Source organism: Myotis myotis, unplaced genomic scaffold (assembly GCF_014108235.1).
Source record: "Myotis myotis isolate mMyoMyo1 unplaced genomic scaffold, mMyoMyo1.p scaffold_m19_p_2, whole genome shotgun sequence".
Lineage (NCBI taxonomy): Eukaryota > Metazoa > Chordata > Mammalia > Chiroptera > Vespertilionidae > Myotis > Myotis myotis.
The window spans coordinates 54,013,455-54,115,267 of NW_023416324.1; the positions used below are offsets into that span (position 1 = coordinate 54,013,455).

At 39.6% G+C, this 101,813-nt stretch overlaps 2 pseudogenes; both read left to right on the top strand.

Moving 5' to 3' along the window:
- The first annotated feature begins 22,613 nt into the window (after positions 1–22,613).
- Positions 22,614–25,555, top strand: LOC118675529 (annotated as a pseudogene).
- A 4-nt stretch (positions 25,556–25,559) lies between these two features.
- On the top strand, positions 25,560–80,183 carry LOC118675530 (annotated as a pseudogene).
- The last annotated feature ends 21,630 nt before the right edge of the window (positions 80,184–101,813 follow it).

A 101,813-nucleotide genomic window follows, 5' to 3' on the forward strand; every position in this document is an offset into this window, starting at 1 on the left:
AAAATTTGACATATCTTTCTGATAGACAAGAAAATGATTTCACATTTAAGTTTAAGTAAGTCTTCAAGATAATTTGTGCTTGAAAAAAATGCAGGATGGGTGTGTGTGTGTGTGTGTGTGTGTGTGTGTGTGTGTGTAGGAAGTATGATACTAGATAACCAATTTTTATTTTTATCTTTTTAATAAAAATAAGCAAAGCTTAATAAGGCTGAATTCAATAGAAATAAAACCTATTTTTACACCTTTCCTATTAATTTGCCAAAACATGGAGGGGGAAATCACAAATAAATGAGTTATCTTGGAAGAAGGTAGCTTTTGACTTTAGAGTCCATTCGTCTTTTTGAAAAGCAGATGCTCGTTACCTGTCAAAACTGTCACTTTCTGTTCAGAATCCTACTGCTCTGGAGGTTTCATTGCATGTTAACAATATACCAAGGGAGGCCTTAGTTACTTGCTTCTTTATGCTCCCCAAATATAACATAGAAATGAGATATTGGTTGGATTTAGGCTATGTGGAAGCTTATTTTCTATATGGACAGAGTCAGTATATTATGTGGGGGAAGTGTGCAGTGTCCAAAGTACTACAACAGTAGGATTCTGGAGATCTAGGGTTCTATTCCAGCCCTGATACCAGGATCATTCATTCTGTCATCAAATCTTTATTAAACACCTATTATGTGCCCCTGTTCCTATGGAGTCTTCAATCCCCAAGAGGTGGGGATAGGGAAAAGACAGAGACTAAATGAATCCACAATTATCAATTGTGACACTAAAGGAAGAGACAATGTATAATGAGAAGGAGTAACTGGAAGAAGGACTTTGATGGAGTAGTCAGATGATGGCCTTTCAGAAGTGATGATACATGGCTGAAACTTGAAGTATGAGGATGAAACTAGCCATGCAGAAAGGGCAAGAAAATAGCTCTAGAGACAGAAGAAACCACAGATGCATTCGCCCTGAAGCAAGATGGAGTTTGGCACTTTCAAAGAATTTGAAGAAGAAAAGTGGGACTCACACATACTGCATTGAAAAGGATGTCTAAGACTAATTAATTACCTAGATACAATCCACATGAGCTATCTACAGAATCGATTCTGATGTCAATGGGTTATAAATACTTCCATGAGGTTTGGGGGGATAAGGTACTCTATTGATTTTTGGCTAAGTCTAAATAAAAGGAACAAAGTACTGAGCAATTGCTCTATGAATTTAGAAAGGACTGTTCAAATTATCTGGATTTTTTAAAAGTCACTCTCATCTCTCATATTTAATCCTCAAAAGATTCATACTTACTCAATTATGCACTAAGATGTTGGCAGTACCCAGAACTACATGAACTTTTACCCTTTTCTTTAAAATGAAATTAGTTATTTCTCTAAGACAAACTCTGCCATGTGATAATGAGATGCATTTGACAATTCCCGGTAATTATAGCACTAATTTATATGTTCTGTGGTGAAATGATCTGATGACATACATACAACTTGCTAGAAAATGTATGTAATTAAGTCTGATATCTAGGATAGCTGACTGAGACCAATTCTAAAGCTATGAGAGCTGTTCTCCAGTCCAAAATTAAAATAGCCTTCATTAGTGAAAATAAACCCAGGATTTAGAGTAGAATAACAATCAATAAAAATTCATGTGTGTGAGGAAGAGATGGGTCAGGGAGATTTAGTGGCCTGAAAATAAAGATTCTCAAAATTCCTCTTCCATAACTGTTGCCTTACTGACTAAAGTGTGTTTACATCAGAACAGTTGGATGAAAAAGAGAAACATCCAGTTCCCAGATGCTCTGTCATTATTTGTGCTCACACTATGACCATGGGCTATAGAATGCTAGGGCTACGGCTAGATTGTTCCTTTGTTTATTTTTAAGACAGGATGTGTGTGTGTGGGGGGGGGGGGCGTGTTTTAAGGCTTAAGCCCTTAAAAAAAACAGAAGCAGCATTAAAAAGGATAATCTTTGTTTTGGCAGGTATAAACTTGAAACAGAATGGCCTGTGTCAACAGTCTTGATCACATCTCCTTTGTGAAGGAGCAAATGAATGAATGAGCAAATGGAGTACATTGGCAAGTCAAGAAAACAAAAAATAATAGAAAAAAAATGTCAAAGAAGCTGACATAAAATAAGTAGATTTTTATATTCAAGGAAGGATGTTTAAGAACCAATAATTTACTAGTAAGTCTCCAACTTTTTAAATAGTAGATTTACTCAGTTTTAATAAGCAAGACAAATCATCTGTAACTAGTAAAAAAGGAATATGAATTCTTTACTTGGCTCCTTGTGCACCAATACAGATGAAAAATTAAGGAAAGAACAAGAGGCCACACAAATTATTATATACTGAATCCCCCTTAGGTATTGGATCTCCAATAAAATACTAAAACCCACACTTAATTGAACCTTAACTCCACATGAAGACATTAAATTGTAAAATGTTTATAAAATAAAAGAACAATGAAGAAAGTCAAAACATCAGGGGGAAAAAACCAGTGAGGCAACAATGCCTCTAATATTCACCTATTATCTTAATAATCTATTCTTCCTATAAATCACATTAACCTATAATCACTAGTAGAAATGCTTTAAATCATTTTTAGGGTTTTGTTCTTTCCCAAATCTAAGCTGTATCCCCACATGTTATAACAAACCTTCCTCCCTCTCAATTTCCATTTTTTTCTCTCTGCCCTTCAATACTCCTGACCTGTCCACTCCATCATTCCAGTATATGTTCCCAACAGACCAAAGACAGGGAACAGAAAGACAGGATGAAACTAACAAATACTGAGATCGGACATGTATATTTTTCAAAAACATTTGAAAAAGTATTGTTATTGACACAGCAGTGTATTTATAAGGACTAACTAATGTGATCATTTTAAACACAGCAGCTTATTTTGGTGAGACTGTATGTGCAATTTGGTCAACAGTAATTGGCCTTCACAATTACTTGAACTAATAAAGTCCTTTTTTGTTGTTTAAGCTGCATTGCATTAAATTTCTGATTTTTGAAACGAAAATAATCTATAATAATAAAAGCATAATATGCAAATCAACTGAAGGGCCGAACAGCAGAAAAACCATCCAGATAGCCACACTATGACATGCACTGGCGGCAGGCCAGCCAGGGCAGGTGCAATGCGATTGGATGAGGCGGGGGTGCCATCACCCCATGATCAGCCCTGCAGAGGGAGGCCCAGGCCACTGGCTGGCAGGGCAATCAATCAAGAGGGGTGGCGGCAGACGCGGGCAGTGCCAGGCCAAGGTGGTGCTGGCAGGGGGCAGGGCTGACTGCTGGCAGCCAGAGAGAAGCCCAGGTGCTGGCAGCCAGAGGGAAGCCTGGGTGCCAGTAGCCGGAGGGAAGCCGGTGCCGCCAGCCGGGGGTAGAGGAAGGCCTACCCTTGCACAAATTTCATGCATCGGGCCTCTAGTAATACATAGAATACCAGAGGATCTTAAGCTGTTGTCTGTGTCTGGACAAATTTCCTCCCATAATTAACCCTGAATGGCATTTAAACTTTACTTATCCAAGCCAACTGTCAAAAAGAACAAAGGTATAATGAGATACCAGTTAGTATATAGTCACTATCAACATATATGTACCTAGCAATAGGTAAAATGGCAATTGTAAAAACTTTATACATGAACTGCAAATAAAACATTAATAGTAATTTCTTTTAAGTTCAAGTAACATAAACAAAATGCTCATTCAAATTTGTGCTGGGAGCATAGAAAAGAAAATCAATTCTATATGGGGTGGTCAGGGAGAAACATATTCTTTTTTAAAAATATATATATGTTTTTATTGATTTCAGAGAGGAAGGGAGAGGGAGAGATAGAACCATCATTGATGAGAGAATCATTAATTGGCTGCCTTCTGCACGCCCCCATTGGGGATCTAGCCCACAACCCTGGAATGTGCCCTGACGGAATCGAACCACGATCTCCTGGTTCATAGGTCGACACTCAACCACTGAGCCACACCAGCTGGGCAGGGTGAGCCCTACCCTTTCCTCTTATTCTTTAAAAGTAAATCTTTTTATTTGAAGCAATCATAGTAATCACATTCCCCTTTCCAGGGGGTGGTTTAAATTAGGGCACCACAGCCTAATCCTGGTAAATGAGCTGTGAGAGGAAGTCTGCTAGGGCCTATGGGGAAGATTTCCCCACTGTTGAAAACAGACACATTGGAAAAGATGTATCTTTTTCGGCAGGACAGTGTTACGACTGGTTGTGATGCTATTTTGCAACCACAAAATAAATTAGCTTGAGGTCAAAACTGATATACTGAGGATCAAAAAGTTTTCAATTGGCAAGAACCTGGGTTCTCAATGATGTCAACAACCAACCCTGGAAACTCTAGGTTCCACAGTACGGTTCCTTATTAAGTTGTATGAGTTGGGGATTTCCTGTTACTTGAAGATAAGAATGAGTATGAATTTGATATGCAGACATGGAGGAGCAAAAGAGGTATAAGAAAGAAGATGTATAAAGTCTAAAAAGTGAGAAAGAACAACCCAATTGGATAAAAGTGAATAAATAAGTACATTTTTTTTTGTATATTTGTTATTGTCGATAGTATTATAGATGTCTCCCATTAACCACCCCCCCTCCTTTACTCCCCTCCACCCAGCCGTTATGATGCTAAGTTTTCCTCAAAAGAATACACAGCTCTCCTTAGAAAATGTGTAGTTTAGGGTGTTACAGAGTTTAACAAACATGCACATGTGCATGCATATACACATGGGTACATACACAGTGTTAGCTAGGTTTTCAGTAATACCACAGGGTCTGAAGGAAAATATCAGGTTGTATGGGAACAAATGTTGTTTATTTCTAAAGACAAGTGATTTTGTCTTAAAAAGATAAATAGTTCCAATACATTTTTATGATTATGACATGTGGTAGTCAGAAGGTAGAATATGGGGTTTTCATTTCTTCCATTTTTTATTCTGCCCTTTGTTTTATTTGTTGGTACCCTGAGAAACACTGGATTTTATTTTAGTGACTTCAGAGTGTTAAAAACTTTAAAGAGCCTGTAGCTGACTGGACACAATGGACATGCTACCTGCTTTCATGGAAACAGGATGTACCAGGCTCTAAGGTTCATCTCTCCGCAGATGAGATTTTTTGGCCGGCTTTGCTCTTTTGCCTCATCCCTCAAGTATCACGTGTCAAAACATCACAGTAAGGAGGTTAGCCTCCCCAGTCCAGTTTTTTCCCTTGAAATGCACATCATGTAAAACATTTCAAAGGTCATTCTCTAGACTGTGTGCTTTCAAATTATAACAACTGAAAAATGAAATGAAAGCATCTAGCCTGTCCAAACCTTAGTAACAAAAACATTTCCTGAAAATGTACAGGAAGCTTTGTTTAAGAAGGCATTTATTGGGGTCCACTATTTGCCAAGTGGCTGCTGCGGTCTATGGCACAAAGGAGGCACTCAATAAAAGTTAGTTGAATAAACAAAGTTTATAGAAATGAAAAGGAAGCAGTTCCTAACTACAAAGAGATTACACAGGGAATGGTGCAGGTAGTTAAGGGTAAAGGGGGCCAAATATACGGTGAAGGAAGATGAGTTGGCTTTGGGTGGTGGACACACAGAGCAATATACAGATCATGTGTGATAGAAATGTACATTTGAAACATATATAAAAGACCCTATTAACCAATGTCACCCCAATATATTTAATTAAAAAAATAAAAATAAAGGTGCCAAACCAATGGATGTCAAGATAATCAACTGACAGTGTAGAACACAGTCCCTCTAGCCCGGAGTTCCCCCAACACCAACATACAAATATAACACCATTGTGAGCCCACATTGCTACTATGTGAGCAAGAAATATACTTCTACTATGTTAAACCATGACAATTCTGCTGAAAAAAAAACAAACACCTAAAATATGTCATTGGCTTTTTAGCCAGGCAGTGGATAATAGGGAATTCATGTCAGAGGCTGGAAAGATGGAGGCTCTTAGTCATAGTGGTAAATAGTATGGCCTGCAAAAACCTGCAAGGTAAATCAGGTGCCCACTGAACATGCAGCCCTGCCCAGCCAGAGATTATACTTCCAAGTCCCCCTTGAAACTAACCATGTGGCTAACTCTCACCAGAACAGGCGCAAAAGTGATCGCTGCCATCACTCTCTCCCTCTTCACGTCCTTTCTGCCAGGACAGTCGTGGCAGCCATATGTTTAAGATGGCGGGCCCACCAAAGGGAAGGCACCTAAGTGCCCTGGTTACTGCTTGGGGGACAGTCAACTCTATTAGTTATAAATATCAGTGTGTTTTTTTATTTTGTGTGAAAAAGAAGCATTACACATTTTTAGACTTTTTGTTACAGCAGATATCTTAACTGATAAAACATTCTGAGGTATTTGTAAAAATGAAGTGAATCATTTCTGCTCATTTACACAATTATAGGTAAAACTAAAAAAAAAACTGGTGAAGAACCTTGAAAACATCAAGTTAGTAAACATTTCATTTCAAAGTCAGTATGGTGCATACAAGGTTAAAAGCTCTACTTTTTATGAGTTGTAGTATTGCCTTGATCAAAAATAAATATATCATTTTGGAGCCTCTTTGTTCTCTTATATAAAGTGGAGAGAACCTACCCTACTTTGTAAGATTGTTATGACAATATTATAGCATATGCAACATGCTTAGGGCAACATTGAGCATTAAGTAAAGTGACCAGTTGACTCGCTTTCCCATCCTATATTAATTTCAAGATATTAAATGAACCCTAGTTTGTATTAGTGTATAAGGTAACTCTTGAGAAAAGTTACTTTGGTAAAAGACTCCAATCACTGACTCCAATGAACATCAATAACACCATACAAATACTACAGAGATTCATAGAGTGAAGGAGGGATAAAGAGCCACTTTTCCCACCAGATCTCAGTGAAGTCTCTCGGGCCATTATTTACCTCTTATCTCTCCATTCTTCTGCCTCTCCTCAATCTCATTTCATCCTCCCTTGCCAAGCACTGAAAGCCTATAGGCAGTAACAAATAGATGGATCAGATATTTCTGTCGGCTGAGATTGTTACTAGGTTCCCCAACTTGCACAAAACTAAAGATACCAGATCTTGCTCTCATTTCGAATTAATCTCACACTATTAGAGTGAGCTTTTTGTCAGGCCTGATAATAATAGCAATACTATCATGTTTGCTAAGCATTCTATAAAGTTCAAAGCACTTTCAAAACCATTTTCTGATTATAATGAAGGGAACACGATCAAGGAATACCCACTAGAAGTAAAATCTTGCAGTCATGAATCTCATGAGCAAAGGAGAGATTATGGTGGTTTTGTTAGTCAGCAGTAAGCTGCCACATCACCCCAAAGACGGCAGAAATAGAAACAGTTTACAGTCCAGGTTCTTACACAGAGGGTTCTTTCTGAATAACTGTTCTTCTGATGAATTATCTGAATCAAAAGCCTCAGGCATAGAGAAATGACAGATGCCAATGAATAATGCCAAAGCCAAATGCTTAATAAAACAGCATTAGAGAGCGAAATAATTAACTGCCGTTGTTCTTTAAAAGGCCTGCTTTCTCTCTAGGCACACATGTGCTGAAAACCATACAACAAGCCCAAGTGGCACACACAAAGTTGATCATTTAGACACAATAACAATAAAATTACTAAAGCCCTTTGTGATGAAACAATGGGTAAGATAGATTCAAGTCTTAAAAGCAAGTGTGACAATCAGCACATGGTATCCAGTGAAATACCAACAATACCTTTTATTAGCAACAGGGGAAAGACAGCAATTTTGATACACCAAATAAATGGCCAAATTGTGCAATATCCCCAACACACACCCATGGAGCTTCTCTGGGTACACAGCTTCTTTCAAAATCAGTGGCAGCTCCGCACTGCTAAGTTTTGCTTTCATGCAGAGGGGGGCAAAGTTGCCTGAATACGATTAAACAACACTGATCAAAGGACAGAAAAATATCTTTGCCTGTATATCTGACAGCATGCTTTTAACCAGCAGCATTTTACTTTATCATTGCCTCTGGGAAGTCTGAACTCACATGAAATTAGTCACTCACAATGCCAACCACCCTGTGGACCCTCAGTTAATATTCATGCATGAAGAAGAAAAAGATACACTTCACAATCCCTACTTTTAAAATAGAAATTTAATTTTGGGGGCCTGCAAACTGACTTAGAAAGAATTGCTGTTTCAAAAGTGGCTCAAAGGGGGCTTTAATATATTTTTAAAACAAGTCCAAGGACTAAAATGGAACAAGCCTGGCACTGGGAGGTCAGGAGTGGGGCTCTAGTCTTGGCATGGCCAACGACCTGCTCTGCTGATCCTCAAACTCTTCATTCTCTCCTGAGCCCCAATTTCTGTTTCTGGCTCATACTGTTCCTGCCTATCTCATAGGATTTATTTTGAGAATTAAATGAGATAAAAGTACTGTGTTGAAGTTAGAAGTGTTATGTATCACAACATTATGTTTTATTCCAAGCAACATTCTCAGCCACAGGAATAGTTGCAAAAAAAAATATGTGGCCTTCCCTGAATCGTTTCACAATATCTCAACTCTTAACATCTCCTCTCAAATGATGTCAATTAATTATTCTCCTTACTGTTAGTATATGTTAATAATTTGTATTTGTGGACTCACAATCTCAACATTTAAATCATATTCTCTTCAAAAATGCATTCACTCTTTGCTGGAAACCAATTCCAGCCTGTCATAATTTCAAGAGTTTCATCAAAAGGTTGATGAGACTTGGGGACTCAACAGGGTTGAGTCACACATGTAGTCACGTGTTGGGAATGGCTAAAGGCATTTCCCCATACCTGAATAGGAAACTGATTGTGGCTGCCAGACAATTAAAGGGCATCTTAATCTACATGTTATGGCCTCCTACTGGCCAAACACCTGAACAGCCGTAGGCTATTCCCCAAACTGACAATGCTTCTGTACCCTTTGAAACCATACCCTTTGAAGTGTATTATCTCCACCTTGCCTTAGGACAAATTGTGTTAATAAAAGCAAGGGTCCTAGACTAGGAGGGAGTCTTCAGTTCCTTTTGCTGAAGGTCCTCTGACCCCCAATGCCTTTCAAAATTATATCTCGTCTCCGGATTCTTTATTAGTCTCTGGATTCCTACGTCATCTACTCACAGCCCCTTTTCCAGATTCCTGAACCCTTCTTGATGCTGGGACATGAACCCCGGCAATTCTTATAAACCCCCGAAGTAATATAGATTCTGTTCAAATTGCCCACTTGTAAAAGCAAGTTCTTACATGGTGACAAAACTGTTAACCTGCCCTAGTATTTCGGTTACAATGAAAGAGACATGAATGGCCATTGAACCTACTCCAATATTCAGCCTGGCTAATTCTCATGGTCTGTGACACAACAATACTCTGATCCACCAAAAGACAGCTAGTCAAGGTCTCTGATGTGTCTATGGGGGACACTGGAGAAGCAGAGATCTGAACGATTATACAATATTTTAAAGGCAGAGAAAAAATTTTCTTTAAATACTACATTTTGTTTCTCAGAATGTCATATATTATTTTCCTAAACACTAAGGGGGAAATATGTGCCCTAATCCTTTTCATTTACTACCTCCTAATGATTCATTTTGAATACTTTTAACGAGCCAATTATTACAGAATATTTTTCAGACCCAAAATTGGCAGTGACTTGATATATATGTCTGTGTGTATAATAAAGTTCTCAAGATAAATATAATCCTAAATAATAAAAGGGTATTATGCAAATCAACTGATTGGCGGAACGACCGGTTGCTATGATGCGCACTGACCACCAGAGGGCAGATGCTCAACACAGGAGCTTGCCCCCTAGTGGTCAGTGTGCTCCCACAGGGGGAGCTCTGCTCAGCCACAAGCTGGGCTGAGGGCTGCGAGCACAGTGGCAGTGGCGGGAGCCTCTCCTGCCTCCTAGGCAGTGCTAAGGATGTCCGACTGAGGGCTCCTGGACTGCTAAAGGGCACAGGCTAAGCTGAGGGACCATCCCTCAAGTGCATGAATATCGTGCACTGGGCCTCTAGTTAATATGTATTTCCATTTCCCCCAAGGTTTCTGCTATTCTACATGTGGATAATTCCCACTTTCATAACTTTAATTTTGGGTTATCTATAATAATAAAAGTGCAATATGCTAATTAGACTGCATATCCTTCCGGACGACCTTCCAGATGAAGCCGGGGCTGCGAGGGAAGCCCGGATCCTGGGTGCCTGCCAGCAGCTGGAGGGAAGCCAAGATCCTGGGTGCCAGAGGGAAGCCTGGGTCCTGGGTGCCAGAGGGAAGCTGGGTGCTGGTAGCCAGGGAAAGGAAGGTCTACTCTTGCACGATTTCATGCATTGGGCCTCTAGCATAAAAATAAATTTAAAAAAATTATTGGTGTCAGAAGTTAAAATAATAACTACATTTTTGGGAAGAGGTAATAATTGGGAGGGGGCATTGGAGGAATTCTGGAGGGGCTGAAAGCATATTTCTTGATGTTTGTGGTAATTACATGAATGTGTTCATTTTTTGATAATTTATCAATTTGAACTCTTGTGACGTGTACTTTTCTATTTTCTATTTTATTCTTGATAGAATATGTCAATAAAATGTTATTAAATAATAGTTTTGAACATGGGAGTACTGAAAATTGGTTTTGCAATCACAAACTTGACACCATATCTATAATGTTTCCAAAGTTTTACAGGTAAAATGTAGAAACCATAAAAATACATGCTTTCTTTTTCCTTTTTTTCAACTAAAAAATTCTAAAATTTCTATATGAAGCACAAGTAAAGTACATCAATACTGAAATCTTATTTAAACCAGTACAGGTTTAAAGTTATCAATGTGGAAACTTTTCATAAAAGTTCAAAATTAGTGCCAAAGCATTATCTTCCTGCTGGTACAGTAAAGCAAAGTTTTTCTATAACTAGAGATCTACCTCTATAGCCCCCAGTGTGTCAGAGAGAATGCTTACTTCCTTCTTCAGATAAAGAAAAGACTACAAATAGAAGGAAATGAATCATTATTGCGAGAGGAGTTAATAAATTTTAAAAAATAAAGAGGGTAAAAAATAAAAAAGTACATATTTGAGTTATGCCACTTCTTTCAGATTTTGACCCTCCATTTTTCTGGACCCTCTTAAGAAACCAAACTCATCCTTAAAGAGTCAGAAGGACATATATGCCATAATAGCAATGACAAAGCTAGGGGCTGAGGGAATGGTGGGATACTATTTAGTATGGGGTATGGAAATAGCTGAACAGATTGACACAGAGGCTGTTAATCTTTCTGGGACACACTAACAAACCACACTTGATTCTTGATGTTTCACAGTGAGATGATCAATATCACTAATCATCAGAGAAAGGCAAATAAAAAAACCACAATATATTACCTCATGTCAGAATGGCTATCATCAATAAATCAACAAACAGATGCTGGCAAGGATATGGTCAAAAGAGAACCCTCTTGCACTGTTGGTGGGATTGCAGATTAGTGCAACCACTATGGAAAACAGTGTGGGGGTCCTCAAAAAATTAAAAATAGAACTGCCTTATCACCCAGAAATTCCCCTTCTGGGAATATTTCTGAAGAAACTTGAAACAATTAATTCGAAAGAATATATGAACCCCTATGTTCATTGCAGCATTATTTACAATAGCCAAGATAAGGAACTAACTCAAGTGCCCATCAGTAGTTGAGTGGATAAAAAAGGTGTGGTACACTTATACAACGGAATGCTATTTGGCCATAAAAAAAAAAAAAAAAAAAAAAAAAAAAAGGAAACGTTACCTTTTGTGACAACATGAATGGACCTAGAGGATTTTATGCTAAGTGAAGTCAGACAGAAAAGACAAATACCATATGATTTCACTTATATGTGTAATCTAAAGAACAAAATAAACCAACAAACAAAATAGAAACAGATACAGAAAACAGTCTGATGGTTGCCACAGAGGAAAGGGATTGGGGGGCTGGGAGAAAAAGTGAAAGTATCAAGTAGTACAAATTGGTAGTTACAGAACAGTCACAGAGATATAGATTACAGTGCAGGGAACATAGTTAATAATACTATGTACAGGGCCATGTGGGTACTTGAAGCAGCAGGGGGACTACTCTGTAAAGTACATGATTTTCTAACCACTTTGCTATATATCTGAAATGAATACAGGATAATGAATGTAAACTGTAACTGAAAAATTAAAAAATAAATCAAGGGCGGTCTACAAACTATCTATGCAGACAAAAAAATTAAAAACTTTGGGATCCCAGGTTGTATATTTAATTAAAATTCAATATTTGAGTACGGGAAAAGCAAAGTGTAAGAGAAATGAATGGGTGCGAGATTACAGAAGGTAATTTGGATTTTTGAGATTGTTTGAGATGTCAAAATAATGAAATCTTGAGTTGGGAAAAAATACTTACCTCATAAGAACTGGAAGAATCAACATGTTTGCCCAGAAATTTACAGCTGTGATCAGGAAGGCTTTAAGTGGAAAATCAAAGTGGTGAGGTAGAAATGTTCAGTAAAACTATAAAAATAGAATGGCTCCTTTGGAGGACATGAGTGATCCTGGAAGAAGATTTGCAATGGAGTTGCTGCTCAATAATTTACACAGGAAGCCCATTTGTAAAGGAGAGGCAGGAATAAGAGTTATGATCTGAGATGTTTATACTCCAAAGCACAATGGGTAACACATTTGAGATACAAACACAAGGAAATAAATACAATTTTACTTATTGAATCAGTAATTATTTATTGAATGCTGACTACACGCTAAGTCCAGAGTTAGATATTTTTTAAAAAACAGTGCCTGAGAACACCAGTGGTTGAGACATACAGTTAGTGGATGAGCAAGGTAGGGAACTAACATTTATAGTATTTTAAATACTGCTCAAAATTCATATGGATTTATATGAAACTAGAGGCCCAGTGCATGAAAATTCATGCACTGGAGGGGGCGTCCCTCAGCCCAGCCTGCCCCCTCTCACAGTCCGGGAGCCCTCAGGGGAGGGAGGTGACCTAGCAATCAGGGGAAGACGATGCCCCATCACACCTCTGCTACTGCCACTGCCGGCAGCACAAGCCTCGGTCAGCCCTGGTTTCCTGAGCCTCATGTCAGCCCTAGGTGGCTGGGGGGCTGAGGGGACTGGGGAACTCTGGAGGCAGGCGTGGGCCCAGCCTTGCCACATGCCTGCCGCTCCAGCAGGGCTGAGGGGACTGGGCACCGCCATCTTGTGGCTGTGGGTGCCATCATCTTTGAGGGCATGGCAGTCAATTAGCATATTACCTCCTTATTGCCTGTGGGCTCTGCCATCTTTGTGATGGTGTGAGGGTCAATTAGCATATTCCCACTTTATTAGATAGGATAAGATATGAGGGACATTTAACTGAAATCTAGAGCTAGGGAAAGCTTACTAGAGTAGGTGGTCCTTGAATAGAGTACAAAAGAACAGAAAGGGCAAGGGTATTTTAGGCACAGGAAGCAATGTATTTCCAAAACTTAGTAGGATAAATTTGCACTTAGATTCGGAGATGAAAATGTATATCTTTCAGCTGATGTTTGTCAGAGAGGAGGGGTGGAGGGAGACTGAGTGAAAAAGGTACAGGGATTGAGAAGTACAGATTGGTAATTACAAAATAGTCACAAGGATATAAAATACAGCATAGGAAATTTAGTCAATAATATTTTAATAATGATATATGGTGCCCGGTAGATACTGGAAATATCAGGAGGAAAGCTTTTAAAGTATATGATTGTCTAACCACTATGCATTCACCTGAATTAATACAAAATAATATAAAATGTAACTGTAATTGAAAAAAATAAAGAACCCTGGCCAGGTAGCTCAATTGGTTAGAGTATGGTCCTAATATGCCAAGGTTGCAGGTTTGATCCCTGGTCAGGGAACATAGAAGAATCAACCAGTGAATGCATAATAAGTGGAACAACAAACTATTCTCTCTCTCTCTCTCTCTCTCTCTCTCTCTCTCTCTACCAATAAATAAATAAAAATAAAATAAAATGTATATCTCAGTGAAAAGAAACCTGGATTAGAAAAAGAGTAGTGCTATTGATGGAAACTTGAAAGAGCATAAAGGAAGAAAGGAAGAGAAATGAAACTATTCAGGGCATTTGCCACAGGCCATTGGCCATTTGGATAATGTGAATGTCACATACCTGATACAGATGTTTTAAGGGCAAAAGGGAATGACAATTTATATTTACTGACCATCTACTAGGTAGCCACTAGACATTGTGCTAAACACATTCACATATACTGTCTTTTTTAAAATATATATATTTTATTGATTTTTTACAGAGAGGGATAGAGAGTTAGAAACATCGATGAGAGAGAAACATCGATTCAGCTGCCTCTTGCACACTCCCCACTGGGGATGTGCCCGCAACCAAGGCACATGCCCTTGACCAGAAAATCGAACCTGGGACCCTTTAGTCTGCAGGCCGACGCTCTATCCACTGAGCCAAACCAGTTAGGGCCACAAATACTGTCTTGAGATATAATAATAATTGGGGACTTCAAATATCTAGGCATCGCAAAGACATGTGTTTGCTAAAATCAGTGCATCTAATAAATTCTTGGAGTGTCTTGATTAGAGTTCCTGTTTGAGAAGTTAGAAGAATACATGCTCTCTAAACCCAGTTTTGATCAACAAAGGTCAGAAAATTAGTTAATGAAATATAAGTGATAGAAACATTGGGAAATCCAAAATGTTATCTTAGATCTTGTTATAGATAGGGAGAGCAATGCTCAATGTAGCCAAACTTGAATTCTAAATATAGTCAAATTTTTATAATTGGACAGCACTTTCTAAACTTTTCAAGTATGGGGACTTCTTTTTTAACATAAACATGTTTTAAAGACCTCTACATGGTAGTTATGTCAGTTAATTTAAAAATTATATTGCCCAGCTGGGTATGGCTCAGCAGTTAAGCTTCAACCCAGGAACCAAGAGGTCACCAGTTCAATTCCCAGTCGGGGCACATGCCAGGGTTGCAGGCTCAATCCTCAGTGTGGGGCGTGCAGGAGGCGATCGATGATTCTCTCTCATCACTGATGTTTCTATCTCTCTTTCCCCCTTCCTCTCTGAAATCAATAAAAAAAATATTTAAAAAAATAAATAAAAATATATAAAGACTCTGTGTGCATATGTGTGTGGGGAGGGGGGAGGTGTGATTAAACAAACATTGCTATGATGAAAACCAATGTGATTTTCAGAACTTGCTTTAACATTCCCCTCCCCCAAAAAAGTAATTAGGAATGCAAAATAACCTAAACATCAACCATTATTTTTATAAGGTATTAACAAAGTAATTTAACTATTGTGCATGTTTATGAAATCTACCCCTGTACAGTACTATGTAAGGTTGGGTCCCTGCTCTTGCCAGCAAAAAGTGAGTAATTGCTCACTTTTGAGAAGTGCATTACATCTTTGAGGCTAACCTCAGGTCATTTAGTAAATCATCTTTTCCAAGCACTAAATAGCTACTAGCTTCCAAGAGTTAATGAACCCCTTAAAAAGCAAGTGATTTAGTTCTTTCTCACCAGTAAGATCAAGCCAGTCTATTTATTAATCCTCTCACCATTCAAGTGAGTCAGGGGAGAGACACATATTATAATCCCAGCAATGAGGTTCCACCTTACACCTGACTGGGAAGTTATTTACATGAGCACATCTGAAAATGTGCTCATGTAAATAAGCACAGCTCAAGTGAAAAACTAAAAGCCTTAAGTTATGGCTTTCTCTCTGAAAATGTAATTCTACTTCAAGGGATTGCTTTATAAATAAATAAAGAAAAACTGGCTCAAAATTTATTTACAACCAGAAAATTTTCAGTATCTTAGATAACTAGTTGTAGTTCAATAAATAACACTAAAACCAGAAATCCTTTTCATGTAATATTAAGAGAATCAAATTTACTTTGAATCTAGGACCTCAAAGATGGCAATCTGCATAGGGGTTTAGAACAAACACAATTAATCCAAGTTCAAGTAGAATGACTGACTATACTTTCATCTCTGCTGATTCCCCTTGCTGAGTTTTTGAACAGTCCTGAACCCGATTTTTTATTAGTGATTCAAGTTGATTCACATAAATATATTAACAGGGGAAACTTTTATCCAATAATCATTCCATGATGTTTTGGTGCCACATACTGTGTTGGCGTTCAGGTATGTGAACAAAGAAGTACCTACCCTCATGAAGCTTATGACTTGCTTGGACAGACAATCAAATACATGACATGTAGATATTGCAAAGGATGAGCCCTGGCAGGGTAGCTCAGTTGATTAGAGCATGGTCGTGACACACCAAGGTTGCAGGTTTGAACCCCAGTCAGGGCACATACAATAATCAATCAAAGAATGCATAAATAAGTGGAACAACAAATCAATGTTTCTCCCTTCCTCCCTCTCTAAAAAAATTAATCAATAAAAAAATACACAAAAACACAAAGGATGATATGTGCTTTGTGGAAGAATTCTAATGAGCATTGAGACTGCATAATGGAGATGCAAATTAAAACAGCAATGAGGTTCCACCTTACACCTGTCAGAATGGCTGTCAACAAATCAACAAATGACAAGTGTTGGTGAGAATGTGGAGAAAAGGGAACCCTGGTATACTGCTGGTGGGAATGCAGACTGGTGCAGCCACATGGAAAACAGTGTGGAGTTTCCTCAAAAAATTAAAAATGGAACTTCCATTTGACCCAGTAATCCCACTTCTAGGAATATATCCCAGAAAACCTGAAACACCAATCAGAAAAAAATATATGCACCCCAATGTTCATAGCAGCACAATTTACAATAGCTAAGATCTGGAAACAACCCAAGTACCCATCAGCAGATGAGTGGATAAAAATGCTGAGGTACATTTGCTAAATGGAATATTACTCCGCTGTAAAAATGAAGAAACTCTTACCATTTACAACAGCATGGATGAACTTGGAGAGTATTATGCTAAATGAAATAAGCCAGTCAGAGAAAGATGAGTATCACATGATCTCACTCATACATGGAATCTAATGAACAAAATAAACTGATGAACAAAATAGATCTAGAGACATAGAAGCATGGAACAGACTGATGAATCTCAGAGGGAAGGCAGGGTGAGAGGGTGGGGGGAAGAGATTAACCAGGGAACTTAAATGCATATATACATAACCCATGGACACAGACAATAGTATGGTGAAGGCCTGCGAGGGATTGGTGCGGGGTCGAGGGAGTCAATGGGGGAAAACAAACCAAAACAAAGGTGATATCAACAAAAAGATAAATTTAAAAAATAAAGATTGTATAATGGGAGTAGAGCATGATTAACCATTATTATGGGGTACAAGTGGAAGAGAAAGCAGTTTAGACTCAGAGAAAGACTGAGTTAACTGGGCAAAGAGGGGTGAGGAAGGGAATGAACATCTATAGGACCACATTCCATATTTATGTTTCCCACACATATTTTATGCCAGTAATTTCACTTTGTATTAATTAGAAAAATAAGAAAATGTTCTATTAAAAAGTATTTGGTTACTTTTTCTACCTTATTGCCGGGGTCCAACCCCAGCAGGTCCAGGGGTTCCCAAAGGTGCGGATGGAGTCGGCGAAGAAGGAAGGACACGGAGACAGTGTTCAGTTGATCAGCAGCCTAGCCAGGATCTCCAGCCAGGATCTCCAGCCAAGTTCTGGTCTGGATCTCCAGAGAGGTTCTGCTTTGGATCTCCAGCCAGGTTCTGTGTCCCTGTTCTCTTGCTAGGTTCTCCAGGTTCTCCAGCCAGGTTCTGTAGCCATGTTCCCTCGGTAGGTTCTCCAGCCAGGTTCTGCCCAGGTTCTCCAGCCAGGTTCAGTCACCAGGTTCTAGTCAGGTTCTCTTGCCAATTTCTGTAGTCAGGTTCAGCCCAGGATCTTTTGCCATGTTCTCTCCAGCGAAGTACTTCTGTCTCTAGGCTCTGTGTAGGTTCTGTGTTCTAAGTTCTGTGTTCTAAGTTCTGAGTCTTGCTGTCTTGTTACAACTGTATTTATACCAGTTGATTCAATCCTATCAATCTCTATTACAAGGGTTAGGGCGTTTCTTATCTCCATTCCAGGGAGTAAAGATTATGTAGCTTAAGCATGATTGTTCATAGTTAAAGTGATTAATTACCCGCCTGGCACTTAGTTAAGAGGTTTTATTCCCTCCCTAACTTCAGGGGAAAATCCCTACCTGGGGAAACAACCTTTCTCAGAGACCTTGGTTAAAACACATAGTGCCAAGAAGGTGAGCAAACATATTAAGAACAGTATGCCATATATGCCAGGACCCTTGAAACAGCAAGCATGGACCGGCTCCCGGCACCTTATTTTTATTATTAACTTATGTGGGGTGTTTACAATATCCAGAGCTCTTTTATCCATTCTCTTTATTCATTCTACTAGAGGCCCAGTGCATGAAATTCATGCACGGGATGGGGGGGGTCCCTCAGCCTGGCCTGCACCCTCTCCAATCCAGGACCCCTTGGGGGATGTCTGACTGCCTCTTGAAATCTGGGACTTTTGGCTCCTAACAGCTCATCTGCCTGCCTTCCTGATCGCCCCTAACTACTCCCCTGCTGGCCTGATTGCCCCTAACCGCCTCTGCCTCGCCCCACACCTGGGACCCAGGATTCCCTCCCTCTACCCAGCTGCAGGCACCCAGGACCCAGGCTGGCTTTGCCCAGGCTGGTCGCAGCCGCAGGGGACCATGGGTGGGCGGCTTCACCTGGGCCACAGCTGCAGGCGCTGGCACCTGGGACCACATGGTGGGCAGCTTGTCCCTCTCCTGGGCTACAGGCACAGGCACTGGTGCCTGGGACCACTGGGCAGGCGGTTTGTCCCTCTCTCAGGCTATAGCCTGGCTGGTCCCCATTCCTCTCTAGCAAGCTCATTTGTGCCTGGCTGGTCCCCATTCCTCTCTGGCGAGCTCATTTGTGCCTGGCTGGTCCCCATTCCTCTCTCGTGAGCTCATTTGTGCCTGGCTAGTCCCCATTCCTCTTTCCCCAGTGTTGAGTGTCTGAGCTGTTACAGTGTGATGGCATGAGGGCATGATGACTATTTGCATATTAGCTCTTTATTATATAGGATTTGATTCTCACACCTCTATCAATTAGGTAGAATGATACTGTAAGTCTCATTTCACATATGAGAATCTTGATCCTAAGATGAATAGACTTTCTCAGTGTCACATGGTCAGTAAACAGGGAAGCCAAAATTGAAACCTATATCTTCTGGTTCCAAGCTAAGCACGATTAGAGAGAGACTTGGATCTGAACTACATAGATAATATTAAACAGAAGGGAGAAGTTCCATAGTGACGAGTAGACAACACTTATAATTTTGATGCAAAATTCATCTTGGAGCCTGAATTACATAACTGGCATAAAATACTTCCCAATGTATGAAGGAACCATGTTTATCAGAACCCAATCATTTGGCTTCTCAAATTCAGATTATTGTTAGATATTTTATTCATAGAGCTCATAGCCTAAGGATGCTGTAAAGTGCATCTTTGTCCATGACCTTATCCATTTTTATTAGATAACTAGAGGCCCGGTGCACAAAATTTGTGCATGGATGGGGTCCCTAAGCCTGGACGGCAATCAGGGCTGACCAGGTTCCCCGCCTCCCCACCTCTCCACCTCTCCCCTCCTCCTTCACTCGCCGCCTGTGTCCATTGCCACCCACCCCTGGCTCCCCATCCCAGCCCAGGGCCTGGCCCTAATCAGGTAATCAGGGCCTGTCGGCCAGGGGGAGGGGCCAACCACTACTGAGACAGGCGGGCAGTGGGCCAATTGGAGCCTTCCAGCCAGGGGGAGGGACAGGGGTAGGGACCCAGGAGGTTGGCCACTGGCCCCAAGGAGGGAGCCGGCCCTCGGCTCCCCCTAGAAAAGGGGCCGCATCCGCCACCACCCACCCCTGGTTTCCCATCCCAGCCAGGGGGCCCAGCCCCGATCAGGTGACTGGGGCCTGCTGGCTGTGGGGAAGGACCAGGAGGTTGGCCAGCAGGCCCCATCAGTGATTGGGGCCTGCAGACTGGGGGCAGCTCCTGTGTTGAGCATCTGCCCCTGGTGGTCAGTGCACATCATAGCAACTGGCCATTCCGGTCACTCCATCATAATGGTCACTTAAGCTTTTATATATATAGATGGGTGATATAAACCACTCTATAACATAAAAGCTTAAAATAAAATATGCTGACTTTATAGAAGAAATACAACAGAGTGCTAATAGTAAATTTAAAGCTTCTCTTAAATGGCAAATATATACAAGCAAAAACATGCAATTTTATGTATGTCTAAAACAATTTTAGTTAGCCTGGCCAGCATAGCTCAGTGGTTGAGCACTGACCTGTGAACCAGGAGAGCATGGTTCAATTCCTGGTGAGAGCACATGCCTACGTTGCAGGCTCGATCCCCAGTGTGGGGCCTGCAGGAGGCAGCTGATCAATGATTCTCTGTCATCACTGATGCTTCTATCTCTCTCTCTCCCTTCTCCTCTGAAATCAATAAAATATATTTTTTTAAAAATAAAACAATTTTAGTTAGATATAAATCCCTATATAAATTGCTTTGCCAACCATTCCCTTGAACAATACTGATCAGTACATCATTAGAGATACAGGAGGTATTCCAATCCAACATACAAAAGGGAGCCTTTGAAGGGAAAATCGTACTTTTTTGTTGCCTCTTCTCTTCACTGCATGTTAAGTATATTGAATCTTAATCTAATTTTTAAATCATTACTATATAAAGGACCACTAAATTATCATTTTTCGATTCAATTATATCTTGTCACTATTAATATGAAAAAATCTATTTATTCTTTTTTACTGTCCCTTCTGTTATATTTACTAGAACCAAACATCACTAGCTAAGATTTGATAGCTCTATACTGTGAGCCTAACTTCTGAGCCATTCAGAGCTGATCCACATTCTTCTACATCTGCTTTCAGCCAAATTTTATTTGTCACACCAAGATTCTGAGACAACAGTTGTTAAAAATGTGAAGTACTCAGATAGTCTGCAGGTGCTAAAGGAAATTCCAGTGTGATGTCCAAGAGAAAAGACAAGATATAAGAAAATGTATGAGCTTCTTTTCTTTTGGACTCCTCCCCTTCTACCCTGAAATAATTATTTTAATCTTTCTACCAACATAAATTTCATTTGAAATAGAATTATTTTTGGTACTTAATTAGGTAATTAGTATTTTCAAACACACAGAATTATAAAGAATACTGATCACATCAACTAAGTAGTTTGTTTCAGACCATGCAAAGGTAATCACAGACTTTTGATTTAAATATCCAATTATTAAGAAATGTGAATTGTTTAGATACTAGGGGCCCAGTACACAAAATTCATGCACAGGTAGAGTCCCTAGGCCTGGCCGGGTATCAGGGCCAATCTATCAGGTTCCCCCGCTTCCTCTTTCCCTTACCCCCTCAGCACCCCATCACTGCTGCTGGTCGCCCATCATGTTCCGTGCCACCCCCTGGTGGTCAACGCATGTAATAGCAAGCAATCGAACTCCCGTTCTACCAGTCAAACTCCCAAGAGGACACTTTGCATATTAGCCTTTTATATATATAAATAATTAATCAAAGTCCCCCCCAAAATTACACTGACCTATAAGGACAAACCCAGATCATATATCCAGTACCATTTGGGGGCATCTGTTATAACTAAAAAGAAAATGTGATGTTTTGGTATAGAAATTATAATTTTATCTTGTCTGAGTTATGTAAATGCCTTTCAGGTATATGACTCATTGGTGGAGAGCAACTGATAAATGAGACATAAATAAAATCAGAAAACAATCTTTTTAATCTTACATACCATGATATGTAATGGTTTTTACATGTCATTTTTTCTATATGTAAAATGGGAGTTTGCAAACCCCTTATTTAAAGCAAGAGTTAGGCAGTAAACTACTTGAGATCAAGGACTAAGACTTTGTTCATTCATGTTACATAAACAAGTGAATGAACTGATAAAAGAATGCAAATTCTGTGTTAGACTATGACCAGAATAGTTGCTATAAGTTCCACTCACCTATAAGTTCCCAGCATTTGACCAAGTATATGGCATGTAGTAGCCCAACAAGGTTTTGTCATATTGACTCTCTGACCCTCTCTTCCTGAAAGCTTGGGTAAGAGGGCTTGAATAACCATTTTTTCACAGGGAGTATCAAGGAAAATAATGTGTATGAAATGTTTAAAACCATTTCAAAGTGGCTTTAAGCTGCCTTCTAGAATTAATGCTCCCCTACCCCCATTACAAGTAGCTAAAATAGTCAATTCCATTTATGGAAAAAATTGGGTGTGGCTCCATAAATAATCATACTTGGAGGACCAGCCTATATGTAGAGGTCTTATTTGAAAATGATGAATCTCTGGACTGAAGTCAGGGAACTTCCTAATGGGAGGACCACATTAGGGAAATTTCCTTCTTCAGTTAGTCCCTTTTCTAAGTGAATCTACATTTGAAGCTGCTGCTCCATCAGTGACTACAACAGCTGTTCTTCCCTTCCCTTTAAATTTCTCTGCTCTCTTGGAAGTCTACAGAGGATGCATGAGAAGCTTCTGCAGAAATTCAGGAGCACGAATGAGCAGAGCCAAGGTGAAGCACATTAAATACACAAGAAGGAGAGGGTTGGGGGTGGGGAAGTAGTACAGAACACCAAAGCATGAAAAGAAACAGTTGTACCACTGAATAAAAAAGAATCGCTATGACCAAGAAAGTCAAGGAAGAGGGCAGATGGAACAAATGGCCCCAAAAAACAAAGGAGGGAACACACAAAGGGTAGGAGAAAAGCAAGAGACCAAGTGTATTTATGTTTGGATGACTTTGACCCCAACCCCAGTAAGACAGCTGACAATAGATCGGACCTGCACAACTACACATGAAAAACTGATCTCAAATAAATAGAGGGCAAGGTGGGAACATACAAAAATAAACTAAAAAAGGAGAAAGTAAAAAATTGGAAAAAGAAAAATAAAGGGAAAATTAACTCATAAATAAAAATCAAAGAGAATACTTCCCAAACATCAATGATTGTAGAGTCACCATTTCTTTAAAAAGTTGGTTTTCAACAATTTCTTTTCCTAACTTCCCCTAGTCACCCAAATACCTATAAGCCCTGAAAGAGTTCTCAATTTGGAGCCAGAGGGGCCTATGGAAGCTCAGCAGTCATTTTTGCCATCTCTTCTATTGGATTTCTCTGAAATTTCCCACATATCTTAACGTGGGAGTGATGATTAAATCAAGGGATACTATAATCACCATTTTATCTCCAGGAGCCATAAATCCTAAGTTATGATTCTAGATCTTAGAACCAAAGATACAGGGCAGACACATACTAAGAGAAATTACTTGGCAGGTCTTGGTTATAAATTCATATGCTTTCACACATAAGCTTTTGTCACTTCAAATCTCAGGAGGAATGCCACTTATGAGCAATTTAAATTCCAGGAACTGTTCAGATTTCTAACACATTTGGTATATCCATCCAGGAGAAAATTACGGAGACATTAAAAATAGTATTCTCAGAGAATATTTAAACAAATGGGAAAGTATTCATGATACAGGTTTTTCTAAAAATGCTATTCAACTTTGTATGCCATATCATCCCAATTATTTAAAATACATAGGCATAAGTAGCTTCTTTAGAAAAATTAAATTAGGTCGATGTTGCATAATCCAAACAGTCTGTACTTCTCACTTGTAGCCCTCCCTGCGATGTTTATTAGTTATTCCATCAACAACACTAAATTGCTCATCTCCTGTACCTCAGTATGTCCAGTGCCCAGCACTGTGATTGATCCATACTACATACTCAATAAATGTTTGTTAAACAAATTAATGAAATAACAAATGAATAAAAAAAGACTGCAAAAAAACAGAAAAATGACTTAAAGTTGTTCTCTTAGTGATTTGATAGAAGTGATTTTAATTTTCTTTTAAAAAATCTATGTTAAAAAATCTAAAATTATTTCCTTGTGTAATTATAAAAAGTTAAAGTAAAAAAAAGTTATAGTAAAAGAAGTCAATCTCCAAAATGCACCTATCATATGAGATGCCTACAATAGGCAAATCAATAGAAAAGACAGATTAGTGGTTGGCTAGGGCAGGGGAATGGGAAGTGAATGCTAATCGAATTTCTTATCATGTTGAAATGTTCTAAAATTAAATTATAGTGATGGTTATACAATTCTATAAATATGCTAAAGACTATTGAAAAGTACATTTTAATTTTTTTGTTTGTTTTTGTTAATCCTGACCTTAGGATGTATTTCCATTGATTTTAGAGATAGTGTAAGGGAAAGAAAGAGAGAAACTTCGATGTGAGAGACACATTGATTGGTTGCCTCCCTCATATGCCCCAATTGGGCCAGGGATTGGACCTGCAACCCAGGTACGTGCCCTTGACTGGGAATTGAAACCAAGACCCTTCAGTTAGCAGGACGATGCTCTAACCACTGAGAACACCAGCCAGGGCTGAACTATACATTTTAAACAGAATTATATTAAATGTAAGTATGTCTCAATAATGCTGTCTAAGTTATTTTAGGTATTTTCAATATTAGTAAAATTTATTTTATTACGAGCTTTTAAATAATTTGAGGTATCAGTCTCGGGGTCTGTCAGCCATGCAGCCCCACCACCACCCAGGCAGGGGTGCAGAAAGGTGCCTAACAGGCCTTATGTAGTCCATAGGGTTCAGGTACTTCATGGAGGAAGCCTACCTCTCCTCTGGGCCTCATGCTGGGAAGCTGGTCGTGAGTAGATGTTACCAATCAAAACAGGACTTTGATTGCCCGGCCAGTGTTGCTCAGTGGTTGAGGATCAACCTATGAACCAGGAGCTCATAGTTTGATTCCAGGTCAGGACACATGCCTGGGTTGTAGGCTCAATCCCCTATTAATGATTATCCCTCATCATTGAAGTTTCTATCTCTTTCTCCCTCTCCCTCTCTGAAATCAATAAAAATGTATTTTAAAAAAAGAAAAAAACTTTTAAAAAATCAAATGTTTAAAAAAACAAACAGGGCTTTGGTTGATGGACCTTGCACTCAAGTAAGGAAACAGACTATACCTGTCAAAGGCATGCAGTTCACTGACTTTATCCTCAAGTGCTACACAGTGTCCACTAGAGGTATGTTCAATAAGCCTGGCAGAAGGCAGATATCAGTACAAAACAGGCAACCACGAAATAGGCCAAGAAGATTCTAGCCAGAGAAAAGAAAGCCAAAATGCATATTTCAGTCCTTTGAAAGCCATGAAGGCAAAGAAACTGAAAAGGCACTTCTGAAAGCTTCTCCTAAAAAAAAGCACCTGCTACTAAAGGTGCATCTGCAAAGATTCCAGCAAAAAAGGTGACCACTGCAGACAAGAAGGTTCCCACTCAGAAAGCTGCAGGCCAGAAGTCAGCACCTCCAAAAGCTTAAAGGGATCTGAAAATTCCAGCCCAGAAAGCACTTGTTCCAAAGGCATCTGGCAAGAAAGCATAAGAACATGAGGCTATTATAAAAGAATCAGTGACCTTTGAGGGATCAATGGGCCACTCCCGACTCTGCACAGAGGGCCCTGTACAGGTGGTGATGCTGGAGAATTATGCAAACATAACTTCCTTGGCGGCATTTCCATTTCCAAAACCAGATCTGATATTCCAGGTGGAGCAAGGGGAAGTACCATGGGACCTAGACACTGAGAGGTGAGAGGCCCCAAGAGGTTTTGGCACCAATGGTAAAACTAACACTGAGAATGAGGAGCAATCTCCAAAGCTGAACATTCCTAAAGAACCAGAGTCCTCCAGGCTCATAGCAGAGATGCAGCTGGGGGATGCCTCCCAGCACCCTCACTTTAAAAACAGCTTAGAGAAGCCACTGCTGTATGACACGACAGAGAAAAAAGATTTCACAGACTTCACAGTCCAGGATCACAAATTCTCCGCCATTGAAAGAGAAGGGATAGCCAGGAAATTGGAAGGAAACAATGGTGTCAGCACACATCTCACCACCCTGCCAGGCCCCCTACAAAATAGGTGTGTGATAAATGTGGTAAATGTGGCAGATACTTCAATCAGCCTTCATATCTTCACCCACATCAGGGAATTCACAACAAATGCAAGGAATATGGGAAAGCCTTCAGATATGACTCAAAACTGTTTAGGCACCAGAAAATCCACACTGGAGAAAAACCACATTCATGTCAGGAATGTGGACAAGCCTCCAGTCAGAATTCCCACCTCCTTTAGCATCAGAAACTCCATGATGGAGAGAAGCTCTATGAATGTAAGGACTGTGGGAAAATCTTCAGCTACAACTCAAAACCAGTGAAGTCACACCGAGGAGAAACCTTTTAAATGTAAGTACTGTGGAAGGGTATTCAGGTGTAGCTATGAGTGCATCATCCATGAGCAAGTTCACACTAGGGAGAAGCTCTATGAACATAAGAAGTATGGGAAAAGTTTCTGTTTTAATTCAGTCCTGATTCAGCATCAGAGAATTCACACTGGGGAGAAACCCTGTAAGTATAAGGAGTGCAGCAAGGCCTTTTGCTGGAGTTTAGTGTTTCTCCAGCACCAGAGGTTCCACCATGGGGGAAAATTCTACAAATGCAGTAAATGTTGGAAAACTTTCAGTTGTAGCTCCCACTTTATTATATATCAGATAATCCACACTGGGAAGAAATCTTAGGAATACGAGGAGTATGGGAAGATGTTCAATCAGAAAATAACCCTGGCTCAGCATCAGCGAGTTCACACTGGGGGGGGGGGGAATCTTGTGTGTAAGGTGTGTAAGAAAACCTTCATATTGAGCACAAGTTTCATTCATCATCAGAAGTTGCATACTGAGAAGAAATCCTCCCAGGGTCAGTCCTCTCCCCTCTGCCTTCCCATCCTGAGAGCTCTGACCAATCTTCACTTGCAGGGCTACTTCCCTGCCTCTCCTGGGCTGCAGCCTGGCTGGTCCCCATTCCTCTCTCCCCAGTGTTGAGTATCTGAGCCGTTACAGCATGACAGTGTGAGGGCATGAGGGTGTGACAACCATTTGCATATTAGCTCTTTATTATATAGGATACTTTATAGACAGTAAAATTCATTCTGTTAAAGAATACAGTTTGGGTGAGTTTTGACAAATGACTATAGTTATGTAAACAAGATATAGAAAATTTCGTTATCCCCTCAAATTCCCTTGGCACAGGGAGAAATTTAAATCATTGGTGGAATGTTTGGGATTTTTTCTTTATTTTCATTCATTGATAGGGTTTTTGCAATACACAAAATTTAGGAGAATAAAAGGCAAAAGACAAACTAATTTACCTAGCTGTAGTCAGAACTTCCAAAACATACAAAGATCCTTGATCCAGACTCATGCTAAGAAAAGCAGTCAATATGTGGAAAAGGACAATGGCTGTGGTTTCTTTGTCATATTTATGACACACATACATACATGGCTGACCATCTTCATTACTTGAGGGTCTGCTCCAGCAAAAGAAGAAGAATGAGGAAGATGTTGTGTCCAGAAAAACAGGGGTCCATTGTGGGAAAACACTGAAGAGTCAAGATGATAGTTGTGTAGCAAGCCTGGAATCCTGTGTCCTCACACCAAGGGGAGTTTGTGAAAAATAAGGGTATCATAAAGTCAAGTAGTGGAAAAGAGAAAGGCAATGAGGAATTTTTTTAAAGTTGTACAATAAAGGAAATGTAATCTTAGGTATAGCAATTGGCTCTGCAGTATGCAAGGGTTACACCACAGAGGGAAAAGGTCATTCTGGGTTGTTGGAAAAACTGATGGTAGAGAAATATTGTTGAGAAACATCTGACTACTGACTCTGCTTGCCCTGGTGTCCGCCTGATTCTGAGTTTAGTTCAGGGACAAAAAGGGCCCAGAATTTATGAATATTCCTTTACACAGAAGTGCATACATGTGTGTAAGTGTGTGTGTGAGTGTGTGTGTGTATGTGTGTAAATTCTTATTAGCTTACCTTCAGTATAAAAGTACGGCTCACAAAAGATGAGTTTCTCCGATATCCTCTGTGGGCAACACAAGCAGCAGCCGCCAGGGGTACACTGGCACCAAGTAAAGCCCTGCTGAAACCTGCTGCATATGCTCCTGCTCTCTATAATTGCCAATAAATTTTGTAAAAATTCACTACTTAGGAGAACCAAGATGGTGGCGTAAGGTACAGACCTGTGCATGCTGCCTCCCACAACAACACTGAAACTACCAACTATTAGACAAACAGGTATCATTCAGAAACATGGGAAAGCTGGCCCAGTGGAAGCTCTACAACTGGAAGGAAAGAAAGAAGAGCATTAAGACTGAGTAGGATGTACAGAGGCGCCAAGAACAGAGGTACGGAGTCGCGCACCAGGTGGGTTGCAACTGGATGCATGGTTTTTTTCAATCGGAAGGGGTTACAAACTCTCGAATCCACTGAGCTTGTTTGGGGTAGGATTCTGAGGTCCCAGACCCCTACGAGGAGAGGCGGGACAGCCTTGCAGCGGGTTGGAGAGCAAGGGTGTCTTTCTCGCGGAGCTGCTCGCGGCACTCAGGGACGCGGAGACGCTGAGCTGAGTCGTGGAGAGGCGAGGAGTCGCAGAGACGCCATTGCTCTTTGCTCCGCCCTGGTGATTCCCGGAGACACTGCCCTACTCAGTTTACATCCCCGCCCAAGCTGTGCCAGTGGCACAAAAGAACTTCCTGCGCTTTTGCAGCCTAACCCAACAAACTGTAGATTTCAACTCCTCGCATACATAAGGGACACACTCAAGAAGCAGAATCAGGTTCGGAGGAAGCCAGAGCCGGAACCGGCTGGGCCAGCGACATGGAACCGCTGTACCAGCAAAGGCACAAGCAGGTCCACCAGATCCAGTCTCACATGGGACGCTGGGAGACGGCAGACAAGCAGTCTGTGCACTTAGTAGAAAACGAAATCCAAGCAAGCATACCAGGTATTCAGCCACCAAGAACGCCTGGAGATTTTTTCCAGCAAGGAGCCTCCCAACAAAAGACAGAATGCCAAACTTCATGTTGACCAGTTAAAGTATGATGTCCAGCACCTGCAGACTGCTCTCAGAAACTTCCAGCATCGGTGATACGCAAGGGAGCAGCAGGAGAGACAGCGAGAGGAGCTTCTGACTCACACCTTCACCCCCAACATGGGATGTAGCGCCCCCTGAGAGGCTGTGACGGCCCCTGCAAGGCTGTGACGGCCCCTGCAAGGCTGAGAAGGCCCCTGGGAGGCTGAGACGGCCCCTGCAATGCTGAGACGGCCCCTGAGAGGCTGCGACGGCCCCTGCGAGGCTGTGCAGGCCCCTGGGAAGCCGAGAAAAATACATGATCTCACTCATTTATGGATAATAAAGACCACTATAAACTGATGAACAAAAATAGATACAGAGGCAGAGCAGCATTGAACAGACTGTCAAACTACAGTGGGAAGCCTGGGGAGGGTTGTGGGGGAGTAAGAGATCAACCAAAGGACTTGTATGCATGCATATAAGAATAACCAATGGACACAAGACACTGGGGGGTAGGGGAGGCCGGAGGAATGTCAAGGGGGGGAAAAAAGGAGACATATGTAATACTCTTTGTAATACTTTAAGAAATAAAACAAAATTAAATTTAAAAAAATTCACTACTTAAATCTTACATAAGCATATATAAGTGTTGCATTGAGTTTTCTCAGGGCATTTGTCATTTATATCAGTGATAATTTTGCATTCTTTGCATTTGTTTCAGATTTCTCTTGTTCTTACTCTTTTTTGCATAAAGATTAAGATAAATGGACATTAAATATATGTATGTTTGTAGAGTCTTAAGTATATAGTACATAACATCTTCCTAAGAAAACAATGAATGAAGATTACTCAGGCACATTGTAACGAATGAAATGGCCTTGTTGTTTTACAATTATTGTCAAATGTGAAAACAACTGTGTTTATCTCAATGAAAAAAAATTATCTTTATTTTGTTGAAAAGTATTACATATGCTCCCCCCCCCCCATTGACCTTTTCTAGCCCACCTCTGAGCCCCACCCCAGGCCTTCACCACCCTATTTTCTGTGTCCCTGGCTATGTATATATGCATACAAGTTCTTTGGTTGATCTCTAAAAATTCTGAACCCACAAACAGGCCTTCGGGGTTGTAAGCTCTGGATATATCCCTATTTTTTCCTTTCCTCATAACATTTTGACAAAAGGCAATAGAGACAAATTTAGCACAAAGTGTGAGACAACCCACATAGAATATATTTCTTGGCACATAAGTTAAGTTACCTTAAGTAAAAATCCTTCTGGATTTCCTACATTATTATTTGTACCCTTCCCCCAACACACACACACATCACACACACACACACACACACACACACACACACACAAAACTCTCAAAACTAAAATATAGGAAAAACTATTACATATTGGAATATATGCAGTATATTCCACAAACAATAAACTCATGATATTGAAAGCTATTACTTCTTTTTTCCTTTGGTTTACATGTCTCTGACCATCATCTCCTAAATTATATATTTGTATCAGGTAATAACTCTCCATTCACTCAGCTCTGAGTTATCTAAACATCTCATGATGCCTCTCATAAAACAAAATGGACAGACAGAGTTTTCTCTTAAGGAGAGAGACATCTCTTTGGATTGCTGAAAGAAAACTCCCTGGCCACCTGCCATTTTCCTTGAGAGACTAGGTAATCTCAAGGCAGTTAGTAAGAATACCAACAATTGAAGGTCACCATGCTAGCGGGACTGGCTCCATCTGAGGGAAAAGACACTGACAAGGCACAGTCGCTAAAATCATAAAGATCTGTTACTAAAGCATACCAGGCTGGACACAGAAAGCCATTTTTATCTATATTCTGAAACCAACTTTGAATTTCAATCTCTTAAGCAAAGACTTTTAGTTTTTAATACCACATAAAGTCTGATAAGTTATGAGCACTTGGGTATATGATTATACATAAAAGATAATAAAGTGATGAAATCCTCAAAATTGGAGTGAGCAGATCAATTCCAAACTCATAAACTTGCTCAATTTAAGAATACTTTTAAACTTCAAATTTTGAAATTTTGATGTTTGAGTTACCACATATACTAAATATGAGCCTTTCTATTACTAAAAGACTGAGAGGAGATGGATGGATGGATTGATGGATGGATGGATGGATGGATGGATAAAAATAGAAAGAAGAGGTGAGAAAAAGGAAGGAAGGAGGCATGGAGGGAGAGAGAAAATACTTAGTATTTCAACTTGTATTGATAAGCCACATACAAGAAGGCTGCTTATGACAGAAGATAATTTGGTTCTAAAAAACTAATAAAATAAAGTAGTTAAGACATAAGTTAAAATAGCACCATGATAAAGTAGGGAAGATTGTGTATTTTATATTAAACTTTAACACATTGTGAGCAAATTAAAAACAACAGTCGGGGAGGGGACGAATGTTAAGCTTACAATCTTTTTCAAATATGCATCATTTACTGAAAAGAAACCCTAACTACTATCCTATTTAAGACAGCACCATTGCCGAAACCGGTTTGGCTCAGTGGATGGAGCATCGGCCTGCGGACTGAAAGGTCCCAGGTTCGATTCCGGTCAAGGGCATGTACCTGGGTTGCGGGCATATCCCTAGTGGGAGATGTGCAGGAGGCGGCTGATCGATGTTTCTCTCTCATCGATGTTTCTGACTCTCTATCTCTCTACCTTCCTCTCTGTAAAAAATCAATAAAATATATTTAAAAAAAAAAGACAGCACCATTACATGTTCAAGTTCACTTGACAGGGAGAAGGGCCAAGGGTTTTAATATTACGACTCAGCAATATATTCTCAAGCTGAGTTTTCCTGACACAGGGTCACAGGGGTTGAAACACAATAATATCCAGCCCATTCAAAATGTGATATATGCACAGCAACAGCACTGCTTACCCTTACAAAAGGACATAAAAGATAAAGACATAAAAGTAGAGAGTAAGGGTAGCACCCAAATTTCAGACAACATGATAGGTACATTGAAAATGTTGCCTTGAATGTGTGGGAAAAGCAACCACATAATCATTCTTTTAAATACTATTCAGAGATAACCTAGTTTAAAATGCCAGCAAAACAAGAAAAAGTCTAAGAGCAGAGAAACAGTGTAACTTCTGGAACTACATAAGCATTGGGGTGATGTGGAGACAGAGCTGATGTAGGTATCAAGGGTCCCCTGTCATTCTTCATTCTATGAAGCTGGAGAAAATCACAACTTGTCCAAGTTTCATTTCCTCTCCTGAAACATGGATGCCTGCCTGACTAGCCTCTTGAGGTAGTCAACGAGCTAATACTTGTGAAAATGTTTTAAAAGCCATATAGTACTACAAAACATCAAGTACAATACTCAGAACTTAAGAATAGGTTAAGAGTAGGTGAGAACTTCCTGTATTGTAGATTCAGATCTCTCTTTTCTTTCCTGGTCTAGTATCTTTTGGGGGGAAAGTGATTCTGACATAGTTCCTTTCAAGAGTCTCCACAATCAACAACGTCCACCATTTAGAATGAGAAATGAGAAAAACCTAGATAAAACTAGTTGTAATTCAACCATGCTTCCCAAGATCACCATGTTTAAGGTTCTAAGTTGAGCTTAGCTGCAGAACTTGAGCCACACCTCCTCCTCCAGTGTGAGAATAGCTCACCATATTCCTCCTCCCACCCCATCATCACTCAGGCATTAGCTGGAGCTGGCAATAGTGGTGGGCTGACTCTAGCACAAGAATGTGTGGGGGATTCTCTCTCCAGTCTGGTCCTCTCCCTACTCACTAGTCTTATGTTCATATATCAGAACCTGTCCCCAAACAACCTGAAACTAAATATTCTACCTCCAGAACTTAAAAATGATTTCCTTATTCTGAACAAATAACTTTTGAGACAGAAGATAAAAAGAAGCAACAATATTTATTTCATTGATTTTAAATTGTACTTCCTTCACTTGTGGATGCCCTGGAGTCTGTTCATCTCTTACTCTGTTCTTCAAAGTGTGATTCATCAATATTGAGGGAAAATGGGGAGGGCTGCTTTTGAAAGTAGAAAGAGGGAAAGGTAATCAGCCCCTCTTCATTTGGTTCATCTTTAAGCCCTACAAACTCGTTAGCAGATGGTTATGATAACCCAATGCAAATATAAGTGCAAACTAGCACATATTGAGCACCTACTATGTGCCAAGACTTAAACTACATGTTTCTGTATATTGATATCATACAGCCAACCCCATTTACAGATGGTAAAAATAAGTAAGGACTACCTTGGTAACAATAAAAAAGATCCTAAATCATTGCCATAAACTCACTGGAGAGAAAATACTTCTTTTCCCATTGTTTTCTGTCTAGCAATGGCAAGTGCATAACAATAGTACTAGCAAGTGCCCTTCGGATAGCAGGGCACATGGATAAGACTCAGAAGACAGACAGGCCCAAGTTCAAATTCCTGTTCTGTTCCTTGGTCATATAATCTTGAACAATCAACTTTTACCATTTTCAGTATGCTAAATAAGCAATTATTTTATCAAAAACCCACAGCTTAAGACAAATAAGCTAGAAGAGGAAGATGTTGCTCTTATTATTTCCTATACATTTTTCTAGCCCAATGGTTCTCAAGTGAGAGCTATTTTGCCCCTCCCCCCACCCCACACCCCCACACCCAGGGACAAGTGCATTATTGATTGTCATGACTGGGATGGGAAGTGCTATGGCATCTGGAGGTAAAGGCCAGGGGTGCTGCTAAATCATACTACGATACACAGATAGCCCTCTATAAGAAGAATCATTTGAGCCAAAATGATAATAGTGCCAGTGTTTAGAAATCCTTCTCAAAGGGAATAAAATATTCAAAGTTGAAAGCAGATAAAGTTGTTGAATCCAATTTAACAGAACCATATTTTACTTATTTAACAGAAACACAAGCAGGACAGTATATGGAGAGAACAAAATGGTCATACACTTTGATCCAGTTACTTCACTTTCAGGAATTTACCCTTGTGAAATCATAAGAAATGCACTAATCTATAGTGCATTTATAAGAGAAAATTTAAAATAGCAAATAGTCTATTGTAGGTAGAATGATTATAGGAAAGGTGACTACACAAATTTGTGTTCCAAATGGGATAACTCTGGGGGTGCTTTAATAATTTTTCCAGGATAATAGTCATAAATAAGGACTTCCCTGGACAAACCAGGATATATGGTTCCCAGGTAGTGAAGGAATAGGGAAACAAAGTATGCTACAAACTCATTATGAAATGATATGCAGCCAGCAAAAATATTTTCAAGCATATTTAACTGAATGGTTAAGGAATTATATAATACTAGAGGCTCGGTGCACTAGGGACTCGGAGGGGAGGGGGGGGTCCCTCAGCCCGGCCTGTGCCTTCTCACAGTCTGGGACCCCTCGGGGGATGTCCACCTGCCGGCTTAGGCCCACTCCCCAGAGGATCGGGCCTAAGCTGGCAGTCAGACATCCCTCTGGCAGCCCAGGAGCCCTCGAGGGATGTCCACTTGCCAGCAGGGACCAGGCCTAAGCTGCAGTTGGACATCTTTAGTGCTTTTGAGAAGGCAGGAGAGGCTCCCGCCATCACTGCTGTGCTGGCAGCCATCAGCCTGGCTTGTGGCTGAGCAGAGCTCCCCCTGTGGGAGCGCACTGACCACCAGGAGGCAGCTCCTGCATTGAGCGTCTGCGTCTGCCCCCTGGTGGTCAGTGTGTGTCATAGTGACCAGTCATTCCCAGTTGTTCTGCTATTAGGGTCAATTTGCATATTACCTGTTTATTATATGCCTTGTGTATGGGTGGGGGCTGGCTGGTTTGCCCTGAAGGGTGTCCCAGATCAGGGTTGGGGTCCCGCTGGGGTGCCTGGCCAGCCTGGGTGAGGGACTGAAGGCTGTTTGCAGGCTGGCCACGGCCCCCAGCCACCCAAGCTCCCAGTGGAGGCTGGCTGGAAGCAGGTATCTGGGATTTATTTATCTTCTAGAATTGAAACTTTGTTGCCTTGAGCAGAGGTTACAGCCGGCCAGGGCAGACAGGAAGCTTGGCTTCCTCCATCGCCGGGGCAACCAAGCCTCCTGCTTGCTCCAGCTCCGTGTCTGCCAGCCGCCATCCTGGTTGGGTTAATTTGCATATAGTCGCTCTGATTGGCTGGTGGGCGTGGCTTGGGGCATAGCGAAGGTGCGGTCAATTTTCATGTATCTCTTTTATTAGATTAGCTGTAAAATGCTGAATATAAAATTTATAATATATATCAGATTTTATAATATATATCCTTATAGGCTTTGAAACAAATGGGAAAAAATACATCAAAGTATTAATTTCTAATCACAATGGAGAAACAGACCTGGGGAAACAGGAAAACAGAACAAATGCAGAAAAATTACACTAATCTCTCACTATTAGGCTAAACTATATGAAATTGCCATGATTCAATTTTATGCTACAAAAATACTTTCATATGAAATTGTTCCTGAATCCTTTTTGAGACAATAACTTAAAACCTCTCTGCTTTTGCATCAGGTATACCCATTCTTTAAATCCTGCCTTTAACATGCAAGTAAGAAAGAGCAATTGCTGCCTCTTTGGAAAATATGTATCACTAAGGATGCTGTGGGACTGTATGCTTGTGTCCCCGAAATTCACATGTTGAAACTCTAATCCCCAATGTGATGGTAGTTGGAAATGGAGCCTTTAAGAGGTAATTGGGTCATAAGAATGGAGCCCTCATGATGAGATTAGTCTGTCTGTCTGTATCATGTGAGGATATAGCTAAAAGGCAGCTATCTACAAAAAGCCAGTCAAGAAGCTGCTGACAAATTCTGAACTTCCCAATCTCCAGAAATGTAAGAAATACATATTTGTCCCTTAAGCCATCCAGTTTATGGTATTCTTGTTATAGAAGCCCTAATTGATTAAGATGAGGGATTTCCAAAGCCAGGAACAGCCATTCCTCCAAGCTCCACTTCACATAAGTATATTTCTTCAAAAATAAAAAATAAAAGTTTACTAGGTTGGGAAGTTTTTTTGCTAGGACTTCTACGCAATTTCTTGATGTTGTCCTTTGACCTAGTAAGAGCCAGATGTATCATACTTTCACACATAGATAGAAAGCCAAAAAATTGTTAAAAATGACCTACATTGGGAGATTTGGGAACAAAATACCGAAAGAAAAACAACTTAATCCTTTTTAGAAAGAGTTTCTAAGCCTAAGAATGAATTATTGGCTTTGGACAGCACTAATCCTAGAAGAAAGAATATCTGCTTCTACATGAGAATTCAAATTTCTCCATTTCTTTAGCACCTATTGATTGGCAACATGTCCAAGAACAATTTTACTTCTCTCATTTTAAATTGATTTCTCTTTTCAGCCAGACTGTGCTTTCTGAGAGCACTGAGGCAAAGAATTCATTTAATTTTATTTTTGTAATCAATGTTTACAAGAAAGTCTCAGTCAATGGAGTGCCCTTGCTATCCATTAGACACCATTCCGGGCTGTTCACTGACCTTTTGTGTCCCATGTAATATTGCAGCACTTTTAGTCTTACATGAAATGTTTTTGTCATTTTCCACCTTTGCTCTTTCTGTCATTTTTAAATGCCAAACGTCACTCTGTAATTTCTCAGTGTCTCTTTTGAACTTGACATGCATTATGTGCCTTCTGTGCCCTTAATTACTTTTTGCACTTTGGGGTTGATCCATGATGGTCTTTTCTAATCCTGCCATATTGATTGCTGTACAGCAAGCCTCCTCCCCTCTAAAACTGTCTTTAAATTACTTTCTTTCTTTCCAATGCTGAGAGCCATTAAATTATTTTTTTCTACCAGTCCTTTCCAGGAAATCTCAGGCTACTGATAGTTGTACAACTAACACCTATTCACTAGAATCATAATTACTTCTCTCAACATTAATTCTGTACTTAAGTGTGATAAAGAAACATACTGTATGTCAAGAGCAGAACATACATTTTCAGGAGAATATTTAGGAAGCAACAAAAACATAATAGTTTACATAGATACCAGAAAGAGGAAATAAAGGTTTCTTGAAGAATTATAAAATGGAAAATACTGAGGTAAAGAACCATATAAACAATCTTATAAAAAGTAGAGTAAAAAAACTTTAGTATCTATAAGCACAAGCTATTGAGAATGCCATCACTTGTCAAATACAGGCTACCATCTCGTCTTATGTAAACTTTTTCAAGAGTCTTCCCATTGGTCTCATTCTCCCCAGTATTATCTTCCTCCAACCCATTCTCCATAATGCTGCCAGAGTCATTAACCTAAAATGCATATCTAATCATTCCTTGGCTAGAGAGACTTTCTATGGCTTTCCATTCCATCTAAAATAAAACCCAAATGCTTATAAAACCCTACATGTCTGGCCTTTGCTTACTTTGTTAGCCTCATTTCCAGCCACTTCTCCTTCTTCCCAAATCTGTATGCTCCAAACAAAACATTCTTTATGAACTTTTTCAGGACTTTTGTATATGCTTTTCTCCCGGTGCAGAATGCACTTTCCTGCCCCATCTCTTCTTAGTCTACCCAAAGCCTACTCATCCTTCATGTAGATGCCTCTTCTTATACCTGACTCCTTAACTAAAAGTTAAGTACCCCCTTCTGTATATTACCACGCTTTGCTATATTTCTACTATCATAGCACACACTTATATTATCTTGTTTACAAATCTGCATCCCACTATAGTCAACAAGCAATATGATGGCAATGACAATGTTTATCTTTCCTTGCCCTGGTATTCCATCACCCAGCACAGAACCAGCACCTGATGATGTTCAAAAAATAATTTATTAAATGGATGTTGTACAAATATTTTGGGGGTCAGATTGTCTAGTAACCCAAGGCTTAATTTGAACCTCTAGATCCAATCCTTGTTGAAAATCTTTCCAGGATAAGTATTGGCAACCCTTAGCACGTATGTTAAATAAAGCTCATTAGCAAGTTACTTTTGACATGTGGGACAACTGCTGCCTCTTTTTTCTCTTCCCTACAACTATAAGGGCTTGTAGTTAATACAAGCTATCTATACTGTCCAAAATTCAGCAGCTGCTGTTCCCATAGCACCCATCTACTTCCCTTTGCCTGTGCAGAGGTAGTCTTTCAGATACTATAATCTCCCATGTCCAACTCCACTGAAGAGGCAGGGTTTCCTAGTAAACTGTATCTCTCACCACTATTAGCCTGACAGGGGCAGATCAAGCATCTTAACGCTCCTAAAGACTGCCAACCTCTATATAGTCTAAGATGAATCAATCTTAGTAAAATTAAAAAAATGAATTTATTTTAGATGACTTAGCAGCTTATAAGATCTTAAGATCATCATTTTATACATAGTGTCTGGGCTGTAGATTTCAAAGTTGAAGAAAAGTCTGTTGAAACTCTACTAATCCCCTCTAGAAGTTTCTGAAATCAAAGACTACTTTGTTCAATATATTCTGCTTGATTGAAACAAGGGGTGTTTTCCCCCTTCTCACCAAAATTTCTCCAGAAAGTACAGGAAATGCTCTCAACTGAGGATACAATAAAGAGAAATTAAATTGAAGAGATTTGAAAGATTTATATATCCAAGTTTACCCATTAAAGTAATATCATATTTTTCAAGTCAAAAATTCCTAAGAAAAATTATACTGATGCCATAAGTTGATCTAAGAGTACTTTTTTGATTTTACAAGAAATGACATTTTTTAAATATTAGGAAAAGGGAATAAAAAATAAAGCCTTTGAGCATTTGAAAGGACAGATCTAAATCAAAAATACTTTCCATTGTTTTACTAACAAAAATTTAAGAGTAATGTGGCTTACTGCCCTGCCCAAAATAAGGGTATCATGGAGAAAGTATTTTCATTCCTTTTACTAACTAAGAATAGTAAATACTGGTATACTGCTACCCCACCCCCCAAAAAAGTGAAATTTAATGTCAGGAATGCAAAAGAAAAACTATATGGTGAATATAAAAGGTGCTATCCAAAACACTGTTGGTAATTTATTGGTGAGTATAATTTAAAATCAAATGCTTTCTAGTTATAGAATGTGGAATAATCAACCTGCCAGCATCACAATGGGCCATGAATTTTTAAAAGGGGCATCGATGGAAATAAACTGTAGAAAAGCCATTTTGGACTGTCCTAAATCTGAAACAACCCTAGGCCCCACAGTATTTGTTCATTTGCTTCTTTTCATTTTTCACTATAAATTTGCTTACAGATATGTCTCATGACTGTTAATCACATTTTTTTTCTTTTTATTGTTTTATTGCTTAAAGTATTACAAAGAGTATTACATATGTCTCCTTTTTTTCCCCCACCCTTGACAATCCCCTGGCCTCCCCTACCCCCCAGTGTCTTATGTCCATTGGTTATGCTTATATGCATGCATACAAGTCCTTCGGTTGATCTCTTACCCGCCACCTCCTGCCCCCCAACCCTCTCCAGCCTTCCCGCTGTAGTTTGACAGTGTGTTCGAGGCAGCTCTGCCTCTGTATCTATTTTTGTTCATAAGTTTATAATGGTCTTTATTATCCAGAAATGAGTGAGATCATGTGGTATTTTTCCTTCATTGATTAGCTTATTTCACTTAGCATAATGCTCTCCAGTTCCATCCATGCTGTTGCAAATGGTAAGAGTTCCTTCTTTTTTATAGCAGCATAGTATTCCATCATGTAGATGTACCACCGTTTTCTAATCCATTCATCTACTGATGGGCACTTAGGCTATTACCAGATCTTACTATGGTGAATTATGCTGATATGAACATAGGGGTGCATATATCCTTTTTGATTGGTGTTTCTGGTTTCTTGGGATATATTCCTAGAAGTGGGATCACAGGGTCAAATGGGAGTTATATTTTTAGTTTTTTGAGGAGACTCCATACTGTCTTTCATAGTGGCTGTACCAGTCTGCATTCCCACCAGCAGTGCACGAGTGTTCCTTTTTCTCCGCATCCTCTCCAGCACTTCTCGTTTGTTGATTTGTTGATGATAGCCAGTCTGACAGGTGTGAGATGGTACCTCATTGTTGTTTTGATTTTCATCTCTCGGATGATTAGTGACTTTGAGCATGTTTTCATATGTCTCTTGGCTTTCTGAATGTCCTCTTTTGAAAGGAGTCTATTTAGGTCCTTTGCCCATTTTTTTGATTGGATTGTTTATCTTCCTTTTGTTAAGTTGTATGAGTTCCCTATAAATTTTGGAGATTAGGCCCTTATCAGATATGACATTGGCAAATATGTTCTCCCATGCAGTGGGCTTTCTTGTTGTTTTGTTGATGGTTTCTTTTGCTGTGCAGAAGCTTTTTATTTTGATGTAGTCTCATTTGTTTATTTTCTCTTTAGTTTCCAATGTCCTAGGAGCTGTATCAGTGAAGAAATTGCTTCGTCATATGTCTGAGATTTTGTTGCCTTTGGATTCTTCTAGTATTTTTATGGTTTCCCTTCGTACATTTAAGCCCTTTATCCATTTTGAGTTTATTTTTGTGTATGGTGTAAGTTGGTGGTCTAGTTTCATTTTCTTGCATATATCTGTCCAATTTTCCCAACACCATTTATTGAAGAGACTATCTTGACTCCATTGTATGTTCTTGCCTCCTTTGTCAAATATTAATTGAGCATATTGGTTTGGGCCGATTTCTGGGCTCTCTATTCTATTCCATTGATCTATATACCTATTCTTGTGCCAGTATCAGGCAGTTTTGAGAACAGTGGCTTTGTAATACAGCTTGATATCTGGTTTTGAGATCCCACCTACTTTGTTCTTTCTCAGAATCACTGCAGCTATTCGGGGTCGTTTTTTTATTCCAGATGAATTTTTGGAGAGTTCTTTCTAGGTCTGTGAAGTATGCCGTTGGTATTTTAATGGGAAGTGCGTTGAATTTATAGATTGCTTTGGGTAGTATGGACATTTTAATGATGTTGAGTCTACCAATCCAAGAACACGGTATGTTCTTCCATCTGTTTATGTCTTCCTCTATCTCATTTTTCAAAGTCCTATAGTTTTCTGAGTAGAGGTCTTTTACCTCTTTAGTTAAGTTTATTCCTAGGTATCTTAATTTTTTTGGTGCGATGGTAAATGGGATTGTTTTTTTAGTCTCTCTTTCTGTAAGTTTACTATTGGTGTATAGAAATGCCATAGATTTCTTGGAGTTAATTTTGTATCCTGCTACATTGCCAAATTCATGTATTAAGTCTAGTAGTTTTTTTATGGAGTCTCTAGGGTTTTTTATGTATAATATCATGTCATCTGCAAATAAGGACAGTTTTACTTCTTCTTTTCCAATTTGGATGCCTTTTATTTCTTCTTCTTTTCTAATCGCAATGGCTAATACTTCCAGTACTATGTTGAACAGAAGTGGTGAGAGTGGGCATCCCTGTCTTGTTCCTGTTCTTAGGGGAAATGGTGTTAGTTTTGTCCACTGAATATGATGTTGGCTGTGGGTTTGTCATATATGGCTTTTATTATGTTGAGGTATGATACTTCTACTCCCACCTTGCTGAGAGTTTTTATCAAAAATGGGTGTTGGATTTTGTCAAATGCTTTTTCTGCATCAATTGATATGACTATGTGGTTTTTTTCTTTCAATTTGTTTATGTGATGTATCACGTTTATTGATTTGCGGATATTGTACCATCCTTGCATCCCTGGGATAAATCCTACTTGGTCATGGTGTATGATCTTTTTGATGTACTGCTGGATCCAATTTGCTAAGATTTTGTTGAGGATTTTGGCATCTATGTTCATGAAGGATATTGGCCTGTAATTCTCTTTCATTGTGTTGTCTTTACCTGGTTTTGGTATTAGGGTGATGCTGGCTTCATAGAATGAGCTTGGAAGTGTTCCTTCCTCTTGAATTTTTTGTAGTAGTCTGAGGAGGATAGGTTTTAGTTCTTCCTTGAATGTTTGGTAAAACTTCCCTGTGAAGCCGTCTGGTCCTTGGCTTTTGTTTTCTGGAAGCTTTTTGATGACTGCTTCAATTTCTTCCATAGTTATTGGCCTGTTGAGATTTTTAGATTCTTCCTGATTGAGTTTTGGAATGTTGTATTTTTCTAGGAATTTGTCCATTTCCTCCAGGTTGTCTAGTTTGTTGGAGTAGTTCTTAGTATTTTTTAACAATCATTTGTATTTCTGTGGGGTCTGTTGTTATTTTGCCTCTATCATTTCTGATTTTGTTTATTTGGGTCCTCTCTCTTTGCTTCTTGGTGAGCCTGGCTGGAGGTTCATCAACCTTGTTTATCCTTTCAAAGAACCCGCTCTTGGTTTCATTGATTTTATGTATTTTTTTTTTTTTTTGGTCTCTATGTCATTTATTTCTACTGTAATCTTTATTATCTCCTTCCTTCTGCTCACTCTGGGCTTTTCTTGCTCTCTTTCTAATTCTTTGAGATGTAGAGTTAGATGATTTACTACCATTTTTTCTTGTTTGTTGAGATAGGCTTGTAGAGCTATAAACTTCCCTCTCAAGACTGCTTTCATTGTGTCCCATAGGTTTTGGATTGTTGTGTTTTCATTGTCATTAGTTTCCAGGATGTTTTTAATTTCTTCTTTGACCTCATTGGTAACCCAATCAATATTTAATAACATGCTATTCAGCTTCCAAGTGTTTGAGTATTTTGAGTTGTTTTTATTGTAGTTTATTTCTAATATTATGTCTTTGTGGTCTGAGAAGATGCTTGGTATGATTTCAATCTTCTTGAATTTGGGGAGACTTTCTTTGTTACTCAATACGTGGTCTATTTTTGAATATGTCCCATGAGCACTTGAGAAGAACGTATATTTTGTGGCTTTTGGGTGAAATGTTCTGAAGATGTCAATTAAGTCCATCTAATCTAGTGAGTCCTTTAGGATTGTTGTTTCTTTGCCAATTTTTTGTCTAGAGGATTTATCCAGTGATGTCAGTGGTGTATTAAAGTCCCCTACTAGATTGTATTGTTGTCGATCTCTCCCTTAATAACTTCCAGGAGTTTTTTATGTATTTGGGTGCTCCTGCATTGGGTGCATATATGTTTATTGGGGTTATATCCTCTGGTTGTATTGATCCCTTTAGTACTATGAAGTGGCCTCCCTTATCTCTTGTTATGGCCTTCACTTTGAGGTCTATTTTGTCTGATATAACTATTACTACCCCAGCTTTCTTTTCATTTCCATTTGCCTGAAAGATATTTTTCCATCCCTTCACTTTCAGTCTGTGTGAGTCCCCTCTTCTGAGGTGGGTCTCTTGCAGACAGCAAATGTATGGGTCATGGTTTTTTATCCATTCAACCACTCGATGTCTTTTGATTGGAGCATTTAGTCCGTTTACATTTAAAGTTATTATTGAAAGGTACTTGTTTGTAGCCATTTCTATTTTTTGTGGCTGTTTTCTTTCTGAGCTTTTTAGTTCTTCTTTTTTTACACCAGTCCCTTTAGCATTTCTTGCATTGCTGGCTTGGTGGTGATAAACTCCCTTAGCCTTTTTTTGTCTGTGAAGCTTCTTATTTCCCCTTCAATTTTGAATGATAGCCTTGCTGGATAGAGTATTCTTGGATTCAGTCCTTTGCTTTGCATCACTTTGTAAATTTCCGTCCATTCTTTTCTGGCCTGATGTGTTTCTGTTGAGAAATCATTTGATAATCTAATGGGAGATCCCTTGTATGTAACTTTCCGTCTCTCTCTCTTGCAGCCTGTAAGATTCTCTCTTTGTCCTGAACATTTGCCATGGTAATTATGATGTGTCTTGGTGTGGGTCTTTTCAGGTTCACCTTGTTTGGGACTCTCTGTGCTTGTGTGACTTTTTTCTTCCCCACCTCAGGGAAGTTTTCTGATATTATTTCTTCAAATAGGTTTTCTAACCCTTGTTCCTCTTTCTGTTGTTCTGGCACCCCTATTACTCGTATGTTTTTTCATTTCATGTTGTCCCATAGCTCCCTTAGGCTCTCCTCCTGTCTTTTAATTTTTTTTGCAGTTCAGTTTGGGTGTGTTTTGTTTCCCTGTCTTCTAATTCGGTAATTTGGTCCTCTGCTTCTCCTAGTCTACTGTTGATACTTTCAATGGTGTTTTTTATTGCAGCTATATCGCTCTTCATTTCTTCTTGGTTCTGACATAATTTATTGATTTTTTTTATCTGTTTCTTCTTGCTTCTTGCATAAGTTGTTTTTTCCTCCATCCAGTTTATGCATTCTAGGACCCTTAATCTGAATTCTTTTTCTGTCATGCTGCATGCCTCAGTTTCACTTAGGTGCTTTTCTGGCGAGTCCTCCTTTTCTTTCCTTTGGGGGTTTCTTTGTCTACCCATGTTTGATCTCACCAACATATCTAGATGTTGAGTCATTCAGGGGCTGCTCCTTGGGTGGCAGTTGCTCCTCGGGCTGTGGTTGCTCCTCTGGCAGTTGTTGTAGCAGCTGCTCCTCAGTTGGCAGGAGCTCCTCTGGTGGGTGCTGTTCACCGCAGTGGTGGCTCCTCTGGCTGGTGGGGGGAGGCTTCACACACAGCTGCTCTTCCTCAGACAGAGGATGTGCTGATCATGAGGCTGCTGTTCCTTGGATGGGGCGGGCTACACACGCAGCTGCTACTCCTTGAACTGGGGCAGACTGCTCACGTGGCTGCTGATCCTTGAACGGGGGCTGGCTGCACACTGCTGTTGTTCCTCTGATGTGGTGGGCTGCTTGTGGAGCTACTGCTCCTAGGACCGGCTGCTGCTCGTGGGACAGGTGCAGGCTGTTGTGGATCTGCTCCTCGGACCAGTGCGTGCTGCGTAGAGCTGCCACTCCTTGGATGTGGGCAGTCTGCTCGTGTGGTTGCTGTTCCTCGGACCGGGGTGGGCTGCTGCTGCTCCTCGAATGGGGCCGGGCCGCTCACAGAACTGCTGCTCCTTGAATGGGGGCGGGCTGCTCACACAGCTGCTGCTCCTTGGACAGGGGCAGGCCACATGAGGCTGCTGCTCTTAGGCTCGAGGCAGGCTTCTCACGGGGCTGATGCTCCCTGGACAAGAGCGCGTCGCTCACATGTCTTTTGCTCACGTGGTTGAAAAAATAATGTGAACAGAAGTAGGAAATAAAGGAACAAACAAAAAAAAAGGAGAACAAAGAAAGAAGAAAGAAAAAAAGCAACAAACAAAAAAAGGGAAAACAAAGAAAAAAGGGGAAAAAAAGCTAATAAAAAAATAAAATTGAAAAATTGAAATGTCACTCCTTTGGCTGGCTTAAGATCCCAGTTTTCTGGAATGTCTGTTATTCTGTTGTTGTTGTTGTTGCTGCTGGGACTGAAAGACCCTCTATAGGCCATACCCTGTTAACTCCCAGGGATTAATCAGATTATTTTAATCCTTCATCTCATTCATGGTGGAATCTGGGTGTGGCTGTATTCCTTGCCTGGGGCCTGCAGGGAGGAATTATATCCTCAGGAGAAAAACTGGCTGCCCAAGTCCTGGGCTCAGGGGTGACTCAGCACTCAATTTGCTGCCACCTCTCCTGGTCCCCCTTCTCTCCCCAGCCTCTCCCCAGATTCCACTCATCCGCACCTTCTCCCGCTCTTCAGCACGGGTGAGTGTCTGTATCTGAAATGTCCTATGAACAGGGTTCAGTGAAAACAAACAAATGCCGGCCACAGAAATGGGGAAGGCTGAGTCTCTATAAGCTCCTCTCTTACCGGCACTGCATGGTCTGGTCAGCGCTTCAGGCTGCCCCTTTTAGGCTCAGTCCTCCATAATTACGGAACCCAGATCTCAAATCCCCTGGTGCCAATAGTCCCGAGGATCTCCTTTCTACAGTCAGGGGCTGTGCCTGACCCAAGAGACGCGGCTGTGTGCCACACAGTCTCCCTCTGACCCCCTGAGCTCAGAGGTCTGGCAAACTTTCCTGCCCAGATCCCTGGTTTTTACCTTTCTAAGGAAACTCTGCCCTTCCCGGCTGCAAACTGTCTCACCAGCTGAGTATACTTTGCCAATTCGGGGTGGGTGTTATTAGTTTCAGCTGCTCACTCCTTTGCTCTGGGACAAGACCTGGGACTCGTCTGCCTATTCCGCCGCCATCTTGTCTCTCCTGTCAATCACATTTCTGTGTTTCTTCTTTATTCACCCAGTAATTGCTCTCAGTCATACCTCCTGATTGCACTCCTAGCACAAATTTGGTATGTTACTAGTGACCCTACATTTTCCAGTGTTTCCTCCTCATTTCTATCAGACACCATAACCAGCAACTAAGTCTTGAATGTTTTCCCAGACCAGCTCTGACAGAGCCCGCAGACCTCTCCTATGACTCTTTCCAAATGGGACTCAGCCAATGAAAGTGAGTCAAAAGTGAAGTCACACACCTGGACCAGTGATGGAAAGGTTGGGCATTTGAACAGATAAGTAATGGGTATTAACTTAAGATGTGCAAGGTGGTTTCCTGTCCAGGAATTAGGATATCTTCTAAATCTGGAACCCTAATAATCACAAAGAGCTTATTACAGCTTTACCAAGATGCACTCCACAAAAGAGTAACATGAGAAGTTATACCCCAAACAGGCTTCCATGGTCAATAAATGTAGAAGCAGCTACACAATACAGTTTTTCTCTTGGAGAGTCAGCACATCTATATATATAAAACCCTAATATGCAAATAGACCAAATGGCGGAACAACTAAACAACTGAACAACCAAACAACCAGTCACTATGACATGCACTGACCACCAAGGGGTGCGCACAGAACATGGCAGGCGTCGGCCACAGTGGGATGGTGGAGCAGGTGAGCAAGGGCACCAGGCCAAGCCGGGGCACTGGTCACTGTCATCAGGGTGAGCCTCTGGTGCTTACTGAAAATTCTTTGCCCCTGCACGCCACGGTCCTGCCGGGTGTTCGGACCTGCTACTGGCGCTGGCCCTGCTTGCACCCGCTGCCGGTGCCAGAGACACTGCTCGCACTTGCTGCCAGCACCCGGAGCTGGATTCGATTGCTTGGCGCCATCAGCAGGTGCAAGCAGCAGCTGCCAGCCCTGATTGCCCTCAGGGCTTCTACACCTCCCCCTGTTCCTGAGGGGCGATTGGGGCAGCAGCCACCACTCCCACCTACTGACAGTGCTGGCCTGCTCACACCTGCTGCTGGCACCAGCCCCAATTGCTCCATGCCACCAGCAGGTGTGAGCAGGGATGGCACCATCAGCGAATGGGTGTGGCGGCGGTGGGAGCAGGACTGCCAGCAGACAGTTCCTTTGAAGGTGCACAAATTCGTGCACTGGGCCCCTAGTTACAAGATAAAAGAAGTCTGGCTATTTAAAACACACACACAGACACACACACACACACACACACACACACACACACACACACAAACCCCAAAACCTGTTTAGCTTTGTTTAATCTGGTATTCACCACACTTTTTTGATCACTGAATGCTTATTAAAATCCCAGAGAACTGGTATCCCACGGAATAGGCTTAAGGAAAAGCTGACATGCTCAGTCATTCATATTTGCTACTCTTTCTCAATTCCCTAGGGCTACCACATAAGTCTAGACCAGTGATGGCGAACCTATGACATGCATGTTAGAGGTGACACACGAACTCATTTTTTTGGTTGATTTTTCTTTGTTAAATGGCATTTAAATATATAAAATAAATATCAAAAATATAAGTCTTTGTTTTACTATGGTTGCAAATATCAAAAAATTTCTATATGTGACATGGCACCAGAGTTAAGTTAGGGTTTTTCAAAATGCTGACACGCCGAGCTCAAAAGGTTCGCCATCACTGGTCTAGACACTAGTCCTATGATGTCCTACAATGGTGCTTCTTAATGTTTTAATAAAAATTTCATAATTTAATTTTTACAATATCCTGTTATACATAATTATTATTTTTAAAATATATCTTTATTGATTTCAGAAGGGAAGGGAAAGGGAGAGAGAGATAGAAACATCAATGATGAGAGAGAATCATTGATTGGCTGCCTCCTGCATGTCCCCTACTGGGGATCAAGCCCGCAACCTGCGCATGTGCCCTAGACCGGAATTGAACCTGGGACCCTTCAGTCCTCAGGCTAATGCTCTATCCACAAGCCAAACCAACTAGGGCTATCCTATATAATAAAGAGGTAATATGCAAATTGACTGCCATGCCATCACACAAAATGGCCGCCCTCGTGTGGTCAAAGATGGCCCCCACAAGATAGCCAGCAGGGGAGGGAAGTTGTGGGGGGACTAGGCCTGTAGGAGAGGGCAGTAGGAGGGGGACCAGACCTGTAGGGGAGGGCACTTGGGGGTGACCAGGCCAGTAGGGGAGCAGTTAGGCATTTATCAGGCTGGCAGGGGAGTGGTTAGGGTGTGATCAGGCTGGCAGGCAGAAGCAGTTAGGGGCAATCATGCAGGCAGGCAGGTGAGCAGTTGGGAGCCAACAGTCTGGATTGTGAGAGAAATGTCCAACTGTCCCTGAGGTGTCCCAGATTGGAGAGGGTGCAGGCTGGGCTGAGAGACACCCCATGCCAGTGCACGAATTTTGTGCACTAGGCCTCTAGTTATACATAATCCTAGATAATAAAGACCTAATATGCTAATTAGACCAAACAGCTGAATGACCTTCCAGATATCCTTCCAGATGATGCCAGGACTGTGAGGACTGGACAAGGCTGCGAGGGGCTGTGAGGGCTGGCCGAGGCAACCAGGGCTGCGAGGGCCAAGCCCCTTGCACGAATTTCATGCACTGGGCCTCTAGTTATTAATAACAAAATACAACGTTCGTTAACTGCTGATAATTATAATCATGTTGCATTCATTTCCCTTACACGCATTACATGCAGGCTCACTATTCCTCTCCACTAATACTAGCAGAGAATATTTTAGCAGCCAATTGCCACGTCATTAGTCTTGGACTGACTTGTTTGGTGTGCACAACAGGAAATACTTAGCTTTCAGAGAACAAGAAATATAGCTTTATTTGCATTACGCTTATTAATTTGTATAGTTATTCAGTGTCTGGTAAGTTAATGTTCAAGAAAAAATATTAATTTTTATTAAAATGTTTTATTATTTTATGTTAATGATTACTCATTTATTTCAGCCCTTTGTCGTCAGCATGTCTCCTTCAAAATAAACCTACATTTCTATGAAAATGGAAGCTTTTGTTTTTTTGCGGCCCACATAAACTTAAACCTTGTTTATTTGGCACGTGTTAGCCTTTGAGTTTGACATGCTTGCCTTAAAGCAATGGTAGACACGGTAGCAATGCCCTGCTCTCTGCTCACAAAAACCCATCTAAGCTACAATGCAGTTGAAGTACAATATAGACCTGGTAACTCTATGTCAAATACACTGAACCATTTTTAACGCACTTCTGAATTTCCATTTATGAACAAAATAAAAACCATCATTTATTCAGCATATATAAGATACTTGGGCACAGTGCCAATTTATTCCTAATTTCAGACTGTGAGATAATTACAGTATTGTTATTCTCTTTTACAGAGAAGCAAACAGGTCTGAAATTTGTCCTAGGCATGAGTACATTAATAACCCTGTTTATTTGCATAAAAGAAAAATTTCCTTTAAGTCAGTAATTCCTCAGTTTTCACACTTGAGAAGCAACTGCAATCCACACTTAGAGGGCAGAGGCTCTGGGTGCAGAATTCTTTTAACACCTTCATAGGAGCAGGGTCCCTGTCAGGAACAGCCCACATAGTTCAATGTATCTGCACCTTCAGGAGACTATGTACATTTAGACCTTTCTTGGGCCCGAGTCTTATTAGACCCGTAGATCCTATTTTTTAAAATATATTTTTAGTTATTTCAGAGAGGAAGGGACAGGGAGAGACAGAAACATCAATGATGCAAAAGAATCATCGATTGGCTGCCTATTGCACACTCTACTTTCCCCCATCTCCCTACTCCCGCCCACTGGGAGTCCAGACCACAACCCAGTATGTGACCTGACAGAATAGAACCATGACCTCCTGGTTCATAGGTCGAGGCTCAATCACTGAGCCACACCAGCCGGGCAGTAGGTCCTTTTTAATAAGCCTTTTAATCTTTTAAAAAATACTCAGCCAAAGATCAAAGCTGCTGCTTAGCTTTAGGCTACACATTCTCTACCTTATATTTTAAATTGTACTTATGAAATCTTTTAACTTTTTTATAGCAAGAAATAGATTTCCCTTCATGAAGGAATAAAATTTGCCCTTAAGGAAAATAGTATTTATTTTTAATAAATATTTACTAAGTAACTACCTTTTTGAAAGTTAAAGACTAAGCCTGAGGAGGGTGAAAAAGATTAATAAGACCTGGTCTGTGCCTGCATTGGGTTTAAAACCTAATTATGGAGGCAGAAATAGTAGAAATAAGGGTCTACATTTAAAGTGGAGTCAAATCCTTCTCCAAGGAACAAATTCTGATACCATATTGCTTCTCTGGGAATAAGCAGTAGCTTCCCAATATGAGAGAGGGGGCCAAAAACAATAATCTTCTAAGGTAAATGTTAAAGATTGTATTTGTAGCAGTAACTTTATGCTTTGTTTTGTTTTGCTTTTTTGTTGTTGCTAATCCTCACTGAGGATATTTTCCCACTCATTGTGGAAAGAAGGGGGAGAGAGAGAAACATCCATGTGAGAAAGACACATTGATTGGTTGCTTTCTGCAAGAGCCCCAGCCAGGGCCAGGGGTCGAGCCTACAACTGAGGAATGGGCCCTTGACCAGAATGAAACCTGGGACCCTTCAGTCTGAGGGCCAATGCTCTTTTCACTGAGCCAAACTGGCTAGGGCTCTAGCAGTATCTCTTAAGGCGAAGGGTTCAATGCCAGTTTTAGAATTGACTTGAGTACCGAAGGGGACACACATGCTTTTAGAAACTACATAATCCCTGCTCACCACACCTTTCCCAGGCATAGAAGGGAGGATTTCATGCATCTTAAGAGGTCTTGAGATAGGAGAAGACTGAGCACCACAATGTCTAACATGAGGTTTTTCAGGTACAGCTCCTAATGACACCACAGTGTATAGTCATCTTTCTATTTGTCCTTATTTTAGCATTAAACAAATAATATTCTACACAAAAATCCAGATCAAGAGGGACTTAACTTGAGTAGCTAATTACCTTTGTCACTCATTAAGATAAAAGGCTGAGTCTTCAGAAGAAGGCCCGAATCACCGTAAAGTTGAGTTGCTTAGAAAGCAGTCTGTGATAAAAACAAGTATGAAGATGGTTATCTGAGGCAAATGATTTTAACTTATTAAAAACCAACCTTTTGGGAATACTCCCTTAACCTATTATGGTTTATGCTCCCTAGATACTTGGAGAAGTAGCCTGATTCTCTTCTAACATAAAATACTACAGGGATCTCCTCTCTTTTGAGAAGACATCATTCTCTTCTTTACTTCTAGCATCAAATTCCCAGTGCCATAACCTTCTCAATCTATGTCAGCCCTTACTTTCATGAGCTATCTCACACTTCACATCCACCTGTGAAATATCTTCCTAACCAGTTGATGTGTCTATCTTATCCTCCACCCATATGCATCTTTTTTTCAGCATTCACACATTTGCTGATCAACAAATTATACTGTGGGAGATGGCATTTTTCTTTTAAGTTTAGCTTTTCCTCGCCTAATTACAGTGAGAGGATTTTTGGAAATACTTACAGAACTCGTAAAAACTTGTTACTAAAAAGGGAATTTTTAAAATAAAAGGGGGGAAGGCTACTTAATTTTACCATATAGAAATTACTACTAAAGTTTTGTTATTTTTGCCATCAGTAGTTTTCCTATGTATTTTTTTTTATTAAATCTTTACTGTTCAGATTATTACATTTGTTACTCTTTTTTCCCCCCATAACTCCCCTCCACCCAGTTCCCACCCCACCCTCCTCCCTCACTCCCCACCCACTGTCCTCATCCATAGGTGCACGATTTTTGTCCAGTCTCTTCCCGCATCCCCCACACCCCTTTCCCCCCAAGAATAGTCAGTCCACTCCCTTTCTATGCCCCTGGTTCTATTATAATCACCAGTTTATTCTGTTCATCAGATTATTCACTTGATTTTCAGATTCACTTGTTGATAGATGTGTATTTGTTGTTCAAAATTTGTATCTTTACCTTTTTCTTCTTCTTCCTCTTCTTAAAGGATACCTTTCAGCATTTCATATAATACTGGTTTGGTGGTGGTGAACTCCTTTAGCTTTTTCTTATCTGTGAAGCTCTTTATCTGGCCTTCAATTCTGAATGATAGCTTTGCTGGATAAAGTAATCTTGGTTGTAGGTTCTTGGCATTCATCAATTTGAATATTTCTTGCCACTCCCTTCTGGCCTGCAAAGTTTCTGTTAAGAAATCAGCTGACAGTCATATGGGTACTCCCTTGTAGGTAATTGACTGTTTTTCTCTTGCTGCTTTTAAGATTCTCTCTTTGTCTTTTGCTCTTGGCATTTTAATTATGATGTGTCTTGGTGTGGTCCTCTTTGGGTTCCTTTTGTTTGGGGTTCTCTTTGCATCCTGAAGTTGTAAGTCTATTTCTTTCACCAGGTAGGGGAAGTTTTCTGTCATTATTTCTTCAAATAGGTTTTCAATACCTTGCTCTCTCTCTTCTTCTGGCACCCCTATAATTCGGATGTTGGTGCGCTTGAAGCTGTCCCAGAGGCTCCTTACACTATCTTCGTATTTTTGGATTCTTTTTTCATTTTGCTTTTCTGGCTAGGTGTTTTTTGCTTCTTCGTATTTCAAATTGTTGACTTGATTCTTGCAATCCTCTAGTCTGCTGTTGGGAGTCTGTATAATATTCTTTATTTCAGTCAGTGTATGCTTAATTTCTAGTTGGTTCTTTATCACAAGGTCGAGGGTCTCATTAGATTTCTTGTAGATCTCATTAAGTTTATCGGCAGTTACTAGAAAATTATTGAAAGACCTTAAAAGTGTGGTTTTGAACTCTATATCCAGTAGTTTGCTTTCCTCCATTTCTGTCATTTGTGTCCTTTATTTTTGTCTCCGCATTTTTTATGCTTCCCTGTGTTAATACAGTGGTTTCCTGTGCTAAGTGTCCTCTAGGGCCCAGTGGTTCAGCCTCCCCAATTACCTGAGGAGGACACTCTTGGTGCACCCCCTTGTGGTCTTTGTGCATAGTCTTGTTGTAGTTAAGCCTTGATTGTTGTAGGTATCACTGGGAGGATTGACCTCCAGGCCAATTGGCTGTGAGAATCAGCTGTGTCTGCAGTGGGAGAACTTCTGTGGTGGAGATGCCCCTCTGGGGCAAGACTTGCTTCAATGGGGCTTTGGTGCTCACTGAGTCTGCCCCCTGAGTGTGTCCTTTATGTTTCCACGGAGCTGCAAACTGGATGGTCCCACTCTGACCTCTGGGCTTCCTGGCTCCTGGATCTCTAGGGAGGTGCAAATCTAGCCTTTGCCTGAAGCTATCCAGCAAAAGCCTCCCTGCAGGACTTGGGTGGGGCGGGTCCCATGGGATCAACAGGGCGGGGCTAGCAGTTATGGCTGCTCTCAGTCTTGCCCTCAGAGGCTCTGCTTCTCAGTGTCCCAATAATCGCTGCAAGCCCCTCTGAGAGAAAACTGCCCTCAAGTTCCAACCGATGCCAGACAGTCCCGCTTCTCCCATATGAGTCTGGGTCCCTAGAGACTCGCCCAGAACTGGAGCTCAGAGCCTGAGACTCCCTCCCGATTGAAAACAACAACCGCGCCCTCAGCTGCCAGCCTGCTCCGCACGCACCTCTGCACCTTAGTATTTTACTTCCGCAATGCGCCTCCTCTGAATCTCGGTATGCTTTTCTCTTTCCTTCTAGTTGTAGAATTTCCACTCAGCCAGCCTTCCTGTGGTTCTGGGTGATGTCCGTTCCGTCTTTTAGTTTTATTTTTGAAGTGGTTGTGCAAGGCAGCAATCTCCGGTGTTTACCTATGCCGCCATCTTGGTTTCTCCTATGTATGTTTTTTAACTTTTTATTTTTAAATAATTTTAAACTTAGAAAATAGTTGCAAAAATTGTACAGAGAGCTCCCATATACTCTTCTTCACAGGATAATTATCAAAATCTGCTTTGTGTATTTTGACAAGATTAAATCCTACTTTTTGTTCATAGCTTCTTATATTTAACTAGAGGCCCAGTGCAAGAAATTCATGCACGCGGGCGGGGGAGCGGGGGGGGGGGGGCTCAGCCCAGCCTGCACCCTCTCGCAATCTGGAACCCCTCAGGGGATGTCCAACTGCCAGTTTAGGCCCGATCCTGCTGCGGGATCAGGCCTAAACCACCAACAATCAGACATTCCTCTAGCAATCCAGGATCGCTGGCTCCTAACCGCTTGCCTACCTGCCTGCCTGCCTGATCATCCCTAACCACTCTACCTGCCTGCCTGATTGCCCCAACCCCTCTGCCTGCCTGACTGCCCCTAACCGCTCGCCTGCCTGCTTGATCACCCCTAACCACTCTGCCTGCCTGCCTGATCGCCCCTCACCACTCACCTGCATGCCTCATTGCCCCTAACTGCCTCTGCCTGCCTGCCTCATCAACTCCTAACCACCCTGCCTGCCTGCCTCATCACCCTAACCACTCGCGTGCCAGCCTGATCGCCCCTAACCACTCTGCCTACCTGCCTGATTGCCCCTAACCATTCTACCTGCCTGCCTAATTGCTCCTAACCACTCGCCTGCTTGCCTGATCACTTCTAACCACTCTGCCTGTCTGCCTGATCACCCCTAACTGCCTAACTGCTTGCCTGCCTGCCTGACTGCCCCTAACCACTCACCTGCATGCCTGATCACCCCTAACTGTTTGCCTGCCTGCCTGATTGCCCCTAACCATCTCTGCATCAGCCCCCACTGCAGTGGCTTCATCCAGAAGGACATCCGGAATGATGTTGGGAAGGTCTTTTGGCTGTCTGGTCTAATTAGCATATTACGCTTTTATTATTATAGATACTAGAGGCCAGGTGCGCAAATTTGTGCACTGGTGGGGTCCCTCAGCCTAGCCTGCACCCTATCTCAATCCAGAACCCTAGGGGGATGTCCCCATCCCTGCAGCCCAGGCCAAAGGACCCCACTGGTGCACAAATCCGTGCACTGGGCCTCTAGTATGCATATAAGATCTCCAATTAATCTCTTCCCTCCCTCCCCTCTCCCTCCTTCTCTCTGAGATTCATCAGTCTGTTCCATGTTTCCATGCCTGTGCATTAAGCGTCTGCCCCCTGGTGGTCAGTGCACATCATAGCTATTGGTCGAAAAGTCAGCTGGTCACTTAGGCTTTTATATAGGTAGATGGTAGCATAGCATTTTTATTATTTAAAATTTTCAAAAACATTAATTTATAGTCCAAGTAATATCATACTACATTGATGCATTTTTTAACTATTTGCACACTGTCAAATAATTAGATTGCTTGCAATTTTTTTCTATTATTAAAAATCCTCATCAACACGTTATAATGTTATTAATGTTATAGATCAAAAATTTTTCTCACTTTGCCTTTTTTAGTTATTTTTGAAAGTGAATATTTTATATGCTTACAAAATTTTTATTTTATAATAAAAATTTTTATTTCGCTATTTGTAAATTATTTATTTGGGCTCTTTGTACATGTACTTATGGGTGTCTAAATATATTACTTAATAATTTTTGTTAAGCTTTCCCATTAAGAATATTAAGCTTTGGACTCAAAGGTTGCCAATAATTTTTCATTGCTTGATGATTATGTTTTAATTATTTGTTTTGCTTTCATTTTGATAATTCAAAACAATTTTGTCAATTGAAAACATAGTTCTTTTATAGTCACAATTTGCAATGAAAAGACATTTTCATAAAATAAGACTTTCATCAACTAACTCAGCATTTCTCAAACTGAGATCCACCCCCAACTAAGCATCTGAAGATGTGACCATTGGGAATTAAGGACATTTTTTCCTTAAAAAGGGTCTGTATGTTATTTAAATTTGATAAAAACTATTATAGGTACTAGATCAAAAGAGGAATCCCAAGTCATAATGAGATGGCACATCATTCAAAATAAAAAGTTCATCAAAGGGTCAATTTGTATTATATGTTCGCTAGTGTTAGTTATTTCATACTATTTTAATGTCTTATAAATATTCATAACTAAACTATAACTATACCAAAAATCATTTATTTTTTATTATTACACACTGAAAATCAGAAAGCTGATACTTCAGCAATCCAAGTTACTTCAAATAGCCTAAGCCAGCGGTCGGCAAACTGCAGCTCGGCAAACCGTGGCTCGCGAGCCACATGCGGCTCTTTGGCCCCTTGAGTGTGGCTCTTCCACAAAATACCAACTTCTGCGCATGGGCCACGAAGTTTCAATCGCACTGTACGTGCGCGCCCGCACGTGGTATTTTGTGGAAGAGCCATACTTAAGGGGCCAAAGAGCCGCATGTGGCTCGCGAGCCGCAGTTTGCCGACCACGGGCTAAGCTTTCTTATAATTACTTACTGCTCTCTTTGCCTGGAACCTGTTCCACCCCATTACTGCATACCAACAAGTGGGACATTCCTGGGCCTCACTGTCATTCTCCTCCACCATGACACCCATTCCTCTCCAATATTGTCTAAATTATTACGTTCTCCACTGACTTTTTCTCAAGGTTTACATTTACTGTTACATATTAAATTTGTTTGATTGCTTTTCCCCTCCCCAACTGTCAGTAACCTGAGACCAGGAGACTTAATCATCACTGTAGCCCCACTGCCTAGCAAAGTTCCTGACATATAATAGGAGCTGCATTAATGTTTATAAAAATGAACTGAGTTATTCAGAGAAGGTAAAAGTCTTGAGGGAGAATTATAAGAAACTTGAGTTTGTTTTCTGAATTATACTGATAAATAAGACTGCAAGTTCATCTACCAACTCTGCCATCAGTTCTGTCTCATGGGGTCCATAGCTTCACTTCAGCACTATCAAATGCTTTCTGTTTGGGGACAGTGTCTCAGGGAGAAAAGAACACCTTTCTCAGGAAGGTGATTAATAATCACTCATTTTTTAAATTTAACTTTGTAATGTTGAAATAATGTCAAACTTACAGAAGAGTGGGAAGCAGAGAACAAAGAACTATTGAATGCCCTTGAAACAGATTCACCAATGGTTATGATTTTGCCATATCTTGTTTCTCTCTGTTTCCACACACACATTACAAAATATTTTTCCTGAAGCATTTGAGTTATTTACAGAAGCATGCCCTTTATACCTACATACTTCAGTGTTAATTACCTAAGAACAAAGATATTCCCTTATGTAGCCACAGTACATTTATCAACTCCAGAAATATAACATTCATATAACACTTTCCTCTAATATACAATCTATTTCATTTTTCTGCAATTGTTTCAATAATGTCCTTTACAGAATTTTTTTCTGAACTGTATACAAAATCACACAGTACGTGTAGTTGGCATATCTACATTTGTAGTTGATCTTCTTCGTTTGTAACAGTCCTTCACACTTTGGTTTTCATACCATTGAAATTTTTCAAAAGTACCTTTGGGTCTGTCTGATGTTTCCACATGATTAGATTCAGGTCAGACATTTTTGGCAGAAAAACAACATAAACCATGTTGTGACTTTCTCAGCATTCCACATCAGGAGTCAAATCTCAGTTTATCCCACCATTGATGACATTGATTTTGATCACTCAAGAAGATGGTGTTGGTCAGGTTGCTTCACTGTAAGGTTACCATTTCTCACTTTGTGATTTATAAGAAATCTCTGGAGTTATGCTATGATAATACATCAATATATTCCATTCCTCTTCAAACGTTTAACATCTATTGGTTGCAAAATGGTGATTTTCTACCTTCAGTATTCCTTTTATATCTATTAGTTGATGTGACCGTTCTTTTCTCTGAAGGTTCTTCTTCTTAGTTTCCTTATAAGTATGACCAAATTAAAGACTTTTTCAAAGTAATTTTTAAATCTACTTTGAAAATGTTATCACGTTTTTCTTTTAATTTTGCACTTTCATTGTTACATGTTAAGAAGCCCAGAGCTGATATTTCATATTGTTCCACATAATTATTTTTCTACTTTCTAACACTGTTGAAAATTCTAAGTCTCACTTCAAACTTCTAATTATAATCCAATACTACACTCCCAATCTTCTCTGTCTTGCTGTAGCTGAGTCCACAATTTGCCACAATTTGAGACATATTAACAGAGAAAGACATGACTGGTTGAAATATATCCCTTAGGCTACAGGTAAAGTCTGATGGTGCAGAAGGCACATTGGGTTCCAATAATTGAGTGACAATTTCCCAATTCAAATCATCCAATTCACTTCTAATTTTATACTTCTTTGGCAGCCTTCTGTCCTTAATTGTATTCCCTAAGCTTTTTTCCTCACAGGGAATGAATGGGCTGACAAGTTGACATGATTATTCTAGTCTCCTTGGCAGTTAATTTCCTCATGGAGACTTGTAAATTGATGCTCTGGGTTATAATCAGTCTCCTGTAAATTTGGTTAGAAGAAATCAATTTGCCTGGGCCTGTTAACTTCTGAGTGACCACATAATAACCCAGTTTCTGAACCTGAAAACTGTGTGTCAGGCTGTGGATAATAACGATCACTAAGGAATGATACATACCCTGTAACACAAGGCTGAAATGGCCAGTCAGGTTTAACAATTCAGTATTTTACAGAACAGTTGTGAATATTAAATGAGTTAATATACATTAAAGTGGCTGGTATGTGTTAGACTCTCAATAAACTGTCTTTAGTTTATGTTTTATTTTTTAAATCATATGCAACTCAACAAGGGAAAAAAATCCAAGTTTGAAAATTTTCCAGATAAACTGAAATGATCCTAAAAATTTTTCCCACTCCATCCCAATTTATCCCTAACTCCCACTCTTTCAAAGTTTTTTTACTCTTTTCTCATTTGAACAACTACCATTTGCCATTAGTTATCTTTATAGTTTATCATTCAGTAATGCTTCCAGAGGGGATTATTGGAAACATAAAAAATATCTAAAATTAAATATATTTTCTGAGGAATAACTTATAAGCTCTGTGACCTTGGGCAAGTCACTTAACCTTTCTACATGACTGTGTCATTAATCATTACGCCTCTCAGCCCATCCTATAATGTCTCTTGGTGTCCCTTCCATCTCTAATATCCATAAACTATTTCACTACTGAAGCTTCAGGACTTAGCACAAAGTATGTGTTACTGACATTTATGTTGAATGATTGGATAGATGTATTTTAAGATTATATTTTACTCACAAATATAATAAATGAGCTCAATTCACAATAAAGAAAATAGAAATCAGTCACTAAGTTGTTAGCCATAAAGTTAAAGTTCTGGTGTAAAGAAACACATTTGACAAAACATTAACCTATGGTGGTAATGAATACACTAATGCAAGCTCCCTATGCTAATCTCAACAAAAAACACACTAACTTTTTTAGAGTACACATTCCTGGCCAGGTTTTTCCATTTGGGCTTTATTCCCTATCTCTGAATGGTCAGAAAACCTTGTTCACAATAACTAATTTGACAAATCTATCTCTCTGGAGTTTCTGTCACTTTTAATAAATGATGACACCTTTCAATATTGATTATAATCACAATACATTAGAGCTGCTTCAATTTATGGCTCTTTGGTTTTATAGTAGCAGGTTTACTTTCTAGAAATTATCTTTAGCTTTATATCTTACCTATTCTACATTTGATAACATTATATGTCTTTCATTTTTGTTAAACAACTTAACAAATTGTTTGGGGATTTTAAAATCAGGACAACAGTTTGAAAATTATATACCAAGTCAAGAATAGAAAAACTTGAGCTTACAGAAAAGGTTTTTTGTTGTTGTTTTTTAAATATATTTTATTGATTTTTTTACAGAGAGAAAGGGAGAGGGATAGAGAGTTAGAAACTCTATTTTGTTTCTTCCTTTTTCCACACTGTGTCCTAAATGAAGGTATTTCTATTTTTTAGACTTTAGTTCCCCTTAATTCAATTTAGTTCAGTTTAACAAACATTATAGACTGCCTGCTGTGAGGCAGCTACTGTTCCAGGAGTCAAAGACTAATAAGACATCTTTTCTAACTCTCACGAAGTTCATAGCTTCATTAGCAAATTATTTTTGCTTTTCAACGCCTCTGCCCTCATTCTCATTTCAATCAGACTCGCTCTACTTTTACCAGTTTTATATTTTGGAGCTTGACATATTATTGCTCTAAGATGTTTGAAAAATTACTGGTCTGGAGAAGCAACAGACACTTAAATAATTACAACACAGTGTTATTGAGGTAATAAAGGCATTGTCTCAGCCTGGGTTCCCCAGAATACAGAGCCTAAGACAAAGGAGTGTGATTCAGGGAGCAAAGCAGGAAAGGAAGGAGAGTCAAACCAAGATTCACTACTAAATTGACTGGCTATCCATGCAGAAAGCTGGATATTCAGTCTTCTAGAACTAGCCTGACAATTTCCAAGGGAAAGAAAGCAGAAGTATTTATCCATTACTCCGTTCTTCATTGGTCAAGGGCACTCCCTTCCCCCCATACACACACCCAGAGTATTAAGTCCTCGTCACTTCTGCGTTTCACATGCTTGAGTGCTGAACAAAACCCCAGTGGTGTCCCATGCTGCCTCACCATCAAGTACAGAATCCATGGGGGTGAGTGTAGAGTGGGAGAGTGAGAGGTAAACTGTACACACCTGAGGAAGGAGACTGTCAGGTGGTACCTGCATAAAGATGAACAGCATCTTCACAGAAACTGTCATTGCAGTTGTGGCTGGAATAAGAGATAAGGCAAAGAATATCTGAAGTGGTGTATGAAAAGCATCTGATATAAGACAGAAATAGGACAGAGTAGAGAATGATTAATGATTAATTCTTCCTGGAGGAAAGGAATCAGGAAAAGGCTCACAGACATATAGTTCTTCCGAAAAAAATTCTTAAAATGGCAAAAGGAGATGTGAACTCCAGACAGACAGAGTTTGAAACAGCAAGATGCATTTGAAAGATTTTAAGAAAATCAGTATTCCTGGAGTTGAAGTGGCAATAGATGAGGCTAGAAATATGGACAAAGGCCAAAACGTAATGGATTTAAAAGGCCATATTAGGAGTTATTTGCTACCAGGAAAAAATGAACAGTCATTTGTATGGTTTTAAATGAAAAAGTGACTTTGGAAAAGGGCGTAATGGAATAATACTGATGAACATTATTATATCTGTGAAATGAGAAGTGTGAAAAGAAGGTAGGAAATACAAAAGGTAAGTATTGCCTTTAGATAGATCATGTTATTGTAAACCCTAGATAAGCCACTAAAAGAAAATAAAAGATATAGCTAAGAAGTCAATAAACGAACTAATACAAAACACACACAAAATATCCAGCCAACCCAAAAGTCAGTAAAAAAGAGCAACAGAGAATAAAAAAACATAAGGAATAGAATATAAAAAATAGCAAGATAGTATACTTAAACCCAAACATTTCAATAATTATATTAATGTAAATGGATTAGACACCCACAATTAAAAGGGAAAATATGGTTGAACCTCACAGTATTAAGCTGACTGAAACCGGACACAAATGAGTACGTACTGAATAATTCAATTTAAATGAAAGTTTAAATCAAACAAACAACTTTATATTGATAGACATCGCATCAGTGGTTGTCTGGGACAAAGGGCTAGAGCACAAGACTGACAGTTTGAGTCAGTCTCAAACAGTCAACAGTACAATAAGAAAAGGGCCATAGATTGTGAGGCCAGAGGAGCAAACCACCAATTTCTGCCACAGTTATTAACAGATAGAGTCAGGATTTGATCTATATTATTTCCCAAGCCTATTAACTGTGTTACTATAGGAATAAAGTCTGCATAAATTTTTGCAAGACATCCTAATATGCCAAGCAAGAGGAAGAAATTTCCTCCTGGGTAACATGGACTTCATATGATATGAGTGCCTCAGGAAGCATGGAGGTATTTGTTAAGTAACACACTAGTTTCTATTTTTCCTTGCAGTGGAAGGAGTGAGTATGGGAAAGGGAGGGGTTGGAAATGGTGACCTATAGCTGAACTGCACATATTTGCCTCTTGTGTTGTCCTGTGATGTAGTACCAGTTCCTGAATGTCTCATATCTAAAAAGTTCTCTGGTGTTCTGTCGGGGTAATTTTCACATTCTTCAAGCATTATCTAGATGCAAAGATAAGGCAAGATAGTTAGAATACCGTCTCTAAGAAAATGAAATTTTAAAATGAGGAAAGAACAACATGGTTCATAGTTAGAAGATTAAATGTTTCCACAATGACTAAAAATACAAGCCACACTCTATTCATCTCCATCTATGAGATCAAGCTCATAAACATTTATTATATACTAGAAGCCCATTGCACAAAGATTCACGCAATAGGCCTTCCTTCCCCTGGCTGCTTGCACCGGTTTTCCTCTGGCACCCAGAACCCAGGCCTTTGGTCTGGCCACAGCGAGGCTTGGCTTCTCCATTGCAGCTGAAGTGGAGAAGCCAAGCCTCTTTAGTCTTCAGTCTTCAGTCTTTGCTCTGTGCCTGCGTATGCAAATTAACCACCATCTTTGTTGGGCTAATTTGCATAGTCGCTCTGATTGGCTGGTGGGTGTAGCAGAGTGACACCAATTTGCATGCTTCTCTTTTATTAGTGTAGATTTTCCTGGTGCATGAAATTCATGCATGGGGGGCGGGGTGGTCCCAGCCCGGCCTGCAATGATGCAAGAGTTCCACATCTGTAAATACTATGAAAACCATGACTTTGGTATTTTTCACTACTATATCTCTAGCACCTATAATATCCAATACTGTAGAGCTTGATATTCCAATATTTTAGATGATTTATCACAAAATCTCTCCAATTTTTAGAGGGCACTCTCTCAACTGTATACAGAATGAATAAGAGTTGGCATTGCCAACAAACACAGTGAACAAAAATGTTTGACGTTATTTATTGTCATACTATGGTGATTTTAAATTTATTGCTTATTACTGTTATAATTTACCATGAAGTGATGGCTATAATCTAATTTGCATTGGAACAGGGGAAATGAGAAAATTTTATTTGGAGCTATGAGTTACTTCTCAAGAGCAAAATTAATGTAACACTTTTCATTATAACAAACATAACTTTAGGATCTTTCAATAAAATTTTGATAAATACCTTCCTTATAGTCATATGAGACTATTTCTAATTTTTTATTCATATTTTCTTTCTTTGCCCCTACCCCATCAGCCTCCTCTATGAAAAGTGTTTTTAAATTCTTATTTTTACTTTTTCTAGAAATAAGTCCAAAAATGATATCACTATTTTGCATAATTTTTTTTTTTATTTTTAGAAGACAGAATTTTAAAGTAATTGCTAGGGTAGTTTGTAGTTTTTGCCTTTCTAACTTTCATGAAAGTTTTTCCTTAATCCGTATTTTCTTCCAACTCAAGATCTGTGCCCTCCCACAGTTTATTTCTCTACCAGATAAGTGATATCACTCGTTTTTATTTGTCTATAATTCTGTGGTTCTACACTTTGTTCTAGCTATCTAGATATTGAATTAATCCTCAATATGTGAAAAACTCAAGAAATAGTTCACAGGAAAATACTGTGAAGTTTTACAAATATACTTATTTATTATATTTCAAAAATCTTGTCTGTTTTGAAACTTAGCTTTGGTCCCTTTCAACTACTGACACTTCTGTTTGTTATATTTTTCTCTTTGATAGACAATAAATAGATTCTGTGGAATTTAAAATGTAGATTACCTATGTTGTAATGTACTCTGCGAATCACACAAGGACACCTCAAAAAGTCAAATTAAGGAGTCACATTTATTGCAAATCCGGGACTATAAGAGGGCATTTTGCTCTCTCAAATCTTGTAGTAATTACCTAGCCCCAACACCAGATTTATATAGGCAAAAATCACAAAGGTATCAATTACATCTTTGGGTTTGGCATGAGGAACCTGGTTTGCAAAAAAGCAGTTTGTTACAGAAGCGGAATTGAGCAAGTTAGTTAAATTATAGTTTTGGGTCTCCGGACCACTGAGTTGACAGAAACACATTATCTGGAGCCACCGAGGCAATTTAGAGTAATTGTGCTGTCCTGGTCTTGCGACCACTGAGTCAACCAGAACGCATTATCTGTAGCCACTGAGGCAATTTAGGGTAATTGTGCTGTCCTGGTTCCAGGTACAGAAGAATGTGCTTTCTAAAACCAGTGAGATCACAATCAATGGGATATTCGAACCACCAACAACGGAGCATTCAATCAATTGGGATAGCATACATAAGTTCAGAAAATCAAAGTAACTTTTCTATTGTTAAACAAAGCAAATAAGTACAGAAGCCAAACAGCAGGGTTAAAGTTAAACTATAGTTTCTACCTGAGATGACTGCTACCATACTTCACCTATAGCTTAATATCATAACGATAGTATAGTTTAGTTTAGCATAGTACAGTTTTATACAAGAACATTTCATAAAGTATGCAAATAAAGGAACCCTTGTTTTGGTAAGACAATGAAGACATTTTGGATGTAAATAGAGTTTTAAAGTAAAATCTCAGGGATAGTTTTGTGGGAGATGTAAAATAAGTTAAGCAGTTGTTGAGGTTAACAGTTTAAAACCTGTTGCCTTACCAACTCATTAACACTGAACAAAAATACTAGATGATGATGATAAATATAGATGAGTAGTTTTTAATCCTTTCTTAAAATATATATTTTTATTGATTTCAAAGATGAAGTGAGAGGGAGATAAGATAGAAACATCAATGATGAGCCCTAACTGGTTTGGCTCAGTGGATAGAGCATTGGACTGCGGACTGGAAGGTCACGGGTTCAATGCTGGTCAAGGGCACATGCTTGGGTTGCAGGCTCATTCCCTGGTAGGGGGCATGCAGGAGGCAGCCCATCAATGATACTCTCTCATCACTGATGTTTCTATCTCTCTCTCCCTCTCCCTTCCTCTCTGAAACAATAAAAATAAAGAATAAATAAAAATAAATAAATAAAATAAAAAGAAACATCAATGATGAGAGAGAATCATTAATTGGAGGCCTCCTGCACACCCCTATCGGGCATCAAGCTGGCAATCCAGGCATGTGCCCTGACCAGGAATCGAATTCTTGGTTCACAGTTCTATGCTCAACCACTGAGCCACACCAGCCAGGCTGTATGAGTATACTTTAAATGAGAAAACATGGCATACCTGAACAACAAGGGGCTTTTTTCAGAAACCATTCTGTAAAAGAAGTAGTTTATCTGTTCTACCTACTCTGAAGTCCAAAATCTTATCTTGAATGAAGTTTTCTATTATGTTATCCCAGTTCAGATACCATCTTTATACTGTTTGGAAAAATGATTTTTATAAAATATTTTAAATGTTAGCCAAAGGGTTGGTTAAGAATAACTAAACCAAATATGTATATATATAATCTCAAGCAAATAATTTAGAGTACGGTTTTACATATGGGTCTGAAAAAAATTTTAAGTCTCTGGAAAATCCAGGGTCATTTGGTATGAAACATAGAGAAATGGTTATACACATGTGAACTCATCATCCTAAACCATATAATAAATGAAAATAACATAATTGCTCCATTACACTATATATCAAAGCATTTGACTGTTTCAGTTTTCATACAGATATCTGAAAATCACAAACACCATATGACTTCTAATTGTTTCAAACCAAATCATAAAAACTGTCTTTGAAAAGTTTGAAAAATATTCAGATGAGTAATACAGAACATAAGGCAAAAATCTTAATTATACTGCTGAAATTTAAAATCCATACCCTGTAGCATATAGGGAAAAAAAGACTGGTTTATTACCCTTGTCTGTACATATTTAAATGATGCAAAATTATACTATATGATTCTTGCCATCAAAATATATTTTCACCTCGTACATCAGAACACTATCCCTATACACGCTGGCTCCTTGTTACAAGTTGTAATATGCTGATCCACTATCTTGACCCAGGAACAACATGAAAAGTACTATAATATACTAACACTAAACTCAAAGAAGCAGTACTGATAGCCTCTACAGGAAAATTAGGCCTATTTCTCCTTTGGGGAGAATTAGTTTCAAATTAAGCATTCTAAGTGTGTGTGGAAGTGATCCACTGGGGTGATTTTCAAGCATCAGCAGGCACTACCAAAAGCTTTGGCATTTTGTGAATGGATCAAATGGATCACCATCCTCTCATAATACCCCCAGAAGGAATTTCAATTTTGAGAATGAGAGAATGAATGATTACTTATGATTTATAAATTATTGCTCATTACAAATGTTTACCTGAAGTCTGTACCTTTGGTTAAACCTTAATGAGATTGCCTACCCATCAGCATCACTAATCCAGCCTATTTTCCCAGATCATGACTGGTGAGAGAGTCTTTTCATCTATTTCCATCTGAACAGTCTCACATTAAATTATGCTGGGGTGGGGAAGCATTTACATTATTGAAAGGATACAAAACACTGATTAGTTCATCCTCAAAATGTTTAACAAGATCTCAGCAGGAGATTAAGGGAAGTGTAGAGAGAACAATCAAGCTCTTGCTAAATAGGAAAATTCACCTACCCTCACAAAATTGCCATTAATGTACAAAGTTACAACAGCAATAATTATGAGCAATACTGTACCCTCGTGCATGGAAACAAAACTCAGAACAAAAACTTATAGTATTCTATAGGAGTGGAATCATGCTGTCAAGGGGTTCAATTTTATGTTAATGTTCGCCATAACAAGATCCAGCATTTTTCATATTAGAACTTGGCACAACTATCCTTCCAGATGGTCATATCCATTTCCATTTTCACTACATACATTCATTTCTCCTTCACTGCAGGCAGTAGAGTGGAAAGGTGGACAGTCTTTGGTGTCAGGTCCAGGTTCAAGTCCTCGCTGTGTACTAACAGTTTTGTAAATAATATTCCCTCTTTGATTCTCAGTTCCCTCCTCTATAAAATGAGGTTAATAATTCCTACCTCCAGAAACTATTATGAGAATTAAATAATACAACTTATTCCAAATGCTTGGCACTGGACAACATAGATATCAGATGCTTTCCCTACCTGGTATGGATAGAGCTTTATAAGTAGTACAGTAGCATTTGAGACACAAACTTTTGAAATTTTGTGGAATTCAATTTGGCTTCCAAAACTTAATATTGAAGGTGCTATTTTTCACAGTGATGCATTATTCAAGTGTAAAAACAAAAACAAAAACATTGCTGTCTTTAAATAGCATATCTTCCCCTTCAGGCTATCTATTCATGACAATGAACCAGGAACATTGTGCAGTAATGAGGCACTTCTGAAATCAGTGTCTGGGGCCTGTGAGAACTGGGAGAAAAACAGAATGCCACAGCACCAGAAACTATTAAGACTCAGTGCCTGATGATTAGAGCTCCAGCTCATACAAAATTAAAAGGGGCTGGAGTTATCCCAGTACTAGTTAAAATAAAAATGTGCGTGATAGTCACCTTCAGTCTACTTGTAACTACAGTTCTATGAGATTCAGAAATCATTTTGATAGAATCAAAATATCAATAAAAATTCCTTTTTTTTCAAAGGTTTGAGACTGAGTTTATAGGAAAAATAGTGAATTCCAGCTGCAGTTGAAAGCAGAATATGTGTTGTTTTCTCTCATGGTAATTTTAAGCAGTCACCCAAAATAATACTGGCCCAAACTTGCAATACCAGTGCAAAAATAAATCATCCTGCTAAAAGGTAAATATTTTTATCATCTCTAACAAACAACCTTTTTCATAAAGCTTTGGTGAAAATACAGCTAGATTTTTAAAAATATAATTCAAACATGTATATACATGTGAATGACGCGTAAATTATGTTACAAAGTTAATTTGATATAATGCAGAAAGCAGCAGGAAAGATTTCATTTAAAAAAGCTGGACTGACAATGCATTTCTTTGACTACAGCCAATAAAAGATTTCAGCACAAACTTAAAGAAATAGTCCCTCTTGACCTGGAGAGTATTATGCTAAGCGAAATAATCCAGTCAGAGAAAGATAAGTATCACATGATCTCACTCATATGTGAACTCTAATGAACAAAATAAACTGATGAACAAAATAGGACCAGAGACATAGAAGCATGGAACAGACTGACTAATCGCAGAGGGAAGGCTGGGGTGAGGGGGTATGTGGGAAGAGATTAACAGGGGAACTTATATACATATATGCATAGCCTATGGACAATAGTGTGTGAAGGCTTGGGAAGGGCAGGTGTGGGGTGGAGGGGGTCAATGAGGAAAAAAGGGGGGGATATCTGTAATACTTTCAACAATAAATATAAATTTTTTAAAAAGAAATAATCCCTTTTGTTCTGAAAGTAACAAATAACAACATCTTACATTTATTTAATATTTAAGCTATTCCAGGCCCCTCAATTAGTATCAATAATCCTATGGTATAGGCTTTATTAATACCCCTAATTTACTGCTGAAAGGATTAACACAAAAGGAGGTTAATTACCTTGTCTAACATCATGTAATTGGACACAGAAAATCTAGATTTCAGTGTCTGACTCCAGAGCCCACACTTTTAGCTACTACATTATGTTGCTACCTGTCCATCTCATATTTTCACTGGACAAGTACTGGACTGGAATGTTGAGTGAATACAAAGGTGGGCACTCAATATACCTGGTCTCTTTTGGGCTACTTAGCTTAATGCTTATATAATCCTGGAAGTGGATGAGTTCAGAGTCATACAACTTCTGCAGGTATTAAGGTATCCTTGGTTTCTTCAGGATGTTGCACTTTTTTCCAAAGTTTAATGTGGAACAGAAAAGGTGCTACCTTCTTAAGAGCAGCTCAACCCCATACAGGATACCACTCCATACAGCATGCCACCCCACACAGCATGCCACCCCCTACAGCATGCCACCCCCTACAGCATGCCACCTACAGCATGCCACCCACAGCATGCCACCCCCTGCAGCATGCCACCCCCTACAACATGCCACCCCTAAAACATGCCACCCCCTACAGCATGCCACCCCCTACAGCATGCCACCCCCTACAGCATGCCACCCACAGCATGCCACCCACAGCATGCCACCCCCTGCAGCATGCCACCCCCTACAACATGCCACCCCTAAAACATGCCACCCCCTACAGCATGCCACCCACAACATGCCACCCCCTACAGCATGCCACCTCACACAGCATGCCACCTCATACATGGCAGTCTCAGAAGTTCTCTAGACAATATACCTCCCACTCTGGCATTAGAACCTTTCGCATAATTTTATAAGCAGAAATATCAAACAGTAACCAAGCAGCAATATTTTAATTACATTACTGTACATTAGAAGCAATGATATATTTGTTAAAAGAATAGGTGAGAGCCGAAACCGGTTTGGCTCAGTAGATAGAGCGTCGGCCTGCGGACTGAAAGGTCCCAGGTTCGATTCCGGTCAAGGGCATGTATCTGGGTTGCGGGAACATCCCCAGTAGGAGATGTGCAGGAGGCAGCTGATCGATGTCTCTCTCTCATCGATGTTTCTAACTCTCTATCTCTCTCCCTTCCTCTCTGTAAAAAATCAATAAAATATATTTTTTTAAAAAAAAGAATAGGTGAGATTGGGGTGGGGCGGAGGAAGTGTTCTTAAAGGACCTGGGGGCTTTTGAGAAATTGCTCATTGCAAAATCCTAAGAAAGCAGAATTCCTAAAAGTTAGCCTGCTCCCATGTTGTCGGATGACAAAAAAAGGGGGGCGGGGAAGAAGGGGAGGAAAAGAACCTTCAGAGTCAATTACTCATAGGTAAAAATGTGGAAAACTATAAGAGTGTGATAACACATGTACTGGTTGCTAACAGAAAAAACAGTGGGAGGTGACCTTGCAGGGATGTGTGAAATAAAACAAATGCTCAAGATTTGTGGTCTGAAAGAACAACTAATATGCTAGAATAATTCTAAATGCTGCTTAATAAGGTTGGGGAAGAGAGGTAAAGGCCAGTTATGAGGTGATTTAGGTTTCCTCACTTCTCTGAGATTGTTTTCTGAATTACTTTTTTTCCATGCAGATGTCCAAGGTAGGAGAAAAAGAAACATGGGCTACTTATTATTGGTAGAGCAATTTCTCTGAAACAGTAGCTCATAACTTATTAATGAGTAGCTACAGCTACCCTGTAGCTGCAGTAATGAGCACTCTTTTTAGCATACAGTTCAATACGTGGTGCTAGACACAGTATTATTCCACACTAATAATTCCAATTTATGGACTGGTGCCTAAGAAATCGACATTGTAAGAAAGCAGTAGATTCCGTTTTATAATTTTTCTCCCTAGAGGAAGCCTTCAAAGTAACGGTTATGACTACAGCAGTAAATCAGTTTAAATAAAAACTCATGTACAATTTGAAGGCTCTAAGAGTCTTTTCACTTAAGCTCAAGACTTTATTATCAATGAAGAATGTATTACTTTCTATTTTTTAAAAATTGTTCCTAGTAAAATGCCTTTAGAGGACTGGTACCAAAACAATTTTTTTTTTCAAAACAAAACTAAAACTTAACCTTCAATAGGTTTATACAATTCCTCACCAACTCTTCTGGAAGACAAAAATGATGAGAGTAGATTTAGAAGATAAAGCAGAGTTCTTGCCAACAAATTTTCCATTTTATCTTCTCAGTTCTAACTGGTCCAGATACAGACCTTTCCCTCTTTTAGTCTCTCTACTATCCTTCCCATTTTTAAAGATTCCTAAGAGCTTGACCTCTTCCTTTGAACTTTTCTTTGCCTTCCCATTCTCCATACTTCAGCTTTTTCCTCCATCTTTCTCATTTGAGAAGATAGCTCAGATTTCTTTATGCAGCATTACAAGTCTGGCTTCAGGCAGTCTTACTTCCTGGGAAGAGGGAGGCATTTGTAAATCTGTTGATTGTTCTATAAACCAGGGGTCAGTAAACATTTTATGTAAAGACCTTGCATTCCTGAGAGAAGACAAAATCAAGTAAAGCAAGCATGAGTAATATAAAAACACTTTATATAAAACTAGTGGCCCGGTACACAAAATTCGTGCATGGGGGCAGGGGTTCCCTCAGCAGACATCTGAGTAAAGCCTGAACTATTACAGAAGAAAGATACAGGTAAATTAGCAGAAAAAATGATGTCACAGGAAAAATGATAATCCAGGCGATTTGGAGAACTTTTAAAACCTTAAAATATTATTCATAGGGATCCTAGAAAACTTTGAATCCATAAACAGAAAAGATATTATGAGGGGAAAAATGCCAGTAAACAAGAAAGTGCTCTTAGATAAAAAATACAGTTCAAGAGATGTATTGGAAAATAAAACCAGGGAAATCTTCCAGGACATAGAACAGTAGGATAAAGAAACAGACTATATGGAATAAATAAAGAGGATAAATACTGAATATTAAATAATTCCTAATAAATTTTAGAGAAAGAAGAGAATACTGAACATGATCAGAAAAATAATATAAGAGAATATCTTAGAGCTAAAAGTAAATACATACAGACATTGTTCAAACAAAACACACAAAAATAAAAAAAATCCTGAAAGATTCCAGAGAGAGAAAAACAAAACAAAACAGGTAATCAACAAATGGATTAAAATTAGTCTGACATCAGACTTTTTTCATTCACAAAACTAAGTGCTAGACAACAATGAAGCGATGCCTCCAAAGTTCTGAAAGCAAGTGATTCTCAACCAAGAATTCTATTTCCAGCCAAATGCTTAGGTCAGTAAGGCATGAAAGTAGAATAAAGACATTTCTGGTTTACAAGACTTCATTCATTTACCTCCTGTGAACCCTTCCTTAGGATGTTAGATGGAGCATATAAGCCAGAAAGAAAATATAAGATCTAAGAAACAGACTGTGCTGCTTAGGGGAGAATAAAAGAAAGTCTTAGGATGACAGCTTTGGAAAGGCCCTAGACAGGAGCCAAGACAGACTGGACCCAGGCGTACTGTGTCCCAGGAGAAAGGGAACTGAATAAACAGAATTCTGAAAAAGGTAGGACTATGATAAAGTCAATTGATAGAATGTTTAAAAACATAATTATTTGAGATTTGAAGCAAGGAACATTTTCCTTTGAGTGGCAAAGAAGTTCTGAAAAGAAAAATGGGGGCGGGGGGTGTGGCGGGGGGGACGTTGCAACCCAGTTCAGTATCTGGTTAAAACTGTAGTCTTCCTTCCCTACTCTGACTGACTTGGGCAGAGCTGTGGAGCCTAGCCGCAGGACCCCATCACAGCTGACTTGGGCGGAGCTGCCAAGGTCCTGCCAAGACTGCCCTAGCTGGTTTGGCTCAGTGGGTAGAGCATCGGCCTGTGGACTGAAGGGTCCCAGGTTCGATTCCAGTCAAGGGCATGTACCTTGGTTGCAGGCACATCCCCAGTAGGGGTTGCGCAGGAGGCAGCTGATCGATGTTTCTCTCTCATTGATGTTTCTAACTCTATCCCTCTCCCTTCTTCTCTATAAAAAATCAATAAAATATATTTTTTAAAAAGACTGACTTGGGTGGAGCTGTGGGGACCTTCAAGGGTCCACCACTGGCAGAGCCTCCCCAGGAGTTCAGTTCAGGCTTTGGATCCGGAATTCCCCTGGACTAGCAGATCTGCGAAATAAAGGTTAAACTTTCCTCCCTCAGAATGCTGGCTGATCATTCTCCCCTGCATTCTGCCACAACAGTTCCATTAGACTACTGATATAATTATATGTAGATGAAAAGGAATGGGGAGGTATAAATTAATTCACTCCTAATCTAGTTTATCAAGAAGGAAATTGACCTGACTGGTGTGGCTTAGTTGGTTGTGGAGTCACCCAGTCCACTGAGAGGTCATGGATTCGATTCCCCTTCAGGGCACACACCCAAGTTGTGGGTTAGGACAGAAACAATGTTCTTTCTGTGGTTTATCTCTTTAGTAAGTCAGACCCCTCTCATTTTCTGACTTCCATTTTCAAGAGTTATTCCAGGTAGACTGCATTGCAGCAATCTAATCTCAAGGAAGCCCGGGTAGAAAATATACATTAATATTGTTTAGTGAATGATCTACCGTAAATAATGGCTTTGGTCTACCTTACTTAAGAATCTATAATAATAAAACCATAATATGCTAATTAGATTGGATGTCCTTCTGGACGACCTTCTGGACAAAGCCAGGGCTCCGAGGGAAGCCCGGGTCCCAGGTGCCAGAAGGAAGCAGGTGCTGGCAGCCACAGGAAAGAAGGCCTACTCTTGCACGAATTTCATGCATTGGGCCTCTAGTATCCTAATAATAATTTAGTATCTGTTACTAAACTTCAGAACTTTTCTTCTTTTATGTCACCTGAAATTTATGCAGATTTAAATAACAGATAAATCTTGATGAAATATTGAAAATAACAAATATTGCTGATACTAAACTATAACCCAGCAGTGCTGATAAAGCAAACTGCTTAATAATATAAGGTAGAAGCAGATATGGCTTTTAGGCAAAACTGTGGAGTAAGTAACCTTCAGTAATCCACCTCTACTGCAGCCTCACTCCTCCAAGCACCCCATAATCCAACACCTGCACCCCTAAAAATCAGTCCAATGCTATTTCTACCTTACAAAACACATCTCTCCTAGATGTGGCTCTGTCCTGTTCTAGGTCCAGGCATTAGCAGAAGTATTAAGCCCAGTATTGTGGACATCTAAGTAATATAAGCAAATAATTTAAACAATAAATGATACAGAGAAAGACAGATTACACATGTATGAATATTTATCCACAACATGCTTGAAAACTAATAGGAATCAAACACAAAAGAGCCTGCTGGGTCTGTAGGTGAATGGCAGTACTACATATTCCTTTAATAAAGAAGGACAAAGAAGAAAGAGGGAAGTCTCAGGGAGGGAAACTCTGAAAAGCAAAGTTTGGAGAAAAGGGTGGAATCACTCCTATTTTTTATAGAAAACATATTACACATTAAAATGCTCATTAAAATTTACACAAGTAAAAAATCCAAAAATTATTTTTCCTAGAACTACCTAATTTATATATCCTGCACATTTTTAATAGTTAGTCAAGCTTTTTAACTCCAAGTCATACATTCCTTCAATGCAGCATAAGATTAAATTCCCTCAACACATTATATCACTAAATTCTTCTAGCCACATACATTATTATTTGTAAGTATGAAATATAGTTAGTTCAGACTTTAACACTTGGGTTTCATGCAATAATACAGCATGCAATGTAGGATAGAAAAATTTAGCTTTTTATAATATTGTACTTATTTCCTTGGTAACAAATAAATTATATTATTGACCATACACTACATTTGTATTGATTTGGTGAATGTATTGTCAAGTAGTTAATGGTATGTAAACCATTCATTTACAAATACATATTTTCAGGATGACGGGCCAAGATATAAAACATTTCCTATGAGCCAGCAGGACACTTAGCCTAGATCATAAGTAATTATTTAAAAAGTAGTTTTTGAATGCCACAGTTGTTAAAATTTTTCTACTTAATTCAGAGAGTGTATATTTAAATTGTGATCTTTGTTTTGCTGAGTTGTATAGTGCAACACAAGTTATCTGTACTGAACTTGTATGGTAAGATTCACTGACAAAGGGTACCTCAACAGCTACCATGTGCTAAATTAAACAACTATAAGTACGTTGGGCCACATGGAACTGTAAGGAATATTAACCCTGAGCAATGCCATTAACAATTACTCCTAGGAAACCAGAATGTTGAGCCAACCAACATCCAGGATGTCATCATAAAGGTGCAGGAGCTTCTTTGAAGCTAAGATACTAGAGAGTTCGAGATTAAAAGGCATCAATACAAATAAGGCCAGAAATGTAGTAAAATAGGAACTGTTGTTCCAACTATGTAGAGCTACACAGGAATGGAGTCATAGCTCTCTAGATAAAAGAGAAATAGACATGGACCTAGATATAGTGCAAACAACTTTTTTTAATATATGGTCTTTTTAAAAGAGCCATTTAAACATAAGCTGCTAGATACCCTAAATCTGATGGGTTGTAGAATTTTTTCATGTTGTAATTCTATATAACTCAACAGTCATTACTAAATTCCAGAGTTAGACCTCTCCATGTTTAGAATCAGAAGCTGTGGTATCAGACTACCTGGGTTTGAATCCTACCTCTATTATTTCCTGAGGGAATAAGTAGAAAGTAATCTTTCTATACTGATACTTTACAAAGGAAGTATAATAATAGTAACTACCTCAAAGAGTTGAATTGAGGACTCATCTTAACTTGGATGTCAAAATAGGCATCTCAAATTCAAAAGGTCCAAACCTGAGTTCCTATCTACCCCTTCCAAGTCTACTCCTTCCATAGTCTTTGCATCTCCATAGTAATTTCCTCTTCCCCTTATACAGGGCAAAAGCCTTGAGTCATAATTGAGTCTCCTCCTCTTCTCAGACACCACATCCTACCCACTCTACCTTCCAAACCCATCCAGAATCGAAGCGAACCACTTCTTACACTGCAGCACTATACAACTCTGTTCCAAGAAAATAATCTCTGCTTCAGTTATTCCATCTCCTTCCTAATTGACCTCCTCTTCCAATCCTTGTCCCCACAGTCTATTCTCAACCCAGCAGTTAGGAAACCATTAGAAAGTAAGTCAGGTTGTGTCACTTCTCTGCTCAAACGCTTCAATGGCTTTGTATCTCCCCTCAGAATAAAAGCCCAAGTCCTCATGATAAGGTGCCTCATTACTTCCTGGACCTCATTTTCTGTTACTCTCTTCCAGGCTCACTTTTTTCCATCATGTGGGCTTCTCTGTTTACCTGGAATGAATGTTCGAAGCTGTTTCCATCTAAAGGCCTTTGCACATTCCCTGTTTCTGGGCCTTTCTTCTTCCAGATGTCCACACGTGTTTGGCACCTATTTCAGGTCTTTATTCAATGTCACTGTCTTAATGATGACTACTCTAATCTTTGAAAAATTAAAGAACCCCCACATTCACTGGCACACCCTTTCTTAGTTTACTCTATATTTTTCACCATAAAACTTACTACCATATAACACATTATGTTTTCCTTATTAATCTTGATTAGTGTGAGTCTGCTCTGACTAGAAAATAAATTCCCTGAAGGCAGAGGGTTTTGTTTCTGTTTAGAGTCTAAACTAGTATCCACCAGAGAGTAGGTATACAATAAATATTTATCAAATAATTAAATTCAACAAGTTAATAAGTACAAATAATTTTAAATGTGTCTGACATACATTAAGCATACAATACATGTTAGCTATTGTTTACTCAGGGTATTCATTTATGGAATCATTCTACTTTCCAAAATCTCAATATACTTTGATCATAGATTAGCTTAGCTTAATATATTATATTAATAAATTAGTTTATATTAGTTTATCATTCTTAATGTTTTGCCTTTGTTTTGTGTTCAATATGCAATTAATCTAACAATAAAAACTCATGAGTATAAAGCTCCAAAGACATTCCCTACAAGGATCTGTTAAAAACTAGTTTTTAATAGCCTTTACATACATATTTTATACTCTTTAAACAGCCCCTAAGTACATTTTCCCTAAGTGCAATTTAAGGAAGGAGAATTATAAAAATTCCTAATAATATATCATTTATATTTATTTGTCTATACATTTTCTATGACTTTTTAATGGTTATGAGCTAAACAAGTTTAAACAATTAGTTGAAAGAATTTTACTCAAGCTCTGTAATAAGTTACTAAAATATCAAAGAAACAAATCTAGCATACTATTGCCTTCTTCTATCATTCTTTTTACCTCTTCTTAAATTGCATAGCACCTCTCTAAATCTATAGCACAATGACAGCAAATGTTTGTAACAATTATTTTGACTCACTATTAGAAAGTCTTAGTTGTTTTGCTTAGTTTTAGTGGTATAGGCATTTTATTATATTATATTTGCCAAATCAGTTATTAATTTATAATGTATATACAATAATCTTCAATTAAATAAAATATTTTATTTACCAAATGGCTTATTCTCCTATATAACCAAAAACATAGGTATAATGTAATATATATGATTTTATACACTACTATAAGTTTTCAAGAAAAAAATTATCTATGCCAAATTTCAGCATTTAAAGTATAAAAATATCCTATATAATAAAAGCATAATATGCAAATCAACAGAACAGTGGAACTACCAGTTGGCAGGGGGTGGGGCTGGTGAGCAGGGGGCACCAGGCCAGCCAAGGCGCATGCCAGCAGGCAGAGGAAGGGGAGAGCAATTGGGGGGGAAGGGGGTAGCAGCGACCAGTAGTGGTGGAGGGGTGATCAGGGGGGCAGGGCCAACTGCTTGCCGGCCGGTGCCATCCCCTGATCAGCCAGCCCGGTAGCCTCCCGCAGAGGGAGGCCAGACTGCGGCTTAGGCCCGTTCCCCATGCAGAGCGGGCCTAAGCCATCAATCAGACCTCCCCTGAGGGCTCTTGGACTGCGAGAGGGCGCAGGCCAGGCTAAGGGACCCCCCACCCCGAGCGCACAAATTTTCGTGCACCAGACCTCTAGTTAATATATAAAATCTACCATATGAGCAAAAAATGATACATATTATCATAAAAATTTTAATCAATGATAGTAATAATGATTAAAAACTGAGGTCTTAGGGCTTTAAATGCTCATTCTAAATGAAAGAATTAAAATCTACACTCTAGCTCAGCCAGTGTTGCTCAGTGGTGAGTGTTGACCCATGAACCAGGAGGTCAAGGCTCCATTCCCAGTCATGGCACATGCCCATGTTGCAGGCTCAATCCCTAGTAGGAGGCTTATAGGAGGCAGCCAATCAATGATACTCTCTCATCATTGATGTTTCTATTCGTCTCTTCTTCTCCCTTCCTCTCTGAAATAAAAAGAAAAAATAAATCTACAGTCTAAATTTCTGAAGGTTGTGGTTTCAGTCAAGATATAAAAGAGACTCTGGAAAAAAAAGAGACTCTGAATTACAATCATTAATTTATCAGAAAAAAAGAGTTGGTTGTAATCAGTAAAACATTACATTTGAATGACTACTAACGGCATTTCAGAATGAAGGGAAATGCCTTACCTAATCAGCTGAATTTGGCCAGAATATATAAATTTAAATCAGCGACTATAAACTAAAAATAAATTATAGGTGCCTAAGCAAAATCTTTAAAAAGGATCCCTCCCTCACTCACTTTCCTAAACTACTGTATATTCCTCTTCATCTTGAATTCTAAATGAATACCGTTTTTTTCATGGAGCCAATGCATTCAAGAGATGTCTTTCCTACTAATTACACTTCTTGTCAAGTCATATATAGTGAGTTAAGACCTAGGAATGATTTTGAAAATAGTTTTCTCAGTAGATATGGTTTAAAGAAGACATAATAAATGAGAACAAATCTGATATGACTCTATAGAAATTTTTTAACTTAGAAAATTTTGAGAAACCAAAATTCAATTATCTACACTAAAAAAAGTCAACTTATCTCAATCTGCCAACAAAAAGGAAAAAAAAAGAGAATTCAAGGAAGTAACACAAAAAACTAGCTCTTGAGATCTTTCAAACTATTATATATTTTAATATTCCAGCTTATAAGAAGTGAATATACCACTTTGCATGTATATTTTTACTGGCTGAAAATTGAAAACAATCTAGTGATTATGTCTCTATGGTTGTACTCACATTACATAAGCATCTATTGATAAAACATTAAAAGCACAGAGGCTCTTGTTAAGACCCTTCCAAAAACAAACAAACGAAACAAACAACTACCTACATAATAGATTTAGATTATACTATTAGGGTCAAAAGATGCAAATATAGATTCTTGTTAGAATACTAGTATTACAAGAAAGAAAAGATCAAATAAAATGGCAAAATCCTAGATTAAGCTTTAAAGAATATTTATGGACAGTTATAGCATCTATGAGCTTAACCAATGAGCAAAACTTGCAATATCCTGAATAATGAATCCTTACCCCCTAAAACACAGAGGGTGAGCTTCTCATATGACTGGCTCTAAAACTTGTGGTTTGAGATTCATATGTATATATTTGTATTTTCTTATGTTGTTTCAACCACACAGTCCATAATTCCTTGTTCATAGAAAGGAAACAGACTAAATACTAAATAACCAGGCTTTTTAGCAGAAAGGGGCATGACACTCTAAAGTTAGTTCTGTTAGAGAATTTATAGGGTCTAAAGAGAATAATGGGTTAGGACCCATACTCTTAGAATATTGCAGAGAAGATTTCTTTTTTTTTTTTAATCAAAGCCTACAAGATAGGATTAGTGCCTGAGGGGAGGAAAGACTCTTTCCCAGATACCTACTATCCATGATGCCTAGCTATAAGTACAAGTTAGAACTATCCTAAAGCAATGAAAGTTTTTAAAACAAATGGTATTATTCAATTTTGCCCATTTAAACTCAAACAGGCCAGACCCTGAAGGCTGATGAAAACGGCCAAATTCAAGATATAATAACTCCAATGATTTAATCCTTTCATTACTTAGAGAGTCAAGAACCATTAGCATTAGCAGGGAGAGGCTTAAAAGAGAAACTAGAGGGGGAACTAGCACTTGTATTATTTCATCAAGCTTTTTCAAACACCAAAGCTCATTGTCTAAAAGATGATCATGGAGTCTGTTAAAATTGTTTCATGTTGTATCTTGGCTTTAAAGAAATGGTGGAGCTAGCTAAATGAGCTGGCTTATATTCAAAATGTTTGAGTCATTTTGGTCCACTGGCATAAAATAATAAAAGCACCAACTAGTTAATACCACTATTACCATCAACAATTTAAAAGCTAAGTTGTCAGCAATGAAGAATGTAATTTCAGAATTATAATGAAAACTCCTATAAAATGAGCTATTATAGGGATATGATCGTGCAGAAAAGGTAGTTTTCTAAAAATACTTGAGCCCCAGTTATGTACAGTAGCTTAGGAGGGCTCTGTTCTGTTCTCTTTATGCTCCTTTCTTCCCTCCCTACACCACCCGTCCCTTTCCATGCCTTTTATATTTCTGAACCCTGGAAGATGGTAGAGATAAAAAAAAAAAGGAGGTCCTGCTTATAATTCTCACTTAACTATTAAACATGCTCTGTCATGGCAGGTGTCCAAAATTGAATCTCACAAGACACATCTGTGGATTCTTGGAGTCCCTCAGCAGCGTCCTATGGCCTACATATCTCCTGCAATGCACAAGGAACTCTTCAACTGACCTGCTGTAATCAGCACCACCCTCTCTCAGCTTTGCCCCAGTAGGCAGCCCACTTAGAGAAGGTCCCCTCCACTTGGCTCACAGGAATTACAATGGAAGTGCAACCTGAGGGAGGAACTGCTGACCCCTTCCTCCTTGCTCTTCTGTCAAGGGCAGCTACTGAGCTTCCTATCCTTTCCCAGAGGAGAAGTGAAGACCTATGATTATCACACTTTGCTCCAAATTATGTGAGGCCACAAGTCAAGGTCTCTCTAGAAAATGCTCATCCTCTGTTTGGGAAAAACCTGCTAGTGTCAGCAAGTTTGCAAGCAACCGGCCAGAGACTGACTGCCAATTCACCATTTTCACCATTTTGTAGATTACACTAACTTTTATAAACAGTACTCTTGGGCTCCCCGACCCTTAGGGTCTTGGGGGTAAAGGAAGCATCTCGCTTCCCCCTCCTATAAATGATGAAAAAGAAACACCCCATTGCTTTCTACTCCTATAAATTCCCTTCAAAGTGCCTTAAATATCTCTTCTCCTAAACAGACCAGAGGCAGATGACAGTAATTCTCATGAGGCTGGGCCTAGCACATTTCTTTGAAGTGTGAAGGTACTTGTCACCCAATGTCCTAAGCTTTGAGTTCTCAAATTTTAAGACAGGACATCTCCCATTCCATATGTTGTTGTAGATATAAAGTGACTTTTGAATAAAACTGCTTTGATGAGAATTTGTCCTCCTGAATTGCCATCCAACTACCCCAAAAGGAGAAATCCAAAATAAAGGACTGCGGGCCCTCACCCTAAATGGCTCTGTCCCTTTGGAATGAAACTGTCCTTTTTTGAGCTTCTCCTATCATCAGCCCAGGTGGAAAGGACTTAAGGCAAAGGCAATTAAAAGGGTCATGATGGCAAGAGCAGCACAACATTATCCTAACTGCATCCCTCCTGGTGTAAATAAATCCATCTGCTGCTGTTGCCACACTGACCAACTAATCTAGGTACCATATCACACTAGAATATAAAAACCTTATCATAGGGAAATGGGTCAGTGTATTCTGAATTACCGATAAATTAGGGCACTGCCAGTGTATCCATTAGCTATTTAGAAAAGCTACCGTCCTCCTATTTGGAATGATTTAGGAAAATAAAATCCAACCATAGGTACTGTGCTAGTTTTGTTGTGTTTGGGTTGTTGTTTATTTTTACAATTCTAAGTAAAAATGATCTGGAAGTTAATTAATCCTGCAAATGTCACATAACTAGTTTCCTTATTCTAATTTTATTCATAAATATGCAGTTCAGTAGAAGTAGGGAAAAGCTGAAATTCAGAGTCAAAAAACAGAGTCAGAGAACCTGGCTGGAGAACCTGACTAGAGAACCTGGCTAGGCTGCTGATCAACTGAAAAAAAAAAACACAAAAACAAAAAAACGGATTCATTCTCTTGGGCCCAGGACTTGTTGGATGTGTAATTTCTAGTAAATCACTTAATCTCATTTAGCCTTGGTCTCCTCATTTATAAAATAGCAATGATAATAATATTACAAGGTTGTGATGCTTTACAAAGGAACTGTAAGTCACTCTGCAAATATTGGCTTCCTCTCTCAATAGAAAAGCTTTTTTTTCTGATAGTCACATAAATAGAATTTAACTGAGTGATTAGGAATATCATCCTTGAAGTCAGACAGTCTCAGTAATCATTCAATGTCAATAACTATTTGCTGGATAAATAATCAAATACTTATGTAGCCTTACCCTTTGTCAGAATCCCTCGTCAAAGTATGTATCCTTTCAAAACCTCAATTTTCATGTATGTAAAATTTACAAATAAAAACCTACTTCAGTGATTCTCAATCATGGTACATAGTAGATACCCTAGTGTCTGATTCGATAGGTATAAGGCAACTTGGACAAATGCATTTAAGCTTCCCAGATAATTGGACGCTAACCCAATACTGAAAACCACTAACTTTTCTCTTAGGGCTATTGTGGGGACTAACTACATTAATGTATGAAGGTACTGAGCATGTGCTTAATTCATATAGTATATAGATTTTGACCTACTTTTAAAAAATATTATTTTATATATATTTATAAAAATTATTTTATATAGCACATTTAAGAAAAAATCAGTGAATTATTAAAGTAGCAGTTCTCAAATGTAAGCATGATCAAATGGGGGTAGGGAAGCTTGTAAAAACACAAATTGCTGAGCCCTACCCACAGTTTCTAAGTCAGTCAGAGCTGGAGTATTTCTAACAAGTGCCCAGATAATCCTGATGCTGGTCCAAGGATAACACTTTAAGAACCATTGCATAAGAGAAACAATCACAAATCATGTACATATAAATAAAAAATAAACAATGGGCAGAAAATACAGTATCGGCATTAGTTAAAATGTAAGAAAAGTTGATTTTTGTTTGATGATTTGAAATATAGTCTCATCTTGTTACTATTTTCTCAATGAAGCTTTAACTGACACCTTTCCCTAGAGTGAATGGGAAGCCCACACTTTTGCAGTTCCATTGTACCTTATATATAATTTTTAAAATTTTATTTTTCAATTAACGTTAAGATCACATTTAATATTATTTTGTACCAGAGGCCCGGTGCACAGATTTGTACACCAGTGAGGTCCCTCGGCATGGCCTGTGAGGATCGGGCCAAAACCAGCAGTACAACGCCGCCTGCCTTTCCTGCCTGCTGCTCCAACTCATCCTGGCCCTGCTGCGCCTGCTGTGGGCTTGCACCACGTCAGGAGAGGCTTGCGCCGCCACTGCAGTGCTGGCCAGTCATGAGCCCTGCGTCTGGCACCTGTCAGTCAACTGAGCAACGGTCCTGCTGTGGGAGCGCACTGACCACCAGGGGGAAGCTCCTGCATTGAGCGTCTGCCCCCTGGTGGTCAGTGCATGTCATAGCGACCAGTTGACTGGTTATTCGGTTGTTCAGTCACTTAGGCTTTTTTATATATAGATTAATCTTATACCGTATACTGGACTTGCAATGTGTCATTGAACTTAACAGCTTTGTATGGAATGAACTGGTAAAACATTACTCCTCCCTTTTAGTACAGTGGTTCTCAACCTTGGCTGCACATTAGAATCACCTGGGAATCTTTTTAAAATCCTAATTTCTGAGCCTCATCCTCCGGAAATTCTGTTTCTTTGTTACTAATGTTGTGGCCCCACCCCATAACAAAGAAACAGAATTTCCAGAAGATGAGGCCCAGAAATCAGGATTTTAAAAAGATTCCCAGGTGATTCTAATGTGCAGCCAAGGTTGAGAACCACTGCTTTAGTAGAAAGCCAGGTCCTTGTAGGTAGAGATCAGGTCATACTTAGCTGTGTACCCCCAGAACCTAGCACAGTACCTGCAGACATTTAACAAAATGCTTAATGGATGAAAATGTGTAATGAAACTCAATTTGGAATAGAGTAAACTTTATGATTTTTTGTTGTTATTAATCTCACCAGATGATAATTTTCCATTGTCTTTTGGAGAGAGTAGAAGGGAGGAGGAGAGACAGAGAGAGAGAAACATTGATGAGAGAAAGAGACATTGATTGGTTGCCTCCGGCAGGGTATGCACCTTGACCAGGGCCAGGGATCAAGCCTGCAACCGAGGTATGTGCCCTTGCCAGACTCAAACCCAGGACCCTTCAGTCCACAGGCTGACACTCTATCCACTGAGCAAAGCTGACTAGGGCATAAACTTTATGATTTTTTTAAAAATGTAAGTCTCACAGTAACTCCATGGGAAAATTTCTCTTTCGCAGTGGTTCTCAACCTTCTAGCCCTTTAAATACAGTTCTTCATGTTGTGACCCAACCATAAAATTATTTTTGTTGCTACTTCATAACTGTAATGTTGCTACTGTTATGAATAGTAGTGTAAATATCTGATATGCAGGATGGTCTTAGGCAACCCCTGTGAAAGGGTCGTTTGACCGCCAAAGGGGTCACGACCCACAAGTTGAGAACCGCTGCATTAGAGCATCAGATCACACAAAGAGGGAGGCTGTACCCAGAGAAGACAAAGACCTACTAGCATCTAGTGGGTAGAGTTCAGGGATGCTGCTAAACATCCTATAATGCCCAGGACAGCCTCCATCCACAACAAAGAATTATCCAGCCCAAGATTTCAAAAGTGCCAAGGCTGAGAAACTCAACATTAGAGGAATTCCAACTGAGCTGATCAAACTCTCCCAACACTCTCCTAAACAAAAATTTAGCTCAAAACAAAGAAAGACTATCAATAGCAATAATTTACAAGTATAAAAGTTTGTTTTATAGGTAGCATTTTGCAACCTGATGGCTCAAGATCACATAGCTAGTTAGTGGCAGATTAGAAATAAACTACAAACTCACTCAGCGCCAAACACTCTTGAAAACTTTCTTCCTAACTCCCGGCCACAGGGTCCATGATCTAATCCAAACCTCAGCAGTAGCTGCTCCACTACTGATTGCTCCTATCCCCCTTTCTGTGCCTAGACAAGAATGTCTGTGTCAAGGGAGACCTTTCCTTCAATGTTGTTTGTATAATTTAATTTATTTTTATGAGTTTCTTTCATTCAGTTATGTTCTTTTTTAGACCTGGCCTGTTTTAAATATTAAGTCTAATCTTGCTTAGAAACATTTTGCAAAATAGCCTGATTGAAAAATAATAAAACTGCATCCTTAACAGTCAAGAGCAGAAAAACAAACAACTGTGACCTTCCCTGCCCCCCCCCCTTTTTTAAAAAAATTAAATGTATTCGGGGGACAATGGTTAGTAGGATCACATAGGTTTCGGGTGTGGATTTCTATGTTACAAGATCTGTAAGCCCACCACCCAAAGTGAAATCATCTTCTGTCACCATATATCGGCCCCTGGATGTCATTCCAAAGACTCAGCTCCTGGAAGAAATTTCCTCAGTCAACACACCCTCTTGGAGTTTTCACTGCATCTGGCACTCCCCAGGTCCCAGTTCTCACTCGCTCCCTTTTCTGCTGCCTTGCTACAGAATACATGTTGACCATCAGGCATATGGAAGAATAACTGGATTCCAGGCAAGCCAGTGTTGGAAACAGAAGGTAAACCTGGTCAGCTGAGGTACACATAGGGCAGAGAAAAAAGAAGTGTGGGGGAAAAAACAGAGGCTGCCCTGGAGGCAAGCTGGGGCAGGAGATAATTTACTGGGAGCACCTTTGCTGTAAGAAAGAGCTGTTAAATCAGCTGGATGAATGTCATCACCATGGACTTTGACTATGCTTCTAGTTTTCTATAGTTCTCTCATTACCAGAAATGGAGAAATGGGAGAAAGAATGAAGAAAGGGAGGGAGGGAGGTAAGAAAGCAGCAGAGAGAAAGAGAGGAAAGAAGAAAAGTGGAATGAAATGAGCACTTATTGAATATCTACTACATACAACACGTTGCTATCTATATACTTTGCCATTTGTTCTGTGATTTAAACCTCACAATAGCCCTAGCTGATTTGGCTCAGTGGATACAGCATCGGCCTTCGGACTAAAGGTTCTGGGTTCAATTCCGACCAAGGGCACATGACTGGGTTGCAGACTTGATCTCCAATAGGGGACCTGTAGGAGGCAGCTGATCAATGATTCTCTCTCATCATTGATGTTTCTATCTCTCTCTCCCTCTTTCTTCTTCCCTGAAATCAACAACCCTATATCTCAATTTATGTAAAAAATAAAATAAAATAACCTCACAATAGTTCTGTAAGGCAGTTGTTATCATCTCTGTTTTTCAGATAAGGAAGAAAGTGCAGTTCCAAGAGGTTAAGCAATGTGCCAAAGATCACATGGCTGGTATTTGAACAAAAATCTGTCTGACCCTAAAGTCCAGAAAAAAGAGAGGTTGTGGGCTCTAGAAGTATGTTGCTAAAAATGTTAAGAAAAATCATTTTGGGAATGTGTGGCCAAGCATGATAAGAAACTAAATTGAGATACAGTGTTGTTCTCCCTAAAATAGGACATCTGATCCCTATAACTGTTTCACAATGTTGTCCTTTAAAAAAAAAAGATATTTATCTATTTATTTCTTCAATAAATAATTGTGAAGCATTAAGTGTGATAAGGCACTATTCTAGTAACCATCAAGGCTACTGTAGGGTCCATTAGGGAAGAAAGACAAGTATAGATGCAATTAAAATATAGTTTGATAAATGCTGTAACAAGTGAAAACTCACAGAGGTTTGGGAACATGGAAGTATTGACAAAGAGGGATGTCAAAATTTCAATATATGAATAAGCAAAGTTAAAGCAGCTTTCTTCTACTATTAACCCTAAGGTTAAAGGAACTGCATAGCTAAGGTGTCCCAAAAAATGTATACATACACTTTGAATAATTAGAAAGGCACTGTTTATTAAAATACATTTCATTTTCAAAACTGAACTATCAGCTGTTATAGTGTGTATACACTTTTGGGGATCCCCTGTATAAGTAAGCACAAACCACACTCATACACACATATACACAAATACACACACACACAAATGCTCATTAGACTATTATATTTTCAGAAAAAACTATAAAATTCAGTTAATTGTGCTAGATATGTTAAAGCAAAGCAATTGAATCAAACGATTAAAATTATGAAAAATATTTTAAAATAGAGAAATATATATGCTTGATTCACTCAATGATATGATCATATAGTATCTATGTTATGTCCAGAAATATACTAGACATTTTGAATTAAAGGATAAATAAAACACAATCAGGACACTCAAGGAGCTCATAGCCAAAAATGGGTATCCATAGAGGGACCAAGAAAAGTAGTTAGCAAATAGGCTCATGGAAAAAGCCAGGCACCGTGAGGTAGTAAGCAACCCCTTGCTGCAATCCCATAAAAATCAGATCCAATTCTGGGCACATGACAGCCTACACAGAGCCAGGTTTGATTCAGGAAAATTAATCCAAGATGCAAAAAGATTGGAAGCAGCCCTAGAAAAGAGTAGAAATTGTCTAGCTGGTGAACTGTTCTCTCATGCACCAAGTAGACTGGCTGGTTGATGCCAAGAAAAAGTTTTAGCATACCTAAAAAGATTAAAAGACTACGTTTACTCATGAAATCCTTCAAAAAGAGCCCTCCCAGCCAGAACCAGTTTGGCTCAGTGGATAGAGCATCGGCCTGAGGACTCAAGGGTCCCGGGTTCGATTCCGGTCAAGGGCATGTACCTTGGTTGCGGGCATGTCCTCAGTGGGGGGCGTGCAGGAGGCAGCTGATCGATGTTTCTCTCTCATTGATGTTTCTGGCTCTCTATCCCTCTCCCTTCCTCTCTGTAAAAAATCAATTAAAAAAATATATTAAAAAGAGCCCTCCCATAAAGTTACTCCAGAACACCATCTCACCACCTTCCCACCCCAGTAGTGGTCCTGCTGATGACTGAGCCATGATCTGACAATGGCAGTTTTCAAGATTCTTCAGCCTCCAAACCTAGTTTTCAGAAAATAGGATGTAGCTTAAAACCTCCTAAGTAGGACCAGTTGAAGGAAAGAAAGTCTAGACTCATTAAATTCCTAAATATTCCAAAGATATTCCAGTCCTTTAATATAAGCAATTGGCTAAAAATATTGTCCATTAAAATTCATGTTACTCCTAAGTAATATACTTTTCTACCATTTAATGCTGCCAAAAACTTGAAGATGGTTTATTTCCAAAATAGGTTAAATAGGTTACGTACCTCTCTTGACCCATATATAAACTCACATGTAATCTGTTGATTTTTTTTACTCTTCATCATACCTAAGGCATTAATTCAGAATTAGGTAGTGAGAAATTACAGTTTGCTAAAACATAAGCCTTCTTGATCTTTGAGTTTGGCATGTGAAGCAAATGTCCTTCTTTCGTTTTGTGTTCTTTCTATAGATTGCTAAATAAAGTGTATGTGTGGGAAGTGCAGTAATTATTCAGTACAGAGTTTCCATTAAATTTTACAAAGAATACATTTTAGACGGGATCAGATGCATTCAGGGTGTTATGGCAGTAGACTCAAAGCATACATCTATACTAAAAATAGCCTAGGTGGCATCACGCCCTCATGTTGTCACAAGATGGCCGTTGCAAGATGGCCACGCAAACAACGGAGGCAGGGCCCGGCAGCTGCTCTGCACGGTGAGGCCTGGGGGTCCTGGGGCTCTGCGTGGCATGGAGGAGGCCAGTCCCAGCGTCTCCGCAGCCTTGCGTGGAGGAGGCAAGTCCCAGCAGAGGAGGCAGGTTGCAGCAGGGGAGGGCAGTTGTGGGCGATCAGGCCAGTAGGGGAGGGCAGTTGTGGGCGATCAGGCCAGCAGGGGAGGGCAGTTGTGGCGGTCAGGCCAGCAGGGGAGAGGTTAGGGGGCAATCAGGCTGGCAGGCAGAAGTGGTTAGGGGCAATCAGGCAGGCAGGCAGGCAAGCAGTTAGGAGCCAGTGGTCCCAGATTGTGAGAGGGATGTCCGACTGCCAGTTTAGACCTGATCCTGGCAGTCGAACATCCCTCGAGGGGTCCCAGATTGGAGAGGGTGCAGGCCAGGCTGAGGGACACCTCCCCTGCATGAATGTCATGCACCGGGCCTCTAGACTTCCTTAGTGGTTGAGAAGGATGAGGGGAAAAGTGGATTGCAAAGCTATTCCTTAGAACTTCAAGTCTACCCCTATCTCATACAGCTAAAACATCCTTTAATACATTTATTTATGACCAAATAATTTTTTAAACAACATAATGGTCCTTCTTTAGTCAGAGATATTCTTTCAGTGGAGTGAAGGTGTTAAATCAGCTGGATGAATGTCATCACCATGGAAAAAGAATTCAATGACATTCTTGTGCAGCCCAACAAAAGGATAAATAAGAGGAGGTAAAAAGTGAATTTTAAAAAAAGAGCTTAATTCAAAATGGAAAATACTGTTAATATTGAAATTTGTGAAGTATGAATGTACATTAGTAGCTTTTACAGTTTTATTTACATTTCATGACTTTTGATGTTTTTAAACTAATTCTTATAAAATGTATATAATCATAGGCTAACTTTAAAATGACCTCAATTTTTATAAGGCACACCTGAAGTGATAATAAGCTTGTAATAAAATATTAATATCAATTTCAAAATCTTTTGTCTCTGAATTTGAACAATGGATTACAAAATTTATATAAAGAACCTGTTCACGTTTTTTTTTAATGTGTAAATTTTAAGCAGCTTCTTATAAAATGATTTAAAATTTTTGATCCTACAGCAACATTTTCACTCAACAAGTGCTTAGAACTAGTCCTGCTTTTGAAGTCCTAATGACCAAAAGGAGCCATGAAAAGATGGCTGAGAGGCCACAGCTCCTTTCACATTAAAGACTATAGAGCCAGAGCTTAACAAGTCATCCTGCTTTTGATCCTTTCTTTCACAAAACTGAAAAGACAGGTGCAGAATAGAAATCAGCCACGTGAAATTGTGGTTCCTCAATTGAACTAGTTGGGTTTTTTTAAAACCTTGACTTTAATGTTCCTCTAATATCTTGGACCCTAGTGGGAAACTACCCAAGTTTATAAAAATAGTAATATATAATGTAAACCTAAAGAAGAAGAAGGATGAAGAGGAACAAAGAGAAATCAAGGGGGGGATAGAAACATCTTTATTTTTAACCCTAATTATCTGTTTAAAAACTGTTCCTCATCCAAACATGGAACAATGGGATAGGTAAAACAGGCCCTTTTGGATTCCTTTCTCAGAAGTAGCTTCCTAGCTTCTCTCTGGAAAAATGATGGGGCTAGCGGCTAGCCCATCATTTCTTAACCTCGGCATTGTTGACAGTTGGAACCAGATATTCTTGGTGGGTGGAGGGGCGCTCTCCTGGGCTTTACAAAATGTTTAGCAGCATCCCTGGTCTCTATCCACTAGGGGTCAGTAGAACCCCCTCAGTCGTGACAATCAAAAATGTCTCCAGACACTGCAAAATTGCCTCTAAGTCCCTACCCTACCCTAAAGATTTTTTAAGGTTTTCTTTAGTTCCTTCTAAACTTGCCAACTGAGAGAATGGACTGCTATAGCCAGCAACATAATTACTGGCAAACTATATTCTCCTGGCAATTTTCTCATATTTTATCAAAGATTTTGTCAGGAAGTCCATTTATGCACTTTCAATACTATGTTTAAGATAATACATTTAAAGAAATAAAGATAAATAGGTTTCTTGTCACTCAATGATATAAGACCATTCTACACTTGTTCTTCCTTACTTCTCAGGAAACTGTCATAAAAAGCAACCAAAATTTAAAATAGTGAAAGAGATTAAAGACCACCTGGAAAAACAAACTGTAACAAACCTCAAGGAACAAAACCTGCCATTTCTTCCATGTTAAATAAAATATATTTTTTTTTTTTTTTTTTTTTTTTTTTTTTTTTTATTATTATTATTTTTATTATAGATTATTATTTTTTTAATTAAATCTTTATTGTTCAGATTATTACATTTGTTCCTCTTTTTCCCCCCCATAACTCCCCTCCTCCCAGTTCCCGCCCCACCCTCGGCCCTCACTCCCCACCCACTGTCCTCATCCATAGGTGCACGATTTTTGTCCAGTCTCTTCCCGCATCTCCCACACCCTTTTCCCCCCCAAGAATAGTCAGTCCATTCCCTTTATATGCCCCTGATTCTATTATAATCAACAGTTCATTCTGTTCATCAGATTATTTATTCACTTGATTCTTAGATTCACTTGTTGATAGATGCATGTTTGTTGTTCATAATTTGTATCTTTACCTTTTTCTTCCTCTTCCTCTTCTTAAAGGATACCTTTCAGCATTTCATATAATCCTGGTTTGGTGGTGATGAACTCCTTTAGCTTTTCCTTATCGGTGAAGCTCTTTATCTGACCTTCAATTCTGAATGATAGCTTTGCTGGATAAAGTAATCTTGGTTGTAGGTTCTTGGTATTCATCACTTTGAATATTTCTTGCCACTCCCTTCTGGCCTGCAAAGTTTCTGTTGAGAAATCAGCTGACAGTCGTATGGGTATTCCCTTGTAGGTAACTGAGTTTCTTTCTCTTGCTGTTTTTAAGATTCTCTCTTTATCTTTTGCTCTTGGCATTTTAATTATGATGTGTCTTGGTGTGGTTCTCTTTGGATTCCTTTTGTTTGGGGTTCTCCGTGCTTCTTGGACCTGTAAGTCTATTTCTTTCACCAGGTGGGGGAAGTTTTCTGTCATTATTTCTTCAAATAGGTTTTCAATATCTTGGTCTCTCTCATCTTCTGGCACCCCTATAATTCTGATGTTGGTACGCTTGAAGCTGTCCCAGAGGCTCCTTACACTATCCTCGCATTTTTGGATTCTTTTTTCATTTTGCTTTTCCGGTTGGGTGTTTTTTGCTTCCTCGCATTTCAAATCATTGACTTGATTCTTGCGCTCCTCTGGTCTGCTGTTGGGAGTCTGTATAATATTCGTTATTTCAGTCCGTGTATGCTTAATTTCTAGTTGGTTCCCCAATATAACATCGAGGGTCTCATTAGTTTTCTTGTAGATCTCATTGAGTTTATCGGCGGCTTCTAAACAGTTCTTGAGAGACCTTAAAAGTGTGGTTCTGAACTCTATATCTTCCATTGACAATTTTGTCCTGTTTCTTTGTCTCCGCATTTTGTTATGCTTCCTTGGTGCACTCCCTAGTGGTCTTTGTTCACAGTCTTATAATTAAACCTTGATTGTTGTAGCTAATACCAGGGAGGGTTTGACCTCCAGGCCAAGTGGCTATGAGAATCAGCTGTGTCAGCAGTGAGAGAACTTCTGTCCTCTAGGGAGGTGCTAATCTAGCCTTTGCCTGAGGCTATCCGGCAAATGCCTCTATGCAGGGCTTGGGTGGGGCGGGTCGCACAGGATCAACAGGGTGGGCCGGAGAGAACAGTTATGGCAGCTCTCAGTCCTGTCCCCAGGGGCTCTGCCTCTCTGAGTCCCAGCACCCACTGCAAAGCTCGGAGAGAAAGCTGCACTCGCTCTGACCGAAGCCAGACAGTCCCGCTTCTCCCGTTTGAGTCTGGGTCGCTAAAGACTCGCCCAGATCTGGAGCTCAGAGTCTGCGACTCCCTCCCGATTGAAAACGCCAACCGCACCCTCTGCCACCAGCCCGCTCCACGCACTCCGCACCTCAGAATTTGACTTCAGCACTGCGCCTCCTCTGAGTGTCCGTATGCGTTTCTCTTTCCTCCTAGTTGTAGGACTTCCACTCAGCCAGCGTTCCAGTGGTTCTGGGTGATGTCCCTTCCGTCTTTTAGTTTCACTTTTGAAGTAGTTGTTCAAAGCAGCAAACTCCGGCGTTAACCTATGCCGCCATCTTGGTTCTCCCATGTTAAATAAAATATATTTTTTTTCTTGACTACTACTCCCACTCTAGGCCACAGCACCATTTTTTTTTGCTCCCTTTACAACAAACCTCTCAAAAAAATTGACAATTTTATCTCTAATTATTCTCCTCCCATTCTCTCTTAACCTATTGCATTCAGACCATCACTGTCACCACTACACTTAAACTCCCCTTGTCCAGGTCTCCAGTGATCACATTAATAAACCTCGTTGTCCTTTCTCAGCCCTCATCTTACTTTGCTATCAGCAGCATTTGGTACAGTTGATTCTTCTCTCCTTCCTGATACACTTTCTCCCTTGGCTCCAGAGCCCAACAGTCTCTTTACTTACCATTGCTCTTTCTCAATCTTCTTCATGGGTTTCCTCATCTTTTCTCCTTCCTCTTACTAATGCAGTAACCCTGGGCTCAGATCATTTATCTCAGACTGCACTCACTTCCCAGTGAGTCGTCCAGTCTAAGATCTTAAATACTATGTACCAATGACAGCCAGATTCACATCATCAGCCCAGGCCTCTCCCCCAGACTCCAGACTAGTATCCAACTTCCTACTGTCATCTCCACTTGAATGTCAAATAAATATTTCAGATGTTTCCAAAAGTGAACTCCCAATTCTTCCCCTATACTTGCCACATCCACAACTTTTCAAATGCAGTTGGTGGCATCCATGACTCATATTTCTCTCACACTCCACATCCTGTTAGTTCAAGAAACTGTACTAGCTCCACCTTCAAGGTATCTTCAGTACCCATCCACTTCTCATGTCCTCCACTGCTACCAACCCAACAGATGTGACCACCATCTCTGAACTGAACTATTGCAGAAGACTCTTTTGCTGGTCTTCCAGTTTCTTTCCTTGCTCTTATAGGATATTCTCAACACTGCAGCCACAGCAATTCTTTTAAAATGTAAGTCAGATTCTATTACTCCTCTGTTCAAAACTTGTAGTGCTTCTTATTTCACTCGGGATTAGAACCAAAATCCTTAAAATTAAGTAAAGGTTCTGAGCTGATCTGCCCTTTCCTCATCATTCTGATGCTCTTTCCTATTTCAGTTCTCCTTAATAATTTCACTCAGCCTCCTTTCTGTTCAAAAACATGCCAGGTATGCTCTCACTTGGGTCTTTGCACTGGTTTTTCCCTTTTTCTAGAAACTTCTGCCCCTTCTGCAGATAAATACGTCACCTCCTTCAATATTATCTTTTCAATTAGGTCTACAGTATCCAACCTATTAATACTTAATAGTTTAATATTAAGTATTAATAGCCAGCACTCTCTCCCTCATCCCATCATCAGTGCTTTAAATTCCTCTTACTATGCTCTATTTTTTCTCTTTTTCTCACAGTACTCTTCAATTTTTAATATCAACAATTTATTATATTTATTATTCATTGTCTATCTTTCCTATCTATAATGTAAACTTCACAAAAGTTCCATTTTGCTCTCTGCAGTTTCCCAAATACACTTAGGATAGTGCCTAGCACAGAGTACATCTTCAATTAGTAGCTGTCAAGTGAATAAAATAATAAATGAGTGAGTAAAATAAAGTGGACTAATCCCACCCTAAAGCAGAAGGGTTGACAGCCTTCACCATTTTTTCTTTATCTTCCTTCTCACTCTCCTGGTTATACATCAGGACCAATTGGGCTGGGAGGTGGAAGGGATTCTTTCATAGGGAAGGGCAGATAATATAGCAGAAGAGGTTTTTACTGGATTTTAGGTGTTAAGGGACTTTTTATATTTTCAGTTTGGAGGACTGTGAAGTTTTTGGCTGTTGGGGGATTTTAGGACCTTTAAATTTTCTTTATCACTCTGATTTTTATTTTGGTGGGGCTTTTAGTTGAAAGGTACCTTCTAAACCAGTGGTTCGCAACCTGTGGGTCGTGACCATCGGAGAACATGTATAGCATATCAAATATTTACATTACGATTCATAACAGTAACAAAATTACAGTTATGAAGTAGCAACGAAAATAATTTTATAGTTGGGGGTCACCACAACATGAGGAACTGTATTAAAGGGTCGTGGCATTAGGAAGGTTGAGAACCACTGTAACTAAGTGAACCAAAGGGACTAGGAGTGATCACTAAAAAAGCAGAGGAGGAAACAAGCTGCTAAAATGCAGTCAAGGAAACCAGAAAAGAGAACTTCAGGTTGTCAGCCCAACTCACTAAGTAAGGAACAGGATTAGGATTCAAGGCCAATGCTGAGATTAGTGATGAAGATTAGCATTAATTAGTGAATTACAGTGTTCCTTTCACTCTCAGGAGTTGATGGGAAACAGAGGAAACCCTAGAGTAAATGTATAAATAAGTAAATTAATCCCTATAGTGAAAGGTTGTTTAAGTATATATATATATTCTTGCACATATACATCATCTTCTGTAATATTTACACAGAGAGGGTCCCTATCCCCCAAGATAGAGGAGCAAAAATAATGAATCATAGATGTATTCATTATCTAATGCTTGCAACAAATTATCCCAAAATTTAGTGGCTTAAGACAATAGTAGGCAGTTCGTCTCTCTTGTAGTTTCTGCGATACAGGAATCCAGGTGCAGCTTGGTTGGGCAGTTCTGGGTCAGGGGTTCTCATGAGGTTCCGTCAGATGTTAGCTGAGGCTACAGTCATATGAAGGCTTAACCAGGCTGGAGGGCCAGTCTCCAAGGAAGATCACTCACATGGCCAGCAAGTTAGTCTGGCTGTTGGCAGCAGGCCTCGGTTCCTTCCCACACGAGACTCTCCATGGGAATGCCTGGGCGTTTTCACAACATGGCAGCTGGTTTTCCCCAAAGCAAATGATAGAAGAGAGCAAAGGATACACAAAGCAGAAGCCACAATGCCTTCAGGTATAATGTAACCTTCTACTGTACTCTACTGGCCACCCAGGTCAGCCCAGATCCAGGGCTGGAGGGGTGTGAATCCCAGTAGGTGAAGAGCATGGAGGCCGTCTGTGCTGCTGGCTACCACAGCAGTCAAATGGCTTGCCACATGAATAACAAAATAATCTCAATCCACCTCAGCGTTGACCCATCTTTTCCTGATTATACCACTTCAAAAAGTGAGAACATTTGTTCACCTTCCCTTGCCTTCCCATCTCTCGAGAGCGCTAAAACCTCTGTGCAATATCGCCTTAGCATCTGTGAGCAGTTAGCCTACTTTTTATGAGCAAGGTATTTCTAATTTTAAAAGTGGATCACAAACAATAAAGTTGTGACACTTCTGAGGAAAGTATAAGAAGATATATCATCCTCTTGATTCAGTAGGGGGAAAAGTCTAACTTTATTGTGTAAACTTCGTACATCTGGAGGAAAGTGAACAGATATTAAAATACTGGATGTACACAAAGGAACAGGAGTCACAGGGCCTTGGTTTTGCCTTTATCCACAGTCCATAATTTATTTCTTAGTCCTCAAGAAAGCACCTAATGTATTTCTATCTCAATTTTCTCACATCTAAAATATAGATATTACCACACTCACATGTATAAACAGTGAAGTTTGAATATAAATTGGGAACTGAGATCTGTGTATATATATATCCTGACATATAGAATATGTATCTACCAATACTAAATTTAACCAAATTCCTTATAGACACATGCTATTCATATTTAGCAGCATCACTCACCTCTTACTATATCAGTCTTTGAAATAACTCTGGAAACACTGAGCTATCCGTCCAACACTAACATACTATGAAAAAAAGCTGATGTCATAAACACATTGTGTTACAGTATCACTAAGGGCCAGACTCATTCTTAGTTACATAATTCCTAAGGTACCACCAGCCTTGCTAGCCTCAAAAGAGAGACTTGAAGTACAAAGAAAGGGAGGGGGGGAACTGAGCAAAGCCCTCCCTAAAGCACACAAAAAATGTTTGTATATTTATTTTTTCCTTTTTATTTATTTACTAGAGGCCTGGTGCACAAAAGTCATGCATGGGTAGGGTCCCTAGGCCTGGCCAGCGATCAGGGCCAATCGGGGCCTTCCAGCTGCCGGCTAGAACCTTCCTTCGTTCTGCACCGCCCCCTAGTGGTCAGTGCACATGTCATAGTGAGCGATTGAACTCCTGGTCAGTCAAACTCCTGAGGGGACAATTTGCATATTAGCCTTCTATTATATAGGATTTTTCCAACTTTTTATTATTGAAAGTATTACAGAAGTCCTCTTTGCTTTGTTTTATTTTTCCTATTGACCCCCTCCACCCTGTACTTGTCCCTCCCAGACCTTACCCACACTACTATCTGTGTCCATGGGCTATGCATATCCTATAAAATAATCCTATATAATAAAAGGCTAATATGCAAATAGACTGAACGGTGGAACAACCAGAACAACTGAACAACCAGTCACTATAACGTGCACTGACCACTATGGGGCGTGTGCAGAATGTGGTGGAGCAGGTGAGCGGGGGCACCAGACCAAGGCGGGGCACCAGTCACTGTCATCGGGGTGAGCCTCTGGTGGTTACTGAAAATTCTTTGCTCCTATGTGCCACAGTCCCACCTAGCGCTCACACTTGCTGCCAGCACTGGCCCCGCTCGCACCCACTGCTGGCACTGGAGCTGCTGCTCGCACCCACTGCCAGCACTGGCCCTGCTCATAGCCACAGTCCGTGCCAGAGCTGCTGCTCACACCCACTCCTGGTGCCCAGCACGGGTCCCGATCGCTCGGCGCCATCAGCGGGTGTGAGCAGTGGTTGCCGGCCCTGATTGTCCCTGAGGGCTTCTCCACCTCCCCCTGCTCCTGAGGGTCAATTGGGGCAGCAGTCACTGCTCACACCCACTGACAGTGCCAGCCCCACTCGCATCCGCAGCTGGCACCAGCCCCAATCACTCTGTGCTGTCAGGGGGTGCAAGGGGGGCCGGCGCCATCAGTGTCATGGAGCAGGACTGCCAGCAGACAGGGGACCGGGAGCCACAGCGGGAGGGGCTGGGCAGGGGCTTGGAAGATGGGCTGAGACTCGCCCCTGTGCCTACTGCAGCCTCGCAGCCCACAAAGTGCACGAATTCATGCACTGGGCCCCTAAGTTTCCCAGTCAATTACTCCTCCCCCCACTCTCCCACTCTCACCTTCCCTCTGAAATTCCTCAGACTGTTCCATGCTTTCATGTCTTTGGATTTATTTTGTTCATCACTTTCTTTTATTCATTAGATTCCACATACGAGTGAGATCATGTGATACTTATCTTTCTCTGGCTTATTTTGCTTAGTAAAATAGGATACTCTCCTATTTTTTATTTTATTGTTAATCGTTGGCAAAGAAGCAGTTGAGAGGAGAAGATAGTGGAGAGCTTTAAAATAATTATTATGTATATCTTCCCTAAACAGTATGACACCTTCTAGTCACAAATGTTCAAAGGGCAGAAAAACACCCAGCAGACCCCAATTCCCCCTGCTCCCAACCATCAACACTTTTACAGTAAGATCAGAGACCCAAAGGTATAATTTCTCTGCTAACTAGAAGTCAAACAGCCACCCTGGACAAATGGCGGTTTTGTTGTTGTTTTTTGTTTTAATCCTCACCCAAGGATATTTTTCCATTGATTTTCAGAGAGAGAGGGAAAGACAGAGAGAAACATCAACGTGAGAGAAACACATAGACTGGTTGCCTCCTGCACGTGCCCCCACGAGGGCCTGGGCCAGGGAGAAGCCTTCAACCAAGGTATCTGCCCTTGACCAGAATTGAACCCGGAACCCTTAGGTCGACAGACCGACACTCTATCCACTGAGCCAAACAGTGGCTAGGACAAATGGCAGTTTTCATCATTAAATTATTTTCATCTGTGAGATTTGTACTCTATAAGAAAAAGTTAATGATGATTAAGTAAAACCAAAGACATCTTTTAAAAGCCTATATGTTTTCAAGGACTCGTACCTCGATTGCAGGCTCAATCCCCACCCCTAGTCAGGGCATGTATGGGAGGTGACCAATCAATGCCAGTCAAAGTGTCTCTCTCACATCAATGTTTCTCTCTGTGTCCCTCCCCCTCCCTTCCACTCTCTCTAAAAGCCAATGGGGAAATACCCTCAGGTGAGGATTAACAAAAATAAAAAAATACATAAAAGCCTGTATGTTTTTGTTATGCTTCACAAGTAAAAGATCAGTCAAAACCATAAAGGTACCCTGGTTAGAACTCCCTTTGTTCTTGGATTAGAGTGTTTCTCTTGGAACACTCTCACATCAGGCTTCTGCTGCTCTTGGCAAAATCATGAATTGGCTGATGTTGTCTTAGGGGCTTTCTCACATCCCTTTCCCCGACTCTTCTTCCCTGGCTCCCTTTTCATTACCTAGGAACCCCTCATGCTGCCTTCTGCATTCCGCCTATTGCTCAGTAACATTTCAGACTCTTTATAATCCTCCCTTCTAACACTACAAAATGTTTTTCTTAAGATTTACTTGCTTGCTAGGTGGATGACTAACCTGTTAATCTTTACTAAAATGTTGAATTAGTTTTCATTTTCTTTAAGATTTAAAAAAAAAAAAAACACCAGATTCCTAGAGATGCTATCAACACCAGAGCCCAAAATATTATAGGTATTTTGGTGAATATAACAGGTGAGTATATACTTGAGTATAATTGGACATTTTAGAAAAATGAAGTCCATTGGGTAGCTCTACTTGGCCTATGGACTTGATATAGAAAAGCTGCTCTCCCTGAAACTACCCTCAAAGATAGGACTGTAACCCCAAACATCTAATGAGTATCTAATCAATTTCCCACTGCACTTAAAATAAAACCTACTTTTGTTTAGAGTCCAAAAGATCTGGCCTCTCCCAACCTGGCTCTACCTCACATACTACAATTCTGCCAAATGGACCTTTTGCCTACACTTGAACAGACCAAGCTGCAACCTCATTCCTACCTTAAAGCCTGTAGTGCTATGTTCTCGTTTTTGGCATACAAATTGCATGTCATCATTTGGTTCCCAGTTCAAATGTCACCTCTTCAGACAATCTAAAGTGAGCTCACAATCACTTTCTTGCAAAACATTTTATTTTATTCATGGTATTAATCGCTGTGTATTTTCTTATTCATGTATTTGTTTACCTGCTCATCCTAGCCTCCCTCCTACTACACTCTTCATTGTCTACTACGTTCATCATTGCATTCTGTGTTTTGCACAGAAGCTGGTACATATTCAGTGCTCAATAAATAAGTGCTAAATGAATGCATAAATAGATGACCCAGGCATAACTTAACTTTTAAACTTAAGTAATTGAGTAAAAGTCCTTGTAGTAATATTGGAAAAGTGGGGGGTGTTAATATCATTATGACTTACATAACTAACATTTTTATAAGACTTTTGTTGACCATGGACTACAGCATTCTTCATGAAAATATTATAAATATTGGCTTAATAAATACTCCCTTTGCCTTTTTGCAAAGCTGTCCTTGGATGAGGTTATCACAAATAAATGCTGGTCTCCTTTGAGAAATATGGCCAACTCACTGTATTCATCTGTTGATGTTAATAAACTGCATTTCCTTTTTGCCAGTTTCTAGCTGTTCTAGACATGTAATCTCTATTGCTAAGACTTCAGAAGCCAATGAACAACTTGCCTGTCACATGTTCCAACGAATAATCTCTCTCCACATGCAGTGTAGCTAAGCAGAGAAGCAGATTTCAAAAAATGATAACCAACACAGCATGGAATGTATTGCTAAACCTATAGTTTATTATCCAGCAGAGTTCACCCCGGTATCCTGCCAAAAAAAAAAAAGCCTAAAAATTTAGCATTTGGGTTTCTACCAGGCAGTCCCAGTTTAGTGGTTGTAGCTTAGAAGCAGATGTCTGAGAGCAGTTCAGCAAGCCTGCAGGCAGGTGCTTTTGTAGAGCTCTCCTCTTAAGAGGAAAAATTGAACCCTAACCGGTTTGGCTCAGTGGATAGAGCATCAGCCTGCAGACTCAAGGGTCCCAGGTTCGAGACCAGTCAAGGGCATGTACCTTGGTTGTGGGCACATCCCCAGTAGGGAGTGTGCAGGAGGCAGCTGATCGATGTTTCTAACTCTCTATCCCTCTCCCTTCCTCTCTGTAAAAAAATCAATAAAATATATTTTAAAAAAGAGGCAAAATTGAGGCAAGTCGACAGATTACAGCTTCCTGAGGTTGCTTTTGTTAGCTATAAAATATCATAATCCTGCTTTGCTAAATTGAAACCCCAAGGATTAAAAAAAGTATCATTCCTTCTAAGAAAAGATTAAATAAACTGGTAACAAAAAAAGAAACTTAACATTGGTCAAGAGAGAGATAAACACAAGTCAATAAGAGCTCAATAACTATCTCTTTAAGAAAAAACACATAGCATGAGTAAACATTATTTTTAAAGAACTGAATAAAATTTCTTGAGACTGAGACTGTCCTAGGAAAGCTTGATCATTAATTCTTCAAAAGGAACAATGAACACTTAAATAACAGAACTCTGCTAACTACCATTCTTTAATTATTTCACTATCAAATTTAAGAAAATACACACAATCTTAGCATACAAAACACAAAAAGTTCTTGGTGTTTTTTTTTGGGGGGGGGGGACAAGGGTATCTTTAAATCAAACCTCATTCTACAGAGAGTTCACTTCTCATTAATTTGGTCTCATTCATATATTTTTGTGTTTCTATCAATATTAATTTCAAGGATGAGGTTGTCTCTAGCCAGCATGTACTGTAAAACTCTAACATTTTTTTCCACTCTTCACGGACCATTTACAATCTGCAAGGTTCGGGGTGGGTATGAAATGCATTCCTGCCAATGGCTAGCCACATCAGCAGTGCTGAAAACCAATCCTTCTGTTTCCTTCATGGTGCCATATGGTTCCATAAAAAGCGAGTGAACCAAAAGTGCAGCTAATGCACCTTGTCAATCTGGGTTCAGACTAATTCTTTCCTATTATGGTAAGGAAACTGTGGATGACTGCATTCTCATTCTTTAGTCATCCACTGCTATACACGTGTGCTAATTCATTAGGAGAGGGGAAAATCAGTCTGTTAAGGCCTCTTCTATTTTACAGGAGCTGTAATGTTTTTAAAGAAATGCACTGCAATAAAATTATGACACATATATTATTGTTTCAAGCAGAACATCCCCGGTGTTTTGTAGTAACACGTTCCAAAAGATTCAGGGCCGTGGTTTTAAACCCTTTCCAATAAGTGATTTGAGCACTCCGGCGGAATTAAAAAGCAAGCTGCAGCACCAAGATAAACTTGTGTCCCCCTAGTGGCCTCTAGAGTGGAGCTAAGCTCCCACAAGCAAGACTTGGGGGAGAAAAGCGAGAAGCATGCCTAAACCGAGCGTGCTGCTGTGGATCAAGCCGATATATTTAATAATACACC